Source organism: Lepus europaeus, chromosome 7, assembly GCF_033115175.1.
Source record: "Lepus europaeus isolate LE1 chromosome 7, mLepTim1.pri, whole genome shotgun sequence".
Lineage (NCBI taxonomy): Eukaryota > Metazoa > Chordata > Mammalia > Lagomorpha > Leporidae > Lepus > Lepus europaeus.
Window position 1 is genome coordinate 102,978,964 of NC_084833.1, and position 126,373 is coordinate 103,105,336.

Sequence of the window (126,373 nt, forward strand, 5' to 3'; positions counted from 1 at the left end):
GAAAAAATGATGCTGAAATTCATATGGAGACACAGAAGACCTCGAATAGCCAAAGCAATCTTGTACAACAAAAACAAAGCCGGAGGCATCACAATCCCAGATTTCAGGGCATACTACAGGGCAGTTGTTATCAAAACAGCATGGTACTGGTACAGGAACAGATGGATAGACCAATGGAACAGAATAGAAACACCAGAAATCAATCCAAACATCTACAGCCAACTTATATTTGATCAAAGATCCAAAACTAATCCCTGGAATAAGGACAGCCTATTCAATAAATGGTGCTGGGAAAATTGGATTTCCATGTGCAGAAGCTTGAAGCAAGACCCATACCTTTCACCTTACACAAAAATTCACTCAACGTGGATTAAAGACTTAAATCTACGACCCAAAACCATCAAAATATTAGAGAGCATTGGAGAAACCCTGCAAGATATAGGTACAGGCAAAGACTTCCTGGAAAATACCCCAGGAGCACAGGCAGTCAAAACCAAAATTAACATTTGGGATTGCATCAAATTGAGAAGTTTCTGTACTTCAAAAGAAACACTCAGGAAAGTGAAGAGGCAACCGTCAGAATGGGAAAAATATTTGCAAACTATACTACAGATAAAGGGTTGATAACCAGAATCTACAAAGAAATCAAGAAAATCCATAACAACAGAACAAACAACTCACTTAAGAGATGGGCCAAGGACCTCAATAGACATTTTTCGAAAGAAGAAATCCAAATGGCCAACAGACACAGGAAAAAATGTTCAAGGTCACTAGCAATCAGAGAAATGCAAATAAAAAAAATAAAGTTTATGTTGTCCAATATTGATGGCTATGCCCGCTCTTTTTTCATTTCTGTTGGCATGGTATATCTTTTTCCAGCCTTTCACTTTCAGTCTGTATGCATCATTGTTTGAAAGGGGAGTTTCTTGTAAGCAGCAAAAAGATGGGTTTTGTTCCTTAACCCAATCAGCCAATTGGTGTCTTTTAACTGGACAGTTCAGGCCATTAACATTCAATGTGACTATTGAGAAGGAGTAACTTTGCCCTGTCATTTGCCAAAGATATTTTCTAATATATGGTTTGAGACTCCTGTGATCTTTTGCTGTGAGGTTTCCTTCCTTTACCTTCTTTCATATTGGTGACCGTGTTTCTGTGTTTCTGTATGTAACACATCTTTAAGCATCTTTTGCAGGGCTGGATGAGTGGCGACAAATTCTTTCAATTTCTGTTTGCTGTGAAAGGTCTTAATTTCACCTTCATTCACAAATGAGAGCTTTGCAGGATATAATATTCTGGGCTGGCAGTTTTTCTCTCTTAGTACCTGGGCTATATCTCGCCATTCTCTCCTAGCTTGTAGGGTTTCTGATGAGAAGTCTGCTGTGAGTCTAATTGGAGATCCTCTGAGAGTAATCTGGCGTTTCTCTCTTGCACATTTTAGGATCTTTTCTTTAAGTTTCACTGTGGTGAGTTTGATTACGACGTGTCGTGGTGAGGATCTCTTTTGATCATGTTTATTAGGGGTTCTATGAGCTTCCTGTACTAGGATGTCTCTGTCCTTCTCCAAACCTGGGAAATTTTCTGCTAGTATCTCACTGAAAATGCCTTCTAATCCTTTCTCCCTCTCCATGCCTTCAGGAACTCCTAGAACGCGAATGTTGGGTTTTTTAATAGTATCCTGTAGATTCCTGACAGTATTTTTTAGATTTCTGATTTCTTCTTCTTTTCTTTGGTTTGCCTGTTTCCTTTCCTGTTCTCTGTCTTCTAATTCCGATATTCTCTCTTCTGCTTCACCCATTCTGTTTTTAAGGCTTTCTAATGTGTTTGTCATTTGATCTATTGAGTTCTTCATTTCATTGTGGTTTTTTGTCACTATCACAGTTTCATGTTCTACTATTTGTTTCATTTCATTTTGATTCCTCCTTAATATTTCATTTTCGTGCGAGAGATTTTCTATCTTGTCCATTAAGGATTTCTGTAGTTCAAGAATTTGTTTTTGAGAACTTCTTAATGTTCTTATCAATTGTTTGAGATCCACTTCTTGCATTTCCTCTATCTCTTCATCTTCATAATCTTGGATTGGGCTGTCTTGTTCATTTGGGGGCATCATAGTGTCTTCCTTGCTCTTGTTACCTCAGTTTCTACATTTGTTGTTTGGCATGTTGGAGATAATTTATGTTTTTTTTTTTTTTTTTTTTTGGCTGTGGTGTTTTTTTCTCGTTATATTATGCCTCTAAGTGGGCTATCTGCTTTGATGGATCCTTAGAGGCTGTGATTGGTGTGGCCAGAGAGCTCTGCTTGATTCTTCAGGTTTAGGGCTGTGCAAAAGTGACTCACCCAGATTGTTCTCTCCCTCGCTCCTTGCTGGATCGCTCTCTCTCTCCTTTTTTTTTTTTTCTTTGACTCAGTTGGGAAGTAATTCGGCACAGGTGAGTGGAATTGAGGGTAGTCGAAATCTGGCCTCTGTGAGTATTCATTTGATCTACCCCTGGGACTACACAAAGAGTTTATGCAGCCCTCAATGTGTTCTCAAGTTTCACCAAAGTTCCAAAGTTACTGAGTTTGTGTACTTGTTGGCGGCGCTTTACATATGTAAAATGGCTCCTGCTCTTTGTTTTGCTTGGTGAGTGAAAAGAGAGAGGCCCCTGCCTTTCCCCCCCAATGTCTCGGGTTTCTGACGTCTTTGTCTAACCTTCCGTTCATTCCCGTGCTGGCGAGATTTTGCGGCTCATCTCCCGCGGTTGGGTTTCCATGCGGTGGGCTCCCTGTAGGTCCTCTGTGTCACATCCACTAGATCTGGAAGCGTTTCCTCTGCAGTTTTTTTCTTGAGTCTTCCTGAGGCTACAGTAATTCCACTTTTATGAAACTTTATTTTCCCAAACTAAGGCGCAGGTCCTCACTATCCGCCATCTTGGCTCCGCCCCCTAATTTTTCTTCTTTTTTTTCTATCTCACTGAGGTATTTCCAAAGGTTTGTCTTATCAGATATTCTCTTCTGCCTCACCAAGTCTGTTGTGAAGGCTTTCCACTGTGTTTTTTATTTGACATATTGAAGTCTTCATTTATAATTTTTCTTTTTGGTTTCTCTTCAATGTCTCTATCTGCCAGCATAATTTCTCATCCATATCATGCATCGATTTTTTTTTAACTCATGAATAGGCTTCTCATTTTTTTTCAGTAATCTTATGATCATTCTTTTGAATTCCTTTTCAGGCATTTCATCAATCTCTTCACCTTCAAATTCTAATATGAAAGTGTTGTTATGTTCCTTTGGGGGCATCATATTGTCTTCCTTGTTCATGTTTCTTCTATTTCTATGTTTGTTTTTAATCGTTTATGAAACACGTACTGATTTTCTCCTCTGATGGCCTTTATCTTTGAAATATGCCTTTATGGCTTAGTTAAGTGTCTTCTCCTTTAAAGGGATATTCAGAAGTGTCTACTAGGAGGTTCCAGTGAGCTCTGCCCAATGATTAGTCCACAGTGATGCCCAAGTTGGGCATGTTAGATCTCTATTTTTAGGAGGGGAAAAGGTATGATCATATCAACTGGCATAATCACAGCTTTATCCCTTCTCTGACACAGTGTACTAGTTGTCTAGGTTAACCCACAGTGCCTACATACCCAACCCCCCCACCCCAGGCATCTGATCTGAAAAAAAGTATCTTTGCACTTCTCAGTGTGCGTGTGGAACCCTCTGGGATGACCCATCCCACCCATGGAAGTCTGAGCCTGTGAAGCCAGAGATGGTGATTGCCCAAAGACCCAGACTCAACCCATCCCCTACTGCACAGTCACAGAACTCCCAGTCACAAGGAGCAGGAGATCCACTCTCAGCCCTGGGAGCTTCCCCATTCCACAGAGTGAGCTGTGGTGTGAGCCAGCTCCCTGGCCAGGAAAAATTGGTCAGTGCTCTGCTTTGGCAAGTTGAGTCTGGTTGCCTTGAAAGGGTGAGAGGACTGCGGCACTGGCACCCTGGGTTCTAGTCCCAGTTGGGGCACCGGTTCTGTCCTGGTTGCTCCTCTTCCAGTCCAGCTCTCTGCTGTGGCCCGGGAAGACAGTGGAGGATGGCCCAAGTGCTTGGGCCCTGCACCCGCATGGGAGACCAGGAGGAAGCACCTGGCTCCTGGCTCCTGGCTTTGGGTCGGCACAGTGTGCCGGCCGTGGCGGCCATTTGGTGGGTGAACCATCGGAAGGAAGACCTTTCTGTCTCTCTCACTGTCAAACTCTTTCTGTCAAAAAAAAAATTAAAAAAAAAATAAAGAAAAAGAAAAAAAGAAAGGGTGAGAGGGTGAGATTGTTCCCCAGGCCTAAGTGGACACCCCACTCTCTGCCAACCCTTCAGGCTAGACTCAAAGTCCGTAGGGAAGGCAGAGTTACCCATCTGATAAAAGCTGATAAAATCCCCCAGGTGCGCATGCAGACCACAGCGGCATCCACTTGCCTTATTAAGATGGTGCTTCTTCCCTGTTAGTCAGTCACTGGTTGCCCTTTGAGGGGATGGGAAGAAAGCAATGTGCCCTCCTTTCACAAGGTTAGGTGGGCACCTTGTCCCCCTTAGGTGCTCCAGGATGGACTTAAGAGTATTGGGGTCTGCAAGATTCTCCCTCCTGCAGTATCACCAGTTGTGATACAGGTTGTGGCAGGTTCCTCTCACCTCACCCAAAAAAGATGGTATATCCGCCCCTGCACTTTTTCCATAAATAAAACCTCTGTCTTGTGGTAAGATGCTACCAGCTTCAGATGAAGACTTGAAAAATAAACCTTGACAAAAAATGAATGTCTTTATAGAAGGGTTCCTTGTTAGAATGGGATCTCTTTCTGGTTTTCTGAAGATCATATGTGTGTATTTTGCAATTGATTTAATTTTTGGAAATAGAGTGTAGAGAAGGAGGGTGAGGAGTAGGGGGAGACCATTGCTTCTCTCTAAGGTTTTTGTAAAAGAGTCCACTGTATTATACCAGTAGCAGGCTCACATATCTCATAGTTACCTTGTTTCTTAATTGAGGAAGTGCACTATTTGATGTTTGCACAAAATGAAATCTAACCATATTATTTGCTCAGGATATATCCTTGTGGTTAAGAGATGCATGACTGTATTTGTTTTTAATTTTCAGAATTTCCATTTTCCTTTTTAACTCTTTGAATATAGAAATCATGCATGTAGTTCCAAAAAAACTATATAAATAAAGCATATTAAGACAAGTCTTATTTCTATTCATGAATTGTCCATGCTATTATAAAAGACTTTTAATTTATTTTAAAATAATCTTTCAGTGTTTTGTTGTTGTTGCTGCTGTTGCTAGAATAAGCAAACATATTTAACTGTATGTTTTCATTAAATTTAAAAACATTAGAGGCAGAGAGGGAGCGAGATAGAGAGAGAGAGCGAGAGAGAGAGCGAGAGAGAGAGAGAGAGAGCAATCTTCCCCATCTGATGGTTTACTCTCTGAATGCCCACAATGGCAGGGTGACTGAAATTGGGAGTTAGGAACTCAATCCAGCTATCTCAACTGTTTGAGCCAACACTGCTGCCTCCCAGGGTCCACATTAGCAGGAAGCTGGAATCAGGAGCCAGAGTTTGGGATTAGCTAAGATACTCCTATGTGGGACACTGATGTCTTAATGAGTAGGCCAAACATCTGCCTCTATTCTAACATTTTTTTTTATTTCTTATTTTTTTAAACTTTTATTTAGCAAAGATAAATTTCCAAAGTACAGCTTATAGATTACAGTGGCTTCCCCCACCCCGTAACTTCCCTCTCACCCACAGCCCTCCAATCTCCCACTCCCTCTCCCATTCCATTCACATCAAAATTCATTTCAATTCTCTTTATATACAGAAGATCAATTTAGTATATATTAAGTAAAGATTTCAACAGTTTGTACCCACACAGAAACACAAAGTGTAAAGTACTGTCTGAGTACTAGTTATAGCATTAATTCACATTGTACAACACATTAAGGACAGAGATCCTACATTGGGAGTAAGTGCACAGGGACTCCTTCTGTTGATTTAACAAATTGACAGTCTTGTTTATGGCGTCAGTAATCACCCTAGGCTCGTGTTACGAGTTGCCAAGGCTATGGAAGCCTTTTGATTTCGCCAACTCCAATCTTATTTAGACAAGGTCATAGTCAAAGTGGAAGTTCTCTCCTTCCTTCAGAGAAAGGTACCTCCTTCGTTGATGGCCTCTTCTTTCCACTGGGATCTCACTCGCAGAAATCTTTCATTTAAGGTTTTTTTTTTTTTTGCCAGAGTGTCTTGGCTTTCCATGCCTAAAATACTCTCATGGGCTCTTCAGCCAGTTCTGAATGACTTAAGGGCTGATTCTGAGGCCAGAGTGTTGTTTAGAGCATTTGCCATTCTATGAGTCTGCTGTGTATCCCGCTTTCCATGTTGGATCATTCTCTCCTTTTTAATTCTATCAGTTAGTATTAGCAGACACTAGTCTTGTTTATGTGATCCCTTTGATTTTTTTTTTGACAGGCAGAGTGGACAGTGAGAGAGAGAGATAGAGAGAAAGGTCTTCCTTTGCTGTTGGTTCACACTCCAATGGCCGCCGCGGCTGGCGTGCTGCCCCTTTGACTCTTAATCCTATCATTATGATCAATTGTGAATTGAAACCGATCACTTTGACTAGTGAGATGGCATTGGTAAGTGCCACCTTGATGGGATTGAATTGAAATCCCCTGGCACATTTCTAACTCTAATTAGAGGTAAGTCTAATTAGAGGTAACTGTACATCTCCTCCCTCTCTTATTCCCACTCTTAAATTTAACAGGGACCACTTTTCAGTTAAATTTAAACACCTAAGAATAATTGTGTGTTAATTACAGAGTTCAACCAATAGTATTAAGTAGAACAAAAAAATACTAAAAGGGATAAAGTATTAAGTTGTTCATCAACAGTCAGGACAAGGGCTGAGCAAGTCACTGTTTCTCATAGTGCCATTTCACTTCAACAGGTTTCCTTTTTGGTGCTTGGTCAGTTGTCACCGATCAGGGAGAACATGATATTTGTCCCTTTGGGACTGGCTTATTTCACTCAGCATGATGTTTTCCAGATTCCTCCATTTTGTTTCAAAAGACCAGATTTCATTTTTTTTTACTGCTGTATAGTATTCTACAGAGTACATGTCCCATAATTTTTTATCCAGTCTACTGTTGATGGGCATTTAGGTTGATTCCAGGTCTTAGCTATTGTGAATTGAGCTGCAATAAACATGAAGGTGCAGACTGCTTTTTTTGTTTGCCAATTTATTTCCTTTGGGTAAATTCCAAGGAGTGGGATGGCTGGGTTGTATGGTAGGGTTATATTCAGGTTTCTGAGGAATCTCCAGACTGACTTCCATAGTGGCTTTACCAGTCTGCATTCCCACCAACAGTGGGTTAGTGTCCCTTTTCCCCACATCCTCTCCAGCATCTGTTGTTGGTAGATTTCTGTATGTGAGACATTCTAATCGGATGAGGTGAAACCTCATTGTGGTTTTGATTTGCATTTCCCTGATTGCTAGTGATCTTGAACATTTTTTCATGTGTCTGTTGGGCATTTGGATTTCCTCTTTTGAAAAACGTTTGTTGAGGTCCTTGGCCCATCTCTTAAGTGGGTTTTTTGTTTTGTTGTTGTGGAGTTTTTTGATCTCTTTGTAGATTCTGGTTATTAATCCTTTATCTGTTGCATAGTTTGCAAATATTTTTTCCCATTTTGTCGGTTGCCTCTTCACTTTCCTGACTGTTTCTTTTGAAGTACAGAAACTTCTCAGTTTGATGCAACCCCAATTGGCTTTTACTGCCGGTGCCTCCAGGGTCTTTTCCAAGAAGTCATTGCCTGTGCCTACATCTTGCATGGTTACTCGAATGTTCTCTAATAATTTGATGGTGTTGGGTCATAGATTTATATCTTTAATCCATATTGAGTGGATTTTTGTGTAAGATGTAAGGTAGGGGTCTTGCTTCATGCTTCTGCATGTGGAAATCCAATTTTCCCAGCACCATTTACTGAATAGACTGTCCTTGCTCCAGGAATTGGTTTTGCATCCTTGATCAAATAGAAGTTGGCTGTAGATGTTTGGGTTGATTTCTGGTGTTTCTATTCTGTTCCATTGGTCTATCCATCTGTTTCTGTACCAGTACCATGCTGTTTTAATAACAGCTGCCCTGAAGTATGTCATGAAATCTGGTATTGTGATGCCTCCATTTTTTTTTGTTGTTGTTGTATAAGATTGCTTTAGCTATTTGAGGTCTCCTGTGTCTCCATATGAATTTCAGCATCATTTTTTCCAGATCTGAGAAGAATGTCTTTGGTTTTTTTATTGGTATAACATTGAATCTATAAATTGCTTTTGGGAGAATAGACATTTTGATGATGTTGATTCTTTCAATCCATGAGCATGGAAGATTTTTCCATTTTTTGGTATCCTCTTCTATTTCTTTCTTGAAAATTTTGTAATTCTCATCATAGAGATCTTTAATGCCCTTGGTTCAGTTTATTATTCCAAGGTATTTGATTGTTTTTGTGGCTATTGTGAATGGGATTGATTTAGCAGTTCTTCCTCAGCCGAGGAATGGCCTGTGTATACAAAGGCTATTGATTTTTGTGCATTGATTTTATATCCTGCTACTTTGCCAAACTCTCCTATGAGTTCCAATAGTCTTTTAGTAGTGTTCTTTGGATCCCCTAAATAAAGAATCATATCATCTGCAAAGAGGGATAGTTTGAGTTCTTCCTTCCCAATTTGTATCCCTTTGATTTCTTTTTCTTGCATAATGGCTCTGGATAAAACTTCCAGTACTATATTGAATAGCAGTGGTGAGAGTGGGCATCCCTGTCTGGTACCAGATCTCAGTGTAAATGCTTCCAACTTTTCCCCATTCAATAGGATGTTGGCCGTGGGTTTTTCATAAATTGCTTTGATTGTATTGAGGAATGTTCCTTCCATACCCAATTTTCTTAGAGTTTTCATCATGAAAGGGTGTTGTATTTTATCAAATGCTTTCTCGGCATCTATTGAGATAATCATATGGTTTTTCATCTGCAGTTTGTTAATGTGGTGTATCACACAGATTGATTTGCGAATGTTGAACCATCCCTTCATTCCAGGGATAAATCCCACTTGGTCTGGGTGGATGATCTTTCTGATGTGTTGTTGCATTCTATTGGCCAGAATTTTATTGAGGATTTTTGCATCTATGTTCATCAGGGATATTGGTCTGTAATTCTCTTTCAATGCTGCATCTTTTTCGGGCTTAGGAATTAAGGTGATGCTGGCTTCATAGAAAGAATTTGGGAGGATTCCCTCTTTTTCAATTGTTTTGAATAGTTTGAGAAGAATTGGAGTTAGTTCTTCTCTAAATGTCTGGTAGAACTCAGCAGTGAATCCATCTGGTCCTGGGCTTTTCTTTGTTGGGAGGGCCTTTATTACTGTTTCAATTTCTGTGTCAGTTATGGGTCTGTTTAGGTTTTCTATGTCTTCCTGGCTCAATTTAGGTATGTTGTATGTGTCCAGGAATCCATCCATTTCTGATAGATTTCCCTATTTGCTGGCATACAAGTCCTTGTAGTAATTTCTGATGATTCTTTTTATTTCTGTGGTGTCTGTTGTTACGTTTCCATTTTCATCTCTGATCCTATTGATTTGGGTCTTTTCTTTTTTTAGTGTGTTGGGCCAATGGGGTGTCAATTTTGTTTATTTTTTCAAAAAACCAGCTCTTCGTTTGGCTGATCTTTTGTAACTTTTTTTGGATTCAATCCTGTTGATTTCTTCTCTGATTTTAATTATTTCTCTTCTCCTACTAGCTTTGGGTCTGTTTTGCTGCAGTTTTTCTAGATCCTTGAGATGAACTGAAAGCTCACCTATTTGGTGCCTTTCCAATTTCTTGATGTAGGCACCTATTGCTATAAACTTTCCTCTTAACACTGCTTTTGCTGTATCCCAGAGGTTTTGGTATGTTGTGCTTTTATCCTCATTTACTTCCAGAAAGATTTTGATTTCTCTTTTGATTTCTTCTATGACCCATTGTTCATTCAGGAGCAGTTGTTCATTATTCATCTGTTTGCATATGCTCTAGGAATTCCCGAGTTGCTAATTTCCAACTTCATTCCACTGTGGCCTGAGAAGCTGCATGGTATGATTCTAATTCTTTTGAATTTGCTGAGACTTGCTTTATGGCCTAGTATGTGGTCAATCCTAGAGTAGGATCCATGTACTGCTGAGAAGATTGTAAATCCTTTAAATGTAGGATGAAAAGTTCTGTAGATATCTGTTAGACATTTGGGCTATAGTGTCGTTTAAATCTGCTGTTTCCTTGTTGATCTTCTGTCCGGTTGACCTGTCTATTTCTGAGAGTGGAGTATTGAAGTCCCCCAGTACTATTGTATTGGAGTCTAAGTCTCCCTTCAAGTCACTTAACATATCTTTTAAATAAGCTGGTGCCCTGTAATTAGGTGCATATACATTTATAATAGTTACATCTTCCTGTTGAATTGAACTCTTAATCATTATATAGTGCCCCTCTTTTTCTCTCTTAACAGTTTTGTGTTAAAGTTTATTGTGTCTGATATTAAGGTTGCTACACCAGCTCTTTTTTGGTTTCTGTTGGCATGGAATATCTTTTTCCTACATTTCACTTTCAGTCTGCATGCATCTTTGTTGGAGAGATGTGTTTCTTTTAATCTGCAAATAGATGGCTTTTGTTTTTTTATCCATTCAGCCAGTCTGTGCCTTTTAACTGGAGAGTTGAGGCCATCAACATTCAATGTGACTATTGATAAGTAGTGACTTTGCCCTGCCATTTTCCCAAAAATATTTCTAATATAAGCTTTGAGCTTCCTGTGATCTTTTACTGGGAGGTTTTCTTCCTTTACCTTATTTCATATTGATGGTTATGTTTCTGTGTTTCTCTGTATAACATATCTTTAAGCCTCTTTTGCAGGGCTGGATGAGTGGCGACAAATTCTTTCAATTTCTGTTTGCTATGAAAGGTCTTTATTTCACCTTCATTCACAAATGAGAGCTTTGCAGGATATAATATTCTGGGCTGGCAGTTTTTCTCTCTTAGTACCTGGGCTATATCTTGCCATTTCCTCCTACCTGTAGGGTTTCTGATGAGAAGTCTGCTGTGAGTCTAATTGGAGATCCTCTGAGAGTAATCTGACGTTTCTTTCTTTCTTTCTTTCTTTTTTTTGACAGGCAGAGTGGACAGTGAGAGAGAGAGAGACAGAGAGAAAGGTCTTCCTTTGCTGTTGGTTCACCCTCAAATGGCCGTTGCAGCCAGCATGGTGCAGCAGGTGCACCATGCTGATCTGAAGCCAGGAGCCAGGTGCTTCTCCTGGTCTCCCATGCGGGTGCAGGGTCCAAGGACTTGGGCCACCCTCCGCTGCCTTCTTGAGCCACAGCAGAGAGCTGGCCTGGAAGAGGGGCAACCGGGACAGAATCTGGCACCCCAACCAGGAATAGAACCCAGTGTGCTGGTGCTGCAAGGTGGAGGATTAGCCTATTGAGCTGCGGCGCTGGCCTGATGTTTCTCTCTTGCACATTTTAGAATCTTTTCTTTATGTTTCACTGTGGTGAGTTTGATTACAATGTATCATGGTGAGGATCTCTTTTGGTCATGTTTATTGGGGGTTCTATGTGCTTTCTGTACTTGGATGTCTCTGTGCTTCTCCAAACCTGGAAAGTTCTCTGCTAGTATCTCACTAGAAAGCCCTGCTAATCCTTTCTCTCTCTCCATGCCTTCAGGAACTCCTAGAACGTGAATGTTGGTTTTTTTTTAATGGTATCCTCTAGATTCCCAACAATATTTTTCAGATTTCTAATTTCTTCTTCTTTTCTTTGGTTTGACTCTATACTTTCCTCTTGTCTGTCTTCTAAGTCTGATATTCTCTCTTCTATCTCACTGATTCTGTTTTTAAGGTTCTCAAATGTGTTTTTCATTAGTTCTATTGAATTCTTCATTTCATTTTGATATCTCTTCAATATCTCCATTTCATGTTCTAATAAATTCTTCATTTCATTTTGATTCCTCCTTAAGATTTCATTTTCATGAGAGAGATTTTTTATCCTGTTCAGTAAGGATTTCTGTAGTTCATGAATTTGTTTTTGAGAACTTCCAAATATTCTTATCATAAATTTTTTGAAATAAGTACCTTGCATTTCTTTTATCTCATCATCTTCAAAATCTTGAATTGGCATTCTTTTTCATTTGGGGGTGTCATAAGTTCTTCCTTTTTTTCTTGTTTCCTCAGTTTCTGCATTTGTTGCTTGGCATTGTGAAGATATTCTTTGGTTTCTTCTTCTTTTTTTTTTCTCGCTGTGGTGGTTTTTCTCGTTATACTATGACTCTAGATTATGTGGACTGTCTGCTTTTGATGGATCATTAGAGGCTTGTGATGGGTGTGGCCAGAGAGCTCTGTTCGGTTCTTCAGGGTTAAGGGTGTGCCAAAGGTGACACACCCAGGTTAGGCGTGGTAAATCTTCTCTCTCTCTCTCTTTTTTTTTTTTTTGATTCAGAAGGGAAGTATTTCCAAACAGCTGAGCTATTCTCCTTGAAGGCAATCAGTGTCTGAGTGCTAGTTCCTGTGGGTATGATATTCATTTGCTCTATCCCAAGCATCACACAAAGAATCTGTGCAGTCCTCAGTGTAAGCTCAAATTCCCCTGTAATTTCCCACCGGGTTGCCAAGGTTGCTGTTTGTAGCATCTCAGGCACTCTGTGAGTTGTGAGTTCTCTCACACAGCCTCAGTTTGTTTTTTTCACAGTCTCAGTTTATTAGCTCCATACATTCACTAGGTCTTAACTTGCTGTTATTTCTCCCCACCAGAGTCAGGTTTCTCTACTTTGCTGAGGGTGGGTGTAGCCCAGAGATGGCGCAACTTTTATGTATGTCCAACATGGTGCCTGCTCTTTGTCTTGCTCGCCTTTGTAGGGTGAGTGGAGAGAGAGAATCGTGTCTTTACTGGTCCATTTTATTTTATTTTTTCTCCTCTAGTAAGCCTGGTGAACTTTCCCCCCATGAGGCTTCAAGCCTTATTCCCTCTAAGCTCTTTCTGGTGCTTCCCCACCAGTGTCTCAGGCTACTGAGGTTTTGCCTCACCTCCCTTTCTAGCACTGGTGTGTAGACTCGGTGGCTGGGGTCCTGAGCCATGGGTGCCTGTGCCCTCCTCATTGGTCCACTGTGTCCCATTAGTTCCAGAAGAGTTTCCTCTGCAGTTTTTCCCTAACTCTTTCAAAAACTACAGGATCTCCACGTTTATTAAACTATCTTTTCCCGGACTATCAGTGTGTTCCCTCCCTATTCCACCATCTTGGAGGAAGCCCTTATTTCTTATTTTTAAAAAAATATTTTATTTGTTTTTTTGATTGGTAGAGTTATAGACAGTGAGAGGGAGAGAGAAAGGTCTTCCATCCACTGGTTCACTCCCCAAATGGCTGCAATGGCTGAAGCTGTGCCAATCCAAAGCCAGGAGTCAGGAGCTTTGTCCAGGTGTCCCATGTGGGTGCAGGGGCCCAAGTCCTTGGGGCATCTTGTACTGCTTTGCCAGGCCATAGCAGAGAGCTGGATCAGAATAGGAAGCAGCCTAGTCTAGAACTGGTGCCTCAGGCAGAGGATCAACCTACTGTGCCACAGTGCTGGCCCCTATATTCAAGAGGTTGCATATTATATACTGAAAGTTTCTTTTCTCCTTTAACAGTATATCCTGGGAACCACAGTATTGCATTTTATAGACCTCCTCCAATTCATTTACAGGTACATTGCTTTTTAGAGGTGATGTAGCATCACTTGTTTCATCAATCTTCTACTAAGGCATATCTAGTTTGCTTTCCAAGATTTTGTGATTACAAATCATGCTCTGGGGCTGGCGCTGTGATGCAGTAGGTTAATCCTCTGCCTGCAGTGCCAGCATCCCATATGGGTGCTTGTTCTAGTCCCAGCTGCCCCTCTTCCAGTCCAGCTCTCTGCAATGCCCTGGGATAGCAGTAGAAGATGGCCCAAGTCCTTGGGCCCCTGCACCTACATGGGAGACCAGGAAGCAGATCCTTGCTCCTGGCTTCAGATCGGCACAGCTCTGGCCGTTGCGGCCATTTGGAGAGTGAACCAACAGAAGGAAGATCTTTCTCTCTGTCTCTCACTCTCACTGTCTGTAACTCTAACTCTCAAATAAAATAAATAATTTTTTAAACTTTTATTTAATGAATATAAATTTCCAGTGTACAGTTTATGGATTACAATGGCTTCCCCCTCCCATAACTTCCCTCCCACCCACAACCCTCCCCTCTCCCGCTCCCTCTCCCCTTCCATTCACATCAAGATTCATTTGCAATTCTCTTTATATACAGAAGATCAATTTAGTATAAAGATTTCAACAGTTTGCACCCACATAGAAACACAAAGTGAAACATACTGTTTGAGAACTAGTTATAGCATTAAATCAAAATGTACAGCACATTATGGACAGAGATCCCACATGAGGAGCAAGTGCACAGTGACTCCTGTTGTTAACCCAACAAATTGACACTCTAGTTTATGGTGCCAGTAACCACCCTAGGCTGACATCATGAGTTGCCAAGGCTATGGAAGCCTTCCAAGTTTGCCGACTCTGATCATATTTAGACAAGGTCATAAGACAGAGTGAGGATAGTAACCAATGATCCTAAGAGAGGCATTAACCAGGTCTGAACAATTATACAGCATTAAGTGGGGAAGAGGACCATCAGTACACACAGGTTGGGAGTAGAGCCATTGGTGGTAGAGTAGAGGTTATGATTACAAAGGAATTAGGCCCAAGTGTGCTAGACAGGGTCTAGAACAAAGGACAGTCATTATTAGAGGAGCTAAGAAAGGTGCTGTCTAAGCTACAATTAAGTTTTCTGATTGAGAGGCAAGTAGAACCTGATAGAAGGGGCTTGATAATAATCTATTGGGCTTTAGGCCTTGTAAATTCAGAGGCCCAGACCTATCTATCTCTTCACTTGGGGTATATCCTAAGGGAGGTGTGAACCTCCTAGGGGGAGGCACTCTGTTGACTTTCATTACTTGGCTGGCCTGGGAGGAGAGCTGGCCAGGTAAAGGCAGGTGGCATCTCTAACAGGAAATTTACAGTTCTGCCTTCAATGTTGCTGACCCTACTTGGCCGTCCCCTCAGCTGCAGTGGTCACTTTGGAAGTTGGGCTGAGTGAAGGGCTTTTCAGCTTAGAGCCAATAAGATCTGTGGCTCTGACCTGGGCATCCTTCGACTCCAGCGCAGGTCCATTTCCAGTGATCCAACTCTTGGCAGAGCTGCCAGGGCTCTTCACAAGCTGACTTCTGCTGAAGCCCAGGCTTCCCACATTGAAAGCCACTGCAGTGGACTGGCCTGTTGGGTCTCCTTGAGGGCAGATCACTGTACAGATCAGCCATTTATAGGCCTGCTACCCATTGCTTCTGATGCCTAGCTTTCTTTTCCTCCTGGTTTGTGTTAAAGCAGACCAGAGGATGCAAGTCAAGGGAGTGCCCGTGTCCCATCTCTAATCTTCGGTGGCTTGAACTACAAGTCTATAGTCACAGGCATGTTCTGTAGTAGTTTTTCTAAGGTAGACAATGCCCATGAGGAAAATTATATTCTCACTTTAAAACTTTCTTTCCCTTTGGTCTGAAAGGGAGGTTTTTTTTCCTACTTACTGTATACTTCACTGATGGCGAAGTAAATTTAGCTATGAGATTATTATTTAAGTTCTTATTTTGGCTATGCTATTACAGAAAATTGTTAGCCATCTCTTTTATAAGGTCTAAAGATTAAATTGTGCATCCTACAGATTCCTTCATAATAGAATTAGTTTCCTACCTTGAAGAGAATAGAGAAATGAAAGAACAAGTTGGGCTTAGAATAGAGAAATGAGGGAGCAAGTCCTAGATCGCTTGCTGACAATAGCAATATCACATGAATACTTAGCAAACAGTTTCAACCATTAGATAACAACTTAAGAAAACATTTACCAGGAGGTCCAATGCCTTCTATAAATTTTAAGTATCATGTATTTGGAAACACCTCTTAAATATCTAACATGGTGTAGTTTGTTTAACCAGTAAACTTAAGCACAACCATATAAAATGTTTTTAGTTTCTTTCTACCAACAAGTTTAAAACATATGATACAGAGATTCAGGTCCCACAAATTAAAATGTATCATTGATTAAATTTAGCAGCTTAAATTTATGGGCAATCTAATCATAAGCCAATTAAAATAAAACTCTTAATAAAATTTTCCCATGTGGACATACAATATATACACACATATAACATAGCATAATAGTCCAATATAGCAATTTTAATAATAGCTTAAAATCTTTAACTCTTTTTGTAGATTGCCAATTGATTTGAATTGCTTTTTGTTTTTAGTAACCTCAGTTAACCATGCTTTCTCTCAGTTGGTACTGTCAATACATTATTGGCTTCATCTGTTTACAGAGCCATCCCAAAGTACTGACTACAATAGAAGTGGCTGGAAAAAGTCCATAGGAACCTCTAGGAGGACAGCTAAACACAGAACCAACAACGCTTTAGTTTTATGAGCAGCAAATCATATATAACTGTGGATGACAAAAGACTTTAAGTCACCATGTTTAAAATTATAAACTCATCAACCAACAAGAGGCACTTGCTTACTTCACAGTATTTTTGAAAGCACCTGTAGGATTTTACAAGTATTTAACCCTTTAGGCCTCTGGGGCTTTCTCATTAAGATAACTATCATGTCTAGTAACATAAGATCATTAGACTTTTTAATTCTCAATCATTTGTATTAATAGCATTTTCCATTATAGAAACTTAAAATTTGGTACCACGTCACATCTTGACAGTACTTCTAATATAATCCAAATAGCTTGATTAGTTGGTGTCTCTATAAGATGAGAGACATAGGTCCTTCGATTTTTTCAGTTGGGCCCAAACTGGAAAAACCAAAGTCCAAGATTTACTGGAAATTTTAGAGTCCAGATTGTTTGGAACTTTGATTTTTTGAATGCCTTTCAAGAATGCCAAGAAGGCTCAAAATCCAAAATATCTGGTTGAAATAAGATTCCTTAAAATCATGACATAACATAGACCAAATCTGATCATTGTTACAAGGTGATTATTCAAATCTTTGAAAATAAGCACATATTTAAATAACCCATAGCTCTTAATTAAAATTCAGCTGTTTTTGAACAATTAGAATTTAACAGACATCAAGAGAACATAATAGATTACTTTAACACATTGCTTTAACAGAGCATCAGAGTTTAATTCTATGTCAAAGAGAAATTGAGCTTCCTATGATCTTTTGCTGTGAGGTTTCCTTCCTTTACCTTCTTTCATATTGGTGACCATGTGTCTGTGTTTCTGTGTGTAACACATCTTTAAGCATCTTTTGCAGGGCAGGACGAGTGGCGACAAATTCTTTCAGTTTCTGTTTGCTATGAAAAGTCTTAATTTCACCTTCATTCACAAATGAGAGCTTTGCAGGATATAATATTCTGGGCTGACAGTTTTTCTCTCTTAGTACCTGGGCTATGTCTCGCCATTCCCTTCTAGCTTGTAGGGTTTCTGATGAGAGTCTGCTGTGAGTCTAACTGGAGATCCTCTGAGAGTAATCTGGCGTTTCTCTCTTGCACCTTTTAGAATCTTTTCTTTATGTTTCACTGTGGTGAGTTTGATTACAACATGTCGTGGTGAGGATCTCTTTTGGTCATGTTTATTAGGGGTTCTATAAGCTTCCTGTAGTAAGATACCTCTGTCCTTCTCCAAACCTGGGAAATTTTCTGCTAGTATCTCACTGAAAATGCCTTCTAATCCTTTCTCCCTCTCCATGCCTTCAGGAACTCCTAGAACCCAAATGTTAGGTTTTTTAATAGTATCCTGTAGATTCCCGACAATATTTTTTAGATTTCTAATTTCCTCTTCTTTTCTTTGGTTTGCCTGTTTCCTTTCCTGTTCTCTGTCTTCTAAGTCTGATATTCTCTCTTCTGCTTCACCCATTCTGTTTTTAAGGCTCTCTAATGTGTTTGTCATTTGATCTATTGAATTCTTCATTTCATTATGATTTCTTGTCACTATAACAGTTTCTTGTTCTACTAGTTGTTTCATTTCATTTTGATTCCTCCTTAATATTTCATTTTCATGAGAGAGATTTTCTATCTTGTCCATTAAGGATTTCTGTAGTTCAAGAATTTGTTGTTGAGAACTTCTTAATGTTCTTATCAATTTTTTGAGATCTGTTTCTTGCATTTCTTCTATCTCATCATCTTCATAATCTTGAATTGGGGTGTCTTTTTCATTTGGGAGCGTCATAGTGTCTTCCTTGTTCTTGTTACCTCGGTTTTTGCGTTTGTTGTTTGGCATGTTGGAGATATTTGGTTTCTTCACTGTGGTGTTTTTTCTTGTTACACTATGGCTCTATATTAAGTGGACTGTCTGCTTTCGGTGGAGCCTTAGAGGCTTGAGATGAGTGTGGACTGAGAGCTGTGTTTGGTTCCTCAGGGTTGAGGGTGTGTCAAAGATGACACTCCCAGGTTAGGCGTGGTAAATCTCTCTCTCTTTCTTTCTTTCTTTTTTTTTTTTTGATTCAAAAGGGAAGTAATTCCGCACAGCTGAACGTAATTGGAGGTAGTTAGCAGGTGAATGATATACCCACAGGAGCCAGAGATCAGAAGCTCTTTCCCAAGAACCACACAGGGAATCTCTGCTGCCCTCAGTGTGTGGGCTCCAATTCTCCTGCAGTCCCCCACTGGGTTGCCAAGTTAGATCCTAATCTCCTGTTATTTCAGCCCTCCCCCCAGAGTCAGGCTTTTCTGCTAGGCTCAGGGCCGATGCAGACCTGAGGTCGCCCTGCTTATGACGTATGTCCAAAATGGCGACTGCTCTTTTCTTGTTAGCCTTTGAGGGGTGAGCGGAGAGAGAGAAACTCGTGTCCGTATTGGTCACTTTTTTTTTTCCTCTCTCTCTTCTAGTTAGCCTGGTGAACTTTTCCCCATGGGGTTTCAAGCCTCATTCCCTCTAGTCTCCTCTTTCTGCTTGCCCGCTGGTGTCTCGGGCTATTGAGGTTCTGCTCACCTCACATTCCAGCGCTGGTGCGTTGATTCTGCTGCTGGTGTCCCGAACCTGGGCTCCCACGCTCTCCACGCAGGTCCACTGTGAATCACTAGTTCCAGAAGAGTTTCCTCTGCTGTTTCTTCCCCTACTCTTCCTTGACCCTGCAGTATCTCCACTGTTATTAACCTGTGTGTTTCCGAACTATCAATGTGCTCACTTCCTATTCTGCCATCTTGCCACTTCCAAATAAATAAAATTAAAAAAAAAATACAAATCATGTGCATACAAAAACCTGTGCAAGTCATTGATATTTTTTTTGCTAGTGTCCTTGGAAATGCTGGGACCTATGGTAAATGCATACATACTTTTTCTGAATATTGTCAAATTTCCCTCAATTGGCACTGCATCATTTTGATTTTCCATCAACAAAAGAAAATGCATGTTTTTCCTCAGACCCATCAGTATAGAATGCTTGAAACTTTAAGTATTTTTGCCAATGTGATAGATGAGAAATGTTTCTCAGTGTAGTTTTAATGTATATATGTATTTATTTTTCTATGTTGGAGGGCCAGTTTAATATATTTTACTGAATTGCCCACTTATATATTGTGCTAATTATTTTTATCTAGATCTTTATCTTATTTTAAGGAGTTCTTTGTGTATGATGCATAGTAGTTTATTGTCTAGTTTTTTTTTAATTTTTCATTATGAAAGTCTTTATTGAGCACTTATCAAATTCAGAAAACACATGAATTTTAACCTGTCTGGAGTTATAGGGTATTTTGTAACTTTCCCTGCATTGCTCCCCCAGAGCAAGTTTGGTTTTATCTTCTTCTTCTTTTTTTATTAAAAACTTTTATTTAATGAATATAAATTTCCAAAGTACAGCTTATGGGTTACAATGGCTTCTCCCCTCCCATAACTTCCCTCCCACCCGCAACCCTCCCCTTTCCCGCTCCCTCTTGCCTTCCATTCACATCAAGATTCATTTTCAATTCTCTTTATATACAAAAGATCAGTTCATTATATACTAAGTAAAGATTGTCTAGTTTTTAATTGCAACTCCTCCTCTTTATCATTTATCATTTTATTTTGTTTATAATGTTTTGGGAGATACATTATTTTTTATTTTTAAATATATAATGCAGTTTACCAATCTGGATTTCAATTTACAGGCTGGAAAAAGGGAACAGCGATTTCTTTATTCTATGTATTACAAATGTCTTTTCATAATTTTGATGTTTTTTCATTTTTTAAAGCCTTATTTGTTTACTTGAAAGTCAGATTTACAAAGAGAGCGAGAGAGAGAGAGAGAGAGAGAGAGAGGAAGAGAGAGAGAGAGAGGTCTTCCATCCGTTGGTTCACTCCTCAGATGGCCACAATGGCTGCAGCCACGCCAATCCAAAGCCAGGATCTAGGAGCTTCGTCTGGGTCTTCCACATGGGTGCAGGGGCCCAAGGACTTGGGCCATCTTCCACTGATTTCCCAGGCCACAGTAGAGAGCTGGATCGGAAGTGGAGCAGCCGGGACTTGAACTGGCGCCCATATGGGATGCCGGCACTGCAGGCTGGGGCTTTAACCCACTGCGTCACAGTGCCAGCCCCTATTTTTCACTTTTAATGGTGTCTTTCTTTTGTAAGGTTTATTTAGATATTTGAAAGGTGGAGTGACAGAGAAAGTGAAATATAATGATATATGTGAATGTGTATATGATCTTCCATCTGCTGGTTCACTCCCCAAATGCTCACAACAGTTAGATTTGGGTGGGGCCAAACTGGCTAACCTACAATTCCATCCTGGTTCCATGTGCGTGCCATGTGCAGGAACAAGTATTTGGGCCATCATCTTCTACCTCCAGGTGCATGAGCAGAAAGCTATATCAGATACAAGGGAGCTGAGCCTTGGACCTGCATTCTGATATGGATTATGGGTATTTCTAGAAGCACCTTAACACTGCACCACAGCACCTTCCTCCTTAATAGTCTGTTTTGATAAGCAGTCTCTAATTTTAATGTGTTCAAACTGACCAGTATTTTCTCTTATGATTATTGCTTTTAGAACTCAATCTAATAAATCATACCCCTCTTTGAAATCGTTTGGACATTGGCTTATATTATCTTCAACAGTGCAGGGATTGTTTATTACTTGTTACTCTAACTGTGGTCTGCAGAACCTGTGTGTTTGCAAACTGGTTTCAGTGCTCATTTATGAGATAGTTTGAGAATACGCATTTAGAGACTTTTATGGGCTTGTTACAACAGCATGTGATATGCAAGGTGCATGGACTCATTTCATCAGCATTTTGGGTAACATCAAACTCACATGGTGAGTCACAGGTGGCATAGCTGTTTTATGCAGTAGGACTTTGTATAGATCCCTAAAAGTTTATATATTTTTTAGTTTTATTTAAGTTACACAACTTTCATACACTTCATATATACAGATTTAGAAACAGTGATACTTTTCTCCCTACCTTCCCTCTTGCCCACACTCCAAACCTTGTTCCTCCTCCTTCTCCCATTCCCACTCTTACTTTTTAACAAAGATCTATTTTAAGCTTACTTAATTATGGTAAAATTAACCCTACACTGAACAGAAGAGTTCAACATATAGTACGAAGAAAAAAAACACTTTGTTACTCAACAGAAGAGACTGGGGCTGTAAACAATCAGCAAATCTCGAAATGTCCATTTCACTTCAATACATTACATTTCAGGTACTCTATTAGTTATCTTGCATCAGGAAAAACATATAATATCTGTTTTTTGGGGGGCTGGCTTATTTCACTAAGTACAATGTTTTCTAATTGCATCCTTCTTAGTGTCAGATACAGTCTTTAAGAAGCTGAATTGCTTTGCTTTTTCACATTTAGGTCTATTATCTCTCTGACCTTTATTGCGAATAGAATAACACAGGGCTCTGATTTTATTTTTTCCCACATGGGTGTCCTATTTTTTTCTTATTTATCGAAGAGACTGTCTTTTCTTCACTACTGTTCAGTGCTCCATTTGTCACGGAGCAAGTTGCACACATGCAGGGCCTCTGTGTGTTCCTTCTATTCTGTTGCACTGGTCCTTGGTTTCTCTATGTGCAAATGCCACAGTTCCAATATTCTATAGCTGTAAAACAAGTCTTGATATTTACAAAAGTAAGTTCTTCAACTCTTTTTGTTTTCAGAAGTATCTTGATTATTTTTAGCCCTTTGCATATACAATGATTTGATCATTCAGTTTACAGAACGTGTGTGTGTATTTTATGCATCTTCTATTTATTTACTCCTAATCATTAGACTACTCAGGTATTTACTTTTGATAGTTCACTGAGCTGTACATTTAACTTTCATGCACATTTCTAAACATACTGAATGTTTTGTAGGAGTAGAGATTTAAAAAGGTACATGTACAGTACGTCAAAAGTACCAATTTTATAGGAATAAATATAATGAAAATGTGCGTATGTTATCTAAGTATTCTATTATGAAGAAAGTTTTGTATTTTAAGCTTCTACAAGCCTATCTTCTAGATTCTTACATTTAGCCTTTTAATTTTAACTAAGAGAGTGATCAAACAACCAGGAGCAGTTGTTTCTGCTCCTGCTTGAGTGTACTGCCACCAGTTCATTACTGAATAGAAAAGAGACCTTCCTGTTTGTTTTCTGTCTGACATTAGTAAGATATGTTTCAATTCATTAAGTTATGTTTGTTTTAGTTTTTTTGGTTAATTTTTTTTCAAGTTTTGGGGGTTTTCCTCTTTTAAGATTTATTTATTTATTCTAAAAGCAGAGTTATGGGAGAGGGGGAGACAGACAGACACAGAGAGAAAGAGAGACACTTCCATCTCTTGGTTCACTCTGAAATAGCTGCAAGATGCAGCGCTGAGCAGGAGCCAGTTACTCCACCCAGATCACCCATGTGGTGACAGGCACCCAGCACTTGAGGCATCATTGGCTGCCTCCTAGGTACATTTAGCGGGAAGTTACAGTGGAGCTAAGGCAGCTGGTACTCGAACCTGCACTATAATATGGATGCCACTGTGGTAAGCAGGAGATTAACCAGCTGTGCCCAATGCTGGCCCCATAGGAATTATTTAATATCTTCAGTGTTTTACTAGTTTTCCTCTCATCATCCAAAGAATTTTTGTTCAATTCTACCAGCCTTTTTGCTTTAAACAGATGTCAACAAATGGTGGCCTAGAGGCCAAAAATGTCCACTACTTTTTTTATATCTATCATAATCAAAGACTAGTTTTTGCAATTTTAAAAAGTAGGTAATATCCCAAACCCCCTTAAGCTGGATGGGGAAAAGATAGCATTTTGAGTGTTAGAGTGAGCATGGGGATAGGATTAAAAGACAAAGTGATCATATGGATAGGATTAAGTGTTAAAGTGATCCTACAAATAGGACTAAATGTTTGAAAATAATAATAGAAAGAATCAAAAAAGAGTGAATGCTCCAACATGGAGAGCAGTTCATAAAGCAGACTCATAGAATGATAATCACTTCAAATAACACTCTGACCTCAGAATCAGCCCTTAAAGCATTCTGGTCTGGCTGAAAAACCTATGAGAGCACTTCAGGCATGGAAAGCCAAAACATTGTGGCAAAAAGTGTCCCACATGAAGTACTTCTGTGGGTGAGACCCCAACATAAAGAAGCGATCATCAAAGAAGTATGTACTTTTCTCTGAAGGGAGGACAGAACTTCCACTTTGCCCATGGCCCTGTATAAATACAGAAAGAGTCAGTGTATTCAAAAGATTTCTACAGCCTAGGCAGCTCATGTCAAGAGCCTCAGGTGATTACTGATGTCATTATACATTAGAGTGCTAATTGTTAAATTAACCATAGGTGTCACTGTGCACTAACTCCTCACACAGGACCTCTCTCCTCAAAGAGTTGGATTATGAGAGTTAATAGTAAAACTTGATCACAATGATCTACCTCACTTTAGTGTATTAAGTGGAGGACATTATCTATGAATCATAAGCTACAGTAATGCCTAAATGCTCACAAAAGATGCACCATTCTTGGGTTCTTCTCCAAAGTTAACTCCCTAATAAAGTATATAGATAAGTCAAATCTCAGATCTACTTTTATTGACTTAAAAAAGTACTTTCTTCCCTTATTATAAAAACAAGCCTGGGGCTGCTCATTTGCACAGTAGGGTAATGATAGTTAACAATAACATATAGTAATTTTCTAAATAGCTAGAAGAAAGACCTCTGAATGTACAGAATATAAAGAAACCTTGAATATATGAAGCAATGGATGCTAATTATCCTAATATGATCATTAAAATGCATGTATGTATTGAAATATTACATTGTACCCAAAATATATGCAATTACTATTTGTCAATAAATAAAAAATAAAAAGTAGGTAATTATCAGAAGAATATATCATGACATGTAAAAATTATTTGAAATTTGAGCTTTAATATTCATAAATGAAGTTTTACTGAAACACAACCAAACCCATTTGTTTACGTGTTGTCGTTGGCTGTTTTGCACTGCAGCGATAGCCATAGCCATGGACAGTTCTGATAAAGACTATGTGGCCTGAAAAGACTAAAATATTTGTTAGCTAGTTATTTATAGACAAAGTTAGGTGATCTCTGTCTCAGAATATCATAAAAGCCTAGTTCCTCAAATGAACAAAACATTTTGGCAATATATGTGGGATTATTTGCAGAGATTGTTTCTTAGTGGTTTGTTTGTGTGCATGTCAGCAAATGTAATTTAAGAACATATTAATCTGATTTCCAATCACTTGATCAGGTGGGTGGAGATCTTTGGCATCATATGCAATGGTCATGTCCCAGGCATCAACAACCCCCACATTGAGATCTTTGAAAATGTCCTTCATAGTAAGATACTGAATGTAACCATGGAAATCTCCGAATGCCTCTGCCTTAATGTGCATCTCTCTGATGTTTTCTGTCTTAATGATCACTTTGGTGGCTGGGCTTCTCAGGAACAGTCGTTCAATAGCCTGTCGGACACTGATGGCTCTACGAATGAAGATGTCAATGGGGAAGGGTCTGAAGTGTTGGCCAAAGGTGATGACGATGACTGTGTCCTTGTCACCTATTAGCCGGTCAATTTCCCGAGGGATGTAGCCATCATCTATCACTGAGTAGAGCTGAACGGTAAGAAAAGGATGACTGTGTTTCTTCCATTGAATCAGAGTGTGTTTTTCTGTATCCAGAAGCAAATGTTTCTTAAAATTTCCAGTTTCATGAAGATCCAAAAATTTTAGTGCTGATAAAAATAAATAGACCTTTTAACTAGAAGGTAGTGATTAATATTTAAAAAAGAAAGCCCCATCATTTAAAGTACTCGCCCACCTAGAGTCTTCCTTTCTAATTGCAAAAAATATTTTCAATGTGTTAGAGAGAGAGAGGCAGGGAGAGAGAGAAAGAAAGAGAGAGAGAGAGAGAGAGAGAGATCGAGAAATCATAACCATTGATTCATTCCCCCAAATGCCTGCAATAGCTGGGGCTGCATCAAGCTTTTAAGTCAGGATCTGGGAACTTACTCCAGGTCTCTAAGGTGGGTGGCAAGGACCCAACCACTTGAGTCATCAGCTGCTGCCTCCAAGGGTACACATTAGCAGGAAGCTTGAATTGGGAGCAGTGCCTGGACTGAAAGCCAGGCACTCCAATATAGCAGGCAGGCAGGCATCTTAAGTGGTGTCTTAACAACTTAACTGGTTTGTCAAATATCCTCACTCACCCCTAGATTATTTCTGACTGGGGCTTTTCTACCTTAGATGGCAGATTACAATCCACATATGTGGAATGTCAATCAAAATGTAAAATTTTCATTGTGATTTATAGAGAAGACCAACATGTCTTAAGAAACATGGAATAAAATATATTTTAAATTGAAAGACTCAAACTCAGAAAAATAAATGGAGTAGAAAACAAAACAGCTCAAATAAGGGAATGAGACCTCATTAAACATACTATAACATCATCATGGGTTTCTAACAGATTATAACATAGCCACATACTTTTCATTACTCTGGGTAAGTAGCAGATCCACTGACGCAGCGTAGAGTCTCCCATGAAATAGATGAGTTTTCCTTTCAAGCAGCCACTTATTTTAGTTTCATCTAACTGAATCTGGTTGCAAAATGTTGTTAACCATCTTCCTTGTAAAGTGTAACCGCCAGGTACAGGGATCTTCATTCCAATTTGGCATTTTTCTTTTATCTCTTTATTCTCTGCCAACACAGATACTCATAAGTGATTTTATTTGCAAAACTGGAGCAGCCAGGACTCGAACTGGCACCCATATGGGATGCCGGCAGTGCAGACAGCGGGTTTACCCACTATGCCACAGTGCCGGCCCCTAATCTTCTTTCTTGATCTCTTTCTCCCTTCCTCTAACTCTTGTATCCTCCTTCCGCCATTCCTAGTATAAATGTTCCCTGACTTTTGATGGTTTGACCTGTGATTTACACTTTACAATGGTATGAAAGCACTATACATCTAGTAGAATCTGTAATTTGAATTTTCAGCTTTGATCTTTACTACACTTCATCTTAGCCAAAAGGCTGAGAAGCTATTGAGCTTTGATCTTTTCCTGGGCTAGCGATATGCAGTAAGATACTCCCTCGTGATGCTGGGTGGCAGTAGCAAGCCACAGCACATAGCCCCATGATCAGGAGGGTGCACAACCGAGATCCATGGTGTCCTATGCTAGTAAGCTGGGATCATCAGTAGATTGGGTGTATTACATGAAGTTTCCATTGCATTTGTACTCATTATTTTGAGAGAGTTTTCTCCCAATCTGTCCATTGGCTAAGTCTCAGTGTTTTATCCTTTCTTTACCTTCTCTACTGTTTCTCCAGTGACTTAGATCTTGGTTTGTAACCTGAATGATGATAATAGCTTGCCAATTGTGTCCTGGTATCCAATCACTTACCTTTGTCCTAATAGTGAAAGAATAATCTTAAGTTTTCCATTTTTAAAAAATGGCTTAAGAAACTTCAAAAATATAAAACACGAAGCTTGAGTTTAATTTCTTTTTAATGGGGCTTTGCTAAAAATGACAAGCAATGGATAACAAAACTAATATTCTGAGATATCCCAGCAAGTTCCACTAGAATTACAGACTCCATTGTCACATGGTCTGCTTCCCAAGTATCATAGATAGCAGTGCACCAACTATTTGGCCATGGTATGACAAAAGCCATCAGCTTTCACATGCGTGTCCTTGCCATTCGCTATGCTGGTAACCCACCACTGAGTGTTCCTTGCCTAGAATGTAGGTTTTGTACTATCAACACTTCTCTTCTGACACCACATTATGTCTTAAGTAGGAAAAATGCTGGAATTCTGTAAGAAAGGCCAAAATAATAATGAGTTAATAAATAGGAACTTAATACTCGCTCAAGTCACAATCCTGGAGTGAGCAAGCTAGGGCTATGAAGTTGCACAGTGTCAGGGACTCTAGTGCCTTCTAGCATCTTGTTGCACTGCCATTCTTAACACGGGACTTCAATCACATGGTCTAACATGGCTCCTTTTTTTCCTGCAATTAAATCTACTGTTAAGTAAGTAAGAAGGAAATGGGAAGGGACCACAAGTTGTTTTGCTTTTAAAGAGGTGAGACCTAGAAGTTCTTCATATCCTTCCATTCACACTCCTAGAGAAAAACTGAGTCACGGCCGTGACTACAAGGACAGTGACCATGGGTCTGGATGCAGTAATGATTTCCATTACTGAAGAGGATGGAGGAAATGAATATGAGGATATCTTCATCAATCTGCTTATTCATCCTTGCTTAGTTCCTGGGAGGCCTTACAGTTCCTTTTGCTTGTGTCCACAGTAGAGTACATTATTATAGATTGTACTGTATTTGTAACTTGTGGACAAAGTGGCAAATTTAGAAATTTGCTGGTGGTAGAATTGGAAAATACACCTAAGTCCTGATGATTGATTTACTAAAAGACATTTTCACCGTCCTATAATTGCATTGGAATTATGTTGGTTTGGCTTCTCTGAAGCACAATAACATTTTACCCTGGATTGCTAAATACCATAATCCTGGAAACTTGAGTTCCATAGTTATTATTTCCCATTCTAATAATGTCTTGGTGTACTTGAGTGAGAAGATAATTTTTGAGTTTGTTTTTAGAAACCATTTCTTCTATAATATGTATGTGTCAAGGTGTTCAATTATGTCGAATATATAACAGACTCTCTTATGATTTCTCTTACATGTTAATTTTACTTAATACTATTATAATAGGCTTGAGTATTGTGAATAGTTTCTGGGTAATAGTATTAGTATTCCTTTGTATTTTTCATTTGAGACTGTTTTATGCCAACTAATGCCCCCCCCCCCAAATATATTCATTTCCTATTTACTCATATCTGTGAGTCTTACATGGCTCAAAGGTCTTTGCTCAAAGGATGTGATCTAGGGTATGGACTTTGAGATGGAGAGGTTATCCTACATTATCTGATGGGGTCAATCATATCTCATTTGTCCTCCAAAATAGAAGAAGGAGGCAGAAGGGTGGGTCATAGAGATGTGACACAAGGTCTTGATCCAATGTTGTGGCTTTGTAGCTAGAGGAAGGGGACCACAAGGAAGGTAGGCATCCTTAGAAGCTGGAAAATGTGAAGAAGTCATTACTGCTAGGAATTGAACACCAGAAAAACTACAATGACTACAGTTTATATTGATAAGCTTCCCTCTGTGTACATATATGCAACACACACCCAGCACAGCATGGAGAGGACTTACTGTTACACTGGGAGACATCAATGTGTTGGTCTTTCATTATTTCAACTCCCACTTTGGACCTTCAAGAAATAGGACAGTGAATCAGCCTGTTGTGTGTTCACATAACACAGGTAATATAAATCACCCACTTGTACATAAAGGATAATTTTTATTTTCTATAACTGAAAACTATTATAATTATTGTAAATTTTAGACTTGTTTGGCATTGCAAATGAGTCAGGATCTTGGAGGAGGTTCTGCTCTGCTGAGAGACCTGAAATCCAGGACAGGTCTACTCATGTGCTACAAGCAATCTGTGTTTTGTGGATTTTCTGCTCAAAATAGTTGTCTCATCTGCAGGTTCTCATCTCTCTTTCTGAATCCACTTCACCAATTTAGGTTCACATATTTTTTTCCTATACAATGAACAGCCTCTAATTGGTCAGACATCTCAGTTAATCCCACCTAAATTTTTCGGCACTCTTTAAGATAGCAAATGCAGCTCTGTCACTATGTAATACCTTTTACTATCTTCCTATCGTTTGCCTAACAAGTTCAGGCTTCTCATCCTGGTACATTGACTCTTTTATCAGGGTCCATGGTTCCTTCCCTAGCCTTTTTCTTGTTATGATTAGCTTTAATTTTCCCTATGAACTTGCTTTCTGAAGATTCTAAGGTTCATAATGGGAGGTAATAAATTTTACAGGCCCACTGCTGTATCCTTAATGTCTACCAAAGTAGCTGGCAGGAAGGAAAATTCTATCTGATCTTGAATGATGTCCATTACAATTCTTTCCTCCAGCTGATGAAATACTACACAGTTCTTCATGTTTCAAAACTTACTCTCTGACTCAGTCTTCGTTTCAAGCCTGTGTACTGATTATGTAAGTGGATGTAGGCAGGAAAGGGTTAAGGGGAGAATGAGATCCCAGGTTCCAGGTACAAAAGATATACATGGTACCTGGTTTTCTGCTATGAATGCCTTTTTCAGGTTCAATCTGGAGATACAAAGGATCAGCATTTTTTCATCCTTATTGGGATTTAGGCATAAGGATGTTTGATCAGTGGGTAGGATGAGATTTAATGTGTTGTACCATTAGAGATAAAAGAGAAGGAACAGAAACCCAACTATCCATTTACTTTTTCAGTAAGGACTCCTGGACTGCAGGTCAGGAGCAAAAACTTGGATAATGAGGTAAGATTCTAGAATTTATGTTATTTTTCCTTGTTTGGTATCACTCTTACTTTCCTTTAGTATATGTAATTTGAGATTTACTTATCTTATAATCTTTTTCAATTAAGAAATTTTGACTCATAAAAATTGTACCTATTTTGGGGGTACCATGTGATCTTTCAATACATTGTGTAAACTCTAATCAGGGTAAAACTACCCATCTCCTCAACACTTAATATTCCTTTATGATGAACACATCCAAAATCTTATCATTGAAGTTTTTAAGTACATTAATGTTTTAGTCACCTTACTGTGCAATCAAACTTTGGAGTTTTACTCCCATCTAGCTATGACATACAACTTGTTGATTAACCTTTTCTCATCCTGTCCTCCTTCCTTCCTTCCTAAGGCTCTGGTAACTCCCATTATACTTTTAACTTCTGTGAGATCAGCTTTTTCATAGAATCCACTTAAGAGTAATATGGTCTGGTACTTGTATTTCTGTGCTTGGCTTATTTTAGTTTACATAATGACCTACAGTTCCATTTATGTAGTTGCAACTTGAAAGATTAAAGAAAGAAAAAAAAACCCCTCAAATCTGGCTTTGGACATTGCTGAGAAATGGATTTCTGAGAACCTAGTTTTGTACTCTCACAACATTAAGAAAATGAATCCTCAGTGTGTAGAGGGGGGTGACTGTTGGCAGGAAGGGGAGGGAAGCAGAAATGGACTGCGCTCCTGAGACTTATGGGAAGTTAGTCGAAAAGCAAAAGACCATGCAGACACGGGTGCAGGGGCCCAAGCACTTGGGCCATCTTTCACCGCTTTTCCAGGCCACAGCAGAGAGCTGGACTGGAAGAGGAGCAACCAGGACTAGAACCAGCGCCCATATGGGATGCCGGCACTGCAGGCAGAGGATTAACCTAGTGCACCATGGCGCCGGCCTTGTAACCAGCATTTTTAACAGATGAAGAACAAACTGATTTAGGATGGAATGGATGTAATTGAAGGGAAACATAGGAGTGAAATGCAAAGTAAGAGTATTTTTTAAAGAAATCTTAGGACACTAGTGGCAGACTCAACACACCAGTGCTGGAACGCGAGGTGAGCCGAACCTCCATAGCCCGAGACACCAGCAGACAAGCGGAAAGAGGAGACTAGAGGGAACGAGGCTTGAAACTCCGTGGGGAAAACTTCACCAGGCTAACTAGAAGAGAGAGAGGAAAAAAAAAGTGACTGATACGGACACGAGTTTCTCTCTCTCTCTCTCTGCTCACCCCTCAAAGGCGAGCAAGACAAAGAGCAGGCGCCATTTTGGACATACGTCATAAGCAGGGCGACCTCAGGTCTGCATCGGCCCTGAGCCTAGAAGAAAAACCTGACTCTGGGGGGAGGGGTGAAATAACAGGAGATTAGCATCTAACTTGGCAGCCCAGTGGGAGACTGCAGGAGAATTGGAGCCCACACTGAGGGCAGCAGAGATTCCCTGTGTGGTCCTTGGGAAAGAGCTTCCGATCTCTGGCTCCTGTGGGTATATCATTCGCCTGCTAACTACCTCCAATTATGTTCAGCTGTGCGGAATTACTTCCCTTTTGAATCAAAAAAAAAAAAAAAAAAGAAAGAAAGAAAGAAAGAGAGATTTACCACGCCTAACCTGGGAGTGTCATCTTTGACACACCCTCAACCCTGAGGAACCAAACACAGCTCTCAGTCCACACTCATCTCAAGCCTCTAAGGCTCCACCGAAAGCAGACAGTCCACTTAATATAGAGCCATAGCGTAACAAGAAAAAACACCACAGTGAAGAAACCAAGTATCTCCAACATGCCAAACAACAAACGCAAAAACCGAGGTAACAAGAACAAGGAAGACACTATGACGCCCCCAAATGAAAAAGACAGCCCAATTCGAGATTATGAAGATGATGAGATCGAAGAAATGCAAGAAGTGGATCTCAAAAAATTGATAAGAACATTAAGAAGTTCTCAACAACAAATTCTTGAACTACAGAAATCCTTAATGGACAAGATAGAAAATCTCTCTCGTGAAAATGAAATATTAAGGAGGAATCAAAATGAAATGAAACAACTAGTAGAACAAGAAACTGTGATAGTGACGAGAAATCATAATGAAATGAATTCAATAGATCAAATGACAAACACATTAGAGAGCCTTAAAAACAGAATGGGCGAAGCAGAAGAGAGAATATCAGACTTAGAAGACAGAGAACAGGAAAGGAAACAGGCAAACCAAAGAAAAGAAGAAGAAATTAGAAATCTAAAAAATATTGTCGGGAATCTACAGGATACTATTAAAAAACCTAACATTTGGGTTCTAGGAGTTCCTGAAGGCATGGAGAGGGAGAAAGGATTAGAAGGCATTTTCAGTGAGATACTAGCAGAAAATTTCCCAGGTTTGGAGAAGGACAGAGGCATCTTAGTACAGGAAGCTTATAGAACCCCTAAAAAACATGACCAAAAGAGATCCTCACCACGACATGTTGTAATCAAACTCACCACAGTGAAACACAAAGAAAAGATTCTAAAATGTGCAAGAGAGAAACGCCAGATTACTCTCAGAGGATCTCCAATTAGACTCACAGCTGACTCTCATCAGAAACCCTACAAGCTAGAAGGGAATGGCGAGACATAGCCCAGGTACTAAGAGAGAAAAACTGCCAGCCCAGAATACTATATCCTGCAAAGCTCTCATTTGTGAATGAAGGTGAAATTAAGACTTTTCATAGCAAACAGAAACTGAAAGAATTTGTTGCCACTCATCCTGCCCTGCAAAAGATGCTTAAAGATGTGTTACATACAGAAACATGGTCACCAATATGAAAGAAGGTAAAGGAAGGAAACCTCACAGCAAAAGATCACAGGAAGCTCAATTTCTCTTTGACATAGAATTAAACTCTGATGCTCTGTTAAAGCAATGTGTTAAAGTAATCTATTATGTTCTCTTGATGTCTGTTAAATTCTAATTGTTCAAAAACAGCTGAATTTTTATTAAGAGCTATGTGTTATTTAAATATGTGCTTATTTTCAAAGATTTGAATAATCACCTTGTAACAATGATCAGATTTGGTCTATGTTATGTCATGATTTTAAGGAATCTTATTTCAACCAGATATTTTGGATTTTGAGCCTTCTTGGCATTCTTGACAGGCATTCAAAAAATCAGAGTTTCAAACAATCTGGATTCTAAAATTTCCAGTAAATCCTGGACTTTGGTTTTTCCAGTTTGGGCCCAACTGAAAAAATCGAAGGACCTATGTCTCTCATCTTATATAGACACCAACTAATCAGGCTATTTGGATTATATTAGAAGTACTGTCAAGATGTGATGTGGTACCAAACTTTAAGTTTCTATAATGGAAAATGCTATTAATACAAATGTTTGAGAATTAAAAAGTCTAATGATTTTGTGTTACTAGACATGATAGTTGTCTTAATGAGAAAGCCCCAGAGGCCTAAAGGGTTAAATACTTGTAAAATCCTACAGGTGCTTTCAAAAATACTGTCAAGTAAGCAAGTGCCTCTTGTTGGTTGATGAGTTTATAATTTTAAACATGGCGACTTAAAGTCTTTTGTCATCCATAGTTGTATATGATTTGCTGCTCTTAAAATTAAAGTGTTGTTGGTTCTGTATTTAGCTGTCCTCCTAGAGGTTCCTATGGACTTTTTCCAGCCACTTCTATTGTAGTCAGTACTTTGGGATGGCTCTGTAAACAGATGAAACCAATAATGTATTGACAGTACCAACTGAGAGAAAGTATGGTTAACTGAGGTTACTAAAAACAAAAAGCAATTCAAATCAATTGGCAATCTACAAAAAGAGTTAAAGATTTTAAGCTATTATTAAAATTGCTATACTGGTCTATTATGCTATGTTATATGTGTGTACATATTGTATGTCCACATGGGGAAATTTTATAAAGAGTTTTACTTTAAATGGCTTATAGATAAGATTGTCCATTAATTTAAGCTGCTAAAATCAATCAAAGATATATTTTAATTTGTGTGACCTGAATCTGTGTATCATATGTTTTAAACTTGTTGGTAGAAAGAAACTAAAAACATTTTATATGGTTGTGCTTAAGTTTACTGGTTAAACAAACTACACCATGTTAGATATTTAAGAGGTGTTTTCAAATACATGATTCTTAAAATTTATAGAAGGCATTGGACCTTCTGGTAAATGTTTTCTTAAGTTGTTATCTAATGGTTGAAACGGTTTGCTAAGTATTCATGTAATATTGCTATTGTCAGCAAGTGATCTAGGACTTGCTCCCTCATTTCTCTATTCTAAGCCCAACTTGTTCTTTCATTTCTCTATTCTCTTCAAGGTAGGAAACTAATTCTATTATGAAGGAATCTGTAGGATGCACAATTTAATCTTTAGACCTTATAAAAGAGATGTAATAGCATAGCCAAAATAAGAACTTAAATAATAATCTCATAGCTAGATTCACTTCACCATCAGTGAAGTATACAGTAAGTAGAAAAAACCTCCCTTTCAGACCAAAGGGAAAGAAAGTTTTAAAGTGAGAATATAATTTTCCTCATGGGCATTGTCTACCTTAGAAAAACTACTACAGAACATGCCTGTGACTATAGACTTGTAGTTCAGGCCACTGAAGTTTAGAGATGGGACTTGGGCACTCCCTTGACTTGCATTCTCTGGTCTGCTTTAACACAAACCAGGAGGAAAAGAAAGCTAGGCATCAGAAGCAATGGGTGGCAGGCCTATTAATGGCTGATCTGTACAGTGATCTGCCCTCAAGGAGACCCAACAAGCCAGTCCACTGCAGTGGCTTTCAATGTGGTAAGCCTGGGCTTTAGCAGAAGTCAGCTTGTGAAGAGCCCTGGCAGCTCTGCCAAGAGTTGGATCACTGGAAATGGACCTGCGCTGGAGTCGAAGGATGCCCAGGTCAGAGCCACAGATCTTATTGGCTCTAAGCTGAAAAGCCCTTCACTCAGCCCAACTTCCAAAGTGACCACTGCATCTGAGGTCAAGTAGGGTCAGCAACATTGCAGGCAGAACTGTAAATTTCTTGTTAGAGATGCCCCCTGCCTTTACCTGGCCAGCTCTCCTCCCAGGCCAGCCAAGTAATGAAAGTCAACAGTGCCTTCCCCTAGGAGGTTCACAACTCCCTTAGGATATACCCCATGTGAAGAGATAAATAGGTCTGGGCCTCTTAACTTACAAGGCCTAAAGCCCACCAGATTATTATCAAGCCCCTTCTGTCAGGTTCTATTTGCCTCTCAATCAGAAAACTTAATTGTAGCTTAGACAAGCACCTTTCTTAGCTCCTCTAATAATGACTCTGTCCTTTGTTCTAGACCCTGTCTAGTCCACTTGGGCCTAATTCCTTTGTAATCATAACCTCTACTCTACCACCAATGGCTCTACTCCCAACCTGTGTGTACTGATGGTCCTCTTCCCCACTTAATGCTGTATAATTGTTCAAACCTGGTAAATGCCACTCTTAGGATCATTGGTTACTATCCTCACTCTGTCTCTTATGACCTTGTCTAAATATGAGCAGAGTTGGCAAACTTGGAAGGCTTCCATAGCCTTGGCAACTCATGACGACAGCCTAGGGTGGTTACTGGCGCCATAAACTAGAGTGTCAATTTGTTGGGTCAACAACAGGAGCCACTGTTCTTGCTCCTGATGTGGGATCCCTGTCCTTAATGTGCTGTACATTTTGATTGAATGCTATAACTAGTACTCAAACAGTATGTTTCACTTTGTGTTTCTATGTGGGTGCAAACTGTTGAAATCTTTATACTAAATTGATCTTCTGTATATAAAGAGAATTGCAAATGAATCTTGATGTGAATGGAAGGGGAGAGGGAGCGGGAAAGGGGAGGGTTGCGGGTGGGAGGGAAGTTATGGGAGGGGGAAGCCATTGTAATCCATAAGCTGTACACTGGAAATTTATATTCATTAAATAAAAGTTAAAAAAAAGACCATGTGGCTGAATGGTAGCTCAGCATTTGGCTTACAGTTTTAGCATTTATACATCCTCAAAGTGACCCAGGAAGAAACCTTGGTGGTACATACTAAGTAATGAAGTATTTTCCAGCCCAATATAAGCAGGGGCCCAGGAAGTGAACATTTGTTTGTGAGCAGTGAGAGAAAGGTGTGACATTCATGCAGCCTTGACCCATCTGAGAAACATACTTTTTACCCGATTTTTAGGAGGGTTCAGTCATTAGGTCACAACTTAGGGAGTATACAGGGTTACTCCATCCTGAACAGTAGGTACAGAGAAATATTCGACCATGAGATGAGCTGGAGATGACTGGTAGGAATTAGCTTTTTAGAAAGATTGACCAGACTGCAGTGCAGAGAATGGATTGGAGAAGGGTAGGATTGGTGGGGAAGGGATCAGTTAGGAAGCTGTTTGGAGTCATCTAGAGGAGATGACGGTGGTCTGAACTTGGGTGAACTTGGGTGGCAGCCCTAGGCATGGGGAGAAGTGAATGGATATGAAAGACACTCAAGAGGCAGAATTTATGGAGTATGATCTGCGAGGTAAAGGAGCATGGATGCTATCACACATTTGGGAAAGAACATCTATGAACATGCAAAAGAATGATTTTTTTCCATTGAACAATTTTTGTAAAATTGAGGTGTATAGTAAAAGACATGACTGAATCTGATAATAGCAATCATCATGGAGAAATACAGGTGTATGCATTATGTGCATCTGTCTTCTACTGAACATGTCAATGAAAACACAAACTTTGTGATGGGACTGTGAAGAGTGCCCCATGGAGACACCACACATTTGACCAGAACCTTGAGTAGAGGGAGCATCTGAGAAGGTCATACTCAATACACGACACTGTAGTCCTTTCGAGGAGCAGTTCTCAGTGTTTGGAGTATACTTACTTAACAAAGAGGTCTTTCTCCTTGCTGGTAAGGTAGGAAATATCCTGATGACCTGTTCTCACGTGGGTTAGGCCTTCACAAGGCATGTGTGGAGGTTTCATGCAGTAGAAGATTTCTTGGTCTCTATCATTCAAGTATTTGCACCCTTTGGTGTTTGAGGTTAAGGTCAGGCTACATTCAGCGAAGACATGGGAGGTCCCATTAACAAATTGCCCTTTGAAAAACACTTTGTCATAGCCTTGATTCCTTGCCCTCCAGAGAGCTGATGCCCCTTCACTGGAGTGGATGAGCAGGACAGACAGGGAGACCTGGCCCTCCCAGAACAGGGTGAAGCTGACAAGGTAGGTGCCATTGTTGAAGTCGGTCACCTTTCCCGAAGCGCCTGCCTTTAAGGCTGGGGAGGACATCCTGGCCCTCAGGAAATCTCCACCATATTCCTTTCGGTGTCCCAAGTGGTCCCTTGCCTCCAGCAAGATGTCCAGCTGGTCCCCCACGCAGTACTTGTCTCGTGGGTTGAGGATGGTGGCTGTGCTGTGTGTGGCACTGGTGGTGGTATTCACGTGGTTGAAAGGTCTGGGTGGGATCAGCTGATCTAATTTCTCCAGGATTTCCTTTACTCTCAGCTCAGTCTCTGTTAGTGACTTCACTGGGCTCACTGGCATTTTTGAGAATGAGGATATCATGGAGGTATTAGAATAGTAGTGGGAGTTGGGTAACTTTAGAGCACTCCAAATCTGAAATGACAAGAAATTTGGCCTACTATGAAATGAACCTTTTCCTAGTCATTTTTCCTTACTATGAATTTGAATATTTAGCTTTATATTATCCTCATTATTTTTAAACTCCCTGAACATTTTGAATGAAGTATAACCATTTTTTCTTACCTTGATATTTAAAGAACAGTTACAAATATATCAAACCCGAAGTATGTAGCTCAGAGAATACTGATGAGTAATATATTGATGCTCATATCTTTAGTCTTCCTGTCTGCATACACCTTACATCCAGTAAGTCATTTCTGTTAGTTCTACCGCTATATGTTTTACCAGTGTTTGTTAGTCTTTTCCTGTCAGTCTTTTCCTCTCCAACTGCATCATAGGTAAATCTACTATCATTTATCTCCTGGATTATAGTAGCCACTGAAAGCATGAAGATTGTCTTGACGCTTCATGAAGACAGTCCTGCTTTCTCTGCATTTAATTGTCTGCATTGTGACTAAGCCAGTCTTTCTAAAGCAGAAGTCTGTTAGTAAACTCTCCCTGCTGAAACTACTTCAATGGTTCTTCAGTTCTTAGAGGAATATCTCATATTACTATGAATTACTATGAATTTGTACCATGACCTCTTTAAAAACATTAGTTTTTAAATTTTATTTGCAAAGGAAAGAGAGAGAGAACAAGATCTCCTCCCTTCTATTGGTTCACTCCTCAGACACCTATAATAGCTGGGGGTGGGCCAGTTTGAAGAGCCAGGAGCCAAGACTTCCATCCAGGTCCTCTATGTGAGTAGAAGGGACCTAAGTACTTGAGCTATCATCTGCTGCCTCCCAGGCTGTGCATTAGTTGCAAGTTGAAATTGAGAGCAGAACTAGGACTTAAACCTAAATTTTCTGATGTGGGCTGTGGACATCCCAAGCTGCAAATCTCCAATTTGATCCACCTCCCTGCTAATGGCCTGGGAAAGCAGTAGAAGACAGCCTGAGTACATACATGGGATGCTGCACCCACATGGGAAACCCTAATGAAGCTCCAGGCTCCTTATGTTAGCCTGACACATTTTGAAAATGAACTAGCAGATGGAAGATCTCTTTCCGTGTCTCCACTTCTCTGTAACTCTTTCAAGTAAATTTAAATTTATAATTAAATTATAAATAAATTATATATTTTATTTATTTGAAAAGCAGAGTTACAGAGAGAGGTAGAGAGTCAGAGAGAGAGAGAGAGAGAGAGAGAGAGAGAGAGATCTTCTATTTGTTGATTCACTCCCCAAATGGCCTCAATAGACCAATAGACAAAGCAGGCTCAGGCCCAAGCCAGGAACCAGGAGCTTCTTCTAGGTCTCCAACGTAGGTGCAGGGGTCCAAGTACTTGGGCCATTTTCTGTTGCTTTTTCAGGTCATTAGCAGGGAGGTGGTTCAGAAGTGGAGCAGTCAGGACTCCAGGCAGTCCCAATGTGGGATGCCAGTGCTACAGGCTATGGCTTTAACCCACTGTGGCACAGAGCTGGCCCGCCCAAAAAAATCTTTCTTATTTATTTATTTTATTATTATTTTTTGACAGGCAGAGTTAGACAGTGCAAGAGAGAGACAGAGAGAAAGGTCTTCCTTTTTCCATTGGTTCACCCCCAAATGGCCATTACAGCTGGCGTGCTGCGCTGATCTGAAGCCAGGAGCCAGGTGCTTCCTCCTGGCCTCCCATGTGGGTGCAGGGCCCAAGCACTTGGGCCATCCTCCACTGCACTCCCGGGCCACAGCAGAGAGCTTGACTGGAAGAGGAGCAACCTGGACAGAATCCGGTGCCCCGACCAGGACTAGAACCCGGGGTGCCGGCGCCACAGGCGGAGGATTAGACTAGTGAGCTGTGGCGCAGCCACCAAAAAAAATCTTAAAAAAAAAAAACCAAATGAGGGGCTGGAGCTGTGGCACAGCGGGTTAAAGCCCTGGCCTGAAGTGCCAGCATCCCATATGGGCGCTGGTTCTAGTCCCGGCTGCTCCTCTTCCAATCAAGCTCTCTGCTATGGTCTGGAAAAGCAGTGGAAGTTGGCCCAAGTGCTTGGGACCCTGCATCCACATGGGAAACCCGAAAGTAGCTCCTGGCTCCTGGCTTCAAATCGGTGCAGCTCCAGCCGTTGACACAATTTAAGGAGTGAACCAGCAGAAGAAAGACCTTTCTCTCTGTCTCCCCTTCTCACTGTCTGTAACTCTACCTCTCGAATAAATAAATAAAATCTTAAAAAAATCTGATTGAATGAAAAGCTATAGCACTTTGGAATGATGGAGGGTTTAATAATATGAAATTGCTAATTCTCCTCCAAAATTGCTTAGATTTTTTTTTTCTTTTTTTGACAGGCAGAGTGGATAGTGAGAGAGAGAGACAGAAAGATCTTCCTTTGGTTCACCCTCCAATGGCCGCTGCGGCCGGTGCATCTCGCTGATCCGAAGGCAGGAGCCAGGTGCTTCTCCTGGTCTCCCATGCGAATGCAGGGCCCAAGGACTTAGGCCATCCTCCACTGCCTTCCCGGGCCATAGCAGAGAGCTGGCCTGGAAGAGGGGCAACCGGGATAGAATCCAGTGCCCCGACCAGGACTAGAACCCGGTGTGCTGGTGCCGCAAGGCGGAGGATTAGCCTGTTAAGCCACGGCGCCGGCCATAGATATTCTTTGTACTTCTAATTTCATTGGCAAGGGGATTTTATTTTTTTTTGGGATAAAGTAGAGGGAAACTAAGTGACCTTGAAATGTTTTGGAAGACAAGAATCTATAAACAGCTAAAATTATTTAAGGAAAAATTTAACTAACCTTACCATAAGGTTTGTACAGGTTTGTACAGAGGCAGTATCTATCAAATAAAGCAATCAAATGGAATGGCTACTTTATATATATATATATATATATATATATATATATATATATATATAGGTATATATATGTATAGCAGCTGTTTATATGAGAGTTCTTCAAAGATTAATAGAAAATATGGATTATAACTATCTATTATGGATTTCAAATTTTATTTGCAGCAAAATAACCACATAGTAACCTTCTACAATGGGTTTGAGCAGGGTCTGATTTGAGGCACCGAGAAGGACATGACATGAGTGTGAAATGATCCCATATCAGAGCCACATGAATTCTAAAATCTAAGCAAGAACAAACACTAAGTTTATTGTGAAGCCTGGCTGGAAGAATGGTGAAATCCCTGATGTCTTATGAAGAGTGTATGTTTGCAATGGTCCCAAGAAATCAGCAGATCATGAATAGATAACTCATTTTAAGAAGGGATAAGACAGTGTTGAAAATGAAGCCCCAAGAGGCAAACAATCCACATCAGTTTACAAAGAAAAAATAGTCTTATTTGCACCTTAACTGAAAGAGACTGAAGATTAACAACAGAAACATTAATTAGCATCATAGACATCTCATTTGATTCAGCTCACACAATTCTAACTTCAAGTGGAGCAGACCTTCTGCTCAATGGATGACAAACTATTGTTCCAGATCACCTGTAGATAAGAGTAGAACTTCAATGGAAATTTTGAATAAGTAGGGTCAAGATTCTTTGAAGAACTGTAATAGGACATGAAACATGACTTTTCCAGTGGACCCTGAAGACAAAGTACAATCAATCAAGCAATGACTACCAAGAGATGGAAGTGGTTCAGTCAAAGTCAGAGTGGATAGGTCAAGAGCATATGTCAGGGCAATAGCTTTTGGGGTGCTCAAGACATTTTGCTTGTTGACTTTCTGGAGAGACATAATTTTGTGAAGTTTTGATGGAAATTCAAAAAGCATCCACCTTACACTCTTGATTTAGCTCCTCCTGAATTATTTTTGTTTCCTAATCTTGAAAAATCTTAAAGGTACCCATTTTTCTTCAGTGAACAATATGAAAAAGACTGCACTGACTTGGTCAAATTCCCAGGACACTCAATGCTTTAGGGACGGAATAAATGGCTGAAAAATGTCTTTAACTAGAAGGTTCTTATGTTTGGAGATAAAGTTTGTATTTTGTCTTTATATTCAATTTTCCCCCCACAAAACTCATATATATATATATATATAAATATATATATAAATTAGATTGCTATACATGCAATACTCAAAATTAGTGGTGTATAGGATGGGTTTTTTCCTTCTATTAAATCCTTTCATTTCAGAAAATTTGGAAAAATCTTACAGACAACATCACCATTGAGTGAAGGCCATCAAACCTCAAAGCTCTAATGCTGAAGCTGAAGTTCTGTGAGAAGGACATGTTACAGTACTGTCTGGCTCAAAGCAAGCGTTAGTGATCCAAACTGCCCAAAGCTGTTCATGGTAGGCTTTCTCAACAGTGATGGTGGGGGCATATGTGTCTAGTGGGAAGTGGATGCATTGATAGGACCCAAAGTGGCATCGAATTTTGTTAAGTCAATATTCAAATCTCTAGTGAGTTAAAGGGAAGCAGTGGTTTAAAATCCAGTCTGGCAATTAAAGAGGTTCAGGTTAGTGTAGATTACATACTCAATACCACGGTTTCTCTGACAGATGCCATAGATGGCCTCATCTGCCATGAGGAACCAATCATAGAATTTCTGGGTGGTATAGGAAGTTAGGATGGATGGTATAGTTCAAACTCAGCTGTAGAAACCTGGAAAGCTGGGTAAATGGAGAATTTCAACTTAGATTTCTTGTCATAATCAGAGATAGTAAATCAGCAGGGAGGTGAACTCAGAGCCATTTCCCTCACCAAAGTGCTGGAAAATCAAGAAATCCTGTAGGCTTGTACATTGGTTTGCTAGTTTATGAGTGCAGTTCAAGTCAAGGTCAATGATTTTCTTGCCAAAAATGTAGTGTCCACAGGCATAATTATTGGCAGCATCTTCCTTGCCTATGAAGATGCCAGTGTGAACTTCACCAATGATTGTGAATTCCAGTTCTACAATACCACCCTTGGCACATGCTTGCCAGTACCTGTCTTTCTGAAAAAGATGCTAAAGAATTCATCTCCTCTGCTGTCTTGCTACTTGACATCTAGCCATTGGACTGGCTGCCATTTTCCAGGTGGTAGAACTCCCAGCAGACGATGGCAATGTGTACACCAGCCTAGCCTACGTGGATGGAGATACACTCACTCATGATGGCTATGGATTAGAAGTCAAATGTGACAGGAGCAGACTGGGTCCTGGTTACTGTTCCTGACAAGCTAAGAGCTGAGGTAAGAAATACACCCAGGATGAAATGTTAAAAAGGGGATTAAGACACCTGAACTGCCTTAAGAAAAAGTTAAATTTCACAAATAGCTCATACCATCCAATAGAACAAATTCCATGTGGATCAGATATTTAAATATAGACAGTGAAACTATACAATTAATGAAATAAAATATGGGTGAATGCCCATACAAGTTTCAAGTGGAAAAAACTTCTCTACCTATAATTTACGTATAACTTAGGATCTGGATTACTTAGAAAAGCATTTAGTAGGGTGGGTTTTTAGTCAACTAGTTAAGATAATGATTAAGATGTTTATGCTTCAAGACAGAGTACCTGGGGGAGGGCTCCAAGATGGCAGAATAGGGAGGGAGCTCACTGATAGTCTGGGAAAAGATATTTTAATAAAAGTGGAGATACTGTAGTCTCAGGGAAGAGTTAGGGAAAAAACTGCAGAAGAAACTCTTCTGGAATTAGTGGGACATGGTGGACCTACATGGAGAGCACAGGTGCCCATGGCCTGGGACCCCAGCTGTCGAGTCTATGCGCCAGCTCTGGAAAGGGAGGTGAGGTGAAACCTCAGTAGCCCGAGACACTGGCGGAAAAGTGGCAGGAAGAGCCTAGAGGGAACGAGGCTTGAAGCCCTGTGGGGGAAAGTACACCAGCCTAAATAGAGGTGAAAAAAAAAATAAAAGTGACCGGTATGAACACAATTCTCTCTCTCTACTCACCTTACAAAGATGGGAAAGCAATACAGCAGGTGCCATTTTTGACATATGTAACAGCTGCACCAGCTCAGGGCTGCTCCTGCCCTCAGCCAAGCAGAAAAAACTGACTCTGGTGGGGAGTAATAACAGGAGACTAATACCTAGTGAATGTGTGTAACTTATGAACTGGGACTGTGAAAAAAAAAACCAAAACTGAGAGTCTGTGGGAGAACTCACAGTGTGGCTGACATGTGAGTTTGGTGGGAGATGCCACAAACCCAGTAACTTTGGCAACCCAATGAGAGACATTGAGGGGAATCTGAGCTTACACTGAGGACTGCACAGATCCTTTGTGTGGTCCTTGGGACAGAGCAGATGTATATTATACCCACTGGGGCTAGTGCTCAGGCACTGATTGCCTTCAAGGTAAATAGCTCAGCTGAGAAGAATTACTTCCCTTCTGAATAAAAAAAAAAACAAGAGAAAGAGAGAGAGAAGATTTACCACACCAAACCTGGGTGATTCACCTTTTATTTTTAATTGACAGGCAGAGTTAGACAGTGAGAGAGAGAGACAGAGAGAAAGGTATTCCTGCCGTTAGTTCACCCCGCAAATGGCTTCTATGGCCAGCACGCTGCACCAATCCGAAGGCAGGAGCCAGGTGCTTCTCCTGGTCTCCCATGCGACAGGGCCCAAGCACTTGGGCCATCCTCCACTGCCTTCCCAGGCCACAGCAGAGAGCTGGACTGGAAGAGGTGCAACCGGAACAGAACCAACAGCCCAACTAGGATTAGAATCCGGAGTGCTGGCACCACAGGCAGAGGATTAGCCTAGTGAACTGCAGCACTGGCCAGGTGTGTCACCTTTGGCACACCCTTAACCCTGAAGAAATGAACAGAACTCTCTGGCCACACCCATCACAAGCCTCTAGAGATTCATGAAAAGCAGACAGTCCACTTAATCTAGAGTCATAGTATAACGAGAAAAGCCACCACAGTGAGAAAAAAAAGAAGAAGCCAAAGAATATCTCCGCAATGCCAAACAACAAATGCAGAAACTGAGGAAACAAGAACAAGAAAGACATTGTGATGCTCCCAAACGAACATGACACCCCAGTTCAATTTATGAATATGGTGAGATATAAGAAATGCAAGATACGGATTTCAAAAAAATTATAAGAACATTTAGAATATAAAACAAATGCATGAACTACAGAAATCCATACTGGACAGGGTAGAAAATCTCTCTTGTGAAAATGAAATCTTAAGGAGGAATCAAAATGAAATGAAGAATTTAGTAAAACATGAAATTGAGATATTGAATAGAAATCAAAATGAAATCAATAATTCAATAGAACAAATGAAAAACACCTATCAGAGCCATCAATTGTGAACTGAAATTGATCACTTGGACTAGTGAGATGGCATTTGTACATGCCACCTTGATGGGATTGTATTGGAATCCCCTGGAACGTTTCTAACTCCATCATTTGGGGCAAGTCCGATTGAGCATGTCCCAAATTGTACATCTCCTCCCTCTCTTTTTACACTCTTAAATTTAACAGGGATCACTTTTCAGTTAACATTTAAACACCTAAGAATAATTGTGTGTTAATTACAGAGTTCAACCATTCAATTGTGAACAAACTATACTACAGATAAAGGGTTGATAACCAGAATCTACAAAGAAATCAAGAAAATCCACAACAACAAAACAAACAACCCACTTAAGAGATGGGCCAAGGACCTCAATAGACATTTTTCGAAAGAGGAAATCCAAATGGCCAACAGACACAGGAAAAACATGTTCAAGATCACTAGCAATCAGAGAAATGCAAATCAAAACCACAATGAGGTTTCACCTCACCCCGGTGAGAATGGCTCACATTCAGAAATCTACCAACAATAGATGCTGGAGAGGATGTGGGGGAAAAGGGACACTAACCCACTGTTGGTGGGAATGCAAACTGGTTAAGCCACTATGGAAGTCAGTCTGGAGATTCCTCAGAAACCTGAACATAACCCTACCATACAACCCAGCCATCCCACTCCTTGGAATTTACCCAAAGGAAATTAATTTGGCTAATAAAAAAGCCATCTGCACATTAATGTTTATTGCAGCTCAATTCACAATAGCTAAGACCTGGAACCAACCCAAATGCCCATCAACAGTAGACTGGATAAAGAAATTATGGGACATGTACTCCATAGAATACTATACAGCAGTAAGGAACAATGAAACCCAGTCATTTGCAACAAGATGGAGGAATCTGGAAAACATCATGCTGAGTGAATTAAGCCAGTCCCAAAGGGACAAATATCATTTGTTTTCCCTGATCGGTGACAGCTGAGCACCAAAGGGGAAACCTGTTGAAGTGAAATGGACACTATAAGAAACAATGACCTGATCAGCTCTTGTCCTGACTCTAGATGTACAATGTAATACTTTATCCTTTTTAGTATTTGTTGTTGTTGTTGTTGTTGTTGTTGTTCTAGTACTAGTGGTTGAACTCTGTAATTAACACACAATTATTCTTAGGTGTTTAAATGTTAACTGAAAAGTGATCCCTGTTAAATTTAAGAGTGTAAAAAGAGAGGGAGGAGATGCACAATTTGGGACATGCACAATCGGACTTGCCCCAAATGATGGAGTTAGAAACGTTCCAGGGGATTCCAATACAATCCCATCAAGGTGGCATGTATCAGTGCCATCTCACTAGTCCAAGTGATCAATTTCAGTTCACAATTGATGGCTCTGATAGGTCTAAGAATCAAAGGGATCACACAAACAAGACAAGTGTCTGCTAATACTAACTGATAGAATCAAAAAGGGAGAGAAAGATCCAACATGGGAAGTTGATACACAGCAGACTCATAGAATGGCAGACGTCCTAAACAACCCTCTGGCCTCAGAATCAGCCCTTAAGGCATTCAGATCTGGCTGAAGAGCCCTTGAGAGTATTGTAGGCATGGAAAGCCAAGATACCATGGAAAAGAAAAAAAGAAGAAGACCTAAATGAAAGATCTCTGTGAGTGAGATCTCAGTGGAAAGAACGGGGCCATCAAAGAAGGAGGTACCTTTCTCTGAAGGGAGGAGAGAACTTCCACTTTGACTATGACCCTATCGGAATAAGATCAAAGTCAGCGAACTCTAAAGGCTTCCATAGCCCTGGTAACTCATGACTAGAGCCTAGGGAGATTACTGATGCCATGAACAGGAGTGTCAAATTGTTAAGTCAGCAACAGAAGTCACTGTGTACTTACATCCCATGTGGGATCTGTCCTTAATGTGTTGTCTAATGTGCAGTGATGCTATAACTAGTACTGAAACAGTATTTTTACACTTTGTGTTTCTGCGTGGATACAAACTGATGAGATCTTTACTAATTATATACTGAATCGATCTTCTGTATATAAAGATAATTGGAAATGAAAAAAAAAACCTGGTGTTAAATTGGAAATGGCATAGAAAATTAATTAATTTTTAAAAAATATTATGTATTATCTCTGTCTTTAATGTACTGTACACTGTTATTTAATGCTATAACTAGTACTCCAACAGTATTTTTTTTTACTTTGTGTTGCTATATGGGGGCAAACTGTTGAAATCGTTACCTAATATATACTAAACTGATCTTTTGTATATAAAGAGAATTGAAAATGAATCATGATGTGATTGGAAGGGGAGAGGGAGCGGGAAACGGGAGGGTTGTGGGTGGGAGGGAAGTTTTGGGAGGGGGAAGCCATTGTAACCCATAAGCTGTACTTTGGAAATTTATATTCATTAAATAAAAGTTTAATTAAAAAAAGTTATTTAAAAAGAGGAAAGTTTATAGCAATAGGTGCTTACATCAAGAAATTGGGAAGGCACCAAATCAATGAGCTTTCAATGCATCTCAAGGCTCTAGAAAAACTGCAGCTAACCAGACCTAAATCTAGTAGGAGAAGAGAAATAATTAAAATCAGAGAAGAAATCAACAGGATTGAATAAAAAAAAGACATTACAAAAGATCAAACAAAGGAAGAGCTGGTCTTTTTGAAAAAAATAAGCAAAATTGTCACACCATTGGCCCAAATCAATAAAATCAGAGATGAAAAAGGGAATGTAACAACATACACCATAGAAATAAAAAGATTCATCAGAAATTACTACAAAGAGTTGTATGCCAGCAAACAGAGAAATCTATCAGAAATGGGTAGATTCCTGGACACATGCAACCTACCTAAATTGAACCATGAAGACCTAGAAAACCTAAAGAGACCCATAACTAAGACAGAAATTGAATCAGTAATAAAGGACCTCCCAACAAAGAAAAGCTCAGGGCCGGATGGATTCACTGCTGAATTCTACCAGACATTTAAAGAAGAACTAACTTGGCCAGAGTCGCAGCTCAATAGGCTAATCCTTTGACTGAGGCACTGGAACACCAGGTTCTAGTCCCGGTTGGGGAGCTGGATTCTGTCTCGGTTGCTACTCTTCCAGTCCAGCTCTCTGCTATCGCCTTGGAGTGCAGTGGAGGATGGCCCAGGTCCTTGGGTCCTGCACCCACATGGGAGACCAGGAGAGGCACCTGGCTCCTGGCTTTGGATTACTGTGGTGTGCTGACCACAGCGCGCCGGCCACAGCGGCCATTGGGGGATGAACCAACAGAAAAGGAAGACCTTTCTCTCTGTTTCTCTCTCTCTCACTGTCCACTCTGCCTGTCAAAAAAAGAACTAACTCCAATTCTTCTCAAACTATTCAGAACAACTGAAAAAGAGGGAATCCTCCAAAATTTTTTCTATGAAGCCAGCATCACCTTAATTCCTAAACCTGAAAAAGATGCAGCATTGAAAGAGAATTACATTCATTAAATAAAAGTTTAATAAATTAAAAAAAAAGAAAGAGAATTACAGACCAATTTCCCTGATGAACATAGATGCAAAAATCCTCAATAAAATTCTGGCCAATAGACTGCAACAACACATCAGAAAGATCATCCACCCAGACCAAGTGGGATTTATCCCTGGAATGCAGGGATGGTTCAACATTCGCAAATCAATCAGTGTGATACACCACATTAACAAACTGCAGATGAAAAACCATATGATTCTCTCAATAGATGCCGAGAAAACATTTGATAAAATACAACACCCTTTCATGATGAAAACTCTAAGAAAATTTGGTATAGAAGGAACATTCCTCAATACAATCAAAGCAATTTATGAAAAACCCACGGCCAACATCCTATTGAATGGGGAAAAGTTGGAAGCATTTCCACTGAGATCTGGTACCAGACAGGGATGCCCACTCTCACCACTGCTATTCAATATAGTTCTGGAAATTTTATCCAGAGCCATTAGGCAAGAAAAAGAAATTAAAGGGATACAAATCGGGAAGGAAGAACTCAAACTATCCCTCTTTGCAGATGATATGATTCTTTATTTAGGGGACCCAAAGAACTCTACTAAGAGACTATTGGAACTCATAGAAGAGTTTGGCAAAATAGCAGGATATAAAATCAATGCAACAAAAATCAACAGCCTTTGTATACACAGGCCATTCCTCGGCTGAGAAAGAACTTCTAAGATCAATCCCATTCACAATAACCACAAAAAAATCAAATATCTTGGAATAAACTGAACCAAGGATGTTAAAGCTCTCTATGATGAGAATTACAAAATCTTAAAGAAAGAAATAGAAGAGGATAGTAAAAAATGGAAAAATCTTTCATACTCATGGATTGGAAGAATCAATATCATCAAAATGTCCATTTTCCCAAAAGCAATTTATAGATTCAATGTTATACCAATCAAAATACCAAAGACATTTTTCTCAGATCTGGAAAAAATGATGCTGAAATTCATATGGAGACGCAGGAGACCTCGAATAGCTAAAGCAATCTTGTACAACAAAAACAAAGCCGGAGGCATCACATTACCAGATTTCAGGACATACTTCAGGGCAGCTGTTATCAAAACAGCATAGTACTGGTACAGAAACAGATGGATAGACCAGTGGACCAGAATAGAAACACCGAAGAGGCAACCAACAGAATGGGAAAAAATATTCGCAAACTATACTACAGATAAAGGATTGATAACCAGAATCTACAAAGAAATCAAGAAAATCCACAACAACAAAACAAACAACCCACTAAAGAGATGGGCCAAGGACCTCAATAGACATTTTTCGAAAGAGGAAATACAAATGGCCAACAGACACATGAAAAAATGTTCAAGATCACTAGCAATCAGAGAAATGCAAATCAAAACCACAATGAGGTTCCACCTCACCCCGGTGAGAATGGCTCACATTCAGAAATCTACCAACAACAGATGCTGGAGAGGATGTGGGGAAAAAGGGACACTAACCCACTGTTGGTGGGAATGCAAACTGGTTAAGCCACTATGGAAGTCTGTCTGGAGATTCCTCAGAAACCTGAACATAACCCTACCATACAACCCAGCCATCCCACTCCTTGGAATTTACCCAAAGAAAATTAATTTGGCTAATAAAAAAGCCATCTGCACATTAATGTTTATTGCAGCTCAATTCACAATAGCTAAGACCTGGAACCAACCCAAATGCCCATCAACAGTAGACTGGATAAAGAAATTATGGGACATGTACTCCATAGAATACTATACAGCAGTAAGAAACAACGAAACCCAGTCATTTGCAACAAGATGGAGCAATCTGGAAAACATCATGCTGAGTGAATTAAGCCAGACCCAAAGAGAAAAATATCATTTGTTTTCCCTGATCGGTGACAACTGAGTGCCAAAGGGGAAACCTGTTAAGTGAAATGGACACTATAAGCAACAATGAACTGATCAGCTCCTGTCCTGACTTTAGATGTACAATGTAATACTTTATCCATTTTAGTATTTGTTGTTATTGTTGTTGTTCTAGTACTATTGGTTGAACTCAGTAATTAACATACAATTATTCTTAGGTGTTTAAATGTTAACTGAAAAGTGATCCCTGTTAAATCTAAGAGTGGAAAAAGAGAGGGAGGAGATGAACAATTTGGAACATGCTCAATCGGACTGGCCGCAAATGGTGGAGTTAGAAACGTGCCAGGGGATTCCAACACAATTCCATCAAGATGGCATGTACCAATGCCATCGCACTAGTCCAAGTGACCAATTTCAGCTCACAATTGATAGCTCTGATAGGTCTAAGACTCAAAGAGATCACACAAACAAGACAAGTATCTGCTAATACTAACTGATAGAATCAAAAAGGGAGAGAAAGATCCAACATGGGAAGTGGGATACACAGCAGACTCATAGGATGGCAGATGTCCTAAACAACACTCTGGCCTCAGAATCAGCCCTCAAGGCATTCAGATCTGGCTGAAGAGCCCATGAGAGTATAGCAGGCATGGAAAGCCAAGATATCATGGAAAAAAAAAAATAGACCTAAATGAATGATCTCTGTGAGTGAGATCCCAGTGGAAAGAACGGGGCCATCAAAGAAGGAGGTACCCTTCTCCGAAGGGAGGAGAGAACCTCCACTTTGACTATGACCCTATCGGAATAAGATCAAAGTCAGCGAACTCTAAAGGCTTCCATAGCCCTGGCAACTCATGACTAGAGCCTAGGGAGATTACTGACGCCATGAACAGGAGTGTCAAATTGTTAAATCAGCAACAGGAGTCACTGTGTACTTACACCCCATGTGGGATCTGTCCCTAATGTGTCGTCTAAAGCCAAGTGATGCTATGACTGGTACTGAAACGGTATTTTTATACTTTGCGTTTCTGTGTGGGCGCAGACTGATGAGGTCTTTGCTAATTATATACTGAAGTGATCTTCTGTATATAAAGAGAATTGGAAATGAAAAAAAAAAAAAACAACCTGGTGTTAAAATGGAAATGGCATAGAAAATTAATTAATTTGAAAAAAAAAATTATGTAGGATCTCTGTCTTTAATGTGCTGTACATTGCTATTTAATGCTATAATTAGTAATCCAATGGTAGTTTTTTCACTTGATGTTGCTATATGGGCAAAAAGTTGAAATCTTTACCTAATATATACTAAACTGATCTTCTGTATACAAAGAGAATTGAAAATGAATCTTTACATGAATGGAAGGGGAAAGGGAGCGGGAAAGGGGAGGGTAGCGGGCGGGAGGGAAGTTATGGGAGGGGGGAAGCCATTGTAACCCATAAGCTATACTTTGGAAATTTATATTCATTAAATAAAAGTTTAATTAAAAAAAAAAAAAAGAATAGAAACACCATAAATCAATCCAAACATCTACAGCCAACTTCTACTTGATCAAGGATCTAAAACCAATTCCTGGAGCAAGGACAGTCTATTCAATAAATGGTGCTGGGGCTTGCGCCGTGGCTCACTAGGCTAATCCTCCGCCTGCGCTGCCGCCACTCTGGGTTCTAGTTCTGGTTGGGACAGCTCTCTGCTGTGGCCTGGGAATGCAGTGGAGGATGGCCCAACTGCTTGGGCCCTGCACTCACATGAGAGACCAAGAGGAAGCCCCTTGGTCCTGGCTTTGGATTGGCACAGGGAACTGGCCCTGTTGGCCATTTGTGGGGTGACCCAATGGAAGGAAGACTTTTCTCTCTGTCTTTCTCTCTCACTGTCTAACTCTGCCTGTCAAAACAAAACAAAACAAAACAAAACAAAACAAATGGTGCTGGGGAAGCTGGATTTCCATGTGCAGAAGCATGAAGCAAGACCCCTACCTTAGCCTTTACACAAAAATCTACTCAACATGGATTAAAGATCTAAATCTATGACCTGACACCATCAAATTATTAGAGAACATTGGAGAAACCATGCAAGATATAGGCACAGGCAAAGCCTTCTTTGAAAAGACCCCAGAGGCACAGGCATCAAAGCCAAAATTAACAATTGGTTTGGCCTTGTGCAGTCCCAACACTTGCAGCTGTCTGTGGAGTGAACCCATGGATGGAGGAGATCTCTCTTTCTCTCTCTGTCACTCAATAAAATAAAAAAATAAAACTCTTCGATTGATCACAGACAAAAAGACAAAATAAGAAACCAGATTCAAATGGTTAAGTAACAGGAGAGTAATTAAGAAACGGAATTCAAAGATACATTTATTTGGGCTGAAAATATTTTGAAATCCTTGGGTAGTTTTTTTTTTTTTTCACAATACCTATTTTATATGAATGTCTTTGAAGAACCCTCGTACTTGAACCTGATTTAGTAACAAGTTAATTAAGTTGGTAATATTGCCAAGAGCTACTTTAGGGGCTTGTGAGAGGTGAAATCTGGATTAAAGTGGATTGAACATGATGGGCAATGAGGAACTGAAGAGAGTCAGGATCCAAAATTCCTTGTAGTAATTAGCTAGGGAAGGGGGTAGGAATGGAAGAATTGGTCGAAGAGGGATGGCACTGACTGACAAGGACAAACATGACACAGGTCACACAGGTGAGAGCTTCACATAAAATGGGGAGAACTGTGCTTACCTTTGTAGAGTTCTGAGAAATAACAAATATTATACAGATAACTGCTAACAGATATATGAACTTCAGCATTTTTTGTAGCATCGTACTTGAGAACATGATGTGTGTCCTGGGAAAGACAGCATGAGAAGGAGTCAAGTGAGAAGTGAATCTCTCCATACTTACTGTTTTATAAGCATTCTTCAAAATGTTTGTGGAAAAGTGGAATGAAGACTATGAGTTTATTTTGGTGCCAGACTCCTCTTTTGCAATATCTGGAAAATTTGTATTATGCAAATACTATGTACAGATTTCAAAAGTTTTTCTACTACAATAAACTCATAATTTTATTCAATCCCATTTTTGACAGACTTTTTGAGTGTTCTTATATTTTTAACCTTCAATTTACCATTGAGACTTTGTTCTTCTTTGGGGAAGCACTTTCTTCTTTTTATCGCCTAACTCAAAATGCACCCCCAATGCCCCTCGTCCCACCTGTTGGCTACTCCTACCCTGGTTTCAGTTAGGATTGTTTCTTCCTCCTTCCATGACCCTGAAATGGGAGCCAGATGCCCACACATGCTTGGTCACTGTACCCTGTTATGAAACTTATAATTGCAACGAAAAGCAGGGAAAATCATTCATCAGCATGTTTGGGGAAACCTGGGAAAGTTTATAGGACCACAGAATATGTTTACTTTAAAAAAAACACAATTTGTGAGTGTCTTTAAAGATTGTTGGTCTTGTTATTTTGGCAGGAATTTGGGGCAATTTGTTTTTGTTTTGTTGAGCAGCAACTGTGAAATTTGGAGGCAGGAACTCCTTTAGGACTGAATTACTCTATAGAATAAAGAGATGATACATTAAGGTGAGATACTTCATGAGGAAAGGAAAGGAGAAAAAACAGCAAGAGATGGTAGAGGGATGAAGCCATAGGAGCGAGAGAGGGAGAGAGAACCTCCTATGCACCAATTCCAAGTAAATATACTCATGGAAAGCAGACATAAGCCTCATTAGTTAAATAGCTTATTTTTGGATGCAAAATATAAGCCCTTTCCTCTCTCTTTATGAACTCCTCAGTGAAGTATAGATAGTGTGACAAGATTTTAGGTTGGTGGATTGATTTGGTAGAATTAAAAAAGGTCCTAAGTTTTGCATCTTGTTGGTGCAGAACAAAAACAAATGTTTCATATGCAAAAGAGAAGCTAGAGGGCACAGGTTGAGTTTAGAACTGGTTCACCTTTGGAGAGTTCACAAAGAACTGTTTTCAACAAATGCAGTACACAGACACATCTCATATTATACTTCTGACTTTTGATTGAATGGCAATTGCCCCATTATCAGAGCACACTGTAGGTGACAGTGTAGAGGGGTTTAATTCTAGGTCCAGATTGGCGTTGAGACAAAAATGAAAGAGTGGAGGAGAGGACAAAGGGACACCTTTAAACTATGCCACACATTGCAAGTATATTGCAATAGTTTATTTGGTATCCAATTTCCAAAAAACTTCCAGTTACTAAAGAATTAGAATAAAGTCCATCTAAGCATTGTTTGCCCAGTGCCTGACAGACATGGTACTTGTTGAATGAATGAATAATTTAAAAACAAATCCTGCTTCTAAGACCTACTTTAATTTATATTAAGTGGAGTTTCATGTTTTCTCAGAATGTACAAATAGCAGTTTCAACAGGACTGAAAAACAGAGTCAAGGGGTTTCTCTCAGTAGACTGGGGTCCCCACACTCCAAGACTGATCTAGGATTCCTACATTGAAAGAATTTGAAAAGTGTGTGTTGCAAAGTTTAGTGTGATTCATTTTAGTGTGTGTTGATAAATTTTAGCAACACTGAAAAAAAACAAACAGCAAAACAATATTACCAGTGCACTTTTGTGAACATTAGCTTCTCAACCTGCTTCTCATAAATATTTAAACTTATTTGGTTTATTCATTTATTTTTAAAAGCTATTAGCTACCTACCCAGTATGTGTCAGGTACCATGGGATGTGCTGGAGATGAAGAGAATCAAGCAAATGAATTACATAAGCATTTATGTGGGACTAGAATACAGTACTAGAAACACTGCATTTCTGTTAGTCTCTATATAATGCTTATTCATCCATGCTCTCAAGTCTTTGCATGTCCTATGCCTCCTGAAATTCTCCTCACTTCTTTCTGCCCTGCACTGGAGATACTCTCCAGTTCTCATTGTGCACACTGGTAATTTAGGAAAATTCCTATTCCTTCTTTCGGTTTGAACTTTAGTATATGCTCTTCTTTCCTCAATAATTTTTAATAATTTATTCCTCTGTTCTCCCGTGCATAGTTTGGTTATAACAGATTCTACATCTTATTGTATATCTTGATGTGTCTCTATCTTCCTTATATTACGGATATTCTACAGGGGCTTCCCTTATGCAAGAAGAGAATCACATCAGGCTGAATCCACCATGTAGGGTTGCTGATAGTTGTACCACCAGGTCTAAGTCTTAATAATCAACCAGTTCTATTGCATATATTTCTGGTCTAACAACTACAGTGAGGCACTGCACGATTTCAGCCAGAATTGGTTTCTTTAAAACAGGCCAGTGTACTTCATTATAAGAAGTTTTTCTGATGGCAAGGCCCATTCCTCATATCATAATTATTTTCCATCTGTCTTCCACTTGGAACCTTTAATCAAGAGACCATTTATCTAAATCAAAAACAAGAATTCTCTCGGAACTTTAGGGTCAGATAATCTCATTTATTTCCAGATCAATGTGGCACTCAGATTCTTACTCCTTAGCTTAGTAACTTAGTTCTGAATATCCAATTGTCTTCAGGATATCTCTACTTGGAAATCTGCTTTTGCAGACACGTGCTAGCCCTGGCTTATGCTAGCGAGTGAGAAACTATTATGCACATATCTTCCCAACTTCTGTTCCAGTGACTTCATCTTGGTAGCAAAATAGGCCATACTGAGTGTATTTATATCATGGAAATCAGCAAAGGCGCAAACATTTTTTTCTTCCTGGCAAATCAGATTTATTAGTGCATCTCTACTCATAGGAATCTCACATCCAACTTGTCCAGTTGAGTGTTTTCCTCAGAATGTCTTCTGTCTCGTTCTCTCCTTGTCTTTGTGAATGGTGTCACTGGACGCCAACTCTCATTCATGTGTCTCCTTTATGTCCATATCCTGTCAACCTCTGATATTACTTAGTCATTGTGCAAACAGTGCTAGCTGTCCTTTCACCAGTAGTAATAAAAACATGTACCTGGGTATGTGATCACCAGTTACACATCATTACTTCTCCTGTTTTTTATTTGAATGTTGCAGTGGAACTGTAATGGAGGCTAAACAGATGGTGTGTGCCATATCTCTTCCAGGCTTCCTTTCATGTTCCTACCTGCTATTATTTAGATGACTATACAGTTTTAATCATGGATAACACAACAGGGCAGCTGTTCTGCCAGCGGCTGTCCCCCTACATCTGGGTACTGACTCCAGCAGCCCAGATTCTGGCACTATGGTCATGGCGGAGGGGATGGCAGTGTTGAGGTGGAACAGGCCAGGCACCAAGGCGCAGGATTTCTATAATTGGCCTGATGAATCCTTTGATGAAATGGACAGTACACTTGCTGTCCAGCAGTATATTCAGCAGAACATAAGAGCAGATTGCTCCAATATTGATAAAATTCTTGAACCACCGGAAGGCCAAGATGAAGGTGTATGGAAATATGAACATTTAAGGCAATTCTGTCTTGAGCTACATGGACTTGCTGTCAAACTTCAGAGTGAATGCCATCCAGGTACTTGTACTCAAATGACAGCAACTGAACAATGGATTTTTCTGTGTGCAGCTCATAAAACTCCAAAAGAGTGTCCTGCTATAGACTATACTAGACACACGCTTGACGGTGCTGCATGTCTTCTGAATAGCAATAAATATTTTCCTAGCAGGGTTAGCATAAAGGAGTCATCTGTAGCAAAACTACGATCAGTATGCCGTAGGATTTATAGAATATTTTCGCATGCTTATTTTCATCACTGGCAGATATTTGATGAATATGAAAATGAAACTTTTTTGTGTCATCGGTTTACTAAATTTATGATGAAATACAATTTGATGTCCAAGGATAACCTGATTGTACCAATTTTGGAAGAGGAAGTTCAGAATTCAGTTTCTGGAGAAAGTGAAGCATGAAGGGAATCGTACAGAAAAATGTACTGATCACATAATTAACATTAATTATGTACTGTATATATCATTTTAGACACATCAATCATGTATCCATATTATAGCTTCTTTGTTTAGAATAGGTTTTTGTATGCTGTGTGTTGCCTTTTAAAAGGGGAAATACTTCTAAAGTTATTCATGAGCTGTATATTCACCGGTGTGGCACTCATGGTTTTTTAAATAAGATTAGTATTATCTGTTTATAATGCCTGTTAATAAAAGAATTTACAGTTTGGTAAAATTGCTGCTAAACAATCATTGGATTATAATCCTTATCAAATAAACCCATATATAAAAAGATGAGTAAGCTTGAGGTCTCGCACAAACTAAAGAGATGGTAATGTTTTCCTTTCATTTTGCCCCTGAATTTAGATATTATAGAAAATTCTATAGAACATAAACTCTAAACTTTTCCAAAATGAAATAAAAGTGCTTTAAAATTCTGTTTATAGTTTTTGATATGCATTTATGATTATGTGTGTATCCAAATATAAATGTAAATGAAGCATTAGTAATTCTTATATAATCTTACTATGCTACATAAAGTATATTCTAGGCCAGCATACTTGGAAAGGATATACCTTTTTACAACAGTGGACAGTGGACTGTTACATATAAGTTGATGCTAATGATAAGGCACATAAAAGGTATTCCCACTGGAAACCTGTTCACCCCTTCTCACTTCCCATAGTCCTGTCCCCAGATACTTCAGCTGAGAAGTCTTTCACCAGACTGTGACTTAGTGGTGACTTATACCTGTTTATACTCATGTTTGTATTAATTGCTTACAGATTTACCTCATATTAGCAAATATATTACACTACAAGAAAGATGTGTTGGCATAGGCTCTTTGTTTTGTGAAAATTTTCTAACTACTTGGAAAACAGACCTTAAAGCCATTTGATTCTTCCTCTCAGTAGTATTAATCTTTTCATCTAACTATAGGCAGCATTAAATAGAGTTGAAGAAATACTGTAGTGTTTATTTTGTACCCTTTCTCCACAAAATTTGAATTAAATACATATATGAGGTTATTTGCAATAGTTGATGCATGGCCATACATTTTTTAGACTTTGTTGTAGTATATAAGAATTTGGGTGCAGATGTAACAATCTTATAATCTATTGAATGCAGTTTTTCATGGAGTACTAGAGAGGTCTTATTGCCAAATTGATTGTAATGAGGCATTAAGATAGGGTAGAAAAATTATACATGTAGTGAAGAAAATACTTAAACTCATCTCTAAGACATATTTAACAAATGTGAGAAAATTTTTCATTTAAAAGAGTTATTTTGAAATGAAGATGAAAATGTATTCATCTTGATTGTCTTTTCAAATTTAAAGAAATTATTTATACCATATTATGAGACAAGTATGCAAAGAAAAAATATGAGAAATGTAGCATACTGAGAGTGTGTGTATATAGTTTATGCCTTTCCAAGGCTGCCAATCATTTTGGCTTTGAACAGTACTGTCCCAGCAGCCACAGTCCTTATTGTACCCCAACTCACAGCTATCTTTTAGAATTTTTATGTTCACAGTGAAAGGAATGTTGAGTTTGAAATTATACGTTTATTTTAATGTCACTATAAACTAATGGAATAGTAATTACTGAGCATATTGAGAGAATAACCTACTAAGTTAAGTTATAGATAGCAATGTAGGTCTTCTCTCTTGATGGTTGCTCATAATGGCTTTCAGTTACTTGACTATTTTCTTGGTGAACATTAGAACTAAAATAGTGACTGGAATTGGTTATCTGGCTAAGGATTTTGAAACACATTTTGAATAATATGACTTAGTGTTTAATGAGGAAATAAAACGATATTTTTTTGTATTCATTCCAAAAAAAAAAAAAAAAGACAACAGTATTCTGGGAACAAGGAGTTCTTAAAACTTCTTTTAACATGGGCCCCATTGGTAGTCTGATAGTCTGGATCTTTTAGATGGCAAAGCCTCCATGGTGCCTGGCTTCCTGGAGAACCTCAAGGGGCAGAAGCTCACTAGGCAGTGACATGAGTGTGGAATAAACCTCTGTCTCCTTTCCTTGTTTGAGGCATTGCATTTGGGAATCCTTCTTACCCCCACAGTGGCTCAGCCTGCTTACATCGACTCATTAAGCATCTCTTTAATTTGGGGTCCGTTTTCTAGCACTATTGCTGCCTGGGCAGATAGTTCTGAAGTATTACCAGTGAACTGCTTCAGCTTTGAAAGAGAACCTCTGTTGAGGTAGAGTGTACATACAACTGGAATATTTGCATTTAAGGGCATAGTTTTATGAGTGTAGAAAATGGACACACCTGTGTGCCATCACGCTAAACAGAGAATATTACCATCCCCCAAGTTCCCTTGCACCAGCTTCCAGGTAAGTATGTCCTTCTTCCCCAATCCTACCGTGCCTCTGGCCCCAGGAAACCTCAGATCTGTTTCTTGGTGCTGTAGATTGGATTTGTTTTTAGTGTTTCCTAAAAATGGAATTACATTGAATGTAACCTTTCATGGCTGGTGAGTCCGTGGAATGTTTTCAAGGCCTGAGCAGTGTTGCTGCAGTTTCCAGCAGTTGGGTCCTATTAATTACTAAGTCAAAATCTACTGTGTGGACATACCATACCATTTTAGCCCAGCCTTCATTTTTTGAACATTTGGGCTAACTTGAGTTTGGGGCTACTGTGAACAGTAGCTGATTATTCACGTAGAGTTCTGAATACGAACAGACTTACATTTAATTTTGGTGAAGACCTACGGTGGAATGACTGGATAAAAGGGAAAGTAAATGTTTGACTTCTGGAGATTCATGGAAAGCCTGCTTGAATTTATTGCTCTTACCCTGTAGGTAAATTTGGTTGAAATTGCTCTAGTAAAAAACAATTGAGTCTTTCAATTCAGGGAAGTTTTTCTCTCTCATTTTAGCTGGGTGGACTTTTGAAAACATTCTGATTTGAACCAAACCCTTTTACTTTACTGAGACTCAAACTTCAAATTCTGTTTACCCTGCCTTGGGTAACAGGTGAAGTCTCTACAGAGTCATTTCAGGCTTCCAGAAAGGTCTTTTCTGCTGGGCTCCATAGAGTCTCTATTATGCTCACACAGTTCAGGGTCACTCAATGATTTGAATGTTATACACAAATTTTAGGGCTCTTCCCTCCAAGGCTTTCCTCCTTCTTGGATAGCCCCGCTCAATTTCCAGCCACTCACACTGCCTTGAACTCTAGCATGTGACACCTCCAGACCAGAAAGCCAGCAGTTTTCTGCTTGAACTCAAGATGACCTTGCACAATAGACACTAGGGCATGTTGTCAGGGAGAAAGCCCTAGAAGCTCAACTCCCTCCAAGCTTAGTTCTCTTGTTCAAGGATGAAATCCACTCCAATTTGTCTTTCTGCAGTACTTTCAAATAAGTTTTTTTAAAAATATATTTTACCAGGGTTTAGTACTGTTATTTGCAAAATGTTAGTTCCAGGTAAGCAAATCTGCCATCTTTTGCATTCTATGTTATCATTAGTACATCTGTAATTTTATCTTATTTGGTTTTCATCTGTCCTGCCATCTCTATTTTATTTTCCTCCTTTTGACTAATTTGTATAAATGAGAATTTTTTAGTTATTCTATTTTTTCTTTCAGCTTATCATTTATATGAACTACTTTAACAGTTTTTACACTATTTTAGAAATTTCAATATGCAACTTTGATTTTATGAGATCTAATATACTTTGGAACTTTTACTAATTTCTGGTAATAAAGGATCTTATAGACTATACTTCACTTACATTTAACTCCTTCACTTTTTTTGCTATTATTGTCATATATTTAAATTCTAGAAGAACAATATGATGTATAATTTGTACAACTTTGTATAATCCTTACTCATTTAGATTAATATATATAGTTTCTTTTTTCATTCTTCATTACATTTTTCTACTGTCATTTAGAGAATTTACCTTCTGCTTGAAGAACTACCTTTAATATTCTTGTGTAAGTTACATTTGCTAGGGACAAATCCATAAATTACAACCCACCCCCTTTTTTTGTTTTCAATTTTGCAAAAATTTTTACTGTATATATACTACTATATTGCAGTATTTTGTTTTGTGGAGGGTACAGTATTTTGAATATGGTATTTCATTTTTTTTATTTCCCTAATTACTCTCTGCTTCATTCATACTTTCTTCTGAGAGCTGGATCACTCAAGTTCTTCCTGTCCTGGTAGCTCTCTGATCTTCAAATTGATCAGAAATGAAGTTATTCAGGTTCTCCTTTTGTCCTTAAAAGGAGGTTCCATGCCAGTCTATTGGAAACATAAATTATATATACCTATAAATAAGTATTATCTACACACATTAGTATGTGTCTCTATATATTCATTATTTATATAATACTATTTCATTTCATTTTCTAAATAAATGATCTGGCTGACCAATAGAAATGTAAACTTTATTTTATATGCTTTTATAATAGTGCACATACAGAACAGAGGGGATCAGATGAGGCCACACTGGGCACCTTGTCTTGTTCTCCTTAGTAGTTTCAACATTTCTCCACTTTCAATGAAATATATGATGCTTATGTATGATACTGGGCTTGTTAATGCTTTCTCCATAGAAGGTTTTATTTCTAAAAGCAGTTAGCTAAGTATATTTATCATTAATAGGAGTTGAACTGTTATCAAAGATTTTTTCTGATTGAAAGGTATGATAAATTTTTAAATTATATCTTTAAATATGATAAATTGCATTCACGTATTTTCTAAAGCTAAGTTGTCCTATCATTGGTGACTTAAATCCAACTGTCATAATATAGATCACACTTCTATCCATACCTATGCTGCACTGTTGAATACAAATTAATGTAATAATCTTTGAAAGCAATATAGAAGCATTTTTGAAGGTTTGTTTTAAAATGTGTCAACATATGCTGAAAGCCCAGTTTGGATATGTCACAGAGGACTTCCCAGTCAGGTCCACAAACACATCACATAAAATTTTATTTCAGCTGATTGTGTACCTTGTATAATGTTGGGAAGTTGATGAACTTTGATATGCGTTACTAAGAAATGGTTAAGAAAAATGTAGTGGATGTGTACTGTGGGATATTATCTAGCACTTAGGAGCAACTACACACAACATGGAAGGCTATTCAAGTCTGAGCTAAGAGAACAAAGTAATAAGAATTGTAAGTCTGTACCACAGCATTCTTTATGTAAATTAAAAATATACACACAAGTCACAACACAAGGACACACACAAATTCAAGGACACAAATAAAGAAAAAAAATATTCCTGGTTTTATGACTTTATGACATACCCTGCTATTCACCTGGGACAACTTGCCTCTATCCCACCCACATTCAGTGGTTGGCCATTCCCCAACATAAGCCCTAACTGGACAGACAACTTCCCAGGATAACTCTACATTGCACTGCTCTTCCCATGTTCTGAGTTCTTGTGGCATATTTACACAGTTTCCCCCAGAAATGCCACACATGAAACAAGGCAGAGGAACGTTATTAGGTGTAAACCTGTGTTTCTCACACCCATTTCCCCTCTCCAGCTGGCTGTAAGGCTGAGTGACTATGTCCATGCCTGCTCCGCACTTCCTGTGTCTCTCCCAGTATTTTCTTTTGAACTCTCTCCCTTTTCTTCTCTATCTTACTTGAGAGAAGACCTTGGCTCACAAAGTCTTTCTGATTTCTTTTGCTTTCCTGGCCCACCTCCCCCACCCCCTTCACTGACCACAGGCAAGACAGGAGGCCCAGAAGCACAGGGCCCTCATCACTGGCTTTCACTTACCTCTTCCGATGACTGCCTCTGTCTGCGCAGTTGGAAAAATGCCTGTGAGTTCTTGTGTGCAGAAGTCCCCTTTATCCTTGACTGAGAGCACATTTGTTTTCATCAACCTGTATTCACTGCCCCTTGGTTTATTATTACCTTGGGGCACAGATATGAAGATACAATAAAGAAAAGTATAATTAGATGGTGACATAATCCCAGTGGCTCTGCAGACGGGCTGTCAGAATCTTTGAGATTTCCTTTTCTCGCCCCCTGTGTTACCAGGCATCCTTGGGAATGGGACTTTCTTAGGTCTAAGACTGCTGGGGTCCTAAAGGTCACAGTGTGAAGATCCCCTGGTGGCTCCACAGGATGGCAGATTCTTCTCTGATAACCAAACAAGTGGCTCCTTTAAGAGAACTGGTGAGTGGTTGGGATGGTTCTGTTGCTCTGCAAAGGTCGCCAATAAATGGGGAAGGATTATTTGCTCTCTTTGGTATGCAAACGGGGTGCCCTTATCCCACACCTCCTGCCCTCCACCCAACTCCCTGGGTTTTGTAAAGTGTCTGATACTTCAGCTCTTTTTCTTTATCAACCTGGATGTCCAAACAGTGTAGCAGTTTCTAAGATATGACTTTCAAAATTACAGCTAATGTTCTTTACTTATGGTTGTAATTTCCAAACTCACCTACTAATACTTTTGAAAATATAATAAAAATTTGTGTGAATGCTGTGGGCAACAGAGGTTGTCAAGGAAATTTCAAATTCTTAACTCTCAATTTAAGTTTCTACCCTGATGACGACCAGTAACAAGCCATCCGTGGACTGGCACTTCTGTGTGGATCCCATTTGAGAACTATTGTGGATGGAAGAGTATGCAAGGGAAAACAGTGTAGGAAATAGCTCCAAGCATTTTTTTTCCATTTATTAAACTTTTATTTAATGAATATAAATTTCCAAAGTACAGCTTATGGGTTACAATGACTTCCCCCCACCCCATAACTTCCCTGCCACCCACAACCCTCCCCTTTCCTGCTCCCTCTTCCCTTCCAATCACATCATGATTCATTTTCAATTCTCTTTATATACAGAAGATCAGTTTAGTATATATTAGGTAAAGATTTCAACAGTTTTCCCCCATATAGCAACACAAAGTGAACAAAATACTGTTGGAGTACTAGTTATAGCATTAAATAACAGTGTACAGCACATTAAAGACAGAGATCCTACATAATATCTTTTTAAAAATTAATTAATTTTCTATGCCATTTCCAATTTAACACCAGGTTTTTTTTTCCATTTCCAATTATCTTTATATACAGAAGATCGATTCAGTATATAATTAGTAAAAATCTCATCAGTTTGCACCCACGCAGAAACACAAAGTGTAAAAATACTGTTTTAGTACTAGTTATAGCATCACTGCACATTAGACAACACATTAAGACAGATCCCACATGGGATGTAAGTACACAGTGACTTCTGTTGCTGACTTAACAATTTGACACTCTTGTTCATGGCGTCAGTAATCTCCCTAGGCTCTAGTCATGAGTTGCCAAGGCTATGGAAGCCTTTAGAGTTCGCTGACTTTGATCTTATTCCGATAGGGTCATAGTCAAAGTGGAAGTTCTCTCCTCCCTTCAGAGAAAGGTACCTCCTTCTGTGAAATGGTCTTTGGTGGTAAATTTGAGAGGTCAGAGCAGGTTCTAACTGGAAATTTTGATCTCTCTGTCTCCTCTTTTATGGTGTTGGCATTTGGCGTATATGAGTAGTTGGAAACATTACTGAAGGGTGTGGAACTCAGCCAGTATGACTGGGTGTTGCTGACCCATCTGCGACATTGTCTCAGACGTATGACCCTGGCAGCCCATAAGAGGACACCACTCTGTGCCCCCAGGCCATGTTAAGGACAAGTAGATTGCTGGACTTTGTTCTGCCCACAGACCTCAAATGCAAATGACTCCTCAAAACTGAAGTCATTACAAATCTGGAACCACATATACATCAGCGGGAAAAGTGTGATTCCAAGTGATGAGCTCAGGGCCTGTCCTGTCCTGTGTGAAGTGCCACCCAGGAATGGTGCATATAGGGTGAGTGTGACAGCCTATAGCTAATGTTGTAGCCCCTTGACTGGGATCCCAATGAGGAGAGCTAACACACGTTTATCATAACATTTTGCTCCATTGCAAACTTCAGATAAGGAAGCTGTGTGGAAAGAGGCACAGCCTGAAGATGCAGTGGATTCTAAATGGAGATGTGTATTGAAATGCCCCGTGAACAATGTGAAAGTGGGTGACATGGAAGCTAGCCGGTCTGTTCCAACCTTGCTGACACTGCCCAGTACTGCACTCAGTGGCAGGGAGACAAGGAAGCTGATGGAAGAACGTCAGAGACTTTAGGGAGAAGTGACAAAGCTATCAGAGAACCAGCACCTGGGAGGTGAAGGCTTAAGGCACAGAAGGTAGCAAACTTGGATGAGCCTAGACACTCCCCCCTCCCACTTCCTCCCTCAGAGATCTCATCAGCAGGCCCCTTCCTTCACTTCTCCTTGTGACTGCTGACATTTTCACTGGCTGCTTCCCAGGGAAGCTCGTCTTGTAGAGCATTCACATTGCTGTTTCATCTTCACCAGGAGAATGTTTGCTTACCTACACTTTATTAGTAGGGTGACCCAGAGTTACCATTTTTGTATCACATGAGCTTTGCCTTTCTTGATCTCTTATAGTTAGATAACATGATAAAAACAAATGTTCAGCTGCAGGACTCATCGTATATTACCAGGCATCCTTTCAGTCACTGTGTGTGTATCTGGTGGTGAGGTGTGTTTCTGTGGGCAGCAAATAAATGGATCTTTTTTTTATAATCCACTAAATCAGTCTGTATATTTTAATTGGAGAATTTAGGTCATTTATAATCAAATTATTACTCAATTAATTTATATTATTATACTCAATTATTCCAAAGTAATGATTTGTTCCTGCCACTTTTTATAAATATTCCTATTGTTTGCTTTGAGTTTTCTTTATCTTTCTACTAGGAGATTTTCTTTTTTTTGGTTAGATTTTTTAAAATTTATTTATTTGACAGGTAGAATTACAGACAGTGAGAGGGAGAGACAGAGAGAAAGGTCTTCCTTCTTTTGGTTCACCCCTAAAATGGCTGCTACAGCCAGAACTACGCCGATCCGAAGCCAGGAATCAGGTGCTTCTTTCTGGTCTCCCATGCAAGTGCAGGCAATCAAGCACTTGGGCCATCCTCCACTGCCTTCCGGAGCCACAGCAGAGAGCTGGACTGGAAGAGGAGCAACTGGGAATAGAACCCGATGCCCATATGGGATGCCGGCGCCGCAGGCGGAGGATTAATCTGGTGAACCATGGCGCCGCCCCCCTATAAGATTTTCGTCCTTCATATTCTTTCTTAATGATGACCTTCATTCTCTGTTTCTGTGTGTAACACATCCTTAAGTGTCATTTGTAAGACTGGACAGTGGTTACAAATTCTTTCATTTTCTCTTTTTTTGAAGGTCTTTATATCAGCTTCATTTACAAATAGAGCTTTGGTGGTACAGTATTCTAGGTGTACAGTTTATTTTTCCAGGAGTTGGACTATTACTCTCCATTTAAACCTAGCCTGTAGAGATTTTGTTGAGAAATCAGTTGTTAGTCTAATTTAGGATCTTCTGAAGATAATCTGGTATTTCTCTAGTGCACATTTTAGAAACTTTTCATAGTTTCAAACATTTCAAACTTTGATTATAATGTTCTAGGGTGAAGATATTGTCTAATCATCTGTATTAGGAGTTCTGTGTGTTTCCTATACTTGGATGTCCCTATATTTCTCCAAATTACAGATGTTTGCTGCTATTATTCTACTGCATAACCCTGCTAATCCATTCTCTCTTTCTGCACATTCAGGAGCTCCTAAGACATATATGTTTGGTCATTTGATACTAACCCATAAATCTCAAATACTATTTTCAATCTTTTAAAATTCTTCTTTTTTTGGTCTAAGATGTTTCCAGGAATTTGTTTTCTTTTCTTTTTTTTTTTTTTAGATTTATTTTATTTATTTGAAAGACAGAGTTACAGAGAGAGGTAGAGACAGAGAGAGGTCTGCTGGTTCATTCCCCAGATGGCCATAATGGCTGGAGCTGTGTCAATCTGAAGTCGGGTCTCCTACGTGGGTGCAGGGGCCCAAGTACTTGGGCCATCTTCTACTGCTTTCCCAGGCCATAGCAGAGAGCTGGATCAGAAGAGGAGCAGCTGGGACTAGAACTGGCACCCATATAGGATGCTGGCACTTCCAACCAGGGCTTTAACCTGCTGTGCCACAGCACTGGCCCTGGAATTTGTTTTCTAGTTGCCTGTGGCAGCCTTTGTCACTGGTGATGCTGCCTGAGGAAGAACCTCATGGACCTCACTGACTTTGAGTCCACCCTAGAGTAGTAACAGAAGACAGGGTGCCCACCTAATCACAGGACGCAGAGCACATTGTTTTCTTTCCGTCCTCTCAAAGAGTGCTTGGTGACTAACAGAGAGGAAGAGCCATTTAATAAGGTAAGCAGGTGCAGCTACAGTCATGTAAGATTGGGGGATTTTATCTGTGATCCCCACTGACTTTTAGGCTGACCTGGAGAGTTGGCAAGGGGCAGGGTCTCCAGTTAAGCCTGTGAAGCATTCCCCTCCCCTCACTCTGTTAAGGCACCAGGACTCAGCTTACCAAGGTGGGACATTGACCATCTGGTATCAGGCAAGCATCTGGCTCACACTGCTGCTCTCTCCACGGACAGGGGGAGGATCATGGGCCTGAGAATGGATCTCCATGCTACCTGTGAATGTGAAAACAAGTGCTTCCACAAATGCCTGAAAATAAACAGAAATACAAGAAGCATAAACAAGGAAGTTCCTCAAAAGGAACAAAACAACACTTCAGTATTAGAATGTGGAGATGAGCAGATTGATGAAATGCCTGAAAGAATTCAAAAAATGATCTTAACATTATTCAAAAACACCCAGAAGCAAATACATGAGTTAAACAATTCCATATATGACATGGAAAGAGAAATTCTGCTTGGATGTGGAGATATTGAAGAGAAATCAAACTGAAATATTAGAGATGAAGAATTCAGTATATCAAATAAAAATACAGCAGAAAGTCTTTTTTAACTTTTATTTAGTAAATATAAATTTCCAAAGTACAGTTTATGGATTACAATGGCTCCCCCCCCATAACTTCCCTCCCGCTTGCACCCCTCTCATCTCCCGCTCCCTCTCCCATTCCATTCACATCAAGATTCATTTTCAATTATCTTTATATACAGAAGATCGATTTAGTATATATTAAGTAAAGATTTCATCAGTTTGCACCCACACAGAAACACAAAGTGTAAAGTACTGCTTCAGTACTAGTTATAGCATTACTTCACATTGGACAACACATTAAAGACAGATCCCACATGAGGAGTAAGTACACAACAACTCCTGTTGTTGACTTAACAATTTGACACTCTTGTTTATGGCATCAGTAATCTCCCCAGGCTCTAGTCATGAGTTGCCAAGGCTATGGAAGCCTTTTGAGTTCGCTGACTTTGATCTTATTCCATCAGGGTCATAGTCTGTCGGGGCCAGTGGCCCTGGCCCGACATGAAATGCAGCAGGCTGAGGCTGTCCCTTATCTAATCCTGTTTCCTGTGCTTATTGTCCTGAAGGCTGAAGGCACAAGATTTTTCATCCCGCATTCCTGCGGGCAGGATGTGACTTCTGATGAAGGTTTATGATGTTCTTTGCTCTATCTGCATAGCTTGTACCCTGATCTTTACTACCTTGTAAACTTCCTGTGCTATGCATGATTGCACACAATGAATGTTATCTGTATGGGGCCTGGGGTATATATCCTTGTGTTTCTTGGTGCTCGCTGCTGGAGACTGAAGGGTTTCCCCAGGGAGACTGCCTCCAGTCCCTCATCGCCGGGCCCCCTACTTTGGCTTGGAACGCGATGAGGCAATAAACGTGGTGATGAATTGACTGAGTGCTGCGTGTCTCCGTGTGGTTTGTCGGGTGGCCTCCGACAATAGTCGAAGTGGAAGTTCTCTCCTTCCTTCAGAGAAAGGTACCTCCTTCTTTGATGGCCCCATTTTTTCCACTGGGATCTTGGCTTTCCATGCCTGAAATACTCTGATGGGCTTTTCAGCTGGATCCACATGCCTTAAGGGCTGATTCTGAGGCCAGAGTGCTATTTAGGACATCTGCCATTCTATGAGTCTGCTGTGTATCTCGCTTCCCATGTTGGATCGTTCTCTCCTTTTAATTCTATCAGTGAGTATTAGCAGACACTAGTCTCGTTAGTGTGATCCCTTTGACACTTTATCCTATAGTTATGATCAATTATGAACTTAAACTGATCGCTTTGACTAGTAAGATGGCATTGGTACATGCCACCTTGATGGGATTGAATTGGAATCCCCTGGCATGTTTCTAGCTCTATCATTAGGGTCAAATACTGGTTTCCAAACCTTTATAATTCCCTTTATGTAGTTTTCTTCATGTATCTAATGCTTTGCATTATTGACCTTCTTGAGTAACTTGGCTTACAGATTAATAAAATATTAAATATTTTGGCAGTTATTTCTTCAAATACCAATAAGAACTATCATTCCTGTCAGTTAAATAGTTTTTGCTTTGAATTATTTTTTCTCGTTTGTTAGAGTCTGCTGGATGTTTAGTTTTTTTATCTCTTTACATAAACTAGAGCATGTTTCTTTGGTTTTTGTTTACCTCTTGAAAAGACAACACATAATCTTTCTTACTTTTTCTGTAAGAAATTATAGATTCATGAGTCATTGCAGAAACAGTATGGAATAGTCCCATGCATTTTTCTCTAGTTTTCTCCATGGTTATGACTTTCAAAAATTTAGTATAGTCTAATATCAAAACCAGCAATTTGACATTGATACCGTGTGTGTGTCTAGCACTATGTTGTGTTATTCCATGTGTAGACTGTGGGACTACCATGACAATGAAGATACAGGACTGGAGTGGGCATTAAGCCTAGCAATGAAGATGCCTGCCTACTGCACTGAGTCCTTTTGTTCAACCTTGATCTGGCTCATGCAGGATTCCCACCAGTGCAGATTCTGGGAGGCAGCAGTGATGACTCAGGAAATTGGATTCCTGTCACCCCCATGGGAGACCTGGATTCTGATTCCCACTACTGGCTCTGGCCCTGGCCCAGCTCAGGCCACTGTGGGCATTTGGGTAGTGATCCAGTGGATGGCAGCTCTCTGTCTTCCTGTCTCTCTCTCTCAAATACATTTAGAAATTTTAAATATAAAGAGCTGTTCAGTTGCCATATAAGTCTCCTTCAAGCTACTCCATGATATTCATCTCAACCCCTTTTACCATTCTTAATCCCTAGCAAACACTAATCAGTTTTCATCTCTATAATATTCACATAGGACAGCCACTATATAAATAAAATAATTCATACAGTATGTGATGTTTGAGATTGAATTTTTTAATTCAATTGAGTTTTTTCACTTGAAAGATGTTGCACATGATAGTTTATTCATTGCTGAGTAATATTCCATTGTGTTTGTGTATAATATTTGTAGAGCCATTCACCTACTGAAAAAACATGTTGGTTGTTTCTGGGTGAGGTGTTTTGCAAATAAAGCTGCTATGAACAACTGTAAACTAGTTGTTTCAAAAAACTTAAAAATGAATTTACTTATTTGAGAGGCAGAAATCAAAGACAGGCATATATATTGAGAACTTACAACAGCTGGATCACTCCTGAAATGCCTGCAGTGGCCAGAGCAGGGATGGGCCAAAGCTGGGAGCTAGAAACTCAATTCAGGCCTCCCATGTGAGTAGTAGACTGTTATCATTTTTCACTCTAAGTTCTTATTTCTCATGTTAACATCACCTGGAATATTCTCCCATCCTTTAAATATATGAACATTCATAATCAGTGCTACTTTTAGGTTCACATCCTGGATCACCCACCTACTGTGGGTAGTTCTGTGACAGATGGCAAGTTGTTCAACTCCTCTGTGCCTTTGTATCATCAGCTTCCAGCTCATATAAGGTTGTTAGAGAGACAAAACGAGTGAATACACTTTGAATATGTAGAATTAAGTCTGGCACTGCATTTAAGCACTCAGCAATTTTCATCACATACTTCCAGAAATACTATTACTATTACTATTTATGCTTAAGAGTAAGTTTTCCAGCACTCCTGCCTCAGAATCAACCCTTGGGACATTCAGATCTGGCTAAAAGGTCCATGAGAGTCTCACAGGCAAGGAAAGCCATGACACGGTGGCAAAAAACAATCTAAATGAAAGATCCTGGAGAACAAGACCCCAGCAGAAAGAACAGGCCATCAAGGAGAGAGGTGCCTTTCTCTGAAGGGAGGAAGGAACCTCCACTGTGACACGGCCTTGACTAAACAAGTTCAGAGTCGGTGAACTCCAGGGACTTCCATAGCCTAGACAGCTCATAGCAAGAGTCTCGGGTGATTGCTGACGTCATAAATAAGAGTGCCAATTGTTAAATCAACAACAAGAGTCGCTGGGTACATGCTCCCCATGTAGGATCTCTGTCCTTAATGTGTTTTACTATGAAACTTAAAAACACTACTAGTCGAACAATACCCTATACCTGTGCGAGTGTGAGTGCAGCCTGTTGAAATCCTTGCTTACTATATACTAAGTTGATCTTCAGTATATGAAGGTAATTGAAAATGAAACTCGATGAAGGGCGGGATGGGAGAGGGAGTGGAAGAGGGGAGGGCCACGGGTGGGAGGGAGGTTGGGGGAGGGGAAGCCACCACAATACAAAAGTTGTACTTTGTAAATTCATATTTATTAAATTAAAAAAACATATAACAAACAAACAAAAAAAAAGAACTTAATACTTTACCCTTTTAGTATTTTTTATGTTCTACTTAAAACTATTGGTTGAACTTGGTAATTAATACACAATTATTCTTAGGTGTTTAATTAATGCTATAACTAGTACTCAAATAGTATATTACACTTTGTGTTTCTGTGTGGGTGCAAACTGATGAAATCTTTACTTAATATATGCTAAATTGATCTTCTGTATATAAAGATAATTGAAAATTAATCTTGATGTGAATGTAAGAGGAGAAGGGGTGGGAGAGGGGAGTGTTGTGGGTGGGAGGGAAGTTATGGGAGGGGAAGCTATTGTAATCTATAAGCTGTACTTTGGAAATTTATGTTCATTAAATAAAATTAAAAAGAAAAAGAGTAAGTTTTCATTATTTTCATTTATAAATGTAATAAAATCCCTTCTTATTCTGGCTTCTTTAATCAATATTGTTTCTAAAACCCACTCCTATCTATTGAATTCAATTGTTATCATTTTAGCTGGCACCATGGCGCACTGGGTTAATCCTTCGCCTTTGGTGCCGGCATCCCATGTGGATGCCGGTTCTAGTCCTGGTTGCTCCTCTTCCAGTCCAGCTCTCTGCTATGGCCTGGGATAGCTTGGGCCCCTGCACCTGCATGGGAGACCAGGAGGAAGCACCTGGCTCTGGCTCCTGGCTTTAGTGTGCTGGCCGTGGTAGCCATTTGGGGAGTGAACCAACGGAGGGAAGACCTTTCTTTCTGTCTCTCTCTCTCACTGTCTGTAACTCTACCTGTCAAATAAATAAATAAAATTAGCTGGTGCCATGGCTCAATAGGCTAATCCTCCACCTGTGGCGCTGGCACACCGGATTCTGGCCTGGTCGCTCCTCTTCCTGTCCAGCTCTCTGCTGTGGCCCCGGGAGTGCAGTGGAGGATGGCCCAAGTGCTTGGGCCCTGCACCCACATGGGAAACCAGGAGGAACCTGACTCCTGGCTTTGAATAGGCGCAGTGTGCTGGCCGCAGCGGCCATTGGGGGGTGAACCAACGGAAAAGGAAGACCTTTCTCTTTGTCTCTCTCACTGTCCACTCTGCCCGTCAAAAATAAATAAATAAATAAATAAATAAAATCTTAAAAAATTATTATCATTTTGTATAAATTGTTTGGCGGTTCTCTCAGAGAAGGCCAGTAAGAGGCTAACTATAGTTCTGTCTTATCTAAAAAAAACCTGACATTTTATTTTTTACAGAATTCTAAGATAAATCTTTTCCTCTTAGCTTTGAGATACTGTTCCATTGTCTTCTTGTTTCTGATGTTGCTAATGAACTATCAGATATCCACATTAGTATAATTTGAATTTTTAAATGGATTTTTCTCTTCATCCTTGGTATTACGACATTTTATGATATTCTTTTTAATCTTCATCTTACTTGGCATTTTTATGATTTATAATCTTTTAAATCTGAAATCTAAGATCTGTTTTCTTTCTTCTTATAACGTTGATCTCATTTTCCCTTTATTCTCTATTTGGGAGGATTTATTTATGTTAATACTTTGTCTCCCCAGTTTGTTTCCATTTTCTGTGGGTCTCTCACTTTTCTGTGTTTCATCTATCACATTTGAATTTGGCAATATTCTAATTAAGTATGGGTGCAATGTCCTATTATATCATTCTGGAAATAGCAGGTCATACTTACTCCAAATTCATGTATTGGCTGCTCTTTTAACTCTACTTTCTTCAGTTGTAATTTTCTTCTGATTTTTTTTTTGCTTGATGCCTCTCTTTCAAGTGTTAGTCTTTTTCAAATGATTGGTAATCTGTGGTTATATTTTCATGCTTGCATTTGAGAGTTCCTGCAATCTTCCTTGTCAGATTTGGAGTTGCTTGCTCCACTTAATCTCTGGGAGAGCTGTTGGAAACATTTACTGCAGCTGCATGCTAACAGGTAGCATTCTGAGAGCCATCTACTTTTTTTTTCCTCCCAGGTGTTAGCCTAGCACTTCTCTGACATTTTGGGTCAAGCATGCACCCTCAGTTCTTTCATATAGTATGTGGGGTACTTATGCCTCCTGAGTTTTCTCATCAATCACAGAAGAGTTTCTTCCTGTTCCTGATATCTGAAACTTATGAAAATCTACTTATGAATTCATCTTGGACTATATTTTATATTTTATTCAGTCTCTTCTGATTTTAGTCTATTAGAACTTTTCTCATATTTTTTGTTCTTTTGAAATAATCTCTTCACCTCCAGGATTGTCATGAAATTTATAAATCTTTTTTGAGACAATTCTGTGGTCTTATTAGGGCATGAAGGCTGCAGCAAGTGACAGGTCTACCATTTAAAAATATTTCATTGTCCTTTATTTATTGTTCCCTTTCTAATTTACACTGAGAATTTCTTGTCCATCCTTCATCACCAATACCTGTCTGGTGCATAATACCTGATAAACAAAAGATCCTCAACAAATTGGAAAAGGAAGCTCAATGACTCCTGTGGATGAGCAGTCTTAAGGAGTTGATCTAGCTGCAGATAAGGCTGAATGTAGTGGTTCAAACAATGCAATGAAGATCCTCTCTTAGTCTCTACTCTCTTCTTGTCCTTACTCTCAGGATGATTCTTTTCCTAATGCAGTAAAGAGAACCAAGAGGCTTCAGCCATACACAATCTTTCATTAAATCACACATACACACAAAACCCCAGCAACTCCAATAGACTCTGTTTAGACTAATCACTTACGCAGAGGATACTTTGGTGGACAGTAGGAGCCAAAATAACATGATTGGAAGCTCCAGTTGTGTGATATACAGTAGAGAACATATAGTTCTCCAAATGGGAAGCCAACACTGTAGTTGGCGGCCGTACCCACTATGCTACAGCGCCGGCCCCCAGGAAGCTTTTTTAAAAATTTACTTTCCCCTCTACAAGTCATGTAAGATACTTATTTATTTTTTCATTAGTTTATGTAATCCCAATAATTTGTTCAATGCGTGAAGTTTCAAACTTGAAATGATTGGAATTGCGTGGATGTGCACTTAGCTATGAGGATAAAAGATTACTTATATGTGAGTGTAATGAGCTATCATGACAGGTATGATTTAGCTGTAGGTGTATGATGTAGTTTACTTGTAGTGTTTTACATGTATAAATATATATGCAGACATACATTTAACATTTCTAGCATGATGTAGCTAGCCAACAAAAATAGTACTATGAGTGATGGAAGTGGCTGAGAGGCCAACCTGGATCGGGGCCTCAGAGGTAACTGGGACAATGAGAGACTTGACTGGATAGAGCTTTGAAGCATGCTGTGATATTCTGGACTGTGGAGACCGGGCAAGGCTGAATCTGAGATGTACATGAGAAGCCTGAAGAACACTTCAGGGAACGGGGCAAAAGTCACCGTGCACATTGTACTAGTCTGAACATGTTCCTTGGCCAGATACTGCAACCCCCTTTTCTCATGTAGCTGCAGGCCATATCCTTGAAGGCAAATATTTTGATCATCTTTTTAATATGGATTATTCCTTCAAATTATACGAAACACGAATATTATCTCATTTGATAGAAAACATATTTCCTTGAACTAATCTTGTACTAACCCCCCTGGATAAGAAGCATGCTGTGATTGTGCAAATATGAAAGCCCATGTAAAACTAATAATTTTTTTTTAAAAAGCTAATAAAATTTGACTATTGCTCTGACAGTAGTCCCAGTTCGTTTTTTGACTCATGGTTCCAAAGCTCACTGGAAAGCAGCACATTGGATGAAATGATAGGAGTGGCACCTGCCCACCAGGCACCTCTGCTGTCACTTGTCCCTCAAGATAGTGCCCCTAGAATACATGTGGCAGCCAGAGATACACAAAGGACGGTTGGAGATCATAAATCTTGGACTAATCCATTCATTTGGGAAGCTGAGGTGCAGAGAGCTGAAGTGAATTTTTAACTACAGGCAACAGTAGAACTAAAGACAAACTCCATTTAATTTCAGGGTGCCAAGATTTCACCTGTGTTATTCTGTGTTCATGGACAATAATTGCTATAGAATGAGATGATACTGTCAGTGATAGTTACTGTAAAGAAAAAACATCAGAGGTTTTCAGGATCCAGGAGGCCTTCTTATAATTTTGTTACTCTTCTAGGACAGCAATAACTACCTTACTGGACTCCTAATCTGGAACCTATCCTGAACCTGCCTTCAGTAATAGAAATGAGGAAATGAGAATTTTTCTCCAATTGTTTATTTTACATTTACTCTATTGTTCTAATTTTCCATTCATAAAAGTGAAGAACTTTTACCCATAGTGTCTTCACTTCCTATTGGCAACGAGTAGTGTGGCTCAGATCAATAAATGTAGGTCATTTTCATGAATATTTTTAGTTGCATTTAAAAATATTTATTTGTTTGATAGAGATTGTTCTCTTATTCTCTGGTTCACACCCCAAATACTTGCAGGGGTTTAAGTGACCAAAGCCAGGAATTAGAAACTCAATCCAGATCTTCCACTTAAGTGGCAGGGAACAATTCTTGAGCCATTATCTGCTATCTCCCAGGAACTGCATTAGTGGGGAACTTAGGAGCAGGACGTGGGCAACAAACCCACATACTCCTGAATTGGGATGCAGATGTCCTAACCAGCAGGCCAACCAGCTGTCTCTAATTCCATCTTAAAGTAGAAACACTTCGAAGGATGCATTTCAGAGAGATGTGTTATCTAGCAAATATAATTTAATAATATATTAATCTGATTTCCTACTACATTTTGAGGTGGGTGGACATCATGTGTCCCATATGCAATTGTTATGTCCCAGGCATCAATGAGGCCTACATTTAGGTCCTGAAAAATGTCCTTCATGATAAGATACTGAATATAACCATGGAAGTCACTAACTCTCTCCACATCATTGTTTATCTCCCTGATGTTTTCTGCTTTGATGACAACCAGGGTGTCTGGGCTTCTCAGAAGAAGACGCTGAACAGCCTTGTGGACATTGAGGACTCTTTTGATAAAAACATCAATGGGGAAGGGTCTGAAATGTTGACCCAGAGAAATAACAATGATAGTATTCTTTTCTCCTCCAGTTCTGTCAATGGCCCGGGCGATGTACTCAATCTCTTTGACTGAGTAGCTAATTGATCCAATCAATGGGTAACCATGCTTTTGCCACTGGATGTTGATATTCCTATCCAGGTCCACAGCAAGTTGGTGTCGCAACTTTCCAGCTTCATGCAGATCCACTGGCTTCAGTGCTGATGGCAAACAGGAAATCCCAAAGTGAAAGGAGAATAAAATTACAAAGGTTGACAAGTCAAAAAGGTGGGGGAAAAGATTTGATGCTGAAATTAAGCTAATCATGTTTCTTTCATTATAGGCTTTAGTTTGGTAATAGTTGTGAATTTGAGTAATCAAAGAAGTGTTATACCCATATAAGAGATAATGTATGCCCTCCTTTGAAAAATAAACATTTCTGTATTCTCATTTTATTTAAAAGAAAGAGACAGACTGTTCTTCCATCTGCTGGTTCACTCCCCAAATGCCCACAACAGTCAAGGCTAGACCAGGATGAAGCCAGGAGCAGGAATTCCACCTGGGGCACCTGTGTGATTGGTGGAGACCCAAGTATTTGAGCCATTGCCTGATGCATCTCATGATGACCATTAACAGGAAGCTGAGTGAAAGCAGAGGAACCTGGGCTTGAATCATGCACCTGCTGTGAGATGCAGTCATCAAAAGCAGTGACGTAAGCATTTTGCCAAGAGCCTACCCCTAAGTGTACTCTATTGTAGAAACATGTAGAACATCTTAGAAGTAAACGGCTAGGGGCTGGCACTGTGGCATAGCGCGTAAAGCTGCCATCTGCAATGCCAGCATCCCATATGGGTGCCGGTTCGAGTTCTGGCTGTTGTACTTCCCATTCAGTTCTCTGCTATGGCCTGGGATAGCGGTAGAAGATGACCCAAGTCCTTGGGCCCCTGCACCCACGTGGAAGACCTGAAGAAGCTCCTGGCTCCTGGCTTTGGATCAGCCCAGTTCTGGCCATTGTAGCCATCTGGGGAGTGAACCAGCAGATGGAAGACCATTTCTCTCTCTCTCTCTCTCTCTCTCTCTCTTTCTTTCTCTCTCTCAACTTCGCCTTTCAAATAATTAAATAATTAAAAAAAAAAAGAAGTAAAGGCCTACACTCTAGGTCTGAACCCAGTGAGGTTGGAAAGTAGAGTTGCTGGAGGGAAGGTTGGGGAAAATAGAATATTTTCTTCACTCCATTTCCAAATTTCTTCAATTTTCTTTTCCAATGCATACTGTGACCATATAGAATTTTCCTTTGGACGAAATGTACAACAGAAGCTTTCTGACCACAACTAAAAGATGAGCTGAAGAGGGTAATCAAAAACCCAGCATTGTATATGACCTCAGAGACCCACTGTTACAGAATGCAATGTTAAAGATTATCAGCAGACCCTTCGTTTTCATAGATGAATATACTGAGCTGTTGAGGAGTTCAATCATTTACCGAGAACACAATTTAAAATTCTCCATCTTCTGTAATTTCTTATTATGCTGATCTAGTACCTTACTGACTTTCCCCATCTATTGCGTGGACCATCTTTCCTTCTAAGTTTGAAATTATAAGGCTACTCTCATAGCAGGAGAGCTAAGATGGAACCACAGCCATTGCACCGATCTCTGTGAGATGAGCTAGGGTCCTGGTTTATAGCAGGGATGGGTAGTGATGATTATCTAGCTAAGATAGCTAAGGACCTCTAGTGAATTCTGAATTCTTACTAGTGTGTTTTGGTTCAGAGAATAGCACAGTTAGGCTAGAATTCTAGCAACTGGATTCCAGCTCCAGCTCTAATACAATCATGATAATAATCACAAAGGCTGTTGCTTTTTTGGGCATGTCCTATGTGCCAATGTACCTTACAATGTATTAAATTCTTTTTATCTGTTACCTTATTTTGTCCCCAAAACAAGCACGAGGTAATATTATTATTATTCCTGGTTGATGAGGGAATAAGACAAAATAAATAAATAACATCCCCAAGATCGCTGTCTCTAAGTGGCTCAGTCTAGGTCGGTCAGACTCCAAGGCCCGTGCCTAATCATTGCAGTCACCTGATGCCAAGCCCTCACTTGATGCCAAGTCCTTGCCTCTCTCCTGCCATCTGCCCACTCAGGTAAGAATAGTGATGTTAGCTTACAGCAGAGAAGTTAACACCTTAGCAAATGGCATTCTGACTTGTACTCTACACAGTACTGTGTGTATGACCTCATTTTACCAAGTGGGGGCTCTTCATCTAGGCTGACAGCTGAGGAGACTGAGGGACAGGATGGGCTTGTAACCTGTCCCCAGGTAACCCAGATAGGATGTGAAGAAGCCAGGTTTTAAAATGAGGCCATCCAGACCCAGAACTCAGAGAATGAATCATCACGCCAGTCGTACAAGGAGGCCAATTCAATGTCTTAAACTTCAGTACTTTTCTGAGCAAGCTAAAGCATGTGTTCTGCAGGACTATGAGTATAATAAGCGTTTTTCTACACTGTCTCCCTTCTGGTCAGATTACTAGATTCTTTTAGAGGAAAGATAACAATATCTGGCGAACGATGTCGCCATATTGTGATTTAGAAACATGAAACAGGAAAGGCTGGTTCATATTCCTTTCTCCTTTTGGAGTGATCAAGAAGTTTCTGAAAGAGCTAGGAATAATAGTTTAGACTGAGGCATACTGTCAATACTGGTTTTGAAGTATTCCATCCACTGGCGGACTGTGGAGTCTCCCATTAGATAGATGAATTTTCCTCGCAGGCACTCCTTCATATCAACAGGAGCCAAACTGCAGGAGACGGGTTTCCAGGAATCTTTCCAGACATGCCCGCTGGGGATTGTAGATGTCATCCCAAACTTGCATTTCTTCTTCACTGGAACTGTTCCTTCTGCCAAAGAATCAGTAAGACAGGACCTTTTAAAACACAAAATTATCCATCAGTGTTAACAAGAGCCTTCCATCATTTCTGTATCCTCTTAAAAGAGGATGAGTGTGGTGCAAAAAAATTGCTGAAATATCCTCTTAATGGATAGCTACTTTCTAGCACATTTTTTCTGTGATGTGGATCTTCCACATGACGCTCACTAATATTCATTTTAAGAGTTCATGTTTTCTCTCTGAAAAAAATACTTTCTGTGTAAACCTTAAGTTATTGTTAGCTCCCTTATGAAAGTAAACTCATCAATTCTTGCATAGCAATGAAAGCTCCATATCCTATCATGTTAGCCCACTTTACCTCTAGGTTTGTCATTCTCTGTCCCAGGGTCTTAAGTGCCACAGTCAACTATAAATCCTTTGAGTTAAATGCAGTTTGATACAAAAAATATTAACTATTTTTGGGGGAACTGATCACTCTAAATGGACATGTATATAGGCTGGAGGGTATCTGGAGGTCCAAGATGAGCCAGGTATTAACCCTTCTGTCCCTGGGTTATGAAGAGTCTAGGAATCTGAGGTGGCTGGGATGCTCAGGAGCTGTGGTAGGTTGGGGCAGTGATTATTCATCAACCAAAGGAAGTAGCTGAACACTTCACAACTAGTATGGGCATATCCATGTACGTAAGATGAAAACTAGCATGTCTGCATCTAGCTACATATTTACATTTTCATAAATACAATTTTATTGGCAATTAGCAAGCTAACTTTTAATGCTGAACTTGCAGAAACATAAAAGCTGTTCCCTTAAATCATTTTAGATAGTGATTTCCTAGGCTGTTTTGAGTCAGAGAAATGGAAGAGAAGTTAATGACTGTAAGTGTGGAACTTTGTATTTTACAATTCTTTGAGAGGTGACAAAGGCCAGGAGGCTGGAACCGTAATGAGTTGCCTCCTCAATGGCAGCCTGGAAACCTGTAGACGGTGATTCTTGGGCTAGCAGTGACATGGGAAGTGACGGTAGTGGTGATGTGGAGGTGGGTAGTGTGGCGAGGTTAAAATGAGATGAGAGTTTTAATGGGTGAAGGCTAGAATATAACATGGATAGGTATTCTGATGAGGAGATTGATGAAGAGAGAAACAGCTAATAAAACAGATGAACTAAGTCCTAGTGATGCCAGTCATGTGTTCACTTAGTACCTGGTATCTCAGCCTGCGTAAGCATCCAGATGAGCAAAGTGCTGATAGGACTGAGACAGTGAGCTTGTCCAGCTGAAAGACGAAACCCTTCAGGTGAATCCAGCACTAAGCACCACCCACCAAACACGAGGGCACTTACGATTGCATTTGGAGATGCTAATCGCATTGAAGTTTTTCAAAATCTCTGCACCCAAGTTTGACCTTAAAGAGATAAATACAGTAATTAATCTGCAAGTGGGCCCCAACCAGGAAACTCTCAAGAAGTGATGATCCAGTGCTTCAGTTATCTCTTACTGGGAAGTTGATGCCTGTGCCCACAGTTTCAGGCCAGTTAGTGAGTTTTCATTTTTTGCTTATTTTCTATAGTATACAGTCACTGAGAAGGTGTGTAAGGTGATTTTTGAAATGCAGAAAGAATATATTAGAGCACACACACTTACACACATGTATATTTCTCATCCCTTTTCATTTTTATTCTGTGTATATACTTTTTATCTCATTAATAATGGTTAAATATTACACAATTCTGGGGATTTCTGGAGAGGACACACTGTCCCAAATGAATTAAGAGGTTTTTCCCTAGGTGATGCTTGTTTAAAGAATCCCAAAGTCAGTAGACTCTTCAGACTTCCATTTAGATTGACATATAGGCCAAATCACCACATGTGCCCAGGCAGTCTTCAAAACAAGATTTACCTTTCAAAGAGACTCCTTTCTTGTTTGCTAAGATAAGATACTTTCGTGTTCTTGGAGTGCATCTGAATGAGTGCAGCGCAGGGCATGTGTTGGGGCTTCAGGCAGTAAAAGGCTTCTTGGTCTTCAGCATCCAGATATTGGCATAATTCAGCACTTGAGTTTAAAACCAGCGCACAATCAGTATTGACCTTGGAGGTCCCACTGGAAAACTGACCTGTGAAGATCACTCTGTCATAGCCTTGGTTCCTTGCCCTCCAGAGAGCTGATGCCCCTTCACTGGGGTGGATGAGCAGGACAGACAGGGAGACCTGGCCCTCCCAGAACAGGGTGAAGCTGACAAGGTAGGTGCCATTGTTGAAGTCGGTCACCTTTCCGGAGGCTCCCGCCTTCAGGGCTGGGGAGAACATCCTGGCCCTCAGGAAATCCCCACCATATTCCTTCCGGCGTCCCAAGTGGTCCCTCGCCTCCAGCAAGATGTCCAGCTGGTCCCCCACGCAGTACTTGTCTCGTGGGTTGAGGATGGTGGCTGTGCTGTGTGCGGCGCTCGTTGTGGTGTTCACGTGGGTGAAAGGTCTGGGTGGGATCAGCTGATCTAGTTTCTCCACGATTTGCTTTATTTTCAGCTGTGTCTCTGCTGCTGAAACTACTGGACGCAGTGGTGCTTCTGAGCATGAGGGCTTTGTGATGAAGTTCCAGCGATGGAAGGAGATGGGCAACTCAATTGCGGTCCATATCTGAAATGATAATAAATAGAGAACATAGCTCATGTTCCCTATTTATTGTAATGATTTTTGGTGGCTAGCCAGCTTCTATCTTTCACAGAATAAAGAGGGCTGCAAAAATGAAATGAACTGAAATTTCTAGATCATGTATAAATGCTTTTCTTTAGAGAACATCCCACGTCTCACTAGCTAATCTATTTTGGAAGAGCCATCGAAACCCAAAGAGCCCTAGGATCTTATTTCTTAAAAAGGTGGTGATAAAATCGACTTTACTAGACAATTGTGAAGACCAAATGAAAAACTGTTGTTTTAGTTGCATAACAGAGAAAAATGATTTCTGCCCATTTTTAATCTTTAAATTTACTAAAAAAATTAATCCAGACAAGCAAAAGCTGAGCAAGTTCATTACCACTAGATCTGTCATACATAAAATGCTTAAGAGAGTTTTTCATCTGAAAGAAAAAGATGCTAATAAGCACCAAAAACATATGAGATTATAAAACTCATGTGTAAAATAATTATACATTCAGATTTAGAATATTCCAATACTGTAATGGTAGTATATAAATCACTTATATCTTTAGTATGAAGGTTAAAAGACAAACTTAAAATAAAATAATAATAGCTACAATACTTTTTTAAGGAATATATAATATAAAAAGATGTGATATAAAAATTTTAAGTGTGTGGAGGGGATAGAGTAAAACTGTAGAGTTTTATGCAGTCAAACTTAGGTTGTTATCAGTTTAAAGTAGGTTGTTATCACTATAAGGACTTTGTGTGCTTCCTGCTAACCACAAAGTAAGCACCAAAAGATAAAAAAGGAATCAAAATACACCACTGAAAAAATGAGTCACAAAAGGAGAAAGCAAGGTTGTAAGAAAGGAATAAAGGATCTTCAAAATAACCAGAAAACAATGAACAGAATGGTAGTAATGCGTTTTTACTTTTCTGTAATTCCTTGAATGTAAATAGATTAACTTAGCCAATCAGAAGACATAAGGTAACTGAAATGGTAATGAAAAACAACACACCCAACTAACTATATGCAGCCAACAAGAGACTCAATTCACTTGTAAGGACAGACATAGACAGTGAAGGGATGGGAGAAGATATTCCATGAAAATGGAAACCAAATGTAATCAAGAGTTGCTATATTTATATCAGATAAAATAGACTTTAAGTGAAAATTTACAAAATAAGACAAGGAAGATAAATACACTACGATAAAGGGGTCAACTCATCAAGTGGATATAGCAATTATAAATATACATGAACATAAAATTGAATCTCCTAAACATAGAAAGTAAATGTCAATGGAATTGATGGGAGAAAATAAACTGTTATACAAAAATAGTAGGGTATTTCAATGCCCCACTGTTAGCAATGGACTGAGTGTACAGACAGAACAGCTATAAGGAAACATCATACTTAAACCAAACTTTAGTTCCAATGGGCTTCCCAGACATACAGAGCAATCCATCTAACAGCAGATGGTTACACATTCTTCTCAAGCACACACTGAATATTCTCCATGGTAGACCCTATGTTGGGCCACAAAACGAGTCTTAAGGAATTTAAGAAGATTAAAATCATATCAAGCATCCACTATGCTCACTCAAGCACCTGTTATGACCACAATACTACAAAACTAGAAATCAATAATAGGAAGAGTTTCAGACAATTCACAAATACATGCAAATTAAATGATGTTCCTGAGTAACCAATGGGTTAAGGAAGACATTAAAAGGGAAATTTAAAAATATCATGAAGGAAGTGAAAATTGAGATGTCATCTACAAAATGAAATTTGGCAAAAACAGTTCTGAGGGAAGTTTACAGTAATAAAAATGCCTACATCAAAAAAAGACAAAAGATCGCGCATGACAATTCTGATATTATACCTAAAAACATAAACACAGTAACTTCAAAATTAGCAGAAAGAAGGACATAAGAAAGATTAGAGCATAAGTAGATTAAGTAAAGACAGGAAAATAATAGAAAAGATCAACAAAACAGCGTGTTGGTTTTTGTGCCAGCATAAGCAAATTGACGGATCTTAAATGACATTAAGAAAAAAGGAGAATCAAATAAATAAAATCAGAGGTGAGAGAGTAGATATTATAATCGAAGCACAGAAATACAAAGATCATAAGAGACTATGAGAAATAACAAACTGAACAACCTGCCTCTCAAATAAAAATAAAATAATTTTTAAACATTGTTGGCATTAAAAAAAATGGCATGGCAAACCAGATGGGAAAGAAAGGACTACAAAATAAAGGAGGTTAAAAAATGATGATCCATATGAAAATAAAAGAAGAATCAGCAAGAAACCAAACCCAAAGTAACATGGATGTATTAAAAGATCACATGGCAGAGCAACATTTTAAACTTTTAATAGAACATTTAGATAAATAGCTGACGTTGGAGTAGGGAATGGTTTTTCTTCAAATAGCATCAAACATTTTTTTTTTTTTTAAAGGAAAAGAACTATTACTATTCAAAGTGAAACTATTCTGTTTTTCAGAAGTTCCCTTGGAGAAGGTGAAGAGACCAGCTCAGCCCTGCAAGCAGGTAGCTGTAGCTGGAGGGCACACCAGCGGCAAAGGGGGGCTGTGACTGCAGACACACACCGCCCACGGCACAGCACGGCCTGCACACGCACTGCCAGGGGATTGGCTTGTGTCAGTTGACTTTTCAAGAGGGCAAGCCTTTGAGACTTCCCCTGGTATACCTCAGTTTGGAATGTGCTGGGACAGCTGAAGTAGCCGGTAAAAATACACTTTTGTAAAACACAGTGAGAATGCAATCCTTACCTTTGTGGAGTTTAGGAGAACTGTAACAATGATCCAGAATGCTACTATAGACAGCAGGACCAAGAGGAACTTAGGATTTGTCACATTTGTTTTCATGATTAGGCTCCTGCATGAGACAAAGCAAAAACAAATGTATAACCAAACAACACAGGAAGAAAACAGACCTGGAAACACATGGCATTTTTATGCCTCCTGATTATTTTTATCCTCAGATAAATTACTCCTAGAACTAAACCTTTGTCTCCCCAGCTGCTCTTGGTGGCCTCCCGCTGCCATCTTTTGGTGCTCAGCTTGTGTCTTCCAGAGAAAGAGGAGAGAGAGAGAGAGAGTGAGCGAGCGAGCACGGAGCCCACCATGGGCTCCAAGAAACTGCAGCGAGGGGCCTGCAGGATGAGGGCCACCCCGGTCTAGACGGAGCCTCCAGGAAGGTGTCATCCTCATGTGTCCTGTTCTCTTCCCTTAGCCACGAAGAGCAAACGCAATGCTTCAGCAAATACCGACGTGGAGAACCGTATTATGCCAGCACCCTTTACCTGGAAGCTCATTCTCCAGCTTCCTTACCTCGTCTGCAAGTATGCTCCCCTTCCTTGTCTTACCTGCCCTCCTAGCACCCCTCAAGCTTGAAAAAAAATATTTTAAAACTCATACCTATTGCTTTTTAAAAACTTCAGGCTTCATGAGTGTTTTCCTATGGCTCATTTTGGTGGGTTGTCTTTTAAAATCAGCTTACTTGACTAATACTCTTTCCCTCCCTCAAAACACATTTCTCCCCTAGAGGCACCACCTACTCTAGGCCCCCAATTTATACCTGGACACTAGAAGTTTCTGTATCCTTTCCCCTCACTTGCTAGATTGTGCAAAGATTTTCATACCTTTCGTTTCAAGATTTTGTTCAATCCCATGCATAGGACCTCTGGTGAGCTGGGTGTTGAGGTTTTCTTCTGAAGCATCAATATGCTCTTGGGTACCTCTCCTCTGTACCAAAACAAACCACAGGTTTCAATTGCAATCTGGACACTAGCAGCTGGTATTCATAATCTTTCTGCTTATTGCAACTGAAGTGAGAAGGTCAGGCATATGAGCTCCACCCTAAGGAGGAGCCTGGGTCATAAACTAGCATAATCAGTTCAGACAGAGGCAGGAAAGAGATGGAAAAGCTTTGCATATAGATTAGGTGACTTCAATGTTCTGAGGCTTGTAAATCCAGTATTAGGTATTTTGTAGTGAATGCCAGACAAGAAGCCAGGTGTGAATGCAGCCACAGGTTTGAGTGACGGAGAGTACTGAGTCATGGAGAGGTGAGCTTTCTAGTTTCCACCTGAGCCTTGTCATTAAGATGTAGTTTGCAGAATTCCTCCTGGCACCTTTTCTATGAGATCAGAACTACAAATCTCTGGCGTGGGCATTTAGTCTCATAGTGAAGATACCCATGTTCCATATTGGAGTGCTTGGGTTTGATTTTGCTAAGGCAGACCTTGGGAGACAGTGATTATGGCTCAAGTAACTGGACTCCTGTCAGTTACTTGAGAGACCTGGCTTGCATTCCCAGCCCTTGGCTTTAGCCCCAGCCCAACCTGAGCCATTGCAAGCATGTAGAGGGTGAGAAGCAATAGGATCTCTTCCCTCTCCCTCTCCCTCTCTCCATCTGTCTCTCTCTCTCCCTCTCAAACAATAATAAAAAAAGTACAAATCCCTGGTGGATTCAAACCCATGACTGTTAACTGTCACTCTGTCCCAATTACATTTCCAATGTTAAAATAACTGTATGCCACCTAGTGTTCAATTTCTGTAACAGCTGACTTTACAAATAGAAAATTATTAAAACTGTTTCTAAAATGCTATTTAAAGATATATTTTTGGCAAAATAAGATCATGAGAAGAATGTGCATGATTCCAAAATTAGTATAACAACAGACATATACTACTTAAATTTGAAAAACAGAGCTATAATTTTTTACTCCAAATGCAGGCTTCCATCTCCCTTAAAATTGATCAGAATCTTTACAGAACACCTGGGTAACCAAAGTAGCCAGAAACACTGTTTTGATTAGTCAAGACTAGGGCTTATTCAGAACCCAAAAATGAGTACAAGACAATGGCTTTTCAAAGCATCTATTTACATACAGGAAGTGGTCAAAGCAGGAGAGGCAGTGAGGCATTTTTCTGTTTTTTTATATATATAGATGTGGTCTTCTATCCATAAACTCTATTACATCAAAAGGTCAACATTTCACTTAAAAACATTCAATTTTATCAGTTTTTAAAGAAACAAATAACCCTAGAGACAAATCAGTCTGCCTTAACAAATTGCAATCACATTAATGAAATTTGATTCTTCTTTAAGGGTTGTGGCCAAAATCCAAACTGCAGGACAATCTTCAGAAACCTGGAATGTAAAGTGTGAGTTCTGCTTGGAAATCATTGATGTCCTCTTCCTCTCCAATGTCATCAAATTGGATGTCATTATCCCCAGAACCAAATGTGTCCATTGCATGGACGAAGCTTGCCGTGTGCCTTCACACTTCTAGCTTCGTCTGCATTGTGTTATTGAATTATACCCACTCTGGTATACTGATAGTCTTGGAAATCAACCCATATAATGTCTGAATTATTCATCCAAACCTTTTTTCTCAATTTCTCCCTGATGTGACATAACCTCTTTACACCATCAAAACACATGCTTCTTTTTTTTTATTTAATATTTATTTATTTGAAAGGCAGAGTGAGCTGAAACAGCAAGGTCTGGGCCAGGCTGAAGAGAGGCACCAGGAGCTCCATCCAGGTCTCCCACCAGAGTGGCAGGAATCTAAATACTTGGACCATTTTATGCTGCTTACACATCTAATCATCTATTTCCCGACATTTGGATTACCCGAGCATAGTCTTGTCCGTCATCTTTGAACACTAACTCTCTCTTTCCAGATTCTTTGTTATCCTGACCTCTGCGCCTGTTTCTACCTCCTTTACCTTTATTCTTTGGCGTGGCGGTGATGGTGATGTTGCGACGTTTCTAGTTTCTTCGGTGGCAGCAGCGGCGACTTCTCTAAGATGCATAAGGGAGGGGGCTGGAGCAATCACTGGGGTCCCAAGCAGCATGTATGGGAGTCTCACTGCCAAGTTCTCCCACAGCCTGTTCTTGGATGTGTAGATTTATGGATTTCAATTTACTTTAGCTGTTTAGATATTGATATTTAATATTAACCTGGCACCTTTTATGAGATAGATACAATACATACACTTGACTTACAGAACTGAGATTTGCTTGACTTAAATAATATGAAACAGGGTGAAGTCCAGGAATCCTGTCATTGTTGGTCTCTGATTCAGAGCATTTTCTGCCACTCTACATGACTCCAACATGCAGGATATAACCAAATGTATTTAGGGAGATCCTGTGCTTCACCTACTTAGTGTCCATTATACGTAGTAGAAAAGGCCCTTCTTTTTAAAACCATGTGTTTTTTTTTAAATTTTTTGACAGGCAGAGTGGACAGTGAGAGAGAGAGAGACAGAGAGAAAGGTCTTCCTTTGCCGTTGGTTCACCCTCCAATGGCCGCCACGGCTGGCGCGCTGCGGCTGGCGCACCACGCTGATCCGATGGCAGGAGCCAGGTGCTTCTTCCTGGTCTCCCATGGGGTGCAGGGCCCAAGTACTTGGGCCATCCTCCACTGCACTCCCTGGCCACAGCAGAGAGCTGGCCTGGAAGAGGGGCAACCGGGACAGAATCCGGCGCCCCGACTGGGACTAGAACCTGGTGTGCCGGCGCCGCAAGGCGGAGGATTAGCCTAGTGAGCTGCGGCGCCGGCCTAAAACCATGTTTTTTCAAGCAGCTCAAAAGCTTGGCCTGAGCAAGCTATATGGTCTCTGACGTATGCTTGCACTTGCTGTGTGACTTATTTCTATGTTTCTTTTATTTATTTGAAAGGCAGATTTACAGAATTTACAGAGAAAGAGAGAGAGAGAGAGAGAGAGGAATATCTTCCATCTGCTGGATCACTTTTCCCAATGGCTGCAAAGGCCAGGGGTGGGCTAGTCTGAAGCCAGGAGCCTGGAACCCTATCAGGCCTCATACATGGCTAGTGGGGGCCCAAGCACTTGGGCCATATTCTGTTGCCTTCTTAGGTGCATTAGCAAGGAGCTGGATTGGAAGCAGAGCAGCCGGGACTTGAACTGGCCAGGGCTTATATGGGATGCTGGCATTGCAGGCACACTGGCCCTTGTGTGTGGCTTCAATGTCATCTTTGGTTAACTACTTTTCTTTCCCTTAAATTTATGAGTATAAATGATGGATCTAAACAAGGAGTCATGGGTAGGGTGGGTCACAGAGAACAAGAAATAGAATTAGGCAGAAATAACATCATTAGGATATGATAGGGTACAAATATGGAGAATGTAAAGCAGAAGCAAGCAGTTGTAAAGAACTAAAGATTTTTGGTCTGAAATATGTAAAAACTGAAATGAACAATAGTTTGGTACAGGAGTAGATTGTATACAGAATCAAATTAGTGAACTGAAAGATCAGATTGAGGCATTTTCTCATAAATCATCAAGAAGGAGTTTAAAGTTGAAAGAACATGAATGACAAGTTAAAATACACGTTATAGGGGCAGGTGCTGTGGTGTAGCAGGTAAAGCCACTGCCTGCATTGCCACCATACCATATGGGTGCCAGTTTAAGTCCAGGCTGCTCTACTTCCAATCCAGCTTTCTCCTATTGCCTGGGAAAGCAGTAGAAGATGGCCCAAGTCCTTGGGCCCTCGCACTCATCTGGGAGACCCCGAAGAAGCTCCTGACTTCAGATTGGCCCAGCTCTGTCCATTGTAGCCAATTGTGGAGTGAACCAGTGGATGGAACACCTCTCTCTCTCTCTCTCTCTCTTCTCTGCCTCTGCCTCTCTGTAATTCTGCCTTTCAAATAAATAATAAATAAATCTTTTAAAAAGAGAAAATTAAAATGTATGGAACACAGACAAAAATGTCAATATCCATGTTTAATAAGAGTCCCAGATAGGCAGAGAAAAACTAGGAAGACTAAAGAGACAATGTGTTATTTTCAAGTACCTGTGAGAATAAAAAAATAGACCACATACTGAATCACAAGGGAAATCTCAACAACTTTCAAATTTACCATTTAAATGTCAATCATAATGAAATTATAAGATATTTGACAACAAATAACAAAGAAAATACTCTATATGAAACACTGTGGAATAATGCCAAATTATATGAAGAAGGAAATATTTAACTGTAAATATAGCTATTAAAGAGCAAGGAGAATGAAGGCCAAATGAGCCACGTGTCCAAGTCAAGAACAGGAAAAGTGGAAATTGTAAATATGAAAGTGGATACTAATAGATGATAAAGAAACAAGAGAAATGATGGACAGAATAAAAAGTTAATTCTTAGGGAGAAATTAAAGTGTAGACAGTTTCTCAGTACACTTGATCAAAGGTAAAGAAAAATATATAAATATTTAATTTGGGAAATAATAAAATTATCAGGAAGATTTTAAAAATCATTAAGAGAACACTAGCATAAGTTGTTGCCAAAACATTTGCAAAGTTTGATACAGAGGAAATACTTTTGATATATATGACAACCAAATTGATGAGAAGAGAAACAAAAAAAAACACAAACAAAAAAGGAACAATTTGGTGCATAGTGACACCCTTTCAAAGAATTCAACACACACATAGGGAAAGAGTGAAGATCCAGAAAGAGCCAATGTTTTGTTGGGATCCAGAAGCAGGATGCCACCAGTGTCCTGGTTTGAAAGAGGTTAGGTGGGAGGAAGGTGGGGGGAAGTACCACTATGTTCCTATAATGGTATAAAAGAAATATATGAAACTTGCATAACTTAAATAAAATATATATTAAAACAAAAAAATAAAGTGGTTGGATAAGAGGAGGAATTCTTCGTCACTGGCAAGAGAGGGCAGCCTTTTGCTCTGGTCAGCTTGTTGGGTGGGGCTTCCCCTCCTGGAGAGGACAATGTGCTTTACTCAGTTTGCAATTGAAATATTAATGCAGACACACCGTCCCAGACACACAGGTACCTTATGACTCAGTCAAAGTTGACACATGAAATGCTTGCTTGTCAACTTGGAATGCATACATGTGTAGTTAAATCATACTTAGTTTACAAATGAAGACAATAACAAGACTGCAATCCCAGCTGACATGATACAGCTGTCCTACAAACAACTCTTTCCCCAGAAGGAGGGGGAGTCCCTGAGTGATATTTACTTCTGTTCTTGATGCTCAATAACTTAAATACTATGATATAAAGTTAATAGTATTTAAATACCATGATATAATCATTACATCTTATGTTATAGATTGCATGCTCCTAATTGGTACTTTCAGTTACCTTCTTGCACTATTCCATATTCCCTTTGTCTTTAGCAAGCACCTCCACTTGTCACAGTTCTTTATCTGGTAGAATGATCTAAACTTTTGCTCTCTGAGGTTCAGGATCATTAGTAGTCCTGCCTGAATTGAGTTGCTGTGGTTTTCCATTAACCTTAATCAAAGGGTGTGGTAATGTCAAAAAAACACACAAAGACCTGAATATGAATGTTCTTAGTAGCTGTCCTAGCTTGTTTTCTGCTACTGTAGCAGAATGCCACAGACCTGGCAAATTATAAACAACAGACACTTATTTGTCTCATAGTTCTGGCTGTCAAGTTCATGGTGAAGGGGCCACATCCAATGAGAGTCTTCTTGTTGCATCAAAACAATGCAGAACAAGTCAGCATCCATGAGAGAGAGAAATTGAGGGGGCCAAATTCAGTTTTGTAACAAACACAGTGTTTCGATCACTGATCCATTCCTGTAATGAAGACATTAATCCACTCACAAGGGTTTTGCTCCCAAGGTCTAATCATCTCTTAAAGGTCTCACCTCTCAACAATTGCTAAGGCAGCTGCATTTCAACGTGAGCTTATAGGGGACTATTAAACCTGAGCAGAAGCATTATTCATAATGGCATAAAATTGGAAAAAATGCAAATATCTTTTAACTGGGGGAATGAATCGACTAAATGTGGTGTTTATACAGTCAGCTAGTGCTCAGACAAAAAAAGCAATGACCCACTGACACATGCTGGGATACAGATAAACCTTAAAGCTACAGTTCAGCCTTGAACAACAGAGGTTTGAACTGCCGGGTCCACATATGGGTGAATTTATTTTTGTTTTTGTTTTTTGAGCTTTTCAACATATGGCCTCAAAAATATTGAAAAAAAAATGAAAAGTTAGGTAGCTTATGAATCCATAAATATATGTAGATAGTAGCCTATTCTATCATTTACTAATCTAAAACATTCACAAGTCTTACAAAATTTAAAATTTATCAACACACACACAAATACAGATAATACATGACATCGTCTGCACTGGAGAGAAATGTAGTAAATGTAAAGATGCAGGATTTTTTTAAAAAAAGATTTATTTATTTATTTTAAAGGCAAAGTTATACAGAGAGAGAAGGAGAGACAGAGAAAGAGAGAGGTCTTCCATCCACTGGTTCACTCTCCAATTGGCCACAATGGCCGGAGATGCACTGATCCAAGGCCAGGAGCCAAGAGCTTCTTCCAGGTCTCTCATGTGGGTGCAGGAGCCCAAGGACTTGGGCCATCTTCTACTGCTTTCTCAGGCCACAGCAGAGAGCTGGATTGGAAGTGGAGCAACTGGAACTAAAACTGGCACTCACATGGGATGCTGACACTGCAGGCACTATGCCACAATGCTGGCACCAAGATGCAGAATTAAATCATATCCATAAAGTTAACTGTAGTACATACAGTACTAATGTAATAACTTTGTAGCTACCTCCTGTCACTTTTGTGTTGTGGGTAGTCAAAAGTTACATGTGGGCTTTTGACTGCATGAGTGATTGGTGCTCCTATTGTGAGGAATCAGAAGGGTTAAAGGCAGTTAACAAAGCCCCTGGTGAGAAAAAGGAACCAGATATTTGTATAAAAACCTGCCATTCACTGATTAGACAAAAGACATTGCCCTGAGAACATGGAAAGATTGATTGTTAGGTAACCACATGAGAACCTAGGCTCTGGCATCATACTAGAACACACACAGAGCCACATGGCTCCGAGGCTTAACAACTGATCAGGCAGGCATAACCTGTCTTTAATGGTTAGGTCAACAATCTTTCTCAACTGTCACATCTCCCAAGTGGTCCACATGGTATTGTTTGTTAACTGGTCAGGAACCATGATCTCTATACAAGAGACATAGAAAAAGCAGATCCTTATGTATTGAAACTGTGCATAAGAACTGATCAATTGATATGCAGTCCCTAACTAAGCTCCCAATATGCAGATCTTGATGGACCCCACCCTTGGGAACCCCTCTTGCCTCTCAGCTCCCATGTTAGCATAAAGCAACAGAGAAGTTCAAGCCTATGGTGCACAAACATGGTCATGGCAAAAAGAAAAAAAAGTGATCAGGACAGCGGAGACACTCCAGCTTTTTGTATCCCGGGCTGAAGTGAATTCCAAACTTGATTGGCCCTTGAGAGGACTTGTCAAGCAACTGATAAAGCTATTCCCTTTTGGGAACACCTACACTGATATTTCAACTTGTTCTTTTATTTACTTCCTAGAGTGTTTCACTCCCTAGGACCATGCACCCTGATAGATTCACGATGGGAGAGGGGTGAGCAGAGGGCATATGGTCAGTGTGAAGGGAAGGGGGCTCTGAGACCTCAGCTGAGTTAGCAGGTGAATCCATCTCATGAAACAATGTTTATAGTTAAAGTCAAACATCTGGAATGGAAGGGATTCTCCTAAAACATCTGTTCCTATTTACCCCCTTAAGGAGGCTTAGAGGCATCAGAACCACCCCTACCCAAGCTTGAAACTCTCTGTTCTGTGATTTGTAGGACTGAGAATTCTGTGTTCAGAGACAGACCACCATCTGCTGGATGTGGGTTCTTGGGCATAGATGTATTAAGCGTTTCTCTACTATAAAATGAAGATTGTGTTGGAATTCATTGCCAAGAGCCTTTGCAATCATTAAGTGAGTTTGTCCATGTAAAATCTTTAATACGGTGAGCATTGCCCAGTATACATTATGTATTATTCTCCTTAAGAGGCAATACAGTAGTGAAATCATTGTTGAACTGTTGAAGTTTTACTGAAGAGGAGGAGATAGAAGCCAGGGAGTCTACAAAGAGTCTGAATCGACCTGCTGAGTGAAGGATGAGAAAGAGGGTTGGGACAAGAATGGGCCTGCATTTGAGACTCCAGGGCTGACAGAGTGGTGGCACCAGTGGGGCCCTGGAATGCCTGCCCTGTTCTGCAAAAGGCGGTTTCATGTGGGATTGCAAACCCAGTGGTGGCAACCAACACTTTTCAGTTGAATTCAGAAATCCAGATGATTCTGTGAAATCTGAATTTCGAACCCTCTTAAAAATCTGGGGCAAACCAAAGATGGTTGCGAAGTGCAGCTTTGCAACCTCCGTGTAAAAATCTTCGAGGCTCCGCTGCAGTGGAACTCATCAGTTATGTCCCATAGTGCCTTGCATCTGTTTCCTGGCCTACTGAATAAATTCTCAGGAAAAAGGGTTTTCTTAGATGTGCACGTACCAATACTGACTGGATTTATAAGTTTTAAACTTGTAAAAGATTTGAGACATAAAAGTTCTTGATCTAGATTTAACAATTTAAGATTAGAGATGCAAAAAGGGAATGAAAGCACACATTGTAAATATGTTATACAAGACAGGATGTTATCCCAGACAGGATTGTTCAAGGAAGTAGCAGGGTTCCCAGTCAGCTGAAAGTATTTTTAACTTCCCTATAAACACAGTAGCCTTGTTATATAGGCAATAAACCATAGAATTTTTTTATTCCTCTTGACTCTACGTTTTTTTCCCTGACCCTATACACAGCTTTAAAACTACTCCTCCCTGTTCATCTTCCAGATTGAATCACCTTTTCTTCTCAAGTCTCCCCCTTCTGCTTTCCTTTCCACCTGCTCCTGGAAATCTCTGATTCCAGCTTTCTTAAACAAAGGCCAACACCTACGTTTGGACACTAAAAGAGGAACTTCCCATGATGCCTCAAAGATGAGTTCCTGTTTTCTAGGAGAAGGAGGCATACCTGGCGGGGGGTGAGGGGAGGAGCATGTGCACAGCGTGAAGGTTCGGGAAGGGTAACAATGCAGGGGGACAGTGAATGCGAAGTGGTGGCAGATGTTTTCGGAGAGCAGACTCCATGATGACTTCAAGGATACCACCCCCTCTCCTAAGTCCCGCACACCCAAGGCTCTTCATCCCACAGCATTTCCAGGCTCACTCTGACAAATAGGCACTCAAAGCTCCTCAAGAGCTTTGAATGAAGGAGATGCAGGTTTGTCTCTTTTCACACATCCCATTCACTTTCCAGAGTTTCAGTTACCCACAGTCCACTGTGGCATCGTGCCATCTCATGTCCCAATGGGACGAAGGAAGGTGGTGACAGTGCAGCAGGGCAGGTGAGAGAGCGAGCCAGCATGCATATTCACATAGCTTTTAATACAGTACATTGCTCTCAGTGCTCTATTTTCATATAACTTACTGTTAATCTCTTACTGTGCCTAACTTATACATTAATCTTTATTGTAGGCAGTATGAGTGGGCAAACACACAGTACAGATGCTCCTCCCCTTACAAGGGGACCATGTCTTAACCTACTGTAAGTCAAAAAAGCATTTAGTATATGGATACTTCAGAAAGCTTGTGGAAAAAATGAATCAGAAGACAACACACATTTTCCATGGGTGTTTTGAAGACCCCTTGTACACCTAACCTGGTAAATACCCTAGTGTAGTCTTATGGTTCACTATAGAGTGTTGCTGTTTTCCTCCATGATCATGTGGCTGGCTGGGAGCTGCAGCTCACTGTCGCTACCTAGCATCATGAGGGTATTGTTTTACCCTAGATCACTAGGCTGGGAAAAGAACAAAATTCAAAATTCCAAGTATGAGGGGGTGGAGCCAAGATGGTGGATAGTGAGGATGTGCGCCGATAGTTTGGGAAAATAAAGTTTCATAAAAGTGGAATTACTGTAGCCTCAGGAAAAGACTCAAGAAAAAAACTGCAGAGGAAACGCTTCCGGATCTAGTGGATGTGACACAGAGGATCTACAGGGAGCCCACCACGTGGAAGCCCAGCCACGGGAGCCCAGCCACAGAATCTCGCCAGCGCAGGAACTGGAGGTAAGACAAAAACCTCAGAAACCCGAGACATTGGTGGGGAAAGGCAGAGGCCTCTCTCTCCACTCACCTAAAAAAACCGAGCAAAACAAAGAGCAGGAGCCATTTTACATATGTAAAGTGGCAACGAGTACACAAACTCAGTAACTTTGGGTCTATGGTGAAACTTGAGAACACATTGAGGGCTGCATAAACTCTTTGTGTGGTCCCAGGGGTAGATCAAATGAATACTCACAGAGGCCAGGTTTCAACTACCCTCAATTCTACTCAGCTGTGCGGAATTACTTCCCAAATGAGTCAAAAAAAAAAAAAAGAGAGAGAGAGAGAAAGAGAGAGACAGAGAGAGATCAAGCGAGGAGCAAGGGAGAGAACAATCTGGGTGAGTCACTTTTTGCACAGCCTTAAACCTGAAAAATCAAGCAGAGCTCTCTGGCCACACCCATCACTGCCTCTAAGGATCCATTGAAGCAGATAGCCCACTTAGAGGCATAGTATAACGAGAAAAAATCACCACAGCCAAAAAAAAAAAAAAAACACCATAAATTATCTCCAACATGCCAAACAACAAATGTAGAAACCGAGGTAACAAGAGCAAGGAAGACAGTATGATGCCCCCAAATGAACAAGACACCCCAATGCAAGATTATGAAGATGAAGAGATAGAGGAAATGCAAGAAGCAGATCTCAAAAAATTGATAAGAACATTAAGAAGTTCTCAAAAACAAATTCTTGAACTACAGAAATCCTTAATGGACAAGATAGAAAATCTCTCTTGTGAAAATGAAATATTAAGGAGGAATCAAAATGAAATGAAACAAATAGTAGAACATGAAACTGTGATAGTGACAAAAAACCACAATGAAATGAAGAACTCAATAGATCAAATGACAAACACATTAGAGAGCCTTAAAAACAGAATGGGTAAAGCAGAAGAGAGAATATTGGAATTAGAAGACAGAGAACAGGAAAGGAAACAGGCAAACCAAAGAAAAGAAGAAGAAATCAGAAATCTAAAAAATACTGTCAGGAACCTACAGGATACTATTAAAAAACCCAACATTCGGGTTCTAGGAGTTCCGGAAGGCATGGAGAGGGAGAAAGGATTAGAAGGCCTTTTTAGTGAGATACTAGCAGAAAATTTTCCAGGTTTGGAGAAGGACAGAGACATCCTAGTACAGGAAGCTCATAGAACCCCTAATAAACATGATCAAAAGAGATCCTCACCACGACACGTCGTAATCAAACTCACCACAGTGAAACACAAAGCAAAGATCCTAAAATGTGCAAGAGAGAAACGCCAGATTACTCTCAGAGGATCTCCAATTAGACTCACAGCTGACTTCTCATCAGAAACCCTACAAGCTAGGAGAGAATGGCGAGATATAGCCCAGGTACTAAGAGAGAAAAACTGCCAGCCCAGAATATTATATCCTGCAAAGCTCTCATTTGTGAATGAAGGTGAAAAAAGACCTTTCACAGCAAACAGAAATTGAAAGAATTTGTCGCCACTCGTCCAGCCCTGCAAAAGATGCTTAAAGATGTGTTACATACAGAAACACAGAAACACGGTCACCAATATGAAAGAAGGTAAAGGAAGGAAACCTCACAGCAAAAGATCACAGGAATCTCAAACCAGATATTAGAAAATATCTTTGGCAAATGACAGGGCAAAGTTACTCCTTCTCAATAGTCACATTGAATGTTAATGGCTTGAACTGTCCAGTTAAAAGACACCGATTGGCTGATTGGATTAAGGAACAAAACCCATCTTTTTGCTGCTTACAAGAAACTCCCCTTTCCAACAATGATCCATACAGACTGAAAGTGAAAGGCTGGAAAAAGATATACCATGCCAACAGAAATGAAAAGAGAGCGGGCGTAGCCATCTTAATATCGGACAACATAAACTTTACCACAAAAACTGTTAGGAGAGACAAAGAGGTGCACTATTTAATGATTTAGGGATCCATTCAACAGGAAAATATAACGATTATCAATGTATATGCACCTAATTACAGGGCACCAGCTTATTTAAAAGACTTGTTAAGGGACTTAAAGGGAGACTTAGACCCCAATACAATAGTACTGGGGGACTTCAATACTCCACTCTCAGAGATAGACAGATCAACAGGACAGAAGATTAACAAGGAGACAGTAGATTTAAATGACACTATAGCCCAAATGGATCTAACAGATATCTACAGAACTTTTCATCCTACATCTAAAGACTTTACATTCTTCTCAGCAGTACATGGAACCTTCTCTAGGATTGACCACATACTAGGCCATAAAGCAAGTCTCAGCAAATTCAAAAGAATTAGAATCATACAATGAAGCTTCTCAGACCACAAAGGAATGAAATTGGAAATTAGCAACTTGGGAATCCCCAGAGAGTATGAAAACACATGGAGATTGAACAACATGCTCCTGAATGAACAATGGGTCATAGAAGAAATTAAAAGAGAAATCAAAAATTTTCTGGAAGTAAATGAGGATAACAGCACAACATACCAAAACCTATGGGATAAAACAAAAGCAGTGTTAAGAGGAAAGTTTATATCAATAGGTGCCTACATCAAGAAATTGGAGAGGCACCAAATAGATGAGCTTTCAAGTCATCTCAAGGATCTAGAAAATCTGCAGCAAACCAAACCCAAACCCAGTAGGAGAAGGGAAATAATTAAAATCAAAGAAGAAATTAATAGGATTGAATCAAAAAAAAAATTACAAAAAATCAGCCAAACGAGGAGCTGGTTTTTTGAAAAAATAAACAAAATTGACACCCCATTGGCCCAACTCACTAAAAAAAGAAGAGAAAAGACCCAAATCAATAGGATCAGAGATGAAATGGGAAACGTAACAACAGACGCCGCAGAAATAAAAAGAATCATCAGAAATTACTACAAGGACTTGTATGCCAGCAAATAGGGAAATCTATCAGAAATGGACAGATTCTTGGACACATACAACCTACCTAAATTGAGCCAGGAAGACATAGAAAACCTAAACAGACCCATAACTGACACAGAAATTGAAACAGTAATAAAGGCCCTCCCAACAAAGAAAAGCCCAGGACCAGATGGATTCACTGCTGAGTTCTACCAGACATTTAGAGAAGAACTAACTCCAATTCTTCTCAAACTATTCAGAACAATCGAAAAAGAGGGAATCCTCCCAAATTCTATGAAGCCAGCATCACCTTAATTCCTAAGCCAGAGAAAGATGCAGCATTGAAAGAGAATTACAGACCAATATCCCTGATGAACATAGATGCAAAAATCCTCAATAAAATTCTGGCCAATAGAATGCAACAACACATCAGAAAGATCATCCACCCAGACCAAGTGGGATTTATCCTTGGAATGCAGGGATGGTTCAACGTTCTCAAAACAATCAACATAATACACTACATTAACAGACTGCAGAAGAAAAACCATATGATTCTCTCAATAGACTCAGAGAAAGCATTTGACAAAATACAACACCCTTTCATGATGAAAACTCTAAGCAAACAGGGTATGGAAGGAACATTCCTCAATACAATCAAAGCAATATATGAAAAGCCCACGGCCAACATCCTATTGAATGGGGAAAAGTTGGAAGCATTTCCACTGAGATCTGGTACCAGACAGGGATGCCCACTCTCACCACTGCTATTCAATATAGTTCTGGAAGTTTTAGCCAGAGCTATTAGGCAAGAAAAAGAAATTAAAGGGATACAAATCGGGAAGGAAGAACTCAAACTATCCCTCTTTGCAGATGATATGATTCTTTATTTAGGGGACCCAAAGAACTCTACTAAGAGACTACTGGAACTCATCGAAGAGTTTGGCAAAGTAGCAGGATATAAAATCAATGCACAAAAATCAATAGCCTTTGTATACACAGGCAATGCCACGGCTGAGGAAGAACTGCTAAGATCAATCCCATTCACAATAGCTACAAAAACAATCAAATACCTTGGAATAAACTTAACCAAGGACGTTAAAGATCTCTACGATGAAAACTACAAAACCTTACAGAAAGAAATAGAAGAGGATACCAAAAATGGAGAAATCTTCCATGCTCATGGATTGGAAGAATCAATATCATCAAAATGTCTATTCTCCCAAGAGCAATTTATACATTCAATGCAATACCAATCAAGATACCAAAGACCTTCTTCTCAGATCTGGAAAAAATGATGCTGAAATTCATATGGAGATACAGAAGACCTCGAATAGCCAAAGCAATCTTGTACAACAAAAACAAAGCCGGAGGCATCACAATACCTGATTTCAGGACATGCTACAGGGCAGTTGTTATCAAAACAGCATGGTACTTGTTCAGAAACAGATGGATAGACCAATGGAACAGAATAGAAACACCATAAATCAATCCAAACATCTACAGCCAACTTATATTTGATCAAAAATCCAAAACTAATCCCTGGAATAAGGACAGTCTATTCAATAAATGGTGCTGGGATAATTGGATTTCCACGTGCAGAAGCTTGAAGCAAGACCCCTACCTTTCACCTTACACAAAAATTCACTCAACATGGATTAAAGCCTTAAATCTACGACCCGAAACCATGAAATTATTAGAGAGCATTGGCGAAACCCTGCAAGATATAGGTACAGGCAAAGACTTCTTGGAAAAGACCCCAGGAGCACAGGCAGTCAAAACCAAAATTAACATTTGGGATTGCATCAAATTGAGAAGTTTCTGTACTTAAAAAGAAACAGTCAAGAAAGTGAAGAGGCAACCGACGGAATGGGAAAAAATATTTGCAAACTATAAACAGATAAAGGATTAATAACCAGAATCTACAAAGATATCACAAAACTCCACAACAACAAAACAAACAACCCACTTAAGAGATGGGCCAAGGACCTCAACAGACATTTTTCAAAAGAGGAAATCCAAATGCCCAACAGACACAGGAAAAAATGTTCAAGATCACTAGCAATTAGAGAAATGCAAATCAAAACCACAATGAGGTTCCATCTCACCCCGGTGAGAATGGCTCACATTCAGAAATCTACCAACAATAGATGCTGGAGAGGATGTGGGGAAAAAGGGACACTAACACACTGTTGGGGGGAATCTAAACTGGTTAAGCCACTATGGAAGTCAGTCTGGAGATTCCTCAGAAACCTGAACATAACCCTACCATACAACCCAGCCATCCCACTCCTTGGAATTTACCCAAAGGAAATTAATTTGGCAAATAAAAAAGCCATCTGCACCTTCATGTTTATTGCAGCTCAATTCACAATAGCTAAGACCTGGAACCAACCCAAATGCCCATCAACAGTAGACTGGATAAAGAAATTATGGGACATGTACTCCATAGAATACTATACAGCAGTAAGGAACAATGAAACCCAGTCATTTGCAACAAGATGGAGGAATCTGGAAAACATCATGCTGAGTGAATTAAGCCAGTCCCAAAGAGACAAATATCATTTGTTTTCCCTGATCGGTGACAAATGAGCACCAAAGGGGAAACCTGTGGAAGTGAAATGGACACTATAAGAAACAATGACCTGATCAGCTCTTGTCCTGACTCTAGATGTACAATGTAATACTTTATCCTTTTTAGTATTTGTTGTTGTTGTTGTTGTTCTAGTACTAGTGGCTGAACTCTGTAATTAACACACAATTATTCTTAGGTGTTTAAATGTTAACTGAAAAGTGATCCCTGTTAAATATAAGAATGGAAAAAGAGAGGGAGGAGATGTACAATTTGGGACATGCTCAATCAGACTTGCCCCAAACGGTGGAGTTAGAAATGTGCCAGGGCATTCCAATACAATCCCATCAAGGTGGCATGTACCAATGCCATCTCACTAGTCCAAGTGATCAATTTCAGTTCACAATTGATGGCTCTGATAGGTCTAAGAGTCAAAGGGATCACACAAACAAGACAAGTGTCTGCTAATACTAACTGATAGAATCAAAAAGGGAGAGAAGGATCCATCATGGGAAGCAGGATACACAGCAGACTCATAGAATGGCAGATGTCCTAAACAACACTCTGGCCTCAGAATCAGCCCTTAAGGCATTTGGATCTGGCTGAAGAGCCCTGAGAGTATTGTAGGCATGGAAAACCAAGATACCATGGAAAAGAAAAAAAAGAAGAAGACCTAAATGAAAGATCTCTGTGAGTGAGATCCCAGTGGAAAGAACAGGGCCATCAAAGAAGGAGGTACCTTTCTCTGAAGGGAGGAGAGAACTTCCACTTTGACTATGACCCTATCGGAATAAGATCAAAGTCAGCGAACCCTAAAGGCTTCCATAGCCCTGGCAACTCATGACTAGAGCCTAGGGAGATTACTGATGCCATAAACAAGAGTGTCAATTTGTTAAGTCAGCAACAGGAGTCACTGTGTACTTACATCCCATGTGGGATCTGTCCTTAATGTGTTGTCTAATGTGCAGTGATGCTATAACTAGTACTGAAACAGTATTTTTACACTTTGTGTTTCTGCGTGGGTACAAACTGATGCGATCTTTACTAATTATATACTGAATCGATCTTCTGTATATAAAGATAATTGGAAATGGAAAAAAACCCTGGTGTTAAATTGGAAATGGCATAGAAAATTAATCAATTTAAAAAATATATTATGTAGGATCTCTGTCTTTAATGTGCTGTACACTGTTATTTAATGCTATAACTAGTACTCCAACAGTATTTTGTTCACTTTGTGTTGCTATATGGGGGCAAACTGTTGAAATCTTTACCTAATATATACTAAACTAATCTTCTGTATATAAAGAGAATTGAAAATGAATCTTGATGTGAATGGAAGGGGAGAGGGAGCGGGAAAGGGGAGGGATGCGGGTGGGAGGGAAGTTATGGGAGGGGGGAAGCCATTGTAACCCATAAGGTATACTTTGGAAATTTATATTCATTAAATAAAAGTTTAATAAATGAAAAAAAATTCCAAGTATGAGTTGCACTGAGTGCATATTACTCTCACACCACTGTAAAGTCTAAAAGTCATCTGACAAAGCGTCATGAGCTGGGACCACCTGTACGGATATGGCTCAGTACTATCTGCACCTGCAGGCATCTGCTGGTGACTTGAACTCTACGCCTTATGGATGTGAGTGGACCACTCTATAGCTATTGGACCTTACAAATTTGCTTAAAATATTTTGATCCCAGGAGCAGGTGTTTGGTCTTGTGCTAAAGCTTCCAGTTAGGAAACCTGTACCCCAGGCCAGGCTGCCTGGGATTGAGTCCTGGCTACACTCCTGATTCAGCCTTCCTGCTGTTGCACACTCTGGATGTAGCAGTTGATGACTCAAGTACTTCAATCTCTGCCTCCCACATGACAGACCTGGATGGAGATCCTGGCTCCTGGCTTTGGCCTGGCCTAGCTTCAGTCCTTGTGGGCAATTGGAGAGTGAGCCAGTGGGATGGGAATACCCACACTCTTTCTCTCTCTCTCCCCTGTGTCTATCTGCCTCTCAAATAAAATAAAATAAAATAAAATAAATCAAAAAATTTAAAACTCTTGGATCTTAATTTTCCTCATCTCTAAAATGAGGATCAAATATGTCCCTTCAAAAGATGTTGTGAGGACTTGATTACATGAAAAGTATTTATAATATCTTCGTACAGTGTTTGGCATCTAAAACACCCTCAGGAAATGGCATTTGGTAGTAACAGTACTTTCAGTTTTGTGAACTTACCACGCTCATGCTCAACCGCATGTAGTTGTGGATTCTGGGATCTCCTCCTGGATTTTCCTGAAGCCGTCCTTGACCTTCCTCCTTCTAACTCTGCTGGCATTGGTGGCTGTCTCTCTCCAGCACAGAGGGCTGTACTCCAGGTGTACCCTCAGGAGATCTCTGGGAGTGTCTGTGAACTTGCATGTGAAAAAGATTCCATCTTTATTGTTACAAACAAGCAACTGAAATTCAGCATTTTCTCTAATTTGAATGTAGACGATAAAGCTAAGCAGTATTAACAATATCTAAGATTTGTGCCATATAGACGACAATATTTTACATCATGCTACATTTGTATAGTTATCACAAAATGCCATTTACCCTCACTCCTACTTTGAAATTATAGTAATTAGGCCCACCACTAAATATTACTATTCAATGTAGCAAGTGGGAAAGGCATATATTTATACATCATAATTTAAAATATTTGAAAATCATAATTCAATATAATTGGCTTCCATTGTAACAGTATATATTTTAATTGATACATTTAATAATATTGTTCTTAAAAAAGATTTATTTATTTGAAAGGCAGAGCAACAGGAAGTGGAGAAACAGAAGAAGAGAGAGGCAGTCTGTTCATTTCCCAGATGATTGTAACAGCCATGATTGGGCCAGGCCAAAGCCAGAAACCAGGAATTCCATGTGGGTTTCCCACGTGGGTTGCAGGAACTCAAGTATTTAAGCTATAATCTGCTGTTCCCCAAGTACATTATCAGAGAGCTGGATCAGAAGTGGAGTAGCTGAGACTTGAACGGGCAATCTGATATGTAATATGGGCATCCCAAGCAGTGGCTTAACCTGCTGTGCCACAATTCCTTGCCCTAGTAATAGTGCTTTGAAGATAAAAAGTCCATATATCATGAAAAGATTGCAGGTAATCATGAGAAGTTTCCAAGTTACCCTCTCTCCACCCCTAAATGTAAGAACCCTTGTCCAACTACTTACTGTAATATATTTTCTACTAATTTAGATACATATCATCTTTTCTTTTACAGATCAGCCTCCAGCCCCACTTGTACAGACTGAGCAAAATTTCTGAGTCTCATTTAATGCCATTGCCATCTCACTCAAGAGGGATATTAACACACAATTACTCATTGCTAGTTGTAGATTATCCATACCTAATCAGTTTACTTCTAGAACATGTACTTCTTTAAATTAGAGTTTTGTCATCCAATCTAAGAATCTTGTCTTCCTAATATGCTTTTGTTTCCTTTAAAATAAGCCCTGGAGGAACTGCAGTTTCAATCTGTGATGTGTTTAGCTGCAAGGAGCCTCATCACTCCCACAATAACAAGAAAAATCCATAGAATCTACAGAATTATGCCTTTGGCTTCATTTATCAGGGACTAAGTCCCTAGCAACACCGTATGACTTGAAACCTAAGGAAAGTCAGAACAGGAGAAACACAAAACATTCACTCTCCTTTGAAGAACATAGTGCAAGAGATCAAACTGCCATGTGAATCGGTAAAGAGAATACAGCTAATTTTTATAAAGGGATCACTCAAGTCTCAGTGTGGCCTGGTGTGAGTATAGAATTTCTAGCAGCGTAGACACGAAGAAAGTTGGTACCCACCTGCTGGTTCTTCTCCTTAGACCTCTGATGAGCACCCACAGAAAGACTAAGGTGAGGACAGGAGATGGAGATAGCTTATCTCTGCGGTTGCCTTGTTGGGAAACGCATGAAAGTCTCCCTTTTCCTTTTCCCCTGAGTCCAAAAAGCTTGTCTGCTTGGGAAAGGACAGCAAACCCTGAGACTCTCAGGCACAAATGGGGACTCCCTGTGGCTGGGGAAATGGAAAATGAACTCAGCTCCTCGGCTTGGAACAGGAAACTATCCTGGGCCAAGATTGTTCATGATTTTCTAGGGCTGCAGGAAAGGGGACAGTATCACTTAGGAAGTCCCTGGCTCCCCTCCAAAAAGGCCAGGGCCAGGAAAGAAGACCGGCCTAAGATTCAGACTAAACCAGAACAAAAAAAACAATCCCATTCCTTCTCTCATGGGATTAGGCAACACCAAATAAAAATCAGCAGTAGACTATCATGGAGGAAGGGCAAGCAAACACGGAGAGAAATTCTTTCTGAGACCCAGGCACACAGGAAAGGACCGAATTAAAGTTAAAATAGGAACATTGAGAAAAATCCTTGGTCAGAATAATACCCACCCTGAGCACCAACTCACTCCAGAGTAATTTGAACTTATTGGTCAACTGAAGGTAGTCATAGCAACCAAAACCTCAAAGCCAGCTCCTCCCACTCTGATCCCTTTCTTCTGTGAATCTGCTTAGTAGGTTAGTTGGTTATAGGGTAGACTGTTGCAATATTAAAGCACTCAATGCTCCATTTAACACAGTAATTACTCTGTTATTAATTATTATTGTTAATATGTTACTATGCCTAATTTATACATTTAATTATGTATTAATTTATAAATCAGACTTATACATCAAACTTTATCATAGGCATGTATCAGGATTCTTCAAAAAGTTTGTGGGAAATGCATATTATGAAAAACTATCCATGGGTTGCAAAATCTTTCTGCACTAAAAATTCATTTTTAGTTCTATCTCCCATGAACTTTTTGAAGTTCATACTTCTGTATTGAAAGAAACACAGTATATATAGAGGTCAGTATTATCCATGGTTTCAGGTATCCACTGGGGGGCATGGAATGTATCCTCTGTCGATGGGAGGGGATTGCTATGCATATAAAAATAATTTGAAATGAATCATAAATCTGAATGCAAAACTTAAAACAATTAGTCTTCCATCAGTAATTCCAAAAAAACTATTTGTGATCTTAGATTATGCAAAGGTTTCTGTAATGTGACACTATGAGTACCATTTATAAGAGAAAAAGTTGATAAATTGAACTTCAATTTTAAAAGTTTCAAAAAAATTAGAAATGACTTTTTTTTTTAAAAAAGGATATATTTATTTGTTTGAAAGACAGAGGGGAACACACACACACACATACAGAGAGAGAGAGAGAGAGAGAGAGAGAAATGTTCTATCCACTTTTACTCCCCAAATGCCTGCAACAGCTAGGGCTGAGCAGGCCATAGCCAAGAGCCTGGAACTGAAACCAAGTCTCCTGTGTTTGTTCCAGGGAACCCCGAGTACCTGGGCAGTCATTTGCTGTCTTCCCAGGAAGTTGGATAAGAAGCAGGGTAGCCAGGACTCAAAGAAACCCTCTGATATGAGATGCTGGCATTGTAAGCGGCAGCTTAACCCATGGTGCCACAACTCCTGCTTCAAGCTACTGCTTTTTAAAAGACATTACTATGAGTTACAATATTTTCTGTCAGCCACAGACTGGGAGAAAATATTTACAAATCACATATATGATAAAGAACTTGACTCTTGAAAAAATAGTAATAAAATATTAAGAAAGTAAACTGAAACTCAATAATAAGAAAATAAACAATGCAAATAAAAATATGGGCAAAAGTTAAAACATTTCCCCAAAAAAGAAATACAGATGAGCATAGATAGGGATGCTCAGCATCATCTGTAATTAGGGAAGTGAAAACGGAGGTCACGAGGCGCTTCTACACACTTACAAGATCTGAGCACTCACACACGGCTGGTGAGGCGCAACAGTGGTGTGGACACTTTGCAAAACAGTTTCTTCTTCTTCTTTTTTTTAAATTTATTTGACAGGTAGAGTTATAGACAATGAGAGAGAGAAAAAGAGAGAAAGGCCTTCCTTCCGTTGGTTCACTCCCCAAATGGCTGCTGCCGATCCGAAGCCAAGAGCCAGGTGCTTCCTCTTGGTCTCCCAAGCAGGTGCAAGGGCCCAACCACCTGGGCCATCCTCCACTGCCTTCCCAGGCCACAGCAGAGAGCTGGAGTTGAAGAGGAGCTACTGGGACTAGAACCTGGCGCCCATATGGGATGCCGGCACTGCAGGCTGAGGATTAACCAAATGAGCCACGGCTCTGGCCCCCTGCAAAACAATTTCTTGTAATGCTAAAGTAGACTTATCACAGAGCAATTCCACACCAGATAAATCAAAACTTAGACTCACACAAAAACCCATACAGGAATGTTTATACAGGTTTTATTCACAACAGCTCAAAAACAGGCTGGTATAGTCCATATCACAAAAAAGTATTCCTTAATACAAAACAAGACACACCAGACGTACGAATCTCAAACACATATTGCTGAAAAAAGAAAAGGAACACAGACTAAAAAAGCTTATAATATGCTCTGTGAAGGCAAAACATAGCAACAGGAGGCAGATTAAGGAGTTGCTGGAGGCCAGGGATAGGGACCAGGAGTGACCACAAAGGGACAGGAGATAAGGTTTTGGGTGATGACACTGTTGGGTATCTTAATTCTGGTGGTGGCGGCATTATGTCAAAACCCTCCGAACTGTTCAGCTGAGAGGGGCGTGTTTTCCTGCCTGTACAGTGTGCCTCAGTCAGCTGACTGAAAATCTAGATGAGTGCTGTTTCCCACATTTGCTCCCTGTTAGCTGTTCTGCACACACTGGAGACAGGAAGTCCTGGGAAGCGTGGGAAGCAAAGCTTCCTTAAAGTGACATATACACAATTTTATATGCTCTTAATAACACAGCTTCATATACATCTCAGGTTCCCATTTACCAAAAAGAAAAATAAAAAAACATAGGGTTTCATTACAGATACGTTAAATAGCTTTGAATATTTTCTTATATTCTTTGTGATAATGCTATTATCTTGGCACAATGCAGAAAATAATATCTATTGAAGATAAATCTAAAAATGTTTGTTTATATATAAAACAGTCTGTCTCCAAGTTATATGTGAAATAACTTGAAATGTTAATTTGCCACAGTAATCTCTCTAGTTGTGTCATCATGTATTAATGATCTATAAATAATCATATGTATTCTGAACTTGTCCAAAGTTTTTATTTAATCCAGTGATAACTTTTCTTTTGTAAAGATTTATTTATCCAAAAGTCAGAGTTACAAAAAGGTAGAGATGGAGCGATCTCCCAGAGCTGGGCCAGGCCGAAGCCAGGAGCCAGGAGCTTGATTCGGTCTCCTTCATGAGTAGCAGGGACCCAAACACTTGAGCCATCTTCCACTGCTTTTCCCAGGACATTAGCAGGGAGCTGAATCAGAAGTGGAGCAGTGGGGACATAACCCAGCTCCCATACTGGATGTCAGCGTTGCAGGCAGAGGCTTTACCTGTTCTGCCACAATGCCAGCCCCCTGTCCAAAGTTTTAAAATGTAGGATGTGATTTATGCCCCACGGCCATCATAACTTGTGAAAACCCAAGCATATGGCAGAACTCAGTTCTAAAAGTGAAGGGATTTGAAAAGCAAGGCAAGCAGACAAGCACCTTTAACAATAGTTCAACCACTTGTCTGCAGCCCACATAGTTAACATCAGGCTTTGGAAGGGCAGGTTGGGGAGAGCCAGACCTGATTTCTGTGAGTGATGGCAGCTGGAAGGAAGTCGAGCACGGCACAAAGGATTTATAACCTGGAGTCAGTTAGAAAGGCAGAGTGCGTAGGTGGCAAACAGCTAGAGTGAAAATCAAATCAAGGTCAGAATCCAGGGTTTCCCAGAAGACCCTCTCTGGACTTGCTCCTTCCAACATCACATTGCTCTAACTCATTACCAGAATCATTTGTTGGATACCTATAATGCACTAGGACCTTTGCTGGCACACAACGTTTATCTCCATGGCAAGTCCATGTGCAGTGATGCAACTTTTGTTTCACTGCATAGGAGACTGAGCTCATGGCGGCGTCAGGATTTGAACCTACGCCTTTCTGATTCCAGTGTCTTTCCTTGTCCACACTACCCTGCACCTCTGAGGAACCCTTCAGCACTCTGGCTTATTTGGCCCTGGTGCATCTTTTCCAGACTTCTCAGGACCCTCTCACATCTTCAGACAGCTATGCCCACTTCCATCTCTCCCTCAGGTCCTAGAGTTTTCCTCCGCTTGGTTGTTTTGAAAGAAGAACTCCCATGCTTCCCTGTAGCAGGTGCATTCCTTTTCCTACCTCCTGTCTGGATTCACAGTAACAGGTTCAACTTTATAACAACCCTTGCTTGCCTAAGACCAGTGCCAGGGCCTTCTTCAGAGGGAAAGTCTCACAGCTCCGTAAAGCCCCAGAACCTGGGAGTGGAGGAAGTCTTTTCTCCTAATGGTCTCCTCTTTGCTTTCTTGTGTTGCGTGCTTTTGGGGGATACCAGCTGCCCTATCATGAGTTCACTCAAACTTAACATGGAGAAGCCTGCACAGTGAGGAACTGAAGCTTTTTGCTAATAGCAAGTAACTGAGACTCCTTACCATGAACTGAGTAGGGCCTCCTGGAAGTGGATCTTCTGGCCTTATATGAAATAGAAGGGGAGATCTTCAGGTTGGAAGCAAGTGACACCAGACAATAGTTTAATACACACACATAAAGAAGAAGAGTAAAATGATAATGAGTCAGGAGACTCTCCTGTACATGGCAATTGCTAGAAAAATCACTAAAATTATTTTATCTGTTTAGAAAGATTTGTATATTTATTTGAAAGATAGTGACAGAGAGAGAGGGAGGAGAGGAAGAAAGAGAGAGAGAGTTACCTTTCATCCATTAGTTCACTCTCCCAATGGTAGCAATAGCTGGGGCTGGGCCAGGCCAAAGCCAAGAGCCCGGAACTCCATCTGGTGTCTTCCATGTGGATAGCAGTGGCCAAGTACTTGGGACATCATTTACTGCTTTCCCTGGCACATTAGCAGGGGGCTGGTTCAGAAATGGAGCAACCAGGACATTAATCAGCACTCTGATATGGATTACTGGCATCCCAAATGGTGGCTTAACCCACTGCACCACAATGATGGCCCCAGTAAAATTATTTAAAAAAATAGTGGAAATACCATTAAAGGAATTAAGAAATCTATAAAGGAGGAACAGAGAAACAAAAATACTGGGAGCACATTGAAAACAAAAAATAAACTGATTATCTCAATAATAACATTCAGTATGAATGTGTTAGCAATCCAAACAAAAGGCAGAAATTGGCAAATTGGTTAATAAGTCAAGATCCATTTATGTGCTGCCTGGAGGAGTCACACTTTACATTTAAACACACAAACACTTTGCAAGTAAAAAGGTGGAAAAAGCACATTATTCAAACAGCAATCAGAAGACTGGAGTTGATATTCTAATATTACACAAAATAAACTTTAAAAAACATATAATATTATCAGAGACAGAGACATTTTCCATTGATAACATGACCCACACATCAGGGAGATATAACAGTTGGAAAATTATAAGCATTTAACCAGAGAGGTCCAAAGTATATGAAAAAATAATGGAATTGAAGAAAGAAATAGAAAATTCACCAATAATAGTTGAAGACTTTAATATCCCACTTTAAACAAAAGTTGGCAAAATAGGCAGTTCAACAAGGAAATGTAAAACCACAAAATCATAACCAACTAGACCTCACAGAGATCTACAGACCATTCTCTCCAACTATAACTGAAAACATATTATTTGAAAGTATACATGAAATATTCTCCAAGACAGATCATAGGCAATGCCAATCGACAAGTCTCCATATATGAAAAAGCATTGAAATCATGTAAAGTGTGATTTACAATAACAGGAAATGAAATTGTCCGTTAGTAATGGAAATAAATTTGAAGATTCACAAATATGTGAAAAATTAAACAGCACAGAACAAAATAACAAGTGTGTCAAAGAAGAAATCATATGGAAAATCGAAAAATACTTTGAGGGGAATAAAATAAAGGCATAATATACCGAAACTTATTGGACAAAAGTAAAATATGGCTTAGGGGGAAATTTGTAAATGTGCATACTCACTGAAAAGGACGATCTCACGTCAGTAACCTAACTTTTTACCGAAAATCAGTGAGATAGGGAGAGCAATCCAAACCTGAAGCAATCAAAAGGACTAAAATACAAAGATCAGAGTTGAAATTGATAAACCAGAGACTAGAAAAGCAGTAGAGAAGATGAATGAAACCAAAGGAAGCTTTTTGAAAAGACAACAAATGGACAAACAAGCTTGACTGACCACGGTAAGGAGACAAAACTCAAAGTACTAAAGTGAGTAAAGTTAATCATATCCACTATCCACTTTGAGAAATAAAAAGGATTATAAGGGAATATTTTGAACAACTACCTACCAACAGATTGCTAATTGACATGAAATAAACAAATTTCTAGAAACACACAAAGTGGACGCAAAAAGAGAAACAGCAAATTAGAATAGACCTATGTAAACAAACCAGTGATTTAAAAAATTTTTATTAATACAATAACACTGTTAAAAGGAATATACCCAAAGGAATTGAAATCAGTAGGGCAAAGAAATATCTGCACTATCAAGTGCATTGCACCATTAGTCACAATAGCTAGGATGTGGGAAGAAACTCAGTGCCCCTCAGTGGATGCATGGATTTTAAACATGGGATATACGCACAATGGGATGCAGGAGATTTGTGTCATGGATGAACCTAGAGGATAGTAGCCTCTGTGAAATAAGCACAGAGACACAAATTCTGCCTGATCTCATTTCTATATGGGATTTCAATAAAAGATGTGGGCAAACTGAGAGCCTCATACCCTGGTAGTGATCATGTAAAATGGTGTTGCCTCTCTGGGAGAAGATTAAATATAGAGTTACCACAAACCCAATAATTCCATTTTCAGGTATATATGGAAGGGAAATGAAAACATATGTACATAAATGTTCACAGCAATAGGATTTAGAGAAACTCAAAAGTGGACATAGCCTGAGTGTTTACCTACTGCTGAATAGAGAAATGAAGTGTGTTGTACCCATACAGGGGATCATTGCCCAGGAGAAAAAAGAAATGAAATATTGATGCATGCTACCATCTGGGTAAAATCTCAAAAACATTCTACTGAGTGAAAAAAAATCTAGAACCTGAAAGGCCATGTGTTGAATGATTACATTTGTATTTTAAAAAGTTCAGGGCAAGTCTGACGACTGAAAGCAGATTAATGATTAGCTGAGACCGGAGGTGGGAATGATAAGTGACCACATGTGGGTAAGGGCCTTTTTGGCAGGGATGATGGGAATATTCCAAAATTGGTTTTTGCTATGGTTTCACAACTAGGTAAATGCATTAAAAGCCAGTGAATTGCACACTTAAAATAAGTGAATTTCATGGTATGCATAAATAAAGCTGTTAAAAATTGCAGTCACGTGAGATACATGCTTTAATAATGGAATGTTTCACATGTAGATGCAGATGGGAAAAATTAATCCACTTGGAGTGAGGCTGAAAGGCAATAAATATAGAATAGGAAAAGTACTGCAATAAAGACCATAGTTTTTAATGAGTTAACTAATGAGAAACAATCTTGTTTAAAAGTTTTCTTTGCAAGAAGCCTTTTCCGAGCTGTAGAGAGAGAGCTAGTATATCCTCTCTGTGACAAACTGTGAGGAAAAAGATAAGGAAAACAGTGCAAGTGCTGTTCATTAGACTCTTTTTCTTTTTCTTTCTTTTCTTTTTTTTTTTTTTTTTTTTTTTTGACAAGCAGAGTTACACAGTGAGAGAGAGACAGAGAAAGGTCTTCCTTTTCCCATTGGTTCACTCCCCATATGGCTCCGAAGCCAGGAGCCAGGTGCTTCTCCTGGTCTCCCATGCGGGTGCAGGGCCCAAGCACTTGGGCCATCCTCCACTGCACTCCCCGGCCACAGCAGAGAGCTGGCCTGGAAGAGGGGCAACCGGGACAGAATCAGTGCCTCAACCAGGACTAGAACCCGGTGTGCCGGCGCCGCAGGTGGCGGATTAGCCTAGTGAGCCATAGCGCCAGTCCATTTGACTCTTTCAAAGTATATTCTACAAGCTATTAGTAGGCAGTTGAGGACAAGACAGTTCTTTAGATAAATCAATGTGGGAAATGCTTGGTCATACAAAGTGAAACAAGTTCATTTTATGCATGTATTCGCTGAACCATTAGTATGATAATGAGCATTGTAAATCTGAAAAAGATGTGCAAAACTCTCCTGACCCTATCTTCTGACAGCTTCCTTTGTACACAGAGCATGGGGTACAATATATCTAGGTTTCCATGTGACTTCCTTTGCAAAATGCTACAGTAGCCCTTGCAATGAATTACTTCAACTTTTTATGTTTTGTCTACACCTGAACAACCCCAAAAGTTAGAATTTAAGTTCAGACCACTATGAGATTTATGCATAGCAGAGGACTACATTAATGCTATACTGTCCAAGCCAACAGTGCAGGAGTCACATTTTGGTACCATTTTATTTTTTCCCCTAGTGTTATGAGTATATAAACATTTTATGTACAAGTTATATACAGCAGTGGTATGTGGAAATTACGGAATTCTCAAAGGTCTTCCTATACATTCCTTTTGGCAATAATTTAAATCTGAATGCCTAGAAATTTGCTTGTTACATAGAAGGACAAGTAGGCTGACAGGTCATTATGAACGCCGATGGCCTGGGACAGAGAATGGGATCAGCTATTTCAACCTGAGGCAAGGAGCCAGTGGGAAACAAGGCTATTATCAACAGTATCAACAGAACTGCTTTTACACAATCCAGTCTCGGTCCTCTTCTTTGAACTTCCTCTATTTTTGAGGACATTCTCTTCTGCTAATACCTATTTCCACCTTCCCTTCTCTGTTGTCTGTCAACTCTCCCCTTACTTCGTAGGAGAATTTGGTATTGCACTCATGACCTTCCTCCCCAGCCCAAATGCCATCCTCATCCTGGGTGTGTTTAAAATCACAGGGATGACTCAACTGACAGCTACATCCTCATTTAACTTTTTCCCTACCCCTCTAGATCATCACACCCTCGGGCACCTGCTGAAACTTCTCCTTGGCCATACTCTGCTGCTACTTCACTACCCCACCTGATGACTGCAATCACCTTTTCACTGGTAGACCATTCTCTTCTTTTGACTCTTCCCAATCCAATTATTGGTTAGACTGCTTAGACTAGGTCATGGCAAACCTTTCCTGTCAAGGGCCAGATAGTAAATATCTCAGGCTTTGAAGATTATAAGACCTCTGTCAGAATTTCCCAGCTCTGTGATTGTGGGACAAAAGCAGCCACAGTCAATTTATAAACAAATGGGTATGGCTGTGTTCCAAAGATATTTGTTCCAAAAAACCACAGAGCTCGGATCAGACTTAGCCCAAGGGCCACCGTATGCACACCTCCCCTCTCCTCGGGTTAGACCCAGGCCTACAGAATATAAGCCCGAAAAAATTACTTTGTTTTTCTAAGTCTTCCTCTCTCTGTATAATGGAGATAATGGTTTCTAATTCTCCAAGTGGATAAGAACTGGAAGAAAACGAAGAGTTCAAGTGCAATTGTTGGCACATATAGAGTAATAAGGAAGTTATTCAGTTTGTAAGGCGTTCTATTAAATATTTGCTCTTCTCCAGGCTGAGTTCTGAATGAGTTGAAAAACTAGAAAGTACTAAGGAAATGAAGACTATCAGGGTTCTCCAGAAAGATAAAAGTAATTAGGCATGCACACACACAAACACATGTATACACACACATACACTCACAGCTGCACATGTGTGCACAAACCCAGCAACCCTGTTATTGGAAATATACCCAAGGGAGCTGGCATCAATAGGCTAAAGAGATATCTGTACCCCTATGTTCATCATAGCATTAGTTACAATAGCAAAGATATAGAAAGAACCTAAGTGACCATCGATAGATTAATGGATTTTTAAAATGCAGTGCATACACACAGTGGAGTGCAGGAATTTTTATTTTTACAACAACATAGATTAACACATGCTGCTTTTTAGTATCTGAGGGGGATTAGTTCCAGGATCCCCCACAGATAACAACATCCATGACTGCTCAGTCTCTTATATAAAATTGTGCCTGCAGCATTTGTGTGTAACCTGTGCCATCCTCACATATACTTTAAATCATCTCTAGGTTATGTGTAAAACCCAATACAATGTAAAACTCAATACTATGCAAATAGTAGTTATATTGGTTAAGGGAATTGTGACAAAGAAAGAAATCTGAACGTACGTGGTTGAAGCAGCATCCGAAGAACCTATGAATAATGGATTATGGAGAGCTGACTGTGTAGATATACGAGGGAAGACCCACTAGGGGAATTGGCTTACATAGTTATGGAGGTTTTGATGTCCCACAACAGGATTTCTGTCAGATAATAGTTCACTTAGAATAGACACTCCTCACCCTGCATCCTCAGCCTGGGATACTGGTGGTATAGCTCAGTCCAAGAGTGAAAGCCTTGAACAAGGAAAGCTGCTGGTGTAACTCTGGTCTCAGGCTAAAGTCCTGAGAACCTGAGAGGGAGCTGGTGCAAGTTCTGGAGGGGGAGAGAGAGAGAGAGAGAGGGAGAGAGAGAAGGATGGAGGGAGAGAGAGAGAGAGGGAAGGAAAGAGGGAGGGAGGGAGGGAGGGAGAGAGAGAGAGAGAGAGAGAGAGAGAGATCATCTTTCTTCTGCCTTTTTGCTCTGTGTGGGCCCCCAGCTGATTGGATGGTGCCCACCCTCACTGAGGGCAGAGCTCTCCATGTAGTCTCCTGGCTCCAACAGAGGTCTCCTCTGGGAACACCCTCCAGACACCCCCAGGAGGAATGCTACACCAGTTTTGTAGGTATTCCTAGATCTACTCAAGTGGCACCTAAATTTAGTCTTCATAGAGAACCACCCCCTAAAATTCACAATTACTTATTTTAAAAAGCTGGAACTGGAGAGTGTGGTATTTATCTGTAGGCAGGTGGTCTTTTTGTCTTGAATCTCGGAATCAGGAAAGCTTGCCTACCATGTGCAGACAGCGCTAGACCAGGCAGACCTTCTCGTACAGGAAGACACAGTGCAGATTGGGTGCTCTCTCACAGAAAATCATTAAATATTCCCCCAAATGAAAGAAAATATCAGGAGTGGGTTGATAATGTTCTGCCCTGGAACAAATGTTCGTTCCCTTCTCCCACTGTCCCCAGACTGGATACTCATGTTGATGAGCTTAGGATGGCTTTTCCCACAAGGGTGCTGCCAGCACTCAAAAATCCTCAGATCTATCAGTGTGCTTCAAGGGTGTCTCTCTGAGACTAGATCAAACTTTTCATGAGATAACTATGAAGACAAAGAAGGGATTTCCAGCTTGCTGTAGACATGGCTAAAAAGACTCTACAAAATGTTAAAATTCATTGGCAGGCTTCTATTTTATAAATGCATACAAATGTTATGCTTCCTCTCATGGAATGCTGAAGTTTAGTTGAACAAAATTTTTAAAAGCTATTTACCAATGAGATTATCTTAACAGCTGCAGATACAGAATGACAAAATGCAACAGCCTCTCATAATAAAACCCTCAACAAATTGGGTATGAAAGTAATGTATTTCAACATAATAAAGGCCATGTATTATAAGCACATAGGCAATTTCCTATTCAATAGGAAAAAGCTGAAAACTCCCTCTCAGGTCAGGAACAAGAGCGGGTTGCCCAGTTTTTCTGTTACTCCACATAGTACTGCAAGTCCTTGCCAAAGGAATTAAATAAGAAAAAGAAACAAAAGGCACCGGCATTGGAAAAGAAGAAGAATTATCTCTGTTTGCTGATAATAAAATCTTATATATAGAAAATCCTAGGGACTCCACCAAGAAACGGTGAGGAGTTAGATGGGTTAATAGGTAGCAAGGTCAGTTGCAAGGCAGTTAGGTCAGTCAACGGCACTTAGCTTTTATCAAAGCCAGACAGGATTGTAATCCTTCCTTCTGATTAGCTGTTACTCTGCTTCTCTCTTGTTAAAGCTAGAGTTGATTTTTAGAGAGGGGCCAATTAGAGAGAGCCACTTTGTGCATAAAAATGGTAACCCTTTGCAGGCTTACTTGGCAACTCCTCCCTTGGAGCCCCTCTCTTGACTACTGAAACAGGTTTCTTGCTCTCAATAAGCAGATTTCTTGCTTTGCTCGCTGTCTCTGTCCACGTGGAAATTCTTTGATGTGAGACAAGTGCTGAGATCACCCTTGTCCTCATTCTCTTGCAACAACTTGGTGCTGTGACTTGGATTCAACTCAAACCCGACTCAGGGACTCAGACCACCTCATCAGACTGCTTCTGCCTCTGTTTTTCAAAGAGCCTCACTTCCCCTATAACAACTCTCTCAATAACACCTGGTCCCTGTCAGCCAGTTAAAAGCATCTTTCCAGTCCTAAGACTCAAAACCAGTGAGTCAGGGGTCAGGCTTGCCGACCAGGGCTGGATCAGTCTTCTGGAGCTGAGAGTCTGTTCTTTTTTTTTTTTTTTAACTTTTATTTAATGAATATGAATTTCCAGTGTACAGCTTATGGATTACAATGGCTTCCCCCTCCCATAACTTCCCTCCCACCCGCAACCCTCCCCTCTCCCGTCCCCTCTCCCCTTCCATTCACATCAAGATTCATTTTCAATTCTCTTTATATACAGAAGATCAATTTAGTATAAAGATTTCAACAGTTTGCACCCACATAGAAACACAAAGTGAAACATACTGTTTGATTACTAGTTATAGCATTAAATCAAAATGTACAGCACATTAAGGACAGAGATCCCACATGAGGAGCAAGTGCACAGTGGCTCCTGTGGATCTACCCTCGGTGAGGGACTGGGAGAAGGTCCTGAGACAACTGATAGATCCTTGCTGGGGCCACACCCAGGTGCTTCCTGAAAGTCTCTTGACTGGACACAGGACAGCCTGGACGGGCGTTGGGTTGGGAAGTGCACTTCCTGCAGGAAGCAGCACTATTGAGACTGGGCACCATGTGGAGTGAGGCCATGGACTCTGCGCTTTAACCACCCCGTGCCCCAGTGACTCCTTACTTTACCCCAGACTTGAGTGCCTGTGACCTGCTCTTTTGGAGCCCTCACAGGCTGTGACATGAGAGGCTCCACCCTCTCTACTTCCTGTCTTGGCTCTGGCAGTGTTGGTCCTGCTCAACTCAGTTTCATTTTGAAGGTGTTGACCCATCACATAACACTGGGAGAAAGTCTTGGAGTAGCTGTGAAATTCAGGTCAGGGCAACACTTTAGTGTTTTTCAAAGGCTCCTTGGCTGGACAGCAGATTCTGATAGCCTGATAGGATGTCAGACAAGAATTGCACTGTGTTCTTTCCACAGAAATGAATCTGTCGGTGAGACTGGGCATGGTCTGGAGCCAGGCCATGGGCTCTGTGCTCCAGTGCCCCAGTGACTCTCTACTTTGCTCCAGACTCTGACAAGATCTCCATCTCTTTTTCTGCTCACCTCACCACACTGTGGTCTCTGGAAACTCTTTAGTCCTGCCAGCTCTCCTCATTTCTTATAAACCAGAAATCCCAGTCCTGTTAATTGGTATTTCCCTATCTCACTGGTTTTGGGTCAGAATTTAGGTATTTATTTTCAGACACAGGCAGCCTTTCCCATGTAGAACCCCTTGTGACCCAGACTTGTGGAGGCAGGTCTTCTTGCATGTTCTCTGGGGTCCTCCCACCCTCTCCTGGGCCTACTTATATCAGGTCCTTCCTAGATATTCCATCCCTCAGGGGTAGGTTGCTGGAGAGGATGTTTATTCCTCACTGTGCTCCTTTATTCCTTCACCAGTTTAGTCACCAGCCCAGGTGGTAGTCAAGACTGGTGCCCTCCCTGCAAACTCTCATGAAGGCACATTTTCAAATTCAGGCCTATAGATATGGATCAAGGTTAGGAGATGTAGGACAACTGTTTCTTTTCAAGTATGGGGACAAAGCAGTAATGATATATATTTGTAGAAGGCAGGCTTCCCAGTTCTAGCATGCTCTCTGTGCTCTTCTGGTGTGAGTAATATGTACTAGTTGCTCTGGAATCTTCCTCTCTTTGCTGTGGGATTCAGTGCATGTCAGGATGTCATAGGCAGCAAGAGAGTTTGAGAGATGTCTCAATCTTAGGAGAAATAAAAAGTTGAGAAATGCTTCTGTTTTCATCTTCTAATTCCATAAGGGAGGCAAACCATCTACAGGAGGCTCCCCCCTTGGGGTACACCCTCAGATATTGGGATTCCTTTGACCCCCCAGAGCTTGAAGAAAATATGCCTCATCTTTTTCTGCACTATAATTTGGCCTGGTTACAAACTATAGAATGGAGAAATTTGGCCTCCAGAAGGAAGTATTAACTACAGTATCATTCTCCAATTAGCTCTCTTTGGTTGTAAATCAGGGAAGTGGGTGGAGGTCCCTTAGATGCAGACTTTCCTTGCACTAAGAGTCAATGCAGAATTCTATAGCGCTTGTTGGATTGACTCAAATATTGTGGCAGCTCTATCTCATCTAGGACCACAATAACCTCCCTGTAATATGCCCACTTCCTCTAATGGTCTTCCATATTCCAAATATTTAGCTCCATAAGAGCCTTATGCCAATTTACAACCTCAACAAATGCCTAGAGGGCCAGGACTTATTTGGATCTAAGTTCCTCTTTCTCCTCTTTCTCTGCAGGACCTTAGGCAGGTTAATACAGATCTAGGTAGCTTCACAGATGACCACAATCATTACATTAAGGCCTTCCAGAACTTAACAAAGGTATATAAGTTAATCTGGAAGGATGTAACACTTTTCTTCAGCCAAACTCTAACAAGGTCACAAGAGCTAGTAGCCATACAGGCAGCAGAGGGATTTGGGGATGTGTTTTATGTATCCCGTGGATACGAACGTAAAATTGCAATCTATGAATTAGAGGTGCCATTCCCCATAGGTCAACAGGCAATTCTCTAGAATGAACCTAATTGGGGCCCTAACAATCTTCCAGATAATTGGAGAAGAAGGGACCCTATTGTCTGTGAAATAGAGAGGCTAAAGAGAATTGGAGCCAAAGCCCTTAATTACTCTAAATTATCCCAGACTGATCAAGGGCCATAGTAAAATCCTATGGAAAATCCTATGCCTTCATGGAATTCCTGAGAGAGACTTTGAAGAAATACATTTCATGTACCCTGATTCTATAGAAAGACAAGAAATTTTAAAGGAGTGATACTTGATCCAGTCTGAAACCAGAAGTTCACAGTGGGACCAGAAGGTGCCCTAGAGAGTTTCTTGAAGGTGGCCACCACAGGATTTTATAACAGGGATGAGGAGAGGACCAAAAGGCAGAAGCCAAAGGACAGAAGGAGATATCCGCGCCTTCCTCATGCTAGCAGTGCAGAGGCAGTGAACACTTCCTCACAGGTCTTCAGAATAGATCCCCAAGGCCATGTTCCATTATAAAGGAGATCACTGGAAGTTTAACTGCCCCTGAAGGCCAAGAACTCCATGGTCAGGCATCTCCACTAGACCTCCCACACGGGACTGAAGGGGCCTGGGGTCCTCTTTACAGGCTCTGGTGACGCAGGTGATTGGCACCCAGAAGCCCAGGGTAGTTCTGACAGTGGACATAGTCATTCTGGACACTGGAGCAACTTTTTTCTATTGTCCACTCCAGCTTTGGAACCCTCTTCTCTTGTACTGCTACTGTAAAAGGTGTGTCGAAAACACCTCAGGTTAAATATTTCACTCAACCTTTAGGCTATGTCTGGAATGATCTTATATTTACTCACTCCTTTTCAATCATGCCAGGAAGCCCAGAACCTGGGATCTCCTGGCCAAGATGAAGACCACAGTTCTTACAGGACTGGGGGAGATTTTATGCCTCCCTCTGACAGAAATGAACAATCCTGAAGTTCAGAGTACCTATTTGGGTTGGGCTATAACTGTTCAGCTTGTTCATCTTTTTAAAATTTATAATGTTTTAATTCACATAAGGTAAAAAATTTTCATGTATTTCATAAATATAGATTTAAGAGCACAATGACATTTCACACTCTCTGCTCCCTCCTGGCCTGCCCAGTGATATACTTTCAGATTATTTTATAATCACAGGCTTAGTCCTCCACAAAATAAAAAATTCAACAGTAGTAAGTGGAAAAACCACAGTTCCTCAAGAGTATATACAATGGTGGTAAGCAATAATCAAATCTCAAAATGTCAATTTTTGTGCACATATATGACATTTTTTGTGTTCAGCGTATTAATTAAAAATCAGGAAAAATATATTTGTCCTTTGGGGACTGTCTTATTTCACTAAGCATAATAGTTTATAGTTGCATCCAATTAGAATCGAGACAGGATTTCATTCTTTTTTTATGGCTGAGTATATAGTGTATATATACCACATTTTCTTTATCCAATCATCAATTGATGGACATCTGAATTGATTCCATATCTTAGCAATTGTGAATCAAGCTGCAATAAACATGGAGATACAGATAACTCTTTTATATGCTGATTTCATTTTGTTTGGATAAATTCCCAGGAGTGGAATGGCTAGGTCATATGGTAGATCTAGCTTCAGATTTCTGAGGAAACTTCATATTCTCTTCCACTGATTGCATTAGTCTACTTTCTCACCACAGTGTATTAGGGTACCTTTTCCCCCACATCCTCACCAGCATTTATTGTTTTTTGATTTTCGATGATAGCCATTCTAACTGTGGTGAGGTGAAACCTCATTATGATTTTGATTTGTATTTTTCTTATGACTAGTGATTTTGAGCAATTTTTTCATGTGTCTGTTGGCTACTTGAATTTCATCTTTTGAAAAATGCCTTCTACTACTTTCCTAGGCCATAGCAGAGAGCTGGATCAGAAGAGAAGCAGCCGGGACTAGAACCGGTGCCCATATGGGATGCCGGTGCTTCAGGCCAGGGCGTTAACCCGCTGTGCCACAGCGCCAGCCCCACCAATTTCTTGATTATATTGTTTCTTTTGTTGTTTTAGAGTTTATTGAACTCTTTATTGCTAGTGGATATTAATCCTTTATCAGTTGCATAGTTTGTATATATTTTCTCCCATCTATCAATTGTCTCTTAACTTTATTGAGTGTTTCCTTTGTAGTGTTGAAGCTTCTTGGCTTGATGTAATCCCATTTATCTGTTTTTGCTTTGATTACTTGTGCTTCTGGGGTCTTTTCCAAGAAGTCTTTCCCAATTCCAGTATCTTGCAGAATTTCTCCAATGTTAGTGATTTGTTGGTATCAGGTCATAGATTTAGATCCTTGATCCATTGTGAGTTGATTTTTGTATAAGAGGTAAGGTAGGAGTGTTGTTTCATACTTCTACATCTGAAGATCTAATTTCCCCAGTACCATTTGTTGAAGAGATTATTGTTGCTCCAGAGATTGATTTTAACTCCTTTTTCAAAGGTTAGTTGGTGGTAGATGCCTGGATTGATTTCTGGGGTTTCTATTCTATTCCATTGGTCTGCAAATCTACTTTTATGCCTCTACCAGGCTTTTTTGATTATAGAATGTGTTAAAAATCTTGTATTGTGATGCCTCTGAATTTGTTTTTGTTGTTTAAGATTGCTTTAGCTATGCAGGGTCTCTTGTGCTTCAATATGAATATTAGCATCATTTTTTGTAGCTATTCAAAACAATTGACTCACGTTGTTCAGACTCCATATGTTTGCATATTTCCTGGAGTTCCTTAAGTTGTTAACTTCCAGCTTCATTCCATGTGGTCAGAATAGATACATGTTATGATTTCCATGTTTTGAATTTGCTTGACTATGATGTGTCGTCATGAAGGTGTTTTCTGCTCACGTCTATTATGAGTTCTATGTGCTTTCTGTACTTGGGTGTATCTTTCTTTCCCCCAGTTAGAGAAGTTTCCTGTTATTATTTCACTGAATAGGCCTTTTAATTCAGTCTCTCTTTCCACACCTTTACAAACTCCTAAGAGCCATATGATAGGTGTTTTGATAGTATCCCATAAATCTCAAACACTATTTTCAGTTTTTCTAAATTTTTTTAGTCTGAAAGAGATATTCAAATATTTGTCTTCTATCTAGGACATTCTTTCTACCTCACCAAGTCTGTTGTTAATGCTTTTTACTGTATAGTTTTTTGACATATTGACCTCTTCACTTCTAATATTTTGGGTTGATTTCTTTTCAGTATCTCTTTCTCTCAGCAAAAGTTTTCATCCATGTTGTATATGGATTTCATTCTCATGAATTTGCTTCTCATTGTTTTGAGTAATCTTATGATCTTTCTTTTGAATTCTTTTCAGACATTTCATCAACCTTTTCATCTTCACATTCTAATACTGAATTACTGCTGTGTTCCTTTGAGGAAGTCACATTGTCTTTCTTCATTTTTTTCTTGTATTTCTATTTTTTTAGGCATTTGTGGAACCACTTGTTCATTTTCTCTTCTGATGGCATTTATCTTTGAAATATGCCTGTTGGCTTAGTGAGTGTTCCTTCAGTGGATATTCAAAGGTGTGTTGGTGGGGACAGGAAGCTCCAGACAGTACTTGGGAGTGGTGCAAGTGTCCAGGGTGATACCCAAGTTGGGCATGGTAGATCTTTTGTATTGTCAGCAAGGTGGAGTGTATGATCACATCAGCTGGTGTGAGCCTTGCTTCTCCTTCTCTCTGCCAAGGTATTCAATGACTAGAATGAGCCCCAGTGTCACAACACACACAAGCAAGCACATCTACCACACTAAGACATAAGGACCTGTGCGGGTCTCAACGTGACCATGTTTCCCTCTGTAATAACCCACTATAAGCATTTAGGGAACTCTGAGCCTCTGAAGTCTGACACAGTGATTGCTGAGAGACCCAGCAACATCCCACATATTGTCATGAAGTCACAGAATTACCATAGTCATAATGCACAGGGCTCTCACAGTCACAAGGAACAAGGGATCCACTCTTAGCCCCGTGAGCCTGCTCCACCCATGGAGAGAGCTGAGGCATTCCCAGAGCCTGCTGCCTGTTGGTGTTTCACCTTGGTAGTTTGAGAGTACGGTCACCCATGATAGAGTTAGGGTAGGGGAGCACCTCACAGCCTTAAGGGTGTGCCCAACCCCCTTCTAACTCTCCTGAGAAGACTCAAAGTCAGTAGTGACCATGGACTTATCCCTCAGATAAAATCTCCTATTTGTACATGCATGAGCCACAGCTGCCTGCACTCACCTTATCAAGATGAGGCCTTCTTCCAGCTCATTGCTGGGAGTCTTTAGAAGGGGTTGGGAAGCAGACGATGTGCTCTCACATCGTGGGCTTGGGTGAGTACCCTGCCTCCCTGCCAGATTTAAACTTAGTGTGGTCTGCAAGGCTCTCCCTAAGGCAATATCAGCAGGGACAAGGGTTGCTGCAGACTTCTTTCACTTCTAAGAGGAATATGTCTCAACATTTCGCTGCTGGGTGTGGCACTTTGTGGAATTGGGGAAGGGGAAGAAGCAAAGCAGTTTCCCTGCTCTAAACCCAGCAGTTGCTCACATCCCAGTCAGCTCCCTAGCTCCACATAAGAGATTAACACCCAAAGTATTTAAGAAATTCGACTCAATGGTAAGAAAAGAAATAATCTGATTAGAAAATGGGCCAAGAGAATGAATGAACACTTATCAAAAGAAAACATACAAATAGCCAACAGATATATGAAGAACATGTTCAACATCAGTATACATCAAGGAAATGCAAATTAAAACCACAGTGAGGGGCCAGCACTGTGGCTCACTTGATTAATCCTCCTTCTGCGGCACTGGCATCCCATATGGGTACCGGGCTCTAGTCCCATCTGCTCCTTTTCCACTCCAGCTTTCTGGTGTGGCCCAGGAGGGCAGTGGAGGATGGCCCAAGTGCTTGGGCTCCTGCACCCGCATGGGAGACCAGGAGGAAGCATCTGGCTCCTGGCTTAGGATAGGCATAGCGCCATCTGTGGCAGCCATTTGGGGAGTGAACCAATGGAAGGAAGACCTTTCTCTCTGTCTCTCTCTCTCACTGTCCATAACTCTACCTGTCAAACAAACAAACAAAAACCAGCCATTTAAAAAAATGACAGTGAGACAACATCTTAAATGTGTTAAAATGACTACTATCTAAAAGAGAAATAAGGGTGGGGAAGGATGTCTTGTACACTGTTGGTGGGAATGCAAATTAGTATATCCATTATGGAAAACTGTGGGAAATAAGACTACCTGAAGCCACTACCCAGCAAAGGATAGACTCAGAAACACGGAGTAAGCAGAAAGTGAGGCTTCTATGGCTACCTGGTCTAGAGAATTGTGACAAGCAGGTGGAAGCATGCAACTCCCTCAGAGCCTCAGCTCTTTCTATCCCTGGTATGCAGAGGTCCTTTCCCCCAAGTTTCTCATTGGATGGGAAACTTTGGAGGTACAATCTAAACCCAACATGGCACTAAGGCAGGGTGTGGTAAGGGTAACAGGGGTGGGTGTCACTGGGCAGATCTAGGACAGGGGAAAGCATGAAGGCTCCAGGAACTGAGATGCAAGAGCACC

The 126,373-nt window shown here is 40.0% G+C and overlaps 3 protein-coding genes and 1 pseudogene across 6 annotated transcripts; 1 reads left to right on the plus strand and 3 right to left on the minus strand.

Moving 5' to 3' along the window:
* Nucleotides 1-24,765: 24,765 nt before the first annotated feature.
* On the minus strand, nt 24,766-62,970 carry LOC133764696 (NXPE family member 1-like). The gene is made up of 5 exons (XM_062198373.1): nt 62,906-62,970; nt 36,862-37,595; nt 28,803-28,861; nt 26,056-26,268; nt 24,766-25,301 (listed from the first exon to the last, which is right to left on the minus strand). The coding sequence occupies exons 2-5, from the start codon at nt 37,542-37,544 to the stop codon at nt 24,766-24,768; spliced, it is 1,491 nt and encodes a 496-aa protein (XP_062054357.1). The 5' UTR covers nt 37,545-37,595; nt 62,906-62,970.
* LOC133764695 (MOB-like protein phocein) lies at nt 56,399-57,284 on the plus strand. The gene has a single exon (XM_062198372.1). It carries the CDS (start codon nt 56,409-56,411, stop codon nt 57,084-57,086), a length of 678 nt encoding a protein of 225 aa, XP_062054356.1. The 5' UTR covers nt 56,399-56,408; the 3' UTR covers nt 57,087-57,284.
* A 13,224-nt stretch (nt 62,971-76,194) lies between the features above and the next one.
* Nucleotides 76,195-105,811, minus strand: LOC133764697 (NXPE family member 4-like). 4 transcript variants are annotated; one of them, XM_062198375.1, is made up of 9 exons: nt 105,640-105,811; nt 104,020-104,188; nt 85,989-86,091; nt 85,117-85,222; nt 81,577-82,310; nt 81,020-81,081; nt 80,881-80,952; nt 79,487-79,693; nt 76,195-77,007 (listed from the first exon to the last, which is right to left on the minus strand). In XM_062198375.1, exons 4-9 carry the CDS (start codon nt 85,210-85,212, stop codon nt 76,472-76,474), a joined length of 1,707 nt encoding a protein of 568 aa, XP_062054359.1. In that variant the 5' UTR covers nt 85,213-85,222; nt 85,989-86,091; nt 104,020-104,188; nt 105,640-105,811; the 3' UTR covers nt 76,195-76,471. The 4 variants fall into 4 exon arrangements, with proteins under 4 accessions (XP_062054359.1, XP_062054358.1, XP_062054360.1 ...); XM_062198374.1 differs by having other exon boundaries at nt 104,020-104,195; XM_062198376.1 differs by lacking the exon at nt 104,020-104,188.
* Nucleotides 87,495-104,028, minus strand: LOC133763916 (eukaryotic translation initiation factor 1A, X-chromosomal-like; annotated as a pseudogene).
* Nucleotides 105,812-126,373: the final 20,562 nt, after the last annotated feature.

Bases quoted from the DNA above. Each gene is read 5' to 3' on its own strand.
- LOC133764696 (XM_062198373.1), bottom strand. From the start codon at position 37,544: ATGATATCCTCATTCTCAAAAATGCCAGTGAGCCCAGTGAAGTCACTA. The intron at 28,862-36,861 runs GTAAGTATACTC...TATTTCTTGAAG, and splicing joins GAGAAAGACCTCTTTGTTAA to GTCCAAAGTGGGAGTTGAAA. The intron at 25,302-26,055 runs GTATGTGGCTAT...TATTTTTATCAG, and splicing joins CTTACCCAGAGTAATGAAAA to CACTAAAATTTTTGGATCTT.
- LOC133764695 (XM_062198372.1), top strand. From the start codon at position 56,409: ATGGTCATGGCGGAGGGGATGGCAGTGTTGAGGTGGAACAGGCCAGGC.
- LOC133764697 (XM_062198376.1), bottom strand. From the start codon at position 85,212: ATGAAAACAAATGTGACAAATCCTAAGTTCCTCTTGGTCCTGCTGTCT. The intron at 80,953-81,019 runs GTAAGTGCCCTC...TTCGTCTTTCAG, and splicing joins TAGCATCTCCAAATGCAATC to CTGGACAAGCTCACTGTCTC. The intron at 79,694-80,880 runs GTACTAAGTGAA...ATTCTTTGGCAG, and splicing joins TACGCAGGCTGAGATACCAG to AAGGAACAGTTCCAGTGAAG.